Consider the following 144,179-nt stretch of genomic DNA (forward strand, 5'->3'; position numbering starts at 1 on the left):
TATACGAGGAACAGAATGCAGCTCAGTCAGGGCAGAAACCACTGTTAAGTCCATTTCTTAGAATAGATAAACATATTGCTATGTGCTTTTGGCATTTTATTTGCAGAATGACTCTGAAGACCAAGCTGTTTTTGTTGTGTAAATAGTCTACCTTTGTCTTACTGTCTCAACCCACTCAGTGATTTGTGGTTTACGTGTTTTCATATTCATTTATTGACATAGAGATTGCTAAATGACAGAAGAATGCAAAACAAGTCCAGAGAATGCAGCAATCTGTATTATTATAGCTTGGGTGCATTGTTTTATTTTTCGCAGTGACTAAAGTACTGTAACAGTTGTAGGACTCTTTATATGGGTAAAGAAAAGTCATTCTACACTGAAGGCATGTGTACTAAAGCTGATATAATGTAAGGGGCCCAAACACATTGTTCTTTACATAGGACACTTATTTGCATTCTTGTATACCTCCCTTCTCCACAAAATCCTCTTAGATTACAGAGTACATATATCATACTTGCCAACTCTCCCTGAATGTCAGGAAAACTCCCTGAAATAGGGGTGATCTCCCTCACTCCCTGAAGAGTCTGGCATTCTCCCTGATGCTGAGCCAGTACAAGACATGGTTGGCTTCACCATCTGTGGCATGATGACACAGTTCAGAAATTGTGTCCTATGTCCATGTATTGATGCCCATGGAGGTGACCATTTTCATGGAGACCAAGATTTAATCAAAGACTGACAGGTAAGAAAACATGATTTCAGTAATGGAGACAGAAATATAAAAGACACTTCAGTCTCTAGAGATTCATTAGCTACTTTTCTTTAACGCATAGTTGCCTACTCTCCCAGAATGTCCAGGAGACTCCCGCATTTCTGGGAGACCTCCTGGGCTCCCGGAAGAGCAGAGCAACCTCCTGGTTCTCGCCCCCACAATAGTGGTGGGGGCGTGGCTTAATTACGCAAATATTGTCATATTTGCCCCGTTCCCTGCTGTAATTGGTCAAAATTGTCACAATCCTTTAGGGGTCAAGGCCAAAATGATGTGATTTGTCAAGCCCCGCCCCCGCACGCCTACCTCCCACGGGATCTCCCTGAAGCCAATGAGGAAAAGTTGGCAAGTATGACATATATGTATGTGAACACTCTTGAGTTCCCCAGTCCACAACGTGGTTCACACTGCTGTATGAATGAGCTCTAAACATGTTTCTAGTAAGGGTCTAGCAGATTGGAGTGATGCATGAATTTAATGCCTGGATAAAGATTGTTGAATCGAAACGCGTCGGCAGACGTAAGTGAGTGACGTGAGACGCTTTACTGGGGAATTAGGAATTGGAAACCTCAGCTCTCTTCGGACGGCGTGCAGCGCGGAAATTGTTACCTGGGACTTCCGCGGCTGCTGTTATGTTATCTACCATACTTGTTTGAAAGACTTAAGGGTAAGGGTCCACCTTTTCCCTTTGTAGCAGTGTCTGGTTTTTATCGTTTATGAAGTTATCCATGAGCGATATTTTTAACTAATAAATGTTGTGAGGATTTTACATTATGGAATCTTCTCTTTTTTTGCACCATTACTGTGATAGAGTGGAGATCTGGTTTATGGGATAAAGATCAGGAATGAAGAGGAAATACGAGCACACATGTTTGATTTGATATGCCATTTTCCCATTGCCTTCTAGTAAGTGCATACCCATGAGGGGTTAAATAACGATCGTTTTTATCACGTGGTGTTGTTATAAAGTAAAGAACACGGGCTAATAAAGGGTCCCTTTTTTATGTATAATTGGATGGTATATACAGGCTATACTATGTCAGTTTTATTTTTTTATATGTATATCCATTGGAAGAATATCTACAACAGAGGGTGTTAAAGGAGAAGACTTCCTATGTCCCATAAAGGAACATCAATCAAGATATAGTGACTTTTTGTATATTTTAGGATCCATTTGATTATCCTATATGTGATATCCTATAGCGCCAACTTTTCTTATTATTATGGTTATTGCATAGATGTTTGAGTACATTGAAGGGATTGTACATTATAAGTTAAGAGGCTGCTTTGGGATTGATCGCGCAGATAGACATCTTCGTTATTTTATGATGCATGAATTTGTTTGAAACATCAGTGCAGGGAAAAAAAAATCAGTATTTGTTCACTGGTTAGAAATATATTTTAATTCAATTGTCCTGATTGCGGAGTACTGAAAATATGTACAAGTTTTATAAATAGTTGGTAATACAAACAATTATAGACTTCTTCCAGCACATAATGATTACTTTGGCATCGCCCTTCAACTAAAGGCCATCTACTCTTTTCATTAACTAAAATGTATCCCCCCCAGCATGATCCATTCCCCAGGAGCCCCCAGCTGTACAGGATACCAGCAGTGATTAACAGAGGAGGTGCAGAGACCATTGCACTATAGTGTTTTAGCTATGTGAAGCATTCATGCAAATAGGGCAGGAGGCGTGCATTCAGTGCAGCACCTGATTGGATGGCAGTGGCCACTGTCCAATGGGGTGTCTTTCAGTATAGGCGTCGTGTTTGTAGAAATAGTGTCTAGCCTTGAAACGTCCCTCCTCGTGCCAAATGCTACTAGTATCAGATAATGGTTATAGTTCCAGTGGGGGTCCCCCACTAATGTACAACACAGGTAGATGTGGTTAATAGAGGAGGGGTTGCCGTAAAGCAGCCTATGCCAATATACAGTTGTGGCCAAACATGTTGGCACCATTGCAGTTTTTTTCTAATACACTTATAATAATACTAGTATTTATAATTTCTTGAAGAAAACTGTTGAAATGGAAAAAAATGTTGGTATCCACATATGCATTTCTTTGGTTAGCAGTGGAATAAAACAGAAATAGCAGAAAATGTACTAGATTGTAGCTTATTCCACACATATATCCTTAAATGTGTCATACAAAATTATTGGCATCTTTTAGGAGCAGTTAGAAATAGTTAGATTTCAAGCAGATGATTTCCTTCACTTTGTAACTTAACTCACTTATGGTGAGTAGCAGGTGCCTGCAATAGAAAAATCTCAGATTAAACGAGCGTGAGTAGAGAGAAGGACTCATTCTCCTGTTTTGTGTCACTGTATACTGCAAAGATCATGGAGGAAAGAAAGGAAGTCAGAGCATTGTCTAAGGAGGTCAGATAGAAGATTATAGCCAATCATGGGCAATCTCTGTCATGAGCCACGGCGGTACGCCGCATCCTAGCGTCATCTAGCAGCCGGGCGCGTGCATTAGTTACTATGCTCTGTTATTATTCTTTGGTATTATCTTTGTGGCATAGAGAATGAGGGTGTATCCTCCAACGTCGGGAGGAGCTCTCGTATGATTTAAACTGGCTCATTTATATATTTATACATGTTCCTGGTTTATGTTATTACTAGAGATGGTCACTGACCCCCGTGTTTTGGTTTTGGATTCGGTTTTGGATCTGGATTACCGTCGTGTTTTGGTTTTGGTTTTGGTTTTGCAAAACCTCCATTGCGTGTTTTGGTTTTGGTTTTGGTTTTGTTTGGTTTTGTTTTGCTATTTTTTGGGAAAATCCATGTTTTTGGGCCTAAATTAACCCAATTTAGTGCTCCAACTGTTTTAGAGACAAGTAATCTAATTGTTGAGGTAATAAATCATCCCAAAAAACAGTTTAATTCTTCGTTGGTAGGCCTATTCTACACACAAAACAGATTGTCTTCCTCTCCATCTATGCATATTGGCAATGCAGCCATCGTCTTTGAATGTATATTACACCCTACACTTATAGTTAAATATGTAAAGAAATGGAAAAAGCCAGTTTGGTTTCTGTCTCTCAAGGCCCCCCTCCACTTGTATAAAATACCAAAAAATTCAGCCATTATAGACTGTACAATATTAATTGACATGGAGAAAGCCAGTTTGGTTTCTGTCTCTCAAGGCCCCCCTCCACTTGTATAAAATACCCAAAAATTCAGCCATTATAGACTGTACAATATTAATTGACATGGAGAAAGCCAGTTTGGTTTCTGTCTCTCTAGGCCCCCCTCCACTTGTATAAAATACTAAAAAATTCAGCCATTATAGACTGTACAATATTAATTGACATGGAGAAAGCCAGTTTGGTTTCTGTCTCTCTAGGCCCCCCTCCACTTGTATAAAATACTAAAAAATTCAGCCATTATAGACTGTACAATATTAATTGACATGGAGAAAGCCAGTTTGGTTTCTGTCTCTCTAGGCCCCCCTCCACTTGTATAAAATACTAAAAAATTCAGCCATTATAGACTGTACAATATTAATTGACATGGAGAAAGCCAGTTTGGTTTCTGTCTCTCTAGGCCCCCCTCCACTTGTATAAAATACTAAAAAATTCAGCCATTATAGACTGTACAATATTATGAAAAATGGACAAAGCCAGTTTAGGGTCACTCTGTCTATGACACCCTACCCTTAAGGATAAATTGCCCTAACAGCAGCCTTTCAAGATGGTATGTGATATGGAAATGCCACAAGTCCCTTTCCTCTTTGGGGGTAGATTGCACCCTACACTTACATAGAAAGTTTTAAAAAGATGTTATCGGCATCATCTTCAGCTTCATCCTCACCCTCATCAGTGTTATCGTCATCATCACAGACTATCAATTCATCGCCGCTTGAATCCGCCATTAGAGAACAGTCAGTGCTTGCATGTCTTGGATGGTGAAGGCCTTCCTCGTGGAAGATGTAGTTCATTTTTATAAACATCATTTTCTCCACATTTTTGGGAAGTAACCTTCTACGGCGATCACTGACTAAGTTCCCTGCTGTGCTGAACACTCGTTCAGAGTACACACTGGAGGGTGGGCAGCTTAGGTATTGCAAAGCAAGTTTGTACATGGGTTTCCAAATAGCTTGCTTTTCTTCCCAGTAAGGAAAGGGACTGTCTGACATTTCCATATCAACTACCTCTTGAAAGTAATCCTCCACCATCCTTTGCATGTTTATACTCATATTGGATGGACTTATGGGCAAAGTGACACTTTTTTTTGAAAAATCCTTCAAACCAGCCCAGATGTTAAATTGTTCTCGTCTGCCCCCTGTGTCTTCCCTGCTTCTTTTTTGGAAATTTAATTTTTTACGAGCAACAGCTTGAGAAAGTGAAGGAGGACACGTCGTCAAGCCGAGGCCCAGTTCAGCGGCCAACTTGCTGAGCAATAGCTCCTTGCAAAAGTTCACATCTCGCTCATTTACAAGTAAAGACTCAATGTAGGTTTTAAACCTTGGATCAAGCACAGTGGCCAAAACGTACTGATCCGAGTTCAAGATCTTAATAACTCGAGGATCATTGTGAAGCGAATTAAGTACTTGATCGACAAGGCCAACATACTTTGCTGAATTGCTTGCTTTCAGCTCCTCCTTCATTTTCTCAAGCTGCTTTTCCAATAGTCTAATTAAAGGAATGACTTGGCTCAAACTAGCAGAGTCTGCACTGACCTCACATGTCACAACTTCAAATGGTTTCAGCACCTTGCACAGCACTGAAAGGATTCCCCACTGTGCAAGAGTGAAATACATCCCCCCTCCTTTCCCAATGTCATGACTTGTGCAATATGCTTGGATGGCTTTGCGCTGTTCCTCCATCCTCTGAAGCATGTACAGGGTGGAATTCCACCGAGTTACCACCTCTTGCTTAAGTTGGTGGCAGGGCAAGTTAAACTGCTCTTGGAGCTGCTGTAATCTCCTACATGCTGTGGCTGAATGCCTGAAATGGCCTGAAATTTTACGGGCCACCGAAAGCATCTCCTGCACCTCACGGTTGTTTCGTAGGAAGCTCTGCACCACCAAGTTGATGGTGTGAGCAAAACAGGGAATATGTTGGAAATCACCCAGCTGTAATGCTCGCACTATATTGTTGGCGTTATCTGAAATGACATACCCTGGGGAGAGTCCGAGTGGTATAAGCCATGCATCAATCACATCTCTCAGTTTGCGTAACAAATTGTCAGCCGTATGCCTGTTAGTGAAGCCGGTGATACAAAGAGTGGCCTGCCTGTGACAAATGTTACGTAGTGGTGTACATGCTGCTGCTGTTCCTGCTGGTGAAGGTGAATGACCAACCCAGTGGGCTGTCACAGTCATATAGTCTTTGGTTTGGCCACTTCCACTTGTCCACATATCTGTGGTTAAGTGAACAGTGGGCAGAATGGCATTTTTCAGCGCAATCTCTACATTTTTACACACTTTTTGGTATAGTTGTGGAATAGCTTTACGGGAGAAATGGTGTCGCGATGGAATTCTGTAACGCGGACACAAAACCTCAATTAACTGTGAAAAACCAGCTGCGTTTATGGTGGAGATTGGACGCAGATCTAACACTAACATTGCAGCCATGGCGTCTGTGATTCGCTTGGCGACTGGGTGACTGCTGTCATATTTGCTTCCCCTCGCAAAGGATTGTTTCACAGTTAATTGCTGAAATGTAGGACTGCTCATTTTATTCACCTGCCTCTGGGATGACGATTCACCCCCAGCAGCAGCAACAGCAGCAGCAGGACTAACGCTTTCTTCAGAGGAATCAATAATAGTGCCGGAGTCATCCAGCCTTAAGTGGGATGCCGGGCTAACTCCGAGCGCTACTGAGGATATTGATGAGGATGGTGTGGTGGGTGTATTTTGTGGCCGTCGGTATGTCGGTGAGCGGAGGGTCTTAGCTGATGAGGGAGTGCTTGTATTCTTTTGGGAAGAACTTTCAGCTTTTCCCAACACTTTGCCATGAACTCTCGTTAAATGGCGTAACATAGACGAGGTTCCAAGATGGTTAAGGTCCCTCCCTCGACTGACTGTGGCTTCACATACACTACAAATGGCTATACAATTGTTGTCTGGATTTGGGTAGAAATAATTCCACACATAAGAAGTGGATTTTTTTGTTTTATGCCCAGGCATGACAATGGCCTTTTTCTTGTCACGTGCCAGAACTGCTGCCACTGGTGCAGGACTTACACAAACAACCTCATCCTCATCAACATCCTCATTAGCGCCCTCGTCGCCTACACAAATCTCCCCCTCATCCTCTTCTAATTCCAAAGTGGCATCCTCAATTTGGGTATCACCGGCTACACTCGGGCTATTAAGGCACACATCAGCAGAATGCTCACGATTAGACATCCCACTGTTGGATGGACTCTCCACAGGGATTGTTGTCATTTGTGAATCAGAGCAAATATTCTCCTGTAATGCCTCACTGGTATCTTGCAGCTCAGCTTTGACGCGTAACAGTAGTTGTGCACCAATTGTAGGCTGGGTAACTTTTTGGGATCTGCCACTAATAGCCAAAGGTGAAGGCCTCATTCTCTCTTTGCCACTGCGTGTGTAGAATGGCATGCTTGCAATTTTTTTTTTATCGTCACTTAACTTTTGCTCAGTTACACTTCGTTTTCGCTTCAATACAGTAAATTTTTTTTTGGTTTTTGTTTTTTGCACTAATTTGAAAACACTCTGTTGTTTGACATCGCCTTGGCCAGATGACGTACTGGGAACACTAACATCAGGACTGGTGACAGAACCTGGTTGCTCATTTAGATCATATGTGGACTGCTTTGAATCCATTGCGTAGATACTGCTGACAGATATGACTTTTGACAGCCAGAAATATTAATGCACAATTAGGGAGGACACCCCAAAAACACTGAGGAGTGCTAACATTTATTGAGTAGATACTGCTGACAGATATGACTTTTGACAGCCAGAAATATTAATGCACAATTAGAGAGGACACCCCAAAAACACTGAGGAGTGCTAACATTTATTGAGTAGATACTGCTGACAGATATGACTTTTGACAGCCAGAAATATTAATGCACAATTAGAGAGGACACCCCAAAAACACTGAGGAGTGCTAACATTTATTGAGTAGATACTGCTGACAGATATGACTTTTGACAGCCAGAAATATTAATGCACAATTAGAGAGGACACCCCAAAAACACTGAGGAGTGCTAACATTTATTGAGTAGATACTGCTGACAGATATGACTTTTGACAGCCAGAAATATTAATGCACAATTAGGGAGGACACCCCAAAAACACAGAGGAGTGCTAAAATTTATTGAGTAGATACTGCTGACAGATATGACTTTTGACAGCCAGAAATATTAATGCACAATTAGAGAGGACACCCCAAAAACACTGAGGAGTGCTTAAAATTATTGAGTAGATACTGCTGACAGATATGACTTTTGACAGCCAGAAATATTAATGCACAATTAGAGAGGACACCCCAAAAACACTGAGGAGTGCTAACATTTATTGAGTAGATACTGCTGACAGATATGACTTTTGACAGCCAGAAATATTAATGCACAATTAGAGAGGACACCCCAAAAACACTGAGGAGTGCTAACATTTATTGAGTAGATACTGCTGACAGATATGACTTTTGACAGCCAGAAATATTAATGCACAATTAGAGAGGACACCCCAAAAACACTGAGGAGTGCTAACATTTATTGAGTAGATACTGCTGACAGATATGACTTTTGACAGCCAGAAATATTAATGCACAATTAGGGAGGACACCCCAAAAACACAGAGGAGTGCTAAAATTTATTGAGTAGATACTGCTGACAGATATGACTTTTGACAGCCAGAAATATTAATGCACAATTAGAGAGGACACCCCAAAAACACTGAGGAGTGCTTAAAATTATTGAGTAGATACTGCTGACAGATATGACTTTTGACAGCCAGAAATATTAATGCACAATTAGAGAGGACACCCCAAAAACACTGAGGAGTGCTTAAAATTATTGAGTAGATACTGCTGACAGATATGACTTTTGACAGCCAGAAATATTAATGCACAATTAGAGAGGACACCCCAAAAACACTGAGGAGTGCTAACATTTATTGAGTAGATACTGCTGACAGATATGACTTTTGACAGCCAGAAATATTAATGCACAATTATGGGGGACAACCCAAAAGCGCTGGGGAGTGCCAAATATGAAGAAAAAATAATAAACCTCTATCCTCCTCTCTGCACTAGCGATTTTGGTTAGAGCAATTGCAAGAACAATATTGTATTCTTTCTCTGTCCCTGCTCTAATTAGCCTATGACTACACCCTGCTCTCTCCCTCTGTCAAATGGCGATGGATTGCTGTGGAGGCGTGTATTTATAAAGTTGAAGTATCGCGAGAACCGAGTCCCGAGATCCGACGACGTCACAATGACGTTCGGCCTCGATTTGGATTCGGAATTGGCGGGAGAGTACCGAGCTGCTCAGCTCGGTACTCGGATACCCAAAGTTCGGGTGGGTTCGGTTCTCGGAGAACCGGACCCGCCCATCTCTAGTTATTACCTATGCCAGTTCTGAGCTAGTAATTATTAGCAGCCTCCTGAGGCTGATTGTCAGCCCTGTCCACCTCTGTCCTGATTGGCTCTTAGTACTATTTAAGGCAGTGAGGTCTGAGCCTTACTGCCGGTTATAGTGTTCTGTTCCAGTATTGCTGTCTGCTCCTGTCCTGTGTTGGTGTTTAAAACCTCAGATTGTTCTCTCGTGTATGACCTCTGCCTGTCCCTGGATTGTGAATATTTGCCTGTGACCCTTATCTTCTGTCAGTACACGGATTCTGAATATTTACTTGTGTTCCCAATCTTCCACCTGAACCCGGAATCTGAAGATTTGCCTGTGCCCTGATCCTCTGCCTGTACCCGGATTCTGAATATTTGCCAGTGGTCCTTATCCAGCTAGCACCTGTCATCTCCACCTGTGCTCGGCCACTCCGCAGATCTCCGGCCGGTCCCTACTCTGTGTATTACCTCCCGTTCCTGTGCGCCACCGTGTGGACATAAACTTGTACTACACTGAGTGTAAGTCCTGGGGGCATACGAGTACCTGTGAGCATAACCAGTCTCTACGGGAAAGGCGGCTGCTATAGGTGAAGACCTCTTCCGCTAGTTCTACAAGCTTATGACGCACTGGTGGCCATAACAATCTCAAGGCTACAAATCAATCTCCAGAGACCCTGATATTCCCGTTTCCACCATAAGTAATGTTATTAGGAAGTTTAAAGCTAGTGGCATTGTAGCCAACTACCCTGAGATAAAAGAAAACCTGATCGAAGATTGCAGTACAGTACAGAGAGAGACATAAGAAAGCCTAACTGGAGTTTACCAAAACATACCTGAACAAGCCAACTTTCTACTGGGAGCGCACATCACCCTTATAATTACAGAGAGCAAAATAAAAAGAACACCCTCCTTACAGTCGGACATGGAGGAGGTTCCGTGATGTTTTGGGTTTATGTGCTGTATCTGGTATTTGATGTCTTGAACCTGTGCATGACATCATGGAATCTGGAGATTACCAGGACATTTTGGAGCACAATGTGGAGCCCAGTGTCAGAAATCTGTTATATGTATAAAGAGAAACAATGGACAACAGTGCTTTTTAACCACAAATGTGTATGACAATCTAGACGTCAGGACATATTTCTTTCAAGTTACATTATTAATTTTAAAATCAATACTTTACATATAATAAATACATAAATAAAGTCAGTCTGGGTCTTGGTCTTGTTCGTGGGTCAACAGGATAATGATCCCATCGCACTTGAAAATGCACCCAGGAATTATTAAAGACAGTACGCTGGACTGTTCTGAAGTGGCCTTCAGTTCATGAAGACCCCATAGAGCACCCGAGGGGACATCTGAAATCAGTGGTTGGTAGAACAGTCATATCTGGGAGAACTGAAGCAGTTTACACAAGAAGAATGGACCCAACTGCCAGTAGAGAGGGGCAGTAAGCTCATCCAAAGGCTGATTTGAGATGTATGAAGACGTGATGTTGTTGAGGACTTTGTAGGTAAGGGTGAGTAGTTTCAATTGGATTCTGTATGACATAGGGAGCCAGTGTAGGGATTTGCAAAGTGCTGCTGCAGTTGTGGAGCCGTAAGAAAGGAAGATCAGTCCTGCAGCAGCATTTAAGATGGATTGAAGGGGGATAGCTGGGTAAGAGGAATGCCATATAGCTGGAGGTTGCAATAGTCAAGGTGGGAGAAGATGAGCGAATGGATAAAAGTGTTGGTAGCATTTTGGGTAAGAAAAGAGCATATATTGGTAATATTTCTAAGGTGGAGACGACAGGACTGGACGAGAGACTGGATGTGAGGAGTAAAGCAGAGGGTGGAGACCAAACTCTATTGTTAATTTCACCTTGGGTTTATAGGAAATTGTAAGTTATTTAAAAACATTACAAGGATGCAAATATTTGTGGCCACAACTGTAAAGGATATATAAGCATACTTCACGTATAACATACTTGTTATTTGTGTCTTACAGAAAGCCCTAGGTGAAGCCTCTTTAAATGTCAGACTCTACATTTAAAAAAAAAAATTGACCATCTGCACAGTTGCACTTTTCTGGTTAGTACTTAGTATGTCATCTTCTGACTGCAAAGCTCAGTGTCTGTTCTAGATCTGTTTTCTCCAATGTTTCAAACATACCATTATATATAGTACACGTTCAATTGGTTTAAAGAGCCAGAGACATAGAAAGATGAAATGTAATACTGATAAAAAAATCTTTTAATGGTTTCTGTTGCTTACTACCAGTGCCATAAATATCAGAGCATGTGTGTGTATGACAGTATTGATGAGCAGGAGAAGACTGAAGTGATTCAACATTAACAAGATAATGAAAAGTTCTTACTGAAGCGCACACTTTTTGGCAGGTTCTTCTCCTTCTAAGGTATGGAGAAAGTAACAATTCCAATTTCTGTTATAACACTGAAAAACTCCCAACCACCTACCGCCTATGTTGTAAAAATGACTCTATCTTGTAGAAACTGGCACAGAGATGGCAGAATGTTGTAACTTCTTAGGTAAACTGTAAATCATGATTCTCAGTGGCTTAAGATGGATTGTAAAGAATGTATCTCTATGTGTACAGCCCTGTTTGCTGGTAACTGTATCTTCTGTGGCCTGACTCACTTTGTCATGCCCTTGTTGTTTGACATGTGAAGGGTTAAACAGACTGTGTTTTGTAGTGTTCATTGTGCCCACACTTCCAGCTCTGTGTTCCTTGTAGTACTAGAACTCAGCCAGCTTTGCAGATAAATGGGATCTTTATCTGGGGAAAACAAACACACATTAACCCTCTGCCCCCTGGGAGCAGTGCCTGGGAGGAATTTCACGCTTGCTTCATGGAGGCTGAAAAGTTCACAGTTTCTTATAATCCTGTAACTGAACCAACTGGACGGGGCTGCTTTTAACCCATGGACAGACAGATTGGCAGTCACATACAATGTGACACTGACAAAATATCTGTATCTGATTTATCTTCACATGTGGATGACCAAATTGTACAGTTTCTGCTGTAACAGCAGCGCTATTAAGTGGTGTGGTGGAGTAAATGTACTAGTGATTCATCATCATCAGCTATTTATATAGCGCCACTAATTCCGCAGTGCTGTACAGAGAGCTCACTCACATCAGTCCCAGGGACGCACGCAGGGGGGGTTTCTGGTTCTCTAAACAGTGCCCCAACATAGCGTCACTGTACTATACAGCAGCCGCGACGCTGTCCAACAAGCGTCCGCGGTGGTGCTGTATTGTAGTACAATACAGTGCCGCCGAAATGGAGCTGCTGCGCGTGCGCGGCCGCAAATGCGCGGCTCTCTCTCTATTTTTTTTTTCGGGGGAGAACCCCCCCTTAAAAATCCTGCGTGCGCCCCTGAGTCCCTGCCCCATTGGAGCTTAGGCTAAATTCCCTAACACACACACAAATTTAATTACAGCCAATTAATCTACCACTATGTTTTTGGAGTGTGGGGGGAAACCCACGCAAACATGGGGAGAACATACAATCTCCACACAGATAAGGCCCTGGCTGAGAATTGAACTCATGACCCCCACTAAGCCACCGTGCTTTAAACTGAAAAAACAAAACATTAAAACCGCCTCAAATAAAAACATATATTAAAACTGATTTTTGTCAGTTTTGGACTGGGTCTTGGACAAATCGTTAGGTTGACAGTTTAAGTTTAGGGAAAGTTTAACATTTAGTATTTGGGCTATATAAGATTTAGGCTTAAGACTCTTAAGTTAAAGTCAGGTCTGAATTTGTGGATAGATCTCATATGTAATATAGGGGCAGGTCTCTGTTTATTTTGTACATGATTTTGTGTAATAATAATTAATCATATACATGTAATATACAAGTGATGCTAATATCATCATCACCTATTTATATAGCGCCACTAATTCCGCAGCGCTGTACAGAGAACTCACTCACATCAGTCCCTGCCTCATTAGAGCTTACAATCTAAATCCCCTAACATAACACACACAGACTGAGAGAGACTAAGGGCAATTTAATAGCAGCTAGTTAACCTACCAGTATGTTTTTGGAGTGTGGAGGAAACCCACGCAAACATGGGAAGAACATACAAACTCCACACAGACAAGGCCATGGTCGGAAATCAAACTAATGACCCCAGTGCTGAGAGGCAGGAGTGCTAACCACTAAGCCACTGTGATGCCCACAAACTCTTATATATTATGATCATTTAAACATGGGCTAATACAGAGTTTAATAAATTCAGTACATTTATTTTATACTGATAGAATACAGTGGATGTTGGGATTATGGAAAACTATGACACAAGGCATGGGGGGGTTATGGGACAACTCAGAAAATGGCCTGCAAAAAGTAAATCTGGGCATGGATAAAGGATTTTGACCTTCCCTTGCTACCATTCACACCTTGACATCATCTTCCTGACGATTATGTAGTATATCTAATCACTTACTGTTATTTTCTGTTGAATTCATGTATGACAATGTAAATATTTTATGTAACCTTGTAATGTAATCTAAACATGTTCTTTGCTAAATGACATGAGTCTGAAACCTATGCAAGTGTCAATATCTGTTGAAATTAGCCAGACCAAGGATAGATAAGGATCTTGGAGGAGTTTGAAGCCCAAAGTTGTAAACCATGTAGCAAAGCAGAAGGAGCAGAGGTGAGAACTCAAGGCCCTGTAAACATTCCGATGTCAGCACATCCCTAGCTCACCTCGAAAGCCCTGTGACATTTGGGAGATCAATCTGTCTTTATTAACAGATAAACTCCAAAGGTGGCGGGTGAGGGCTATGTGGATAAAGGGTTTAAAATCTTCTGCTTTAGACATCAGATTGTGCATTTTCATGAGGGAGTCTATCAAGACTGAAATGTCTCATATTGCTCAATTGTGTTGCCTCACACAAGAGGTCTTATCTTGTAAGTAGTAACTCTGATTTTGTTTCCTATTTTGTCTTCTGAAACTCATTTGTGTAACATATTGTACGTCTTTTATTAATTTTTGTAAATAAGCCTTGGAAACATTTTTCAGATTAAATAAATTTAATCTAGTGTATTCTCTGTGATTCTTTGTGAATTTACGAAGCCCAGGGAGGCTCATGCTACATGTGTATGCGATTTAAGTGTGAAACATTAATAAGTGGTTCTGGTGAACCTAAGGACACCATAATAAATCCTTTGTGGCACCAGTCATGGCCAGCTCTTCAGATTGCTCTATCTGGGACAGGGTGGGCATTCATGACACCTTGCTACCATTCACACCTTGCCATCGTCTTCCTTCCTCCTTCCAAAAGACCACCTGCTGTCATGTGCACCATTAGTCTTAAAAACACTGTTCAACCAGAAGGGAGGGATAACACTTTGTCATTTCCTCTTTCAAACAAAGGTCTCTTTTTTTCCTACCGCAGTAGTGGATTATAATAATAGCAGTGTGCAGAGTAGCCTAGTCCCAGAGTTGTAGAAGGGGGTAGAGTGCTGGCATCAAAACAATTGTGATAATTATACTATACACTAGCAGGCCGCAGTATAAGCCAGGATTGATCCAGCTGCCCAGCCTGAGCGCTGAGTGACCAGGTCTTATCCAAATATTTCACCCACTCATGTAGCTAAATTGAACAGTGATACTGTCACTTGTCGCTTGCCTCGGTTCAGCTTTACGGCAACTCCTTCTAGATGGGCTCTTGATGTTCTATTGTCCTAAAGATAAAGCAACTCATGTTCTTATTTTCGCTAATTTAATGAGCCCCAGAGGTACATTCCAATGGCTTCCCAGCGCTAGACCACTGAAACTTGTATCCTGCAGATTTGTGCAGTGGGCAGAGTCCGTCTCCTGTGATATCATCGATTTGACGAGTGAAATAACATTTTGGATGTTGTAGTCGTGAAAAAAGTTCTTCTATAGTTCTACAGGCTCTTGTCATACCAAGGTAAAATCCTCACTATTCTGCTATATAGGAAAAGAGGGGAGAGTGAAGAATGGTAGGTCCCACATAATTTCTTATTTTTCACAAAGTGAATTTAAAAAAGAAAGATCTATAAGAACTAATAAACCTGAACTTCCACTATAGAAGTTCTATATAATTGATTTACTTATTACATATATATTATAGTACAAATGTGAAAATTAGTCATAGATACATGTTTTTCTACTTTCAGATTTCTTAATTATGTTGCTTTTAAACAAATATATAATGTTTCATCCGATTGTCATATGTATAATACCCATTGAATCAGTGTATATGATGCCCTGTGGGGAAATTCATTCAGCCATGCATGGTGTTTAAATGACTCCGATTATCTCATAAGATGTGTTGTCTTCTCCTGACGGCAGCTCAGTTACCTTCAATACAAAACAAATAAAGGATTTGGTGATTGACAATTTCCCTGTAGACATATATTTTACAAACAGACTTAGTATAAACATAAAACATTCATAAATGCTACAAAATCATCCAGTTTCCTTAGAAACATACATATTATTATTATATGTACCGGGTATTTAGAATAATTGTTAGTATTGTTTTCCATGTCATGAAGAGTTGGCTCAGTTATTGTGAGCACTGGCTTTTAATTAAACTAAATACTTAATAAAGCTCTTGGTCCAAAGTCAAGTGCCATCTCCTTGTGGCAATTCACTTGGTCTGTGTTCCAGACACCAAACATATTAAGCAAAGTTGGGCAGGAAAATTATACCGGAAAATTGTTATGTACATTTCTGTGTAAAGTTTAAATGATCTTTGTCTTATACTGGAATATTTATTAATGCATGGCGATAGGGCTGGTATGATCGCTCATCCACACTTGCCAACTTTATAGAGTTGGCCTCTGGGAGATCCCGGGGGAGGTGGACTGTGGGGGCGGGGCTCAGTAAATTGTGTCATTTTGTCCCCGCCCTCGCGACGTAATGAAGCAAACACGTAATTTTACCGCGGGGAGAAGTGGGCAGATGTGGGAGAATGCCCTACTCTCCTGGGAGTCCAGGAGACCTACAGCAGAAGGGCAAAAGCTCGCTTGATCTTGATTTTCAGTATGAATACAGACCGTAAAAGCGGGGCCTCACGATCCTTCTGACTTTTTGGGTTTTAAGCAGGAGGTGTCAGAACGGGGGTCTCCTGGACATTCCAGGAGAATTGGCAAGTATGGGATTATCGCAGCAATAGAATACCACCTATCACTATGATTCATCATTAAAATCTTTCAGAAGCAGCTGAGCGATACTCCGACATACTGGCCAGCAGCGGTAGGGCTTTACTTACCACCTCACTGGGCTAGTCACGGTGGATATAAATAAATGATGATGATGACAATATGCCCATGCACAAGCTGTCTTGGTCTTTCAGCTCCACTACGTGAAAACAAATAAAATGTTTAAAAATATTTGTTTTTTAAATTAATATTTAAAAAGTATTGTCAAATGTGCCAATTCTTTATTCAATAGAAAATAATTTTTTATTATTATTATTATTATTTATTATTATGCCTGAGATGGCGATAACAGAAGAAGATTTGCGACAGTACTTGAACCACCACTTTCCTTGTTATATAGGCTTCCACGTGCTGTGTATGGCGCAGCTATCGCTGGTGAGACCCGGTGAATTTTATCACCGTGTCTGGGGATTACCTTCAGAAGTGTTCCCCGCGAGTGGTGACTCCTTGGTAGATTGGGAGAAGCTCTCTCCTTATTTTCGACCCAAGATATCAGGGCCATCTTAACAACATTATGGGCCACCGGGCAAAGCAGTGCACCGGGGCCCCTAGATATAGATATAGATATATAGATATATACAGATACAGATATACGGTAGATATAGATATATAGAGATAGAGATAGATAGATGTACTTGCTCAGTGACCCTTGAAGGTTTTTTTTTGCAGGTTTTTTTCTTTTGCAGGATTATCTATTCTCATTAAGAGCCGTGCCTATGGGGCCCCCTTGCCCGTGGGGCCCCCGGGCAGCTGCCCATCGTGCCCAATGGAAAAGATGGCCCTGCAAGATATTGCTGTCCTCCAGCTTCAACTTATGTGAGTTGCATGTTGGGATGTTTTTAAGGTTCATGTGGCTGATTTTGTAGAAAGAATTTTAAAATAAACTTAGCGAACACAAAAAAAACCACACAAAACAACTGTATTGTGCGTTACTGGCTAGCGAATCAATCTTAATACACAAAATGCCAAAAACCTGCTAGAAAAATGTCACTCTCTAGCTCACACTATAGGAGGCAGAAAGTTTTAAACAATAAGTTCCTGTGAAATTTTAATTACAAGTTGCAGAGGCTGTATTATATAGCATATATCATACTTGCCAACTTTCTAATGCTCCAATCGAGGGTTGAGGCTAAAATGATCGTGGCATATTACGCCCATTGAGGTGGGCAGGAGAGTGGGCAATTATGGCATGTAGTAGGCACATACTACAGCATTCTTCCTTGTGAAAAGCCTGGAAGAGAGGGTTATGATAAAAAAAAGGATAGAGGGGAGTGTGGATTGCATAATTAGTAATTTAGGGCATAGTCACTAACGCTAGAGCCTTCTCTAAATACAGACCTCCACAGTTCCATTGTAACTCAAACCCTATTGTGACCAACATTGACTCTTTCTTTAAGTAGATCTAATTTTACCCACATAGTCAATTATTGTATTATATTAATATCATCATCTTCTCGCTCCCCTCACTACCAGGAATTCCATGCTTGATGAACCTTGGAAGGGTTAAGTTTCACTTTAAAGTTATATTGCCAATTTTCCAATCCTTTAACACAGCAAAGTAATCTGATCTAAGACAAGGAGCAATAAACAGTTTCCTGGGTACCCTATACAATTATAACAGATTATTAAACCAGGCCAGTGCTAAACAAAGGTCTATATGTGCTATCCTACGCTCTTTACAGTAGTGACACAAAATAATCTGATGAGCTGATTAATGAGCTGGGTGGGAGAAAGTTTGGTTACGGATTCGCTGTCTGCTATTGCATTAAATCATGTCTTGCAAGATAAATATAGTTAGTGACTGAATGTTTTGCAGCTCAGCAGGTAAGGGCAAGTTTAAGATTTGTTGACTGACAAAATTAATCTCAATTTCAAAACCCTTTAAATCCTCTCTGTAAGCTTGATGTTTATTAACCTGTTCATAGCCAGATAAATATACGATATTGGCGTCTTTAAAAAATGACACCCCATGACAATATTTAGTATTAGGGTCCATTACTACCCACATTAATGGGAAGATCACAGAAACTCCCAACCATAAAGGATAAGATTGTGGAATGGTTGCGGTGATGGCCATACATACATACATCGGCATTGCGAGGCATGACGAATCATGTCATTTTGATCTACCCGGAATTTGGGAGTCTCCCGGACATTCCAGGAGAGTGGGCAAGTATGCCATAGAGTTCTATGGGGACTGCGATAACCAACGTAAAGTAGGTTAATGTAGGAGAAATCTCTGATTTCTTCTGCGCTAACCCCTTGATAAATTGTGCAGATTGATGTGATACCATTCTCCAGAGAAAACAGCTGTTTTCTCTAGTTTTGTGACTGATCACACTGTTGTAAATAGAACTATTAGGAGTATATTAACTAAAATGAGGGTTCGAAAAAGTGGAGATGTTGCCTGTATCAACCAATCAGATTCTAGCTGTTATTTTGTGGAATGTGCTAAATAAATGATAACTAGAATCTGATTGGTTGCTATAGGCAACATCTCCACTTTTTCAAACGTGTGTGTGTGTTTTGGCTCTGTACATGTCCAGAAAGTTGGGGCACACATTACTTTTCAGTCTTGCGCTCACCTGCCACTTACGCCCGTCTGCACCTATAAAAGTGGGGCAGGGGGCGAGGAGCATTCTAATGTTGACCCAAGTACACTAAAAGTGTGGTTACGCAAATGCAGACCTTCTGAAACACGTATATGAGCATGTTGGGAGGAGTGTCTCTTGCACCTGCTATAGGTGATAGAGATGGCTTATCGTAAACCAAGTGCATAGGCTGCTGATTCTGACACATCCTGAGATGCCCACAGCTCTACACATGGGGGCAATGTACTTGTTTCCCCTGCTCTTTGTTTGTGAGTGAAATACTAAAAGTAAGCATAAGGTGGATTAATGGCCAAATTTCAGGTCACATATGTGTCTTGGCTTTTTGTTGTAAAACAATGGGAGCCCTAGTATTTTGGAGTCTAGTCACATATCCCAAAACAGTACAGCACAATCGCGCTTTACCATATTCTAAACTTTTCTTTGACTAGAAAATAATGTTTCTTATACAAGTTCCCAGCAGCTGCTGCTACACAAGTCAGCAATGTGCGTGATTATTACACTGCTGCCTTGTTGTATAATGTATATCCCCTCTCATTAGGGGGACTGTTAGGTGGAACTTGTAGAAAAAGAAAAAAAAAAAGTGATTTTCTGGTGAAAGAAAAGACTCTATGAAAAATTAACACTACAATGTATAGGGGTATATTTAAGAAATAACGGTAGTGCACTATCGTGCACTTACCGTGTAAATTAGTCCACGATGTCTCCTACTCAAATTTATTAAAGGTGCATCGCAGCAGATATCGTGGATATCTGCTGCTTTGCACTCCTTATCGTTTTTGCGAGCAGTCACCATACAACAGTATGGTGACTGCTCTGGCCGCAATCTAACAAGTCCCGAAAAAAAAAGCTTTTTTTCGGGAACTTGTTGTGTTGAAGCTGGCGTACATTATCAGAATTGAAGAAATCTAATGCTTTCAGCTCTGCTCCGAAGAGCAGAGCTGGACAGCGCATGTGTGGAGGGATCACATGATCCCTCCCTGTTACTCAGCGCTCTCTCTCTGCAACGATAGTTGCAGAGACAGAGAGGGGATCTTTGTGCGCATGTGCAGTTCTTGGAACCGGACATGCGCAATTGAAGAATGAAAAGAAGGAGGAGAAGACCCGGAGACAGCGCTTCCGAAGAGGGGGGTAAGTATGATTTTTTACATCACAGAAACAGCAGTTTTTCGGAACTGCTGTTTTTGTGCAGGGTTGTACATAAATGTGAGAAACAGTTCAATCCTTATCATTGCAATAAGGATTGAAAACTACTTTTCACTTTATGTGAATATTGATAAATGTGCCCCATAGTATATTATATACAGTTACTTCATATGTAACGGACGCGCTTTAAACCTAGTGAAGGACACTGCAGGCCGATTCTAAGCACTTAATATTGTTGATAACAGAAAGCAATAACTGCTGTATTAAATTGCCATGATATGGGAGTGTGTATTTAGACGTTAAATGTACATAGTATTAAACTTGTTTGTGAGTAGACGGACTTATGCATCCTGCATTGCCTTGAATGCCCCCCTTGTTTTGCATTATGCTGGCACCGGACACCCAGGATATAGGCTGCTGGAGATAAGCCCAGGACAGCAAACACTTTGCAGTGACAAAGTTGCATTCACCCTTGTCAAGCTTTCCAATCCTGTAGGGCTCTTGAAATCCTCTGAGCCTGGACCTTGGCCGCTGTGTATATCTCATTCCATTGTAGTTTACAATGGAGCTGTGTGCTCTGCAGACAGCCATATCTAAGTATAACTTCACCCCTCTTCTGATATACAAGTGAATAACCTCTCCAGCTCTCAAGGGCCCTGTGAGGCGCCTGAATTCCTGCCCTCTGCTTCAGCAGAGAGTTGCTCTATTAACTCCTTCCCCGCTGCAGAGTGGTACTGCATCTCTTGTCCTACTTGGCACAACGTTGACATCAAAACTAGACTTAAAAATACTTTAAAAACCAAGAAAGCGCGCTGGCGTCTAGCGATAATGACATGACTTCATCATGTACAGTTGTCAGATGGGGAGGCCAGAGAGGGTTTTGGAGTTAAAAGCTGACTCTCTCAAAGCGCAAGATAACGAAATCCAAAGAAAATACCAAGTAAGCAGCTTTCGTTACCGGGCCGGGAAACGAGATCCTGTTATTACTTACACATTCAACAGCACATAATGTGTTGAGGTCACACAATAAAGAATGAAGGATCATTTTGAAAATTTTTAACCAAAATGCCGTAGTCTCGAGCCAGTGCGGATGATTAAAGGTTTTATTCTGGGTAAGTCTGCCATCGAGAACTGGATGACTGTTTAATGTTTTGCAGAGATGAAACTAGCTAGCGTGGGGTGGGGGGACATGAAGATTTAGGTCCATAATTTATAAATTATCAGCCTGTTACTGACTGGAAAACACATCGCAAGCAAAGTTGTTACCAAAAAGTATAAAGCTCTGTAACTTTATTGCTTGGCTTTAAGATATACTTCCGCGCTCTTCCGGAATGTCCAAGAGAATCCAGAATTTCGGGATGTCCTGGCAGAGAAGGTCACGCACCCGGATCCCGCTTCACTTTCTTCTGAAGTGGTTGGGGCCTTGATGACAATTCAATTCAAATTGTATCACCATATCCCTGCCCCACAGCACAATGATATGAACTGTATTGCTGTGCGGCAGGGGGGTTGCTGCAATGACACGTCGTCACCCCCCCCCCCCCCCCACACTTGTCCCTTCATCTAAAAAGTAGGCAAGTATGGCCTACGCACAGTGGAGGCAGCCATTTTGTGGAATATTTTGTGGAATTAGTTGAATGCAACCTTCCAATGAATAAGGAAGAATCACATCGTGAGTCACTCAGGTTTAGTGCCTCTGTGCTGTGACTAGTTCCCGTGCAACTCATAGGCTGCACCGTCATGAATATTGTCTTGGCTCACAAAATGGCTGCCGACATGTTGTGTGGGTAACTGGTGCGCTGTAAATAAAGCTCATGAGCTCATATCTCGGTTGAACAAGGCATATAAAAATGGCTGTTCCTTGAAGATAAATGTCAACAACCAACAGTAACAAAGCAGCTGTACGCTTTAAAAATCTATATTAGTATCTCTGTGGTTGCTTGAAACGACTATTACACTGGTACTTTTTTCCCCAACAGCTCTATCAAAAACCCCAAACAATGGATACAGTATGAAACTAACTATAATACACACTAACATAACAAAAATAAGTTTTCAAAAAGACGGATTACTATTGAATTCAACTCTTGTTAAACTTAAACTAACTTTTATATTTATATCCATTTTGATCCAGATGAAGGCAATAAAAATCCCAGTCTAGCATTTGCCAGATATGTTTCAGATGCTTCAGTTTGTCTTGTTTAACTAAGACAATCTCTGCTTCCCTAGAACCGGCGCTCCTCTACATGGCACGTAGCAGTAAAAGACATGACATACCCTTGTCTATGTATAGACTATGCAGACATTATCCTGGTTATATGTTACTCTGGTCAGCTTGGGAAAACTGGACCTGATTTAAATGATTAATTAAGCATAATAATCTCATGTTTGCACTATGACATTCATCTTATCAATTACGTCATTTCTCTTATTCCTGGCTTTAGGCATTTTGTCTCCCCCCCCCCCCTACTATGTTCCACTATGTCCCCCCTGCCAGTGGGCAGTACCTCCTCCTGAAGCAGGGCAGCTCTTAGCAGCATAATCAATTGTAATTGCTGGACTATTGGAGGCATCCGAAGACCATCAGATAGGAGGAACGATGTTTGTCCGAGAAGCAAATCTCTCTATTGTAGACTAACATAGTTAACCCCTACCCGCGACTAAATTATTAGTGCATCAACACAGCCTTTGGTATACGGATATGTATTATTGTGGTTTGACTTGCTCATTAAATATTGTGATTAGCTCTCCAAGCTTTCATAAGTAGATTAAAGCCTTCTGATTATATGCTATGTTGCTTTATATAACTTGTGCGTATGAGGCAATCCCCCCTTTCTAGCTGTGTTTTGTCTTCAATTACTTATACGCTTTACACTATGAAATACTTTAAAAATGTATGAAGTCCTGTGGGCAGAGTTTTTGTTATATGCGGTAGATAAACTGAGAGTGTCTGTCTGCAAACACCATTGCAGTGTGATTAATATAACCCTTGCTTAAAAGTGTTATAGCTCTGTGCATGTATTTTTACAAAAAAAAAATTAAATTCAATTATTTATATGGATATTTGTCTGGTTGTGAACATATGTTCCCACATCCACAGTATGGTGGTAAGTATAGGCTGAAGGTAGCCAAATAAGTGCTGATGTCCAGCTAACACTGGGTACACTTTCCACCAGTTGGACAAGGTTAATAACCTGTGGGTGCCATGATATCGTGACAATAGCTGCAAAACATTAAATAAAATGCTGTATGTAGAGGTCCTCTGGATAGCACAGGGGCACAAAAGTTAGTTGGAGGCCTGCAGTCAGGCATTTTTTGTCTTTTTAAAATTAAAATTAAATAAACGTATAAGCTCTTGGTCACTAAATTTTGAAAATGTATTTTCATACGGAGGAAACACCTTGTGTGCTCATCCAATGCACTTATCAATACTTTATACCCCAGAAACAGACATCATCAACTAATGTCCCATGACCTGGAATGTATAAGGCAAAGCAGACCTGGATATGAGAATCACTACATACAAAAAACTTGTTTAGACATCTTCTTATAACACGTTATCTTTTCCATGGGGTGAGGGGTTAACTACTGTATAAAATGTTATCCTCTAAAAGAGGACGGGGTTTGGTGCATCCTTGGTTCCAACTTTTAATTTGAATATACATGAATTGTTTTTATTTTACTTTCATGTAACATTTGAAATGTTTGTGGTTTTCTTTTCTAGTAGAATAGATTGTAAAACCATCAGAAATAATTTAGTGTTGTCATGTGGACCTCCTAAATGTGTGCGGTTCACATGAATTTCATCCTTCAACCACAGTCGTCTCCTGCCTGGCACAATATGAATTGCCTTCTGTATTTTTCCAATGTATTCATTATATATATATCTGTTCCAGCTGTGGCATATAAGGCCTCCAACCCACCAGCATTAAAATACATGCATTTACCAACGGTTTAACTGTAGTACAACTCATGTATATGGGTCAGACAATGAAACGTCTGTACACCCAATCACAGTTTAACTTGCATTCAGGTGTGTTCTGGTGGAGTCACTGGAAGTCATCAGGGTCGTATTCACCGTAGAGGCAAACAAGGCCAAGTCCCTACTTCTATGCTCAATACTCAGCACTGGGACATTTCAAATTACACTTTGGTTACATCCTCCTTTAATAAAGCTACTGGACATTTTAATTGCTTTTATGAATTAATTAATTTGTGTTTTTTAAAAAAAAAAAAAAATTGAGTTTTTTTCCAAGAAAATATACGGGGTGGGGAGCAGGGGGTACGAAAAGAAAGAGGGTGATGAGGTACGGATGCATTACATCCACCTGTATGTGTGGCCTTATCTGTGTGGAGTTTGTATGTTCTCCCTGTGTTTGCGTGGGTTTCCTCCAAGTGCTCCGGTTTCCTCCCATACTCTAAAAGCATACTAGTAGATTAATTGGCTGCTATCAAAATTGACCCTGGTCTCTCTCTCTGTCTGTGTGTGTATGTTAGGGAATTTAGTCTGTAAGCTCCAATGGGGCAGGGACTGATGTGAGTGAGTTCTCATTACAGCGCTGCGGAATTAGTGGCGCTATATAAATAGCTGATGATGATGATGATGATCTGTGTCCACAGATAAACATTTATGGCATAGCAATAAGAGATACAAACAATACAGTAGATAATAATACATTATAATGACACATAAGTCAACAATTTGAGTGTGGACTTGGGGAGAACAATGGAGAAGATCCAGATTTAGGGTGGGGAGGGGCAGGAGAATGTTAGTGAAGGGTAACAGGGAAAGTTATTTGCATATTAAGAGCATTTATTGAGTACAAGAAAAGGTGAGTTACCGGGCGATCGGTGGGGGGTTGTCAGCGCGGCAAGATTTCCATGCGCTGCAGGTGCTGGAGAACTGAAGGGGACGGTCATTTATAATAGAGGTGACGTGCTCCTTTTCGTGCATTTGCCATACTTTAAGGATAAGTCCATGAGTAGTAGGGAGGTCTATTTTTTTTTCCAGTTAAGAGCGATGAGACATCTTGTTGCTCGGAGAATGTGACCAAATAAATTTTGTGTGTGTATCCGGATATTGGGGGTGGAAGGAGAGGGAAAGAAACGTTATGTGGAAGGCGTACGTGTGTGATAAGTGCGATTAAGTGGTGGGGCTCTCTCCAGAAGTGTACAATTTTGGGACAGTTCCACCATATATGGGACAGAGTGAATTCTGCTCCACAGCCGGGACAACCGGAATTTGAGGCATTGGAGTAAATGGCAGCATGGTGGCTCAGTGGTTAGCACTTCTGCCTTACAGCTCTGGGGTCATGAGTTCAATTCCCGACCATGGCCTTATCTGTGAGGAGTTTGTATGTTCTCCCTGTGTTTGCGTGGGTTTCCTCCAGGTGCTCCGGTTTCCTCCCACATTCCAAAAACATACTGGTAGGTTAATTGGCTGCTAATAAATTGACCCTTGTCTGTGTGTGTGTTAAGGAATTTAGACTGTAAGCCCCAATGGGGCAGGGACTAATGTGAGGGAGTTCTCTGTACAGCGCTGCGGAATTAGTGGCGCTATATAAATAAATGGTGATGATGATGATGGCACCAAGCATGGACCATGGCACCATCGGAAATTACGCTTTTATGAATTCTGGTTTAATTGTGTAGAAATGGCGCTTTTAGCCACTCCGTGTATTAGGGACCAGTCTTCAGGGCTGAGAGAGTCACTCATGTCTTCCTCCCATCTTGTGCAGTTCCCTGGTTAGTTGGTCATGTTTAATGAAAAGAGAGTGAAAGGTTGAGATCAGGCAACGGGAGGAGGATAAGTTCTAGGGCCTGATTCATTAAGGATCTTAAATAAAGAGGTATCTTATTTCAGTTTCCTGGACAAAACCATGTTACAATGCAAGGGGTGCAAATTAGTTTTCTGTTTTGCACATAAGTTAAATACTGACTGTTTTTTCATGTAGCACACAAATATCAATTTCAGTGTACAAATAAGCTATCAAGTATTTGTGTGCTACATGAAAAAACAGTCAGTATTTAACTTATGTGCAAAACAGAATACTAATTTGCACCCCTTGCATTGTAACATGGTTTTGTCCAGGAGACTGAAATAAGATACCTCTTCATTTAAGATCCTTAATGAATCAGGCCCCTAGTTCTTATTATCAAATGAGCTTTAAATTTTGTGTTCTCACTGTAAAATAACTGTAGTAAAAATCCTATTAAGAGTGAGGTAAACAGTGTCTGCAGGGATTAGAGTGTATCAGTTTTCTCAGGAGCCGAGGGTGTAAAGCCCTTGTTTTGCTTGCCTGTTGCAACAAGTCTGTCTAGCAGTATCTCATCGCTCTATAGATGATCTGCTGGCGATGTTGATGTGCTGAGTTGTCCTGCCACCTAGTGTCTGAGGAATGAACTGCGTGATTGGCCTGTATGTTATGTGATTAATAATTTCTATAAACTGCCAACATATTTTGCAGAAATGTACAGGTCAGGCAGAGGTGACTGAATACGCAGAAAATGGAAACATACTGCAACAGCAGAGGAGGAATTGAAAGCTTAGCTTGCCATGTTTTAAACGTAAAAAAAAAACAAGACGCCTTACGTAAAACAGCAGCCGTAATAACGTTCACACACATTTATCGTTGTCTGTTACCATTACAGCCTGAGGAGTTGACTGCAATGTCCATCAATGGGATTATTGGCAGGAAGTGTGCTGTGCGTAGGGAAATATTTCCCTTCATAGTCAGAACTTTATCTCAAATATCTTCAGCTTAATTTAATTCTGGTAATTTATATATATATATATATATATATATATATATATATGTGTATGAATGTTCTTAGTACATCTTTCTAAAATTACAAAAAAATGTAGGGCACATTTTGTAATAAAGTAATATTAATTAAACTTTGCAATTAACTAACAGTGTGTACTCACAGAGCTCAGCTCCTCTGTGTTGGCTACAAGTGTGCTGACAATATGTAATGTAATTGTGCACTTACCATGAAATTCAGGTCCCTCTTGTGTCCCGCATATTTAAGAAGGGTGCATCGCAGCAGATATCGTGGATATCTGCTGCTTTGCATTCCTTTTCATTTTTGGGAGCAGTCACCATTCTACAGTATGGTGACTGCTCCCATCCGCAATCTAACAAGTTCCAGAAAAAAGTTTTTTTCGTTAACTTGTCTTGATAGCTGGCGTACATTATCATAAATTAAAAATTTCAGTGCTGTCAGCTCTGCTCCGAAGAGCAGAGCTGGACAGCGCATGTGTGGAGGGATCACATGATCCCTCCCTGTCACTCACCGCTCTCAGCAACTATTTGCAGAGACAGAGCGGGGGTGTCTGTGCGCATGTGCAATTCTTCGAACTGCACATGCGCAATTGCTGTAAGAAGACAAGTGAAGAGGACCATGAAGAGATCCGTGGACATTGCGTTCCGAAGAGGGGGGTAAGTATGATTTTTTTTTATCACAGAAACAGCAGTTCATCGGAACTGCTGTTTCTGTGCTGGGTTGTACATAAATTTGAGAAATAGTTCAATCCTTATCATTGCGATAAGAATTGAAAACTATTTTTCACTTTATGTGAATATTGATAAATGTGCCCCTTAGTAGTGTTTCTGTTTATCAGGGGAAAGTAAGAATATACTTTAGTTCTTTCTGACCTGTTGACTGTAATGCAGTAGACTTTAGCTGACATGTATCAAAGTATTTTTGAAGCTGTGCTTTTATATCCCTGCCCTTTTCTATTCATCAGTATCATTGGTTACTTTGCTGTAATGTACTTGTTACTTTGCTGTAACTATGTTGTTACACTCTGTGTGCTTTTGGGTGCTGATGAAATATATTTCCAGCTATAGCACGGTTTAATTGCAATGTTTGCAAATCATCTCATTGGCAGATAGATAGTAAAGACTATCTCTAGGGTAAGTTTCCTGTATTAGGTGGAATTAGATCACTTGACATAAGTTACAAAGTTTTACTTTAGGCTAACTGGAAATTGGAGGTGCCCTAAAGCATCTAACAAACCAAGCAGGAGATGAACTGCATATGGGTTCATGGTCAATAACAACAGTTTCGCAACCCCAAAGACTGTATTCCGGAACCCTCTAAATCACTGTATTCACGGTGTATCGTTGAGTAAAACATTAAGCTTTATTTTAGGTCACCTAACTCCACCCAAAACTACATACTTATATTAGGTGCTTGTCAGTGTAACTGGTACAGAATTCTATGCCTTTTTTAAAGATTTGAGACTACATTGTAAAGGTCCCTCGTTAAGTGTCACCAGGGCCTGATCAACCACTAGGCTGACCAGGCTGCAGCCTGGGGCGCTGGGTCCCGGGGGGCGCGGCGCTGCGGGTATTTTTTTTTTTTTCAAATTTTTTTTTTTTCAATTTTTTTTTTTTTTTACATTTTTTTTTCTTTCTTCATTTTCTGCCCTGCATGTCTATAGGGAGGGGGAACTGCCCTGCATATCTATAGGAAGGGGGAGGGGGAACTACCCTGCATATCTATAGGGAGGGGGGAACTACCCTGCATATCTATAGGGAGGGGGGGGACTACCCTGCATATCTAAAGGGAGGGAGAGGGGGGACTGTCATGCATATGTATAGGGAGGGAGAGAGGGACTGTCATACAAATCTATAGGGTGGGAGGGGGGGCTGCCATGAAAATCTATAGGGAGGGAGAGAGGTTGATATGTATGAAGGAGGGCAGAGGAGGGGGGCTGATATATGTGACTGGGGGAGTTTTGATGTGACGGGGGGGGATAGCTACAGAGTGGAGGTAAGGAAAATAGCTGCAAGGGGGGTGGATGCAGGGTGGGAGGTAAAGAAAATGGCTGCAGCAGGGGTTAAGGAAAATGGCTGTGGGGGGGGGGGGTTGTGGTTAGGGAAAATGGCTGCAGGGGGTATTTAAAAAATAGAGCAGCTTTGGGGGGCAGAATCTCATGATTGTGTGGTGGTCACATGGGTGGTCTCAGCAATTACTTGAATACTAAATATTAGTGAGATGGGGCTGGTAGAGGTTTGTATTTGATTGACAACAAATATTCAGATATTGCTTATATATGCCTGTCCAATGGGGTACTTTTAGCTGGCCATAATGGAGTGTTTTGTTTAAACTAAAGGGCCTAATCATTCAGGGTTTGCATTATAATACATTTTTGCATTTTCAAAACAGGACGCCAACTTTCCAGAAGCCAACGAGAGGATAACAAAGTTGCAAGAGAGAAGAGCAAGGACAGGTAAGAGACAATGGCACAATCTGTCTAAATTTGAATGCTGGAGAATACACCTGAACATTCATATTCAGGAGTGTTCCTATACACCTATATATTCGGAGGAAGGGGGGGGGGGGCGCTGCGGCCGTATTAGCCTAGGGCGGCCAGAACCCTTAATCAGGCCCTGAGTGTCACTTCTTTTAAACAACAAAATCTTGGGAGGGGGGGGGGGGGGAGTTGGGAGTGTGTGTGTGTGTGTGTGTGTCGGGGGGGGTGGGGTTGGTGTCATGACACAGGACCAGGTTTACAAACCCACGTCCATTCACACACCAGCCATATTGCATCCAAGTAGCACCCAATTCCACAAACGTGCCAAATTTTTGAAATAATTTGAGGATTCTTTTTTAGCATTGGCCTATATGTCGATAATGATTTGACAAATGTAACATCTAAACAAAATACACTTAAATGACTCATGCTAAAATTAAAACTATCATTACACTAAAGGTGGTAAAAATAAACATACATATTTGCGTCTGTCTTCTCGTCTTGGAATGACATACCAGGCCTGGGAATCTGAAACATATGGGTTCATGTTCGTAGGTGGTGTACGTAAGAGAGATTATGGTATAAACATGCTGGGCCTCCACTCAGTGCTGTGACGTGGACAGCAGTACGCTGATTGCACTGCAGAAGGGCATGTGTTTAGCCCTTACAGGCAATATCACATCTGCCAGATGTTCAGGCAGTCATGACAAGGAAATGCAAAGTTCATTCACTACCGCTGTTTATATACTGGCTATATACACTGATTCGTGCAGGGGGTTCTCCCTGAAGGAAACCTCCTCATACTTAGTAAGCATTCAATTTTCCTGGAGAAACTGGATAGTGTCCAGGTTGTGCTGCATTTATGGGGTGAACATAAACAAAAGCTTCTTGCACGTGAACTCTGGGAGTTGCTCGTGTACAAACCAAGGCTGGATTAGTAACAAAGGGACTGACGTCTTGGTTTTGTGGCTGTATGGAGTTCACACAAGAGATTCAGCCTGACCCTTCAGGTTTATGTTCTAGAACCCAGTAAAAGTCTGGTCAGGTTAAAGGTCACGTCTGAGATCTGAAACATAACATCTGCTGTGTTGGTGTTATGTTAATTGGGCCCATCTGATTCTGTTTCTGAAGGCCGATCTTAGTAGGGCAAAATGTTTCACTCAGCATGCCAAATATTACTGTTTAATTATTTTTACTTTGACAGGTTTTGTTGGCCTGTCTTGATGGTTAGAGGGGCTCCCTCGTGTACCGGTTTTCACAGAATGTTTCCCGTGTTGGCACCAAAAAATGTATAACGCGCCATGCTTATTTTACCATAATTCAGTTACCTGGTGCACTCAAATTACCAAGATAAGTGAGAGTGTTTTAAATGTTTTAGTTAAAGGAGATGATTTTATGACAGCACATCTCCCATCATTTTAATAAGGAAAATTGGGACACAGATAAGCCCCTCCCACCATTTGACTAAACCACGTACACATCAGCCTCAAATCATGCCAAAATCTGTTCACACACACATTCAGGGTTCACCAAAATAGGGACTGTTGAGAGGTATGTCACACCAGATTGGGGAATGTTTGTAGGCGTCTGAGCAGATCAGATCTGGATTGGTCACATTGGAAATTCTACTTTATTAGTAACAATGTTATGTGACAGGGCCTCCAGATAATTACATGAGGTGATAATTAGATGAGGTGAGGTCCTGCCAATGACCTATTAAACGCTACACTCTACCAGCCACACTCTACCTAGATGTCCTTTCTTGGGCAAAAAACATCTAGATTTCACCAGTACTCAGGTAAGCAGCTAAAACTGGTGGAAATGTAAAGATAGCAGTTTAGATCCTATGGCAGGCGCTCCAACCCAAGTACTACCTGATGGCTTGAGAGCTGGACCCTGGCTAAGGAGGGAAGCACACAATGACAAAACTAAGGTCCCTCTGGTGGCCACGGCTAGCTGGTGGGTACGGCAGTCACACACTAGAGCCCCCCTCCCCCCGCCCCGAATACTCTAAGAGTTTTCTAAGAGTTGGACACAGTTGTTATGGGTAGTGTAGTGCAAGGTCAAATAAATTGTTGGACACCAGACCATCTCATAATGGTACAAAATTTAAAACTTTATTTAAACTTCTTCTCCTCCTGCACACAAGCAGGACGGTTGCAATGATGTGTAATTGCACAAGTGCAGAACTCCTCCAGTGCAGTTCTTTAGCACGGTAATTTCAGTGTAATGTGAAGTTACATGCCAACTACTGCTCGGCTCTCCATCTTCTTTCACTGCCTTTTCCTATGGTGCCAGTTCTGTCTGCTACTGTTGTGTTACCCCTAAAGGTGAGGATCCCCTTGCTGGTCTCTCACTCTGGGGCTTTCAGCTGATGGGGCTCTCCCTTTCTGTTTCATTAAACTGGCCCTCATGGCAGCCGCCACACACCGAATCACAACATATTGGGAACACCCCAACCTACGGTGAACACCCATCTGGTGCCTCTTCTTATAATTAGGGTTCTTAACTATGCCCTAGTGGGGTCTTTAATATGGCCCCTGCTGCATCCGTCATGCACCCCTATTTCTTCTGCCAGTGTCCCGTGACCACCCTCCTAGCCCCTGGGTCCCAGCTTGCAAAAGGACTTCTCTCCCTAATCGTGGGGAAACCAGAGGCTTGATTGCCCCCATGTGCCCTCCCCATACCAGGCGCTGGCACTTTTGCACCACACGATTGGCCAAGCCCCCACCAATGATGCGGTCAACTGCATTATGGCATGGGGCTGCATCCCACCTTACTGGTGCCCATCTACCTCAAGCCTGTGCCCATTTTTCACCTATTGTCTCATTCTATGTTGGTTGTTCCTGTTTGTTTAAAGCCTGTTCCATTATCTCACTACAACCATCTTCCAACACTCACATATGGTTCATTGCTCAAGCTCTACGGTCGCCATAGAAATATGATTATTACAATAAACCCTAGAGAGCTTGGGTATTTCTATACTCAAGTTGCTCTCACAGTAGTTATTACCCAGAGATAGAAACATAGAAACATGAAATTTGACGCCAAATAAGAACTGCTTGGCCAATCTAGTCTGCCCATTGTTTTATTAACCTATGGTAACTTCAAACCCTATTTAATCATTTATTCTTTATAAGGATATTCTTATGTCTAAACTGCTCTACTGTATTAGTCTCTACCACCTCTAATGGGAGGCTATTCCACTTATCCACTACCCTTTATGTGAAGTAGTTTTTCCTCAAATTTCCTCTGAACCTACTTCCCTCCAGTCTCAGTGCATGTCTTCTCTTCCTTTAAAGGATGTTTTCCTCCAGTACCTTGTTCAAACCCTTGATATATTTGAAAGTTTCTATCATGTCCCCCCGTTCCCTTCTCTGCTCCAAACTACACTTATTAAGATCTTTTAGTCTTTCTGGGTAAGATTTGTGCTGTAGGCCATGCACCATTTTGGTTGCCCTTCTTTGTACAGTCTCTAATGTATTTATATCCTTCTGGCCTCCAGAATTGAACACAGTATCTAGATGAGGCCGTACCAATGACCTATACAGTGGTATTATTTCTTCTTTCTTTCTGCTACTGCTACTATTTCTTCTCCCTTTTCAACCAAGCATCTGACTTGCCTTCCTCATTGCTTTGTTACATTGCTCATCTGCCTTTAAGTCACCTGAAATAGATTCCATTTGGGCTTTCGGTTTATGAGACCCAAGTGCATGATTTGCATTTTTTGGCATTAAACTTTAGGTGCCACACTCTTGACCATTCCTCTAGTCTACCTAGATCATCATTCATTTGTTTTACCTATCCAGGTGTGTCTACCTTGTTGAATATCTTTGTGTCATCTGCAAAAAAGGCATACTTTCCCTTCAATACTATTTTCAATGTCTGCAATGAAGATATTAAAAAGCACTGGTCCAAGTACAGATCCTTAGGGTACTCCACTGGTAACCTTTCCCTCCTGTGAATGTGCTCCATTTACTATAACTCTCTGTTTTCTATCCTGCAACCAAGATCTTATCCACTCAACCATCTTTAAATCCAATCCCAAGCTTTCAAGTTTATCAAACAGTCTGCAATGTGAGACAGTGTCAAAAGCATTACTAAAATCTAAATAAGCTGCATCTATAGCCCCCCACCCCCCCTGGATCTATTACTTTAGTTACCCAGTCAAAAAAGTCGATAAGATTTGTTTGACATTATCTCCCCCCAGTAGACCCATGCTGTTTTGGGATCCTGTAAATTACTGGATTTGAGATATTCTACAACTCTTTCTTTTAAGAGTGAATCCATCAATTTCCCTACTACTGATGTAAGGCTCACTGGTCTGTAGTTGCCTCTTCTTGCTCCCACTTTTGTGCAGTGGGACTACATTTGCTTTTTTCCATTCCTCTGGAATTACTCCTGTAGCGAGTGACTGGTTGAATAATTCTGTTAATAGTGTTGCCAGCACCCCTTTAAGCTCTTCTAGTATCCTTGGATGTATCCCATCTGGCTGCATTGATTTATCCAATTTCAGTTTTTAGAGTTCTGTTAGGATCTTCTGCTCTGTAAATGTACTTGTATCTACCTCCTTTATATGAATATACTTGAAACTAAACTGTGGCCCCTTCCCCGCTCTTTCTGTAGTTAACACTGAGCAAAAATAATTATTAAGATGATCTGCTATTACCATGTCTCCCTCAAAAAGACTCTTACTCTCTCTTTAGTCTTATTATTCCCGGTGGTAATCGTTTTTTACGATTGCCACTATTCCGACATGGAGAAGCCCTTCAAAGAAATGATGAAAAACCAATTGGAAAATAAACAGACTTACCTTCAACCCAACGCTGGACATGTCCGATGAAAGCACCATGCTGACAGCAAGTGATTCCGATTGAACAAGTGTTCGGCACTGCAAGCTGACGTCAGCACGACGTCTGTCAATAGAAATTTAAAGTGGCAATGTGGGGGCAACATTGCCGCTTTAAATTTCTATAGACAGACGTCGCAATGACGTCAGCTTGCAGTGCCGAACACTTGTTCAATCGGAATGACTTTCAGCATGGTGCTTTCATTGGAGATGTCAAACGTCAGGTTGAAGGTAAGTCTGTTTATTTTCCAATCAGTTTTTCAGAATTTCGGATTTTCTTTGTAGGGCTTCTCCATGTTGGAATACTGGTAATAGGTAGAGCGTACCCAACCCATTATTCCTCCTTTGTTTTTCCTCTTTTATATGCCTAAAAAAGTTTTGCCCCCTTTACCTACTGCAAGGGCCATTTTCTCTTTAGATTGTGACTTTGCACATCTGATTACCTTCTTAGCCTCCTTCTGTCTAGCAAAATACACCTCTTTGTCTTCATTATTCTGAGTCTGCTTATATTTCCTACAGGCCATCTTTTTTTCTTTCACAATACTTGCTACTTCTTTTGCAAACCACACTGGCTTTCTTTTCCTTGTACTTTTCTTAACCATTTTGATACAAAGGTCTGTTGCTTTAAGTATTGCACTTTTTAATTTTTCACACCTCTCCTGCACTCCTTTCAAGCTCTCCCACTCTGCCAAAGAGTCAGATTTTCCCATCTCTACAAAGTCAGCCTTCCTAAAATCTAACACCTTTGTTTTTGTGTGGTAAGAATCGGTCTTTGTCCTTATACTAAATCATACTGCTTGATGGTCGCTGAATCCTAGGTTCTCACCCATATTTACATCAGATATTCTGTCACCATTTGTAAGAATTAAGTCTAATATTGCGTCTTTGCGAGTGGGCTCCCTCACCATTTGTTTGAGGGATGCTCCCTGCAAGGAGTCAAAATGTCCCTATTTCTAGTCAAGTTGCAAAAAACCCTCCCAGTTCACATCAGGTAGATTAAAGTCTCCGATGAGTATTACCTTTCCTTTCAATGCCATTTTATTGATGTTCTGTAATAAGTGCCTGTCCAGTTATTCTTCCTGCCCTGGTGGTCTAAAGATCACCCCAGTATGAAGTATAGCCTTGTCCGCCCATATCTATGGTCACCCAAAGAGCCTTAGTTTTTTCTTCAATACTTTGTATTAAAGTAGTATTTATGCTTTTTTTCCCACATACATTGCTACCCCTCCTCCGATTCTTCCCACTCTGTCCTTCCTAAATAAAGTATATCCCAGTATAACTATGTCCCAGTTGAGGGTGGCGTGGCCACGCGGGGTGCGCCGTTAGGTTCCACCCCTATCGATCTTAGGAAGTTTTAGCCAATCGCAGCAGGGGGCGGGGTCACGATGGCGCGTTTAGCCCCGCCACCACCATCTTCAACAACTCGGGAGACCGGGAGAACTCCCAAAAATTCGGGAGTCTCCCGGACATTCCGGGAGAGTAGGCAACTATGTTGTGATTTCAGTGAAGGTACTTATTGTAAAATATATAATTAGGATTTTCTTAAAACCGGAGGTGGGGTGTTTCTTGTTTTTACCCACTACCCTTCTGTACAGAAGCTGAAGACTGTTGCAGTGGAAACCCCCATCCTCTTTCCCTGTTACATACATACTGTAGGGCCATACAGAGTGGGACGTCCACCACTTTGGGTAGTGTGTCTTGCGCGTGAAATTGCTCTGCACATGTCCATGCAGACTTGCGCCCCTGGCCCTTAAATCCACCTGCGTCTGGAGAGGTGGGACAGGGCAGGGAAGGGGTGTTCTAACGTTGGCTGAGTACAATCAGGGAGTGTTCTTGCAAATGACGGTCATGCAAACCCGTAGAAACACGCATATAAGCCTGCTAAGAGAAAGATCTTTTACACCTGCTATATGGCAGGGGCAAATACTCTCTGATATGATGACTTGTTGTAAACCAGGTGAAACGCTGCAGCTGCAGAGATGGACTCCTCTTGAGATGTGCACGACCCTGCATATTGGTGGAGATATATTATTTTTCATTGCCCTATTTTTTTAATTTTTTCAATTTGTAAAATTGCTGCCATGGCTCTAGTGTCAGCCTGGGGCTCCTCCCACTTCTGCCCCCCCCCCCCCTAGTTACACCTCTGAAACACATTTGTAAACATGTGAAGGCAGCAATCATGTACATGTGCGTGTATTTATAAGCTAAAATGGGGCATTAAGGTATAGATTCATGATTGATATGACAAGTTTGTGTGAATCCCTCAGCTATAAATAATCTATATAAATGTCTGGAAAATGTCTGAAAACCACAACTTTCAACACAATTGCATCTGGAAAAATCAACAGCAAGACATGTTGGTCAGTTGTGAATTCCTCCGGGTGTCTCCTTTCAGGACTTGTATATATCTATTACATCTGAGTGCTGTTATAAGGTGGTTTTCTGTTATAAACAATGGGATGTATAGTTGGCTCTTAGCAAGCTGTTAATAGTTGTGTGTTCTGTGGATGTTAATGTACATGTTAAACTAGGCTACACCAGTGTAACAACAGAATACCCAGAGGATGCAGGACTCTGGTGAGGACAGCGTTACTACCTGCAGCTGATAAACGGTGTGATCTAGGGCAAGTCGCGCAGCACCATGCTCCCGCTGTATCCAGTTGTGCCACACTACCGTTAAAGCACAGAATTACTGACGCACGGCCCGGTAACGCCTCCTTGCTTCGGGATTTGCCAGATCGTTCCCTTTAACTAAAAGAAATGCGCTCCATCTCTACCTCCTCTTTTTATTACCTTTAAAACGAAGATGATTAATGTTGACACCATTAACCATAAATCATGACATTTACAGTAATTGTGTGACTTTAGATGCAGAGCACTATATACACTTAATGCACTAGTGATTGTAAATGAATAGACCCTGGATACCTCTCCTTGCACATAGGTGGCAACTGGAAAACAAAGTTTTCTTAACGCAGTCTTGTTAGTTTGGGAAGCAAGGTAACAAAAGGGTTGAGGCAGGCTTAACATATGGTTTTGGCACAATAGTATATAGATGTACATACTTTTCTTTTTTGATAGCCTGGGATCGGTGCTCTAGTTGCCCAAGTGCAACAAAAAAGAAAATCAAAAAAAGTGCCAAAGGGTGCAACAAACTTGAGGAAGAGAGGCAAGGGTGGGGGGTGGGGTGTCCCTTTACCGTGGGATCCACTGAAGCCTCACCAAGGGACCAGAAACTTGCCCCTCCTGAAAGGGGGACCTCAAAGGTTCAGAGGAGTGAAAGCCTAACACCCAACCCCCCATCATTGGGGGTATGCAATGTCCATCAGGACCTACCCCATCTCTTTGATCTATGAAAAATAAAAATAAAGTGAAAATGACAAAGCATGAAATAAATAAATAGAGCTATACGGGGACCGCCCCAGCCTAAAGGCCATACCAATATAAAAATTCTCCTGCCCAGGAAGTATTGCAGCAAAAAGAAAGTGAGAAACTGTGCTCAGTGCCATAAAAATCACATCAGGTGCTCCAGAAACCTTGAGTGATTTTCAGGCACCACAGACACGATCCCGGGGTCTCTCCGCTGAGTCCGGTCCGGTGAGTATAGTTTTTTGTTTTCCATACTTCTGATTGGCCCCTCACCTATTGGTGAGCAAAGTACTTGGATGGGACCGTTCCCAGTCCAGAGTACTCGTAGTTCCGCGTCTAGGCCTAGAGTAAAACAAGGTGTTGGCAGGTGGGGTAGGGTGGGTGTCTCTGCCCCTGGTCGTAGCCTCGGACATTCCTCCCTAGGTGTCAGGGAAGGCGGACGTACTGGAGGAAGAGGACATTAAGTTTGGCCTTCGGTTTGCTCGGTCATAAAAAGAGCGGTGTGGTCCATAGGGTTCCCTCAGGATCGGATGAGCAACTGGGGTGGAGGGAATGAGATTGTAGTCTGTGTGGCTTGCCTCCCTTAACTCCTCTCACAGGGATGTAACGCCCCCTGCGGGGAAAGACAGGGACAGACGCAACACAAAAGAACTTACCTTGTAAACGATGGTCACCTCCAGTCCGCTTCCAATTTCCCAGCTGCGATCCAATCCCAGCAGATCCGCAGCCGCAGTCACCTCCAATCACGTCCCTCTGAGATAGAGACAGAGATTACGGCCGTGCCTACCAGGTAAGGGCTGTCCGAGACTACGGCAAAGAACAAGGACACGGTCAGTCCAAGCTCCTTGCCGTCTCCTCACTTTGTTCTTGCCAAGACGCGGGGGACTACAGGCACTGAAGGCCAAGACTAGTCCGAGGACTAATCCCGCCTCAAGTACCTCACACACCTGCCGGTGAGGGCCTAACCGAAAGGGGGAATCGAGCGTGATACTCACCGGGACACTCCCACTTCCGATCCAGTTCTCCTGCACCTTCCCGACTCCTGCGGATGACAAGAACACACAGCCTCCCTCTACGCTCTCCGTGAGACTAAGATGGCACCCACAAAACTGGACTGACTACAACAGCGACCCGACCCTAACAACGTTCTAATGGTCGGCAACGCAACTAAGTCAAAACACTAGGACTAACTAGGTGTGGTGCACTAACAGAACTGCTCACTTACACGCTACGGGGAACACCATCCGGTGTTCACAGCCTAAACCGGAGGGCGGTTCCTAACCCCCTCACCCAGGTCGTACCAAGAAGCTGCCTTCTTGCTATGGAGTCACACACAGGCCCTAAGGACGGGATCTTTAAGCCCGGCTGAGGCTCAGTAGAACAGCACACTAACCCGCGGGCCGACCGCCGCACGGAACAGCCGATCGAACTGAACCGCCCGACTGCCTGTACTCGGGTATCTCACACGTGTCCCTACGTCCGGAACCACAGGTCCACCTGCACGGAACCGGCCTTGAGGACCCTTGATCAGAACCACGGCCGCCCCTGGAACTGCCTCAAGGTGTGCTGCACTGCCACCAACTCACTCAGCCACCCCCTCTGGGTACCAGTGTGACCCCGGGGACCTAAGGGACAGGAAAACTACGTGTGTTCTCCCCTGACTATGTGTATGCTGGTAACTACACTTGTCCCCACAGCACGGGTTAGCACAGGAAAACCACAGGAACAAGAGCCTACCTTTAATGGGGGCCTGACGTCTTGCCCCTGGACACAGTTATATAGCACACCAAAATACTGTAATGTAAACTACACTCGCCACACAGACAGAATAAATACAGTATACAGTACTTTGCCCGCTACTTACCCGAACACACCGCTATTAGCCAACCAGCAGGTTGCTACAGCACCACAGGAGCCTCCGCTCTACTGTACCTCCTAACCACGTGTGCTCACCTCACACAGGACCGCGCCTACACTCACAAGGCTCTCACGCCTCTACCACACACCACCAGGGCCTTATGCCCTACACACCATGGGTCTCTGCCCAGCTACACACAGAGCCTTGTGCTCTGATTAACGGGCCTCAGCCCCCTCTCTACCTCAGGGCTCTGAGCCCACTAACTAGGGCCTTGTGCCCTACTACCTAGGGGTCCTAGCCCCTGCCTGAGGCCTGTGGCCTCCCTAACTGACTGAGGGCCTTGTGCCCTTAATAGCAGACGGGCTACCAGCCCCTAACCAGGCCCTCTGGCCTTCCTATGGCCTCTAGGCCACTACCTACCTAAGGGCCTTGTGCCCTTGTACCTGGGCTCTCACGCCCCTGTCTGACTAATAGGGGCTTGTCCCCTTTATATATATACTAATGGCCTACTGGCCCACTACTTCGTTGGGGCCTAGTGCCCAGGGCCCTGGGCCTTGTGCCCCTACTTCAGTGCCAACGGGCCTTGTGCCCGACTGTGCCCACGGGCCTAGTGCCCGAATTAACGCTGAGTATACTTACCTGCTCTGCGCAGGAGTCTCAGCTTGCCACGCCGTCTTCTTCCGCCTTCTCCGGGTCTTCCAGACCCTCCAACCGGCGGCGCCTCTTCTCCGGTTCGGCGCTGTTGAGAGCTGCTTGGCGGGGGCGCTCTCAGCCCTTACAAGGGCTCCCCGCCGACGATCTCCGCTCCGGCGGCTTGATTGAAGTCTTCTGGCGGCAGGGTAGCTCACGGCCCTTACAAGGGCCCCCTGCCGCCGCTGCTGCTGGCTCTGTTGATGGACGTCTTGAAGAGACGTCCTCTCTCTTCTCCGCCGACGGACTTCTGACAAAATGGCGCCACCCGGCGACTTATATAGTCGCCGGCGTGACGTCATCAGCCGGCGCGAGCGCTGATTGGCTCGCGTCGGCGCCAATCTTTTGAATGGCCGGGCGCGAGCCGCGATTGGCTCGCGCACCCGGCCGCTGATTGGCCAGCGGGGAAAGATGAGCCCTGATTGGCTCATCCTTCCTCCGCGGACGGGACCTGCAGAAAGAAAGTTATACTCACCGCCGCTGGATCGATGGACGGGTAAGTTCTTCTCCTCTTCTTTCTTCACCCACTTGCAGGGCTCAGCTATGTGAGGATTCTTCAGCCCCTCCAGGGGCGCAGCACAGCCTGACATCTTCGCCCTCTTCACGGGCACCAGGCACATCTTCTGTCCCTCCACAGGGACATTAAATCAGTAGGTTTTTTTTGGAATGGGGGGGGGGGGTTTATTAATAAAGAGGCCTCTTTCCACCCATTCAGACCCAGAATTCAATTAATAGTATTCACATTTAATAAATATGCCTGTTTCCCCCATAGTGCCCAGACATTAAATTAATAGCATTCCCATTTATTACGTAGATCTATTCCCCTTCACCCTTGACATTTAATTATTAGTTTTTCCTATTTAATAAAACAGACATATCCTCTCCACCAGTCCCAAAATCAAAATAACAGCCTACAAATTTCCTCCACATTTACGTGAAACTATAATTGTTAATAAAGACATCACTTTTGAATGCGGTTTGATTTTTTAATAATATATTTAATTAGTTATTATGTTTTATAGTATTTATGTACCACAAAGAACCCCCCTTTTCTCCAGCCACCTGCTTGCTCTCTTTACCACCCTTGCCACCTTTCTCTCCAGCCCCCTCCCCCCTACCATTCTCTCTAACCAGATCTCCCCCGTTTACTCCACACTACCCCCCCCCCCCCTCCCTGTTCTCTGCAGGCATTTCACTCGCCGCACATGCCTGCAGCTTCTTCTCCCCCCATTTTCTGTACATCACTCTCCCCCCAATTTTTAACAAGTAATCTAATTACCTTTTCTTCTTCTTGTCTGCATCTCTGCATCTGCTTTCATCTTCCTTGCTTTGCCCAGCTCCTCTGCACTGCCAGTGTCATGATGCTGCAAGGAGCCGAGCATATGCTGAAATGCGGTGCTTGCAAAGCTTTGCCAGCACTGCATTTATGGGCAGCATGGTGGCTTAGTGGTTAGCACTTCTGCCTCACAGCACTGGCGTCATGAGTTCAATTCCTGACCATGGCCTTATCTGTGTGGAGTTTGTATGTTCTCCCCGTGTTCGCGTGGGTTTTCTCCAGGTGCTTCAGTTTTCTCCCACACTCCAAAGACATACTGGTAGGTTAATTGGCTGCTACCAAATTGACCCTAGTCTGTGTGTGTGTGTGTGAGCTCCAATGGGGCATGTGAGTGAGTTCTCTGCACAGCGCTGCGGAATTAGTGGCGCTATATAAATAGCTGATGATGATGATTTATGTACATTTGGGGCAAATAGTGGGCGTGCATTGTGCCCCCTCGGGCTTGTCTTCTGGGCGATGGCTCTGTCCGCACTACCCTGGTAGTAGCTAGGATATCTAACCAATGGTTTAAACGAGGTAGGGAGTTTTATTACCAAAATAGACCCTACCTTTCATGCAGAAGAAAGAAAAATCTACAAATGTGCGCTCTATGTACTGCCAGATTTTATGGTGCCAACAAAGTGTAAGTTTTAATATAATCTTATAATAATAATATTAAAATAAAAGCAAGAAAAAAATAAATCTTAAAATAGTAAGATAGACGCCAACAATTAATCCTTATCTTAGGTCTTCACTAAAAAAATACAGTCAAGTAAATTCATGTTTGTTGATTTAGTTCTATCATCATCATGGATAACAAGACAAAGACTGTGGATCTTTAAGATTATATTCTAAGACTGCAGCTTATAAAAGGGTACATGAGGATATTTATTGCTATTGCATTTAGGTTCATATTTGCACTAAATCGTCATCAGATTAGCTGTATCTGTCTAGAGCCAGTTTTATAATGACAGCAAACGTCTGATTTAGGTGCAATTTGCAACTAAATTAAAGTTACCAGATTCTGAAAAATAAATCTAGGAGTGAGCACTGCTTACCTTCTGGTTCACTCCTCTAGACAGATATCCCAGACTGTAATGTACAGCGCAGATCTTTCTACACTGAGACCACTGCAGCTTATGGGGACATACAGCACCAGTATCGGTCATATTTGCCGTTCCATCACAATTGTATGTGTGAACTTAGCACCCAGGATGTTATAGCTAAACTAAGAACCTGTTTCTCCACAGCTTCAACTTCAGGAGACTAATAATGTAATCTGGCTTTTGTTATGTTGTTCAATGTGCTTTGTTGAGGGTTATCGGTGTTATGTAGAATGCTTATTGGGGGCACTTTATGCCAGGACACACTAGGCTGGCAGCATTTCTCAGTGGTGGTTACACGGAAGTCACATGTTAAATGTAGATCTGCTTCAGCCCAGGCGGCTAATTGGATAACTTATTTGTGGAACATAAGTATCCTAAAAGCCTGGTCTTTGTGCAGCCACTGAGCATAGCTGCTCAAACTGTTTTCAAGAATGGTTCTTGAACTAGTTTATTGAATCTATGCAACAGTAAAGAACAGTAAAGAAATTTTCGCTTTTGCAAGTTTGAAAGATCTGACCATGTTCAAGCCTGACTAAAAGGAACAGACAGGATGACCAATCACATCCTTTCCTATTACAGACATCCTCTAAGGGGCTCTTTGATGTTGTGCCAAGGACAGCATATACAGGGGGATGGGTATCAATGTCATCTAGGTAGCAAATTTAAATGGACATTTAGATGGAAACTATGCCTTTTAAAATATGATTTGGCTAACTGAACAATATGCTTCTTAGTTTTGATAGATTAAATATGATCATTTTAAAAACCTTGTAAATATAATTAAAAGGGGGGTGGGGAGCACATTCTATTTATGGGGAATAATGTGATAGCAGGAAACACAGCAGAACAAATTACTACTGTAAAACCCAATACACGCTCAGAAGTGGTTAAGGAACAGGATATGGCAATCCCAACATTGTCACCATGAATTTTAAGGGTCCTGGATCAACATAAGAAAAAATAAATAAATCTATATAGAGGAGTGTACTAAATCTGCAAGAGTGATCAAGCTTCCCGAGACCATCTATGGTGGTTTTGTGTCTATAACCGTGGCCCGGAGTTGGTCACTGTGACCTATTGTGGATCAGGGACCATCAGATACGTAGTTGTTTAATTTGTAAAGCCAAAGTCATTCCTCTTCAGTTCAACTTTTTTATGTCAACAGTTAGATATCAACACTATATCGTTAAAGACACAGTAATGCACCTTTCTTTATGGGGTAGTCCTTGTATATATTATACAATAACGATGGAACTGATATTAATCAACATGGCATAACCAAGGGATGAATATTATTATCCTTTATTTATAGGGCACCACAGGATTTCTGCAGTAAAGGAACTTCTTACCTTTCACCAAACATTTCTAACAAAACAAACTGTACTTGTACTGATCTTTGGGATGTAATAACTTTCTTGCTCAACACTACTTTAAGTAGCCGATTAAGTAGCTGATCAACCAGACGTGGTCCGTACGTCACACATAATTTTATTTATGACAGTGCAAGAGAGAGAATGCTGAACTGTACTCTGGATTTGTGGAATTTCAACCAATGCAGTTAGATCTTATATAAATAATGTGTAAACTTTATGAATTAACTGTTGACCAACGTACAATAAGTAGTAAGTGTATTTTCTCTCTCTCTGAATTAACTGTTGACCCTTATTAAACAGCAACTTTTTTAAGTTACGGAAGTGTTGTGGCTTAACATCCACATTAACACTGCTGAACACCTTTATCAACATCAAAAGGTATAACCAACATCTTTGTCTTCAGCCTTTACCGTGGGATAACGTTAAGTTTAAACATCACTACATTTTTCTGCCGTTTTCTTTTTTTATTAAAGTAATTTCATCGTTTTCCATTAATCATTGTCTATGCGATTTGTGTGGTTCCAAAGCACAAGCAATTTATTTAGCAAAAGCAAAAGTATAACAGTTCAATAAATAAGTACAGCCGATACATAAGCTGCGCGGTGCTGCGCTCTGGTGGATCCAGCTAGACAGTCCTTCAGTCCTGAAGACTGTGGTCAGAGTGACTGACTAGCTGATTCCAGGGAGCAATATATATACATTTGGTGTTACAGTAAATACAATACAGATGACTTGGCAAGTTTCCATAGGTTCAGGCTTCAGGAAGGTCCAGTGTAATGCAGTCCATAGGTCAGTTCAAACTCCACCCTCCAAGGGTGGGGGTTATCTTTCCAAGGGTGGGGGTCAGCTCTCCAGAAGATGAATACTAATGTTCCTGCCAACAACTAGTTTAAACTGGTCTATTAGCATCACACAGACAATATCATTCTAATCATTTATTCCCTATCATCCATAACTAGCATACACAAGAAGCGATCCTTTCGGCGAATGAACCGGACGTCTGCGGATAAATAGGGGATTAGAATTATACCAGACATGATATATTTCCTGTGACCTGAACCTTAGATCTGACTAATGTGTACATATAACCTTATAATACTAAACTATAAACCAAACATCTGCTCATAAACAACTGTGAATTGGAACCAATATAAATATGAACTATATACAAGTGAATGTGTAAGTGCGAGTGTATGCGTGCGTTATTTATCATGCGATTGCGCCATAACACGTGGCGTACTGATCGCAATCACACAGTAAAACACTATCAATCAATATACTTTCTTTCATCCAATTATTCGACTTGCGTACTAGACTGCAGTCTATTGGATAATCAGGCCTTGCCTAAATGAAACACAAAGCCTTGTGCATCTGTCACTGCGGCAGTGAGCAGGACATACCCCCATAACAGTCCTTCCCCTAATGTTACAATTTTGTATAGTCTTCCTTTCTTACCAGACATTTTGAGAATATCCATAATATAAGCCAACTTCACTATAACAAAGTACTTTCTTTATGGCAAATGGAATTTCCTTTATTATTTATTGGCTGACTGATAGGAATGCACTAGACTGAGAACCTCAGCCTAAATAAGGACACCCCTGAATAGATATTTATACATTATTTTAAAAAGTTACAGTAGGAAGCTGCTCTGTTAACATGATAAAACCTCAGGTGAAGTTAAATCAGAGCTTTTTTAATTTCCAAACATTGGAAAGAAAGAAAAAAAAGAAACTCAAAGCACTTTAGCATTTGTTTTTAGAACAATTTTTATTTCAGTGTAAAAGTGGGTGGCTCTGTTTGCTTACAATAATGAGTAGGAGACAGACTTCCTATGGTAAATAAGCTTCATTGTATGGTTTAGATTTAGATTCCCTGCTCTATACATTGCAACTCTTAAACTTCAACAGTGCTTTACAGAAAGAACACATTAGAGACGTTTTAGCTTGTTAGAATTTGATACTTTATTTACACATGTCCCAGTTCTTGGACTGATTTCATCTAGCAGACAAAACACACAGGCAATGTACAAATGCTGTTCATTAACCCGTCCATAAATCACGGCTCTATAGTGGTTTACTGGCTCCACTGGAAATGTAATTTAGCAAATTTACAAGTGGTTTGCAAAATGTTGTAAGGGTAAATATACAGTAAAGTATGAAAGAGCTTGCTGTCCAATTGGTGTATCAACAAGGGTCCCAGCCGTTTGCTCAGATGAACTGGGCAAACAAAATATGTATTTAATATATTGTTCCCACCCACCTTTCATAGCCCCTGCTGCTAACATTACCAGAACCCATGCGCACTTGTAATAACACCCAGCTTGCCCTGTCATTGGTCATAATGCTGCAGTGGGTGGTTTTAGAGCAGTCACACTCCAGAAAGGTAATGGATGTTGACTTCCCCTCTAACGGTAAATACAGAGCTGTGTGCAGCTGCGCGCAGGGCTGACTTCACAAAGTGCGGGGCTCAGAAAAAATTAAATATGTTTATGTTCCCAGCTAGGGAAGCGGTTAGTAAAATGTATTGTATGGGTGTAATGTGCAGCTTTAATTCAACTTAATTACCCCCTTAACTGGGTTGGATGGGCCTGGGCTGTTGTTAATGTTGTTGAAATATTCACATCACCTTTCCTCGTGCTGTGCTTCTGAGATCCAAGAGGGGTTCTCAGTACAAGACTGGCATGGTGGGCAACATGTATTAAGCTGGGGCGATCATTGCAGATTGGTGCTTGGACACTTCCACCCATATCATACCTTCTCAATCCTTTTCATTTTACTTCCATGACCCCGCTTAATCCTCTTTATCTCACTGTTCCTTTACCACTCAATCTCCTTCTCCAGCATTTCTCATGATCTCACTCCCCCCCCCCATCCCTATTGCCTATTCCCATAATTTATTAATAAATAATCACAGTGGCAGCCAGTCAGGAGCCAGATGCAGTAAGACTCAACCTACCACTTTACTAGGCCCGTCTCCAGGAATATACGCATGCATGACTCAGTATGTTTTCATTCATTATCTCTAGATCAGGATATTCAGAAGGAGGAGTACAGCTCCTGATGAAGGGAAACTATACTAATGGATGAACCGGAAAAATTCTGAATACAAAAAGTGCGCTAACTTTTATCATAGACACATTAGTTTTTCTGTTGTATCAGATGTAGACAGACCTTATATCACTCTTCTGTAGCAAATAAAATGAATAAAAGTCCCCATGGCATTATGCATATTGAGTGAATGCACTTGACTGTAAAGTATGGCTTTATGCCCACTGGGGGAACATTAGGTTTAGTTATAAGGCAAACTTATAGCACATAATGGTAAGCTTGCTTACCTCATCACGGTGTACCCAATTAAGCATGTGATAGTGTTAATGAGGTGTGCCTGTAATGTGTGGTATAGTAATTGGTTTATAAGATATCTTATAACCACCATATGCCAGCACAGCAGGTTTATATCTAGGCGTGCAGGCTCTGAAGTGTCCCATACCTGACATCAAGACCATCGTGTGAAACCAGATCTAGCTCCAAAACGAATGTGCAGAGTCACATATCTGTGGCAGATATACTCAGCCACTACATTCTCCATTAGAGCTGCAATTCCATCCACTGTCACCAGGACACACTTGCCCTGTTACTTGTGTGTATGTTGGAGGTGAATGGCAGAATGCCCCCCATCCTTTAAAAATAAAGCTTAAAAATTAAAATGTGCTTAGACCAGAAGGGAGGTGAACTGATGTCCTGTTGTATTTGACTTAAGGTCAAGGAACTGGCTGTGTGCTGAACAATCACACACAATCGCTTCCTATACTGAATACAAGGGGCAACTCGCGGATTTAGGCCAATTAATGTAAGGTGGGGTCCCATGGGAGAGCTTACAGCGGGGTTTACAACGTGTAAAACAGATTATTTCAACTGCTTACAAGTCTTTATGTATAGACGTGAATGGAAGAACAGCAAAGCTCCCTGTAAAATCTGCTGCACGGAAAAGGGTTAAAGCAGTGTTAGTGCAGGAAGCATAGGGGGCAGGACTAATGTTTTAGGGCCTCTTATATTAGAAAATGGATATATAAAAATAATGCAACCAGCATAAGTTGGGAATAGTGATGTCATCACATCAATAAACAGTATATATATATATATATATATATATATATATTATATATATATATATATATATATATATATATATATATATATATAGCAACCTTCTACTGTAAATGATAGAGCCGTATCTTTACATAGAGTGACTGCTGCTGCTCTCTCTAGTGATATAAGTTATGTTGTAGGGACCAGTGTTCCCTATTAGTGTAACTGTCATCATTTCACTCATCTCAAAGCGAACAGAGGCCATTGTAGTAATTCCTGTGACTTCTTCAAAACCTCTTGTGAATAAGAGTTGTTACTCTCTCTGCTCCTTGACGCTTTGCCCCATGGCAGAATGAAGATGAATAGCTCTTCGTCCATGACATACCTTTACTATTTAGCCAGCTGTTCAAGCAGAGTAGGTAAATGGGTTTTATAGCTCTGAAAACCTGCCCGGATATAAGGTGATCTGCAAGTTTGCAGCCTGGTTCCATATAGCAGTTTATTAATACGCACATTAGAGTCTAGACAGCCTCATACAATACCTTATCGTTTACAATTGTTATACTGTGATTTACTGTACAGCATCTCACAAACCGTCTAGATCTGGAGACAACTGCAAGAGCTCTGGAACAGCCTTCTACAGTTAATGGGAGAAAACATTTATATTGAGCATTGCACATATTGTTAGAGTTGTATCATGATTTTGTCCTGAAGAATTGGCCTGGAGGGAAATCTCCACGCTCATCTGCTTTCCTGTTAACAAGATCGGGAAGCGCAAGTTGCTCTCCAGCAAGTTCTCCTCCTCCTCTTAGACTTCAGGGTGTTTACCTAAACTGGTCACTTGTTCCTGAGCCTAATCCATCACACCTCTCTGCAACATCTGTGAAGTGAGGGCCAGGACACAGAAAGCACATGTGGTAAGAGCAGTAAAGTAAATATCCTAATTTATACCTGGAAACTTCCATGGCTGGAAATACAAATAATGGAAAGAGGCAGGAGGGTGTAGAGGATTCTGGGAGTTGTAGTCTGACAACAGCTAGAGGGCAGACTGAGCATAACTTCTTTAATATATTGTGTAGAGAGTTATGATCTTCTAGAGATCCCTTTTCAAAGAATGTAAGCATGAAAAAAACATTACTTTTACTTTTCTCCATTCATTTGTCTACTGCGATATTAATGTTCCAATTATAAAATTGTAGGAGCTGTTACGATATATAGAAATTAACCCCAAACGGACACCAACATGCTTTAATTTTTTTGCTTAGCTGATAAGTACTGTCTGAGTGTATCCAATAACCCCCTTACCACCTGCAATATGGAATGTGCTGTACAATCAGTGATTTTAATTTGACACATTAGTCCCCGCTCCAGTGTAGCTTTCAAAGGCGCACAAACACCCAAAAATCACAACAAATAGAGTAAAAAAAAAAAAAAAGCAGTTAACGTCGTCTTAAGTCTTTGGTAAAAATGCTTGAACCACCCCTGTTTTGATTCTTGAAGCAGTTTTGACGAATCTGTTCTAACACAAGAAAAGTTTCTGGCATTTTTAGAACTATTCAAATCGAGAAAGTGAAACAGGTTCGTCCGTGGTAGAATTGAAATGTTAACTACTGTAAATAAAAAAATAAAAATAAATATTTTGGTCAACAAATATATGATGTTAAATAAAAAAGGTTGAAAGAGGATTTTTATTCACCGTAAAATCTATTTCTCTAACTCCATTGGGGGACACTGCGAAACATTAGGGCATAGTAGGTGGGATGAGGAGTTTAGGCACTCACCATACATGTTTGATCCCCACTCTCCTCCCTTACTATGCCCCTCCTCTCAAGCACAGACCTCAGTTTTGTATAACCAAGCAGAGAAGAAAGGGTAAACAAGTCCAAAATAGAACCAATAATGGAACTACTTTCAGAGCAAAGGGACACTGCGAGACATACCAAAGCTGCCTCTAGGGAAGGAATTGCTCTGGAAATGCTACGCGCAACACCTTGCAGCCAAAGATCGTGTCACTGGAACTGAAAATACTGTACCGCAAAATGGAAGAGACCCTGGTGTCCCCTCCACATTGTTACATGTAAGAAGAGCCTCTTGATGTCTAAGGAGACCAGGAACTCTTCCAGTTCCCTGCCTGTAATGACTGTGCGCAGAGACTACCTTCAAACCAGAGAATTCTGACTTGCCTGTTGAGAGACTGCAAGTTTAAAATGGGACGGAAGGACCCGCCTGACTGTGGTCCAGGAATAAGTTGGAATAAAACCTCCAACCTTGGGAACGTCACCAGGCCTAGAGGCTCTTCGCTTAAGTGCCCCTCTGCCTGTACTATATACTCCACTGAGAGTCGAGGAGTGACCACGCAATGGGGCACCCCAACCTCAAAGGAACGAAAGGATTGAAGCCATCCTTGTGAGCCTGGTGGAGCCAACGGAAAGAGGTACTCTTACCTCCAATGGACCTTGGGTACCTCTCCTGGATTCCTTAAACTGTTCTTACAATAGCTGGTTAGCTTTATTAACCCAAGCTATGACCCAGTTGTGTCTAAACAAACTGTCTGCCGCCACTTATTCTGAACGAAGGACAAGGTCACAATTCTTGTCAGAAGGGGGCCCGTAGAGAGCCCTCCAGGTAGCTTGCCATGCGTAGGGATCGCAGAAGTAGTGGAAAGACGAGCAACAGGGATGTCTAGCCCATTTAACTAACTCCTCTTCCAGGACAGGATAAAGAGATTTAAATCTGCCCAGCCTGATAAATTAATATATAACAACAGTCCCCGGCGCTAGTGTAAAATAGTAATGCAGAGACAGAGATGTAAAGGATAAATGAGTAAATTTATAAAGACAAACACATGTATAAGCAATGATATTTGCAAAAGCTAAATAAAAACAAGGTCTGCAGACACATTGACAAATACAAAAAATTATATGCAGAGATTTAGAGATCACCTCTCCTTGTTCCCCATTTGGCAGCTTATTCATTTAGGGTGAGCGCTGGTATATCTATTACTCCAGCCTGATAAATTGTTTATTTTGCTTCTGCCAAGAATCAGACACCATGCCCATCATTTGAAGAGAGGGTCTCCTAAATAGTGCGAGTGCAGATGGGGCTGCAGGATCAAGTTCCATAAAGCCTAAAGTACGTCTGATGCTTAGGATGAGATTATCCACCCTGAGAGAGGATGTGAAATCCTCAGAGCTAATGGTCTCTTCCTCTGTAAATTAAGAGCCAACTAGTCATACTCTGCTAAGGAATGAACCAAATCCTGATTCTGACCTTTTTTTTTTTTAACAACAACCGAAAAAATATGTTTATCCCTGCGAGATGGTGAGAAAATGTGCCTCTGGCTGGGTGGACTCAGGTAAATATAATGGCATAGCCGCTTCTGTCTGGGAAGATCTGCCTGCGACAGATATGAACTGTGCAGCCTGAATGTGTGTAGAAGTGTTAGAAAAAGGGGGGTTCACTTACCTTTTCGGACCCTAACATCACCTTAGTGAGTTCGGCCATTGATGCTGCCAGTGATTTAGCCCAGACCGGCTGCTCCATAGCTGCTGACACCTGAGTGGGAGTATATTGTTCGTAGACCCTAGCATCGTAAACTACACATAGAGCATCCGGGTTTAGCTGTCCAAAAGATAATATAAAAATGACATTCAGCACATATATAATGCAGCACAGACATACCAGCGGGTCCGTAACCCTCCCCTGGAAGATCACCTTTTCAGACATAATGCAATGCTAGGAAAAGTGTCCCAGAATAAATCTGTATCTAATCCTTTTGGCACATGTATACTGCAGTAACAGATGTACCAGCGGGTGTCTTACCCCTGGAATTCCCATTTTTAGACATAATGCAAGGATAGGAAAAGTGTTACAGAATTATTATTATTAGCCATTCACTCCCTGAAAGCAGATCTGTCTTTTTAAAGAACAGAATATTCAGGAAGAAACACCTTTTAAACATTAAAATGGTCCACAAAATACAGGAGGTACCTTTAGAAGAGGCCGAGTAGGGAAGTGTGCAGCGCTATGTGTATAACTGCACCAGGTGCAGAAAATGGCTGTCGACTGCTGAAGCCCGCCGAAAACCGTAGATGAAGGGGGAAGTTCCGCTCCCAAACTTGCTTTCTAATGGTCGCTTCCATGCGCAGCCGAACAGCCCATCTATAATATGGCTGTCGGTTGGCGCCAAAAGCTACAGGTATAAAATTTAGATGCCCAGACCTGCAGTTGTCTGACTGGTTCTCTGGAGAGTGACCTGTGCCCCTTGCTCATTGCTTAGGGGGAAAATCCAGCAATTCAGTCAGAGCGGGAGGACGTGCTATTAACTGCTTCACTCCCATCCGACTTGTGATCCTTTGGTCATGTCCTGCCGATATCGCAGGCTAAAAATGTAAGGACCCTTTAGCAGCTCATTCTGTCTAGGGGCAGAATGCTGGCATCTGTGTGAGGGGTAAGGGAGCTGGAAGACTGCTGCTCCCCATCCGCAGGGACCCCCAGAGTGAAGGAATCAAACAGGCTATTCACTCTCCTGGGACTTTTGAGGTCCCTGCGCTGCACCTGAAAAGGAAAGGAATAAAATAAAAACATGAAAACTAAAAAACTATCTAAAGTATAGGCAGGAGCCTATACAAAAGTTACCTCTCCCCTAGGCACTTAGCAAAAAACTGAGGTCTGTGCAAGAGAGGAGGGCATAGTAGGGGAGGAGTGTGGGGATCAAACATGTACGATAAGTGCCTAAGCTCCTAGTCCCATCTACTATACCCCAATGTCTCCCAGTGCCCCCCAATGGTAGGAAAGAGAAACACTAATTATAATGAATCATCAAATGCAAACTTAGCATGCGAGACGCAGTTTTAAACCCACAATTCCAAATAAGGTCTATGGTAGACTGTACTGTGAACATGCTTGGTGCCTTCAAACTCCCTTTCTTTATAGAATTGTTAGAACTTATGATTTACGTGTGGCTCACCTCCCCGCATTTGGTGGTTGAGCCTGTAGATGGCGCTGCTGTACATTTAGATTTTCCCATTTTGACTGCTCTAGTCCCAACACAACAGTTCCTCTAGATTGGGTTTCTTAGACAAACCTCACGCTCTATGACAGAGCTCAGAGTCTGTTACTCCATCTCTATCACTCCTGTTAAACTCTAACTTTTCTGTAACTGGTGGCTTTTTCTTGTTTTAATATGATTTAACTACATTGTGTGACATTTTTATATATTTAAATTAAAGCAGGCTACAAATCACAGTATAGTTGTTTTAAGGGGCTGGGGACTAAATATTGATGTTGATAACACAGACACTTACCCAGACATCGTGATGACAAAACTGTGATTCCCGATATGAAGATGTCGGGAATCACAGTTTCATCATCACGGTGTTGGGTTAAGTAGTATCAGTGTTATTTATGTCGCAAAAATGACTACCACCGGTTTTAAGACTGAGATTATTTAATTGAAGCCTCCATATTTGTAAAGTATCCCAAGTGATGTCTGTTACATGCGTAAATACCTATTGAAAAATAAAGAACATTTGTCATTTAACAACACAAGTACCTCTGATCAACGTACGTTGCAGCATTACTTTCATGAAATGAATCACTAATAAATATGGACAGACCAAAGAATAACTTCATGTCTTTATTACATTAATTTAAACAAAAAAACAAAAAACAAAGATTAGTTATGGAATGGTTTCAAATCCTTGAGGCTTGTCTACACAAGCGTGTCTTTTCTGCATTTGAATCACTTTGCATGCATTAAAAATGTGCTTATATGTTTGTAAAACGAGTCATGGTTTTAAATCATTGATTGCTATGGAATTATTTATATAAGCAATTTAGGTTTTTGTTTTATTTGTTGCATTTGTTAAAGTTTTGCCATGCAACATGGAAAACTATTAAGGTCCCAAATGACTATAAAATGCAGTATAGAAATAAGCACATAAAATGCATGAAAAAGTGCTCAAAAAACGCAGCACTGTGACACTAACCGCTGACAAAACAGACCAAAAATCAAACGCCGCCAAGTACATCTACATGTAGTAAACATGCAGACATTACGCAACCTCCAATGTAAATGAGTCCTTGGGCTCCATCCAGACAGATGTTTTCTGTCTCCTGTTAGGTGTGTTCTCTCTTCATGCAGCACCCAGCAGAGAGGGGAAGGAGATAGTCCTCACGTTACATGCCAGCCACTTTCATGTTCTCATGGGCATTGTGGTTTTTGAATAAAATCTCATCCAAATGAATGTTTAGGAGCACCAAAGTGCTTCATATAGGCTTTAAAAGCAATACAAATAAAGTCTATCTGGGCACCACTGTAAACATCCTTGAAGTTTAGTACCGTATAAGTTATTACACACTTTGTTTCCTGGGGGTAGTTTTGTTGTGTGTATATATTGGTGAAGGTGCCCTTAGCACTTACATGAGAAATGTATTACAGTAAAGTCTGCCTTTTACATGGACTGATGCATTTCTATTTTCACTGCAAAAGGATTAACTCTGTTTTGATTTCTATCCCCAGGAAGAATCTACTGTCTATAAGTGTATTTATAGGGGCTCTCTAAGTAATGCCCCCCAAACAGGTGTGTGATCCTCCGCTATTACTGGAAACGAGAGCACACAAGCAGTGATCAACAGTCCAGGAATACACAAGATATTCTATACTGAGGCTGCCAGCCAACACAGAACATATCGCTCCTGAGCTCTCATGTAAGATACTCTGTCTGTCGGAGGTGGCACGAATCAGGATGACAGAACCCCTTTTAAAGGACTCATTATGCTTACATCATTCATTAGCAAACAAGGCTTAAAGTATCATAAATAGATATGATAAATCACAAATTTAAATTACTATAAAGACACCAAAAACAAAAATACAAATTGAATGCCAAAATATAGATATAGCACGTTTAAGTTTTTGCAGATTAGTAAATTTAATCTTGGAAGTAACTATATAGTAGTATACCATATACACAGTAATTAGTGATGTCATCGCTTCAGTATTCATTGGAGAAACAAACAATACCTTAAGTCACATTGAGCTGTAAAGAGCCAGAACAACTCTGTGGGGGAGACTTACTAACATGATGCACAAATGCAGATTTACTGATCTAACGTTACTAGATATAACGGATTGAGAATTGGTTGCTATGTGTTAACGCACACCAGAATTTTTGCGCAGTATTAGTAAATCACCCCTGTGACTTCCAATATGGTTTAGTCTACATCAGGGAGGATCCATTATCATTATTACATTACAGACGCACACATTCTGCAGCACGAACATACTGTACAAAGTTGTGTTTGCAAATACAACTTAACAAATCATAGGCAAAAAGGCCACATATGTATTCTCACATTTACTGGTCTGGAAACCAGATGAGTCTTGTTCTAATGCAGGAATGATACTAGATTTTCAGCAGATACAATAACCTTCTTTACGGAGCAGCTTCAGTGTGGCCAATGGTCCTTTACCTATTATTCACACATAGGAAAGAGAATGCCTATAAAATCTGCCGTTAGAGACCATCTGTGGACATGTTTAACAAGCGTTAAAATCGTTCTGACCCGCAGGCTGTGCTTATAGACTGTCATCACAATTGTTCTTGTGCACTGCAGTCATTTTAACACTCCTCCGGCCGGTTTATAGAAGAATCTGGTAAAATAGCACTATTCAGCAGTATATTTCTATTTACAATTAGCTGCTGCATTTATTTTGTACATGGTCATATGATTGTTCCCCTCCTCTTACTCTTGATGGTAAAGAAAAAAAGGATCGTGCAAAACAGTTACTTGCCATTTACTAAGGTGCTTGTTGAGTTCTGACACCCACTGGTGTTTGCCAGGCTTGCTTGGTTGTCATTTTCACTGCATATATCCCCAGTGAGGTGTACACATTACCTCTTGTATAGTAAACACTGATCGTTTATAGAAGGAAAAGAGATGGTGCAGGAAACAAATGGCTCTGTAAGAGGATATATTCTAAATACTGGCCATAGAATCCTTCTATGAACCCTCGGCCAGTACACAACATATGTATAGCAAAGCTCGGTGGAAATTACCATGAAGCATTAGAGGTCTCCACTCATTCGTTCTGGCGCTGCAGCGTGACACTGCGTGGAGAAACGCGTCTGTCTGCTTCTACCTTATACACCGTGTGGAAGCTTCAGTCGGGAATGAGGCGATATTGGAATGTTAGTCATGGTGTTGTACGGTCCACGGTCATCTCTATAAATATTACGAGAAGATCCATGGCCAATGTTGGAGGAACACAAGGGGAAGAAGGTGTCAGTGTGTTAGAGACAATGCTCTGTTGTAACCATCAATGCTCACTAGCTTCTTCCATGGACTACAACCTATTCCATTATTTACCAGTGTGAACAGTTTTATTGTCCTTAGTAGAGAGGTCGTGCACTCCACCCTCAGTTCTCTTTCTCAGACTTGTGGCTCTGAAGCTCAGACAGTAACTCTGAACCAGCATCTCCGGCCTTCTGGCAGAATCGCAGAGCTCCCTGGGTGAATCCTATAGCGCGCAGGCTGCGCGCATAGTCTGCAAACACCGTGGAGAGGAGTTTATGTGAGAAGGTGTTAAGGGAAAACAAGTGTGTAAATGAGCAAGCACTCACAGCACAGTAAACAGAGAACAGTTCGCAATACAGCTTAATAAATCACTATTAGTCAGACATTGACAAGGACATGCGATAGCTCAAATTTTCATCCAGCAATCACACAAGGGAAAATCATTAAGAAGATACAAATAACTACCTCCGGGATGAGTAAAATAATGTAGAATACAATAGTCAGTTTGTAAAAATACCAGAGCCCGTTGAATCGCTTAAAGAGCCAGGACCGATGTTCATCAAGGACATCAGCAGAAATATTATTGTCAGGCATAAAGTTGGTCTGCAAATGACCATGGTGAACCTGTGTGTACTGACCACACTGACGGCCCTTGTATGAGCCGGATCTGTTTACACAGATTAGAAACCATTTATGTTGCCAAGTCTGTGTGTGGGGATCATTACTGTAGGACCCCGTGTGAACCTACACGGACAAAGCAACACTGTTTACACCACAGTCACTGGACTGATAAGTGAAAGGCTGTAGTGAAAATGGTTCTTTATAAGTAGCACCCGTGAGAGTGAGGAAATGCGTTATGAGAAAATCCTATGTCTGACTAGTAATTATAATTATATTCATTTCAAATTTGACCAAGAATGAGTGATCAAGTTGAAAATGTGGGAAAATGTTTTTGTGCCGGATAACAGGAAAACAGAACTTTTAGGGCTTTAATACAAGTACTGTGATATTACCATCTAATCAGTTGTCTACAGTGCAGTATGAAGATGGCAACATCAAGCTATGGGAACACATCTCTTCAGTCGGAACTGGGAAACTTATAACTGAAGTAGCACAGGACAGATTCGGCAGCATGAATACATCTCTGCAATATTTGTACATGTAAATACTTCTACCTAAAAAGCTACATAGTATAACTATATTTCAGGTGTAATAACTGTGGGCAGCATAGGACCCACGTGCCAATGGCTATTGTTGAGAAGTTGTACTTAATCAATGGCTGTAGAGTCTTAATCTGCGTATCCCAATTCCAGAGTGTAATTAAAGACCAGAAAAATACTGATACATAAATGGGATGAACTGTGCCCATAACTACTGAGCCACAATTCAGTCCTGTACATAAAGGGTTGTGTTGAGCTTTATTCAGATTACCTTCAGCAGCAAATAAAAGGATATTAGTCTCATCACTCATTTCAATTGCTGAGCACTGCAGACAGGCTTCCAAAAACAAGGCAGCGCGATCAAAGCACCTCATGCTGAAAAACAGCAGAAAATCACACTGAATATAAGGATTCTTGTACTTGTAGTTCAACAACAGCCTGAAAGCCACGTAACATTTTATATTTATTATCTGGAGAAAAACAAGTTACCTGTGCAGCATCTCAATTACTTTCCTGAAGCAGCCCAGAGAAAGGAGAACAAGGATTGCTTTGTATTTCTGGTTGATGTGTGGTGAACAGAGATGGTCAACCCAACGCTTCATGACCTCAGCGCATTCCTCTGGGTTCAGTCGCACCTGATAGAGAATTGAAGGTCAGGTGATGAATGTTTCTCAAACGTCGGCCATTGTGTAAAATGTAATCTGATTGGATAGCATTACCAATTTGTTATGGTGACTTATTTTTTTGTAAATTTAGCAGAAGCCATTACATAGCTTCTACATTAATGCAAGGCTCTTGTAGACGCACAGATGAGCTGTTTCTGATTATTAATCTGTGTACAGAAGAAAAGATTCCTACAAGAGCTCTGATTGCACGTGAATCACCATCTTGTGTGTGTTGTTGCACCTCTGGACCTGAACTATAGCATATAGTGTAGCATTAACTGTGACTACTAACCTTTGCAAGCCAGGCGGCGTGGTTCCACTCATTATAGGTTTGCAGGTAGCGGCATGCATCTCCAGCTTTGTCTATCAGGCAAAGTAACTGCACCCCCTCTGTGAATGGTAACCAGGCAAGGAGCTCAGACAGGTTGTATAACTACCACACACTAAACACTTTACTAAAGAAAATCTGCACAATCTAATATATTTATAGATGTGGTTCCTTAAATCTGTCCTCCACAACAGCATCCCTAATAATAAATTATATAAGATATTACTAATGGTAGGATTGGAAATTACACATTGTTCTGTAAGATCAGGTAACTATACAATACTTTCCTCACTGCTGGTCATTGGCAGTCGTCATCTATATTCATCATCATTGATTCCAGATGTCTTAACTTGCTATATAAGATATAATAAATCTAAACAAATCAGAGTCACAATCACCCAGGGAGACGGTGAGGATGTACCTGCTAGTTTTCCATTGGCTATCATGTTGGTTGCCACCAATTTGATGGTGCTCTGAGAGGGTCCAGAGGAAGTGACTGTGGTCACCAGGCAGGCCTTCAGCGAGTCACAGTAATACTGTGGGTTGTCAGCGCTGGTCTCTAGTAGTAGCTGTACAGCTCGGTCTGTCTGTAGAACAAGATGCAGAGAGTCACTGCCATATAAATGTCAGTGTTGTAACATCTTTCAAAGGCACTTAAAGGCCTAATGGAGCCATAAATAATCATTTTCATTCACCGAATGGCTGGATCTCATCATTTGCCCACCCATTTATGTGGCCATATTGGTCACTGATCCAGTAGCTCAGAATAAGCATCAGAATAGGGTTAAGGATATGGATATGGGTGATCGAATATGAGCGAATGGTAGATTGGTTAGGTTAGAAAACATTCAATCTGATTTCATAGAGAATCATAATACAAAACAAAAACCCTTAATTCCTGAGACAGGACCTGGTCGTGGATGGAAGCTGGTCCTGTTCATGCTCCGCACCTTTACTACACCCGCTCCATGCAATAATTAGCTTTGTTGTGTTCCCCAATGGCAGCCTGGCCAGGGGAAGGGGTAAAATACTCTCTCTATGCTACCATTAGCTAAACACAAAGACAGCACCGTCACACCTCCTAGCAGATTGCACTACATAAGTCCAGGTCCCCTGCCTAAATGGTGGTGATAAGGGGACGCGTCTGATCACACATTCACCGTAGCAGACACACTATGAATACACAGGTGTAAGTACAATAATAAACTGTAGACAGATAAGATAAAGCACACATCTGTACAAAACACACAGAGATCGACACTTTTTTACTCTTTTACACTGAACAACTGTTACTAGTATTAAATATAGTTACAAGCAAAACTAGTCTTGTCAGTGTAACTGTATGCTTGAAAGAATAAACAACTGTTGTGGATATATTGTGTTTGTTTTGGTGGACTGTGTCTTTTAGTGGGGTTATCATTTTGGGAGGGTGCCTGTGAATGCACAAGGTCTCTGTGGGAGAACTTTTGGGGTACCCGTTGTTTGAAATAGGGGAGTCACCTCTTTCAAACAATACTATCCTTAAGTATTGTGACCAACAGACACTGTAACCACTACAGCAAATAAAGAGCCAGTGTATATGAAAATTTACATAGACGATAAAGGAAACAAAATGTTAACAATTCCTTGAGCTATTCAGCAATTATGGTACATGTTATGTAAATATTTTTAGCTACATGTATGACAAAAATGTGAGTTTGTGTGTTATTTTTCTAGAAACTATTCTGCATTCCAGTCTTGGGTTAATATAAAAACAACACTGGTAACAGTGTAAGATTATGTGGGACTAACAGGATATTAAGACTTGTCACTGTGGGCACCCACCCAGGAGGTAGTATCATAAACCCTAACCACTAGACAGAATTAAGAGGCATACAATAGAACCGTATTCCCCTAATGAACGCATTCTGGAATACAGCAAGTGGGTGTACAGACTACATGTAAGAAATACTCATTCTGGAGGCCTGAACCCACCTGCCCTAGGAGGAGAAGCTGGTCCGCACATTTCCTGGTGTGTTCATAGCTTGAACGTTTCACCTCTTGTAGACAAATTCTGTCCAGCTGGAATTTCTGCAGGTAAGAAATAGAGCAGGACAGACACATATTTAAATGGCTGTAGCACAGTGTTGGACACACATGAACAGAATAGGCCTGCTCCGGAGGGGGCCGTGTTACTTGGAATTAGGTATTGTGACAAAGCACCTGACGAATGTCAGACCATGTTACCTGGAAGTAGGCGTTCTCACACAGCAGGTCATAACAGATGTCCAAGGGGCTGGCTGTGATGCTGGTATGAGGGGCCTCGCTCTGGAAAACCTGCAGGTAGTGAGAGGCCACAGTCCAAAAATGCAGCTCAGACTCATCCCCATACAACCTGCAGAAAAAACAAACATGTACAAGATGCCTAAATATTAAATTCTATTCTTACCGCCGTCCCTTCTAATTCTTGTTTTTTCATTAAACCATGAGGAGTCTACTCTATAACAAAAAGCAAATGTTGTTCCATAGAACAATCAAATGAGTCTAGTGCAGCATATGAATCTATTATGCAATATCCACGTAGACTGAAAATAGCTGAAACCCATGATGATGGTAATGTAAAATAAGTTTCTTAGCTATTTAAACCTGGAACCATATAACACAACATAAAAAGGTTACTTGCAATGGACACGTGTAAATGGTATGTATGAGGATGTGCGTTTTACATTTAGACAGATTTGGTTAACATGTTTTTACGTTTGTTGAAGCTCCAATACTACAGTACACAGCACTGTACATTGTTATAAAGGCGCAGATGCAATTATAACCACTTATTACATTACAAGCCTGCAGTAATGTAAATAAAAGTGATAATATCTGTGGCGTTATTTCACAAAGCGGATAAAGGCGGAGACAAAGAGGAAACTCAGCTGTGGAATCTGCGCATCTGCATCTGTATTTGTACATAAAACTGTCCTAATGTCACTCACACTTGATTAATTTAAGCCTTAAATAAAGCAAAACCAAAACGGTAGTTTAGGAGAAAAGCGGAAGAGTCCCATCTAGTGAAAGGAGTGGTAGATGGTTGGACTTTTTTGCGACATTATAATTTTGCACAATGCTGTTCTTCAGATCTGCCTGGCCCTCTGCACAACCAGGTGCACTTCTGAGGGCAGAAAGTAGGCATGCGCTGGGCCAAACCAAGGAGTTTTGCAGTATATATTAAATGTATTTTGTAAATAGGGCCCAGGTTGCTGAATGGTTTCTAAAAAGATACTTTATTTTGTAATAATCTTCGAAACTTCAAAGAAAGTTTACTTTATAAAAACTCTGCAGGTCCCATGAAAACCATGTGGCATGGTAGCCCAGAATCTCCAATCACCCACCTCTCCCCCGGAGGCCAACATTTAAAAATTGTCAAGTATGTTGTAAATGATTAAATACTCCCTGTGCAATAGGGAGGTGCTATGTAAATCAAGGATAATAAGGCAGAAATGTCCACAAAGTAAACATACCTGGCCACCAGTAGGCATCTCTGCAGGACAGTGAATTCTGGGTCCAGGAGCAGATCCTTCACATCACTAAAGAGACAAGTAGAATACATTAGTACTTACTAAACCCTTGCAGTGCAGTAAACATTGAGATAAATGAAAGATTTGCATTTAGATAACTAGTCAAATTTCAACGAACATGAAATAAATTAGGACACGTGTATCTCCACTTGTTTCTTGTGAGTTTCAGTATTTAACTTTACCAAAGTTTCCAGGATGTACTAACACACTATGATGTAGTAGTAATCCTAATAATAAACGTGAACAAAACTCACGTCTGTCTGCCATCTCTGGGTGAATATAATGTGCTATATGTGATAGTGCACCATAGTACTATACTTCAGTATACATGGTAGATACCCTGCAATATAAAAGTTACTAATATCATTTAAAACAAATATAAATATAAGTTTTAGAAGATTAGCAGAATGTAAATTTTAGATGAAGTTTGGCTGACAAAGGAAAAAGTCCATATGCGACTGAAGAATATGAAGATAAACAAAGCTCCAGGTCCAGATGGCATACACCCAAGGGTTCTTATGGAGCTATTCTTAATTTTCAAAGATTGAATCTTATCAGGCTCAGTACCAAGGGATTGGCAAATATCAGATGTGGTGCCGTTGTTTAAAAAGGGGACGAGATCACAACCAGGGAATTACAGACCTGTAAGCCCGACACCAATGGTGGGGGAACTACTGGAAGGTATATTAAGGGATAGTATTCAGGATTACTTGGTGCGCAATAAGATTATTAGCGGGAATCAGCATGGATTTGTGAGGGATAGGTCATGTCAAACTAATCTAATTAGTTTCTACGAGGAAGTTAGTGGGAACTTAGACCAGTTGCAGCACAGTAGATGTGGTCTACTTAGATTTTGTGAAGGTCTTTGATAAAGTGCCACACAAGAGGTTGCTTTACAAAATAAGGGAACTGGATCTAGGAAACAACATTTGTACTTGGATTGAAAACATGTAAATTAATCCATAGAATGGAGAATATTCTGTATAAAACACAATCGGGTATGCACAAAAGCTGATATTAGGAGAAAATAAGTTGTGTCAGGGTTAAAGCAGCCTTGATGCATCTTTCATCCACAGACTGTCTGTAGACAGATGGTTGGAGACACACCGCGATGTCCCTGCAGAGCACATGAGCAGTACGCACACAGTACGCACATGACCACTGACACTCACTTGGTCAAGGAGTTGATCTGCTGCTGGATCAGGTTCTTTATGTCGTCATGTTCTGGATAGTCACTGTAATAAACACAGTAAGACATAATCGCTTCTATTAACCTTTCAATCATCACATTTTATCACACCACTTTATGAGCAGCTGCCAGTGGCTCAGTGCCGGACTTAACAGATGCTGCAAGACGCCACTTTGAGGTGCCCACATATAAGTGACTGTCAAGTAAAACCTATTACAGACAATGATTGTTCAATGTCTGTTTTTCTTCTGCAAAGGACACATGGCGATCTGTACTGATGTGCCCTGAGTATTATAGAACGACATGATAAAGATTACTGCTAAGTGGCACCCGAGATACAGTTCAGTAATGTGACAAGAGGAGGTAGCAGATACACAGGCCACCACATCTGTATACCTGTAAAATGTTCATTTGAGTGATATCTGTATCATTTTTTATTTTTTTTAAAAGGTTCCAAGTTGTAAAGTCTGCTTAACCCTTGAAAGTCATCCCTTGTTGTGTTAATAAAAATAAATCTAGAACTTTAGTTATAGACACAGAGGGTCAATAGAGATTCACTACATTTATCTCATAATACAGCAATACACTTACGTAACACAAAACCACTTACACATCAGTAATGTCTAAGGAATGTTTTTCTCCCCAGGGCTGGTGAAGCAAGAAAGCTTTAAGGACCATGGATGCTCTCGGCAGCAGTAGGTACGGACACCAGACAGGATCTGACAACATAAGTAAGAAAGTCACAATGTGATCTCCCATGTGAAACACTTTATTTTTTACGCCTCGTAATAAAAAAAACAATAAAAAAAAACCCCCCAGTCTCACAACTAGAGTGGCTCACACACCTCTACCAATCACTACTAGGTTTTCTCCAGACCGGCTATTCCGGTGGCACTCACCCCTCTACAAATCACTACTAGGTTTTCTCCAGACCGGCTATTCCAGTGGCATTCACCCCTCTACCAGTAACTACTAGGTTTTCTCCAGACCGGCTATTCCGGTGGCACTCACCCCTCTACCAATCACTACTAGGTTTTCTCCAGACCGGCTATTCCAGTGGCACTCACCCCTCTACCAGTAACGACTAGGTTTTCTCCAGACCGGCTATTCCGGTGGCACTCACCCCTCTACCAGTCACTACTAGGTTTTCTCCAGACCGGCTATTCTGGTGGCACTCACCCCTCTACCAGTCACTACTAGGTTTTCTCCAGACCGGCTATTCCGGTGGCACTCACCCCTCTACCAGTAACTACTAGATTATCTAGTAGTTACTGTAGTCACTAGGGGTGACTACAGTAACTACTAGATTTTCTCCAGACTGGCTATTCCGGTGGCACTCACCCCTCTACCAGTCACTACTAGGTTTTCTCCAGACCGGCTATTCCGGTGGCACTCACCCCTCTACCAGTAACTACTAGATTATCTAGTAGTTACTGTAGTCACTAGGGGTGACTACAGTAACTACTAGATTTTCTCCAGACTGGCTATTCCGGTGGCACTCACCCCTCTACCAGTAACTACTAGATTTTCTCCAGCCTGGCTATTCCGGTGGCACTCACCCCTCTACCAGTAACTACTAGATTTTCTCCAGACTGGCTATTCCGGTGGCAGCCACCCCTCTACCAGAATATTCATATGAAGAGGGACTGAACCTGGATGTTTGCAGCCAACTGTGCTTACCAACACCCTCCCTATAGCCTTGATTTCCTGGAATTTACCATTGTATAAAAATGTCAACAAATTATAAATCATATCAAATTATATTGTGTTGTGGGTGGGGCTATATACCTGTAGCCAATCACAGCATTAGAGCTTTGAGTAACAATCAAATGCTAGAGGTCTGAAGAGCTCAGTTATACATCTGTTTTTATGTGTCGTCCATCTGTTGCCTCCTGAACAGAACTCACATGGAAGGGAACACATGGAAGGGAACTAGAAGGAAAATGCTGCAGGCGTAGTGATCAGGAGCCCAATGCACAAATTCATGTCTCAACCAAGCAATGAATAACAAAATATAAGAAAATTATACATCCTTCTGTTTTTGTTCTGTTTTGGCAACTGAGTGACACCTGTGCATAATACATGATTCCTATAACTGCAGCATTTTACTGTAACAACTAAACAAAACACTTTCTCGTAAACATGTCTTAATAGATAGTCATAAGTACTCTTTCAGTGTTCTATAAACACAGTAACCTCATTCACTTCCATCAATGACCAGATCCTTACCATATCTAATTGGAGCAGGTGTGGTAGGGTTTCCCGGCTGTTATAAACCCGACACACTGGACACCGACAAAAATATCACACTAACTACAACACCGGTAATGTACAAATAGCGAATAGCATGCAAGTGACAAGTAGTATTTGCGGCACCTTCAATCCCCTACAAATGTAAAAACCGACTTTCCAAAACATGGAGACTAATAAATAACTTTTTTAATGGTCCTAATCCAAACTGCGGTTTTAAAGTGGCAATGGGTGAACCCACAGCCTGTGTAATGTAATCCAGGCTGTGGGTCCACCCATTGCCTGTTTAAAACCGCAGTTTGGATTAGGACCATCGAGATGATGTCATTTGTTATTGTCCATGTTTTGGAAAGTCACTTTTTACATTTGTAGGGACTTAAAGGTGCTGCAAGGACTACTTGTCACTTACATGCTAGTCGATATTTTTACATTACCAGTGTTGTAGTCATTGTGACATTTTTGGCGGTGTCTAGTGTGTTGGGTTTATATGAGCCAAGAAAATGACTACCACTGATTGAAGCAGCAGCAACTTGAAATTATCGCTCTATAATACAAAGTTTAGCCACACAGTTTGTTGGCCCCCTCGTTACCTAGCTAGATGTTAGGTTACCTATCAGCTCTTGTTCATCCATCCTAAAGCCAGCGGATTTCATAGACATCTCCAGAACTCTAATGCAGCCGTCATCACAGGCCAGGATGACCTTGTCCGATGAGCACCAATCAACATCCAGCACACGGTAGTTCACATTCCTCCCAGTACGCAGGCTGCTCACCATCTGAATCTAGATGAAGAAAGGGTGAGAGAACACATAAAACGCTCATTACAGTAGAGTCAACCGTCACATAATGCCTGTTAATGTTTAAATATTTAACGTGTTAATATTATTTGGAAAGTTAATAATCTCTTTGTTATTTTTGATTTATACAGTTATCTTCATATATATTTCTGATCAGTCAATGAATGGGTCATGCATAGAAAACTTGGCTTATGTAACCGCTACAGTATTGATTGATGGCAACATAACAATACTATGACATAGCTGTATGCAATAAAAAAAAAAATCAATATATCAGTGTTGCTGATTATTGTGATTTATTCCTGATATTAGAGAATTCACCCTGTGGTAGATTCTCTCACTTCCAGGTAGATCATCCCATGAAACAGGTGCTTATTAACCCTTCACAATTATCTCTATGGGCCCTTTCCCCACTCTTGTAAGTAAAAGGATGGTTATGTCAGCAGTTGTCAATGGAAGTGGAGTTCTGCTTAACGCATTTATAACTTATTGTGTTTTTCTCTTTTATGTATAGCTTGTATTGGGACAGTGCTTCCATACCATCATGTCTATACTTATAACAGGTGGCCTGTAAGAACACATGATGAATGACAGATCACCATATGGTGCAAATTACTTCTTTGACAACCATAAAATTATAATTCACCAAAGATCATAATCAATGTGTAAGAATCTAATAATTAACTTGACCCATCACTGTTGTTGAAGGACCACTTAGCCTAAAATGCAATGTGATTGACATAAGAGCTACCAATAATATTCTCTCCAGATAGACTTCGAGAGAGATAGATAGATATATATATATATATATATATATATATATATATATATATATATATATATATATATATATATAGACACACATATGCATGTATACATACATATATACATACACATACATATTTTAGGAGCTTTTCAGATCTGAAGATATCCAAGATTAAGCACGTTTCTGTAAATCCACTAGGGGGCACTGCAGCTCACCTACGCATAGAACAATATCTTGCAATAAGCTGCATAAGGTTACATCTAAATTCAAATATCTTAACTCCTGATTGGATAGTAGAACTTTTATATAATTCACAAACGTATACCAAATTCCTTTTATTGGATCAACGTCTATTTTTTTTTTATCTAGTGGCGCTTTAAAGCTTAGCTGTCACCTACACACGGTCTTGGATTGTTTAAACTTTTTCTCCTCTGCAGACACCTCCAAAAATAGGAGTGTGTTGGCATCAGAGGTTTTTGTGATGCGCCTTGACCTCCGCTATGTGCATTTGCCAGGTACATTTTAAGTTGATAGCTGTATGGCGATTACTACCAGATTAGGACCAGTATGTTCCTTCCAAACATCCAGGTTTTAATCAGACATCATCAGCAACATTCACACAGTGTATTTGTAGATCAGCAACAGCACGGTGCCCACTCCTGGTATAATACTTACCTCTTTGGTATCCCAAACTTCTGCCCCATCATTATAAAGCACAATTAGCTTCTGGTTGCCTTTTCCTGGGGCAAAACGAATTTTTCGCACCCAGTTCCTGTGTGTAGGGATCCCCCTGAGACAGATATATAAATGTTATATTAAATATGTGATCATTACCAAATGGAAATGATTAGTTTTAAACTAGTATGTGCTACGTACTTAGAGCAGTGAGATGTGTGTGTTTATAGCACTGGGCCATGCCAATAACCTGGTACTAACATTACATTCTACACTAAGGTAGCAGTAAAATTCGCTATAAATGCTGGTGGATTTTAATTACAGATTAATTTTGCTATTTCAATGTAATTAAGCACTTACAGATCCATTAGAGATCCATGTGGGATTTGCCATGTTTTAGAGATAACACACATTTGTAGAATTTAAATCACTGACAAGTGCCCTGTTCTCCATCCATGCAGACTAGTTACACAAGCAGGATGTTTACATTAGTATCAACAAGAGTTTTATGCTTCTTTATTCTAACTATATATATTATCTTATTTAAGAACACGATTATATTTTAGTATTGTGAAGACTGTTACAGATTTTAGTTATAGTTTGGATAAGATATTACTATGAACAGAGCCACAGTTCTACAGAACGTGACCCGGCACAACTATGTTCCGTATATGGAAACGGTGGCTCCCAAATACATTCACCAATTATTACAAGGGTTATAGAAAGAAAATAAACTCTGAAGCCAGGCACTGCTGCATAAAACCAACATTGATTACATTTTAAAACTTGAGATCTGTTAATAGCAAAAGGCCCAGCTAGAAAGAATGGCCTTAACACATCATGGCTTGACATAGGACCCATGTACATTATGCTTTAAGACAGATCAACCATGGTCCGAAATAGCTTTTGGTTCCCAGGTAATTAATCCCAGTTAGCAGCTCGCTAGTGTTCCTATCAGTTGCATCTGCTGAACAACATATGAAATAATTAAAGTTCATTTTATACAACCACAGTTCATGCCAGTCTTTCTTCTGTATCACTTTATTAAAAAAAATAATAAAAAGAGGAAAAAAATGGCAGTGTCAAATTCAGTTTTACACTCACATAATAACAATCAGATACAACAGTGCTAATTATAGTCCCACATTTTGTGACACCAGGCGCCAATTTTTCATGAATGTGCCCTTTATATGAGGAGAAATACACTTATTTTCTGGCCAATGTGGTACATTAGGTTTTTATACCTGTAAAAGGACACACTGTCCGTGGAAAACAGGCTACAGTCTATGATTTTAACATTGTTTAAATGAGAACCAGCAGTAAAATAGCACTGCACTATAATCACTCATTTAAATAGATTTGAGATTCCAGGAATGTTCGAAAATGTTATGAATAATCTTTCAAATATTGTTAGAGCTCAAATTTTACTCTATTCTTTAGAATGTGTTATAGCTTACCCCATATTCCTTCCTGACCAGTGTTCGCTCTATGAGAGTAGACATTGACAGCTCACCTTGAGACACGGCCTTTTAAATCCCAGAAGTTCAAATTTCCATCTACATCTCCCAGGACCAGGATGTCTCCCTTCCAGGCAATGCAGGAGATGCTGCCCATGCTGCCCTGTGGATTACAGGCACAGTTCTAGATCATCCAGTATTGCAGGAAAATGTACTATATAATAGCTCTCTCACAACAATATGAAACTTAAGTATAGTACTGAATTAAAGACAAGGCGTAAAAACAAGAGACTGCGGCATTCCCACATAAACCATGTAATGAAACAAAACTGCCAAGGAGAGTTCACTAGTTAAGAGTTTATTTCCACATAGTGGCTGGGCCCACTTAATAGAAGACCTGCTGTACTGGACTCCTCCCTCTCATTTACCTAGAATGCCCCATGTATGAAAGGCAGGCTCATATTTGTAGTAAGGATACAAGGACCCGAGCCTAATGATCATGTCATATGGGCGCTTTGAAAAACGAGTGCTTTACCAGCTGCCCAAATGCTACTGTTCAATTGCTACAGTGGTGAAAAGAGGAGGAGGAATGTGGTTATCCCACCACAGGCGAAAAATTAGAGCATCAGCGTTTTCAGATCTTAAAAATCGCTGGTGTGGCATGAGAGGACGACTTTCATCATCATTTAGTTAAATATATAGTGCCACTAATTCTGCAGCGCTGTACAGAGAACTCATTCACATCAGTCCCTGTCCCTTTGGAGCTTAGAGTCTAAATTCCCTAACACACACAGAGAGAGACTAAGGTCAATTTTAATAGCAGCCAATTAACCTACTAGTTTGCTTTTGGAGTGTGGGAGGAAACCGGAGCACCCGGAGGAAACCCACGCAAACACGGGGAGAACATACAAACTCTACACAGATAAGGCCATGGTCAGGAATCGAACTCATGACCCCAGTGCTGTGAGGCTGAAGTGCTAAACACTAAGATAGAGGCAACTCAGCAGAAGTGTTGGGGTGTCATCCAATGTCCGACCTTATAAGAGGGGTGGATTCTGGGACACACATGCCTGACAGCATGAATATCCAGCCATTAGTAAAATAAAAACAGAAAGCATCTGTATTCAGTTACTGTGGTGTGATCAGCTGCATCAGAATGCAGGTCGCTCCCTGGGAGGAGAAGCATGGCAGCTTGTTCGTGAAGAGTACACACTAGCATTGAATACAAACTCAGAGTGAACGTTTAACACAGGAAAAAAAAAAATGTCCATGTGTAAGAAAAAAATACAACATTCTGTAAGAAATAACTAGAATGATAAAGATTTAGATTTAATATACAAAAAAAAAATGATTGACGATGTGTCCACCTTAAGAATACACTCGGTTTCTACAAATAACCAGCATTTATTTATCAGTCTGCACAGCAGAAGTTTTCACTTATTATTGCTCATTTTAAAGCACAGAGAACTTAGTAAAGTTTACAGGTCTTGATACAATCTGCACCGGTCCCATGAGTACCACTAGACTGAATCTTCACACTTGGCTAATGTGCAGCTAACCCAACAGACATATTATTAATACAATATATTGCTGTCGTTACATCAGCTCCCTGCCATAAAAGTCACAATACCTGCTGAACAATGCGTGATTCACAAGGCTCTTTAGGAGATATTACCAGCAGCAGCAAGCTCAGCAATAAGTACATTAAGCCAAGAGATCAACACCAGCAAAGTAAAGACTAGAAAATGAACTAGTAACTGGAACATGATGTGAATATATGGTAATGACAAGCCGACAAGAACAACGTTAACACACACAATACACCAATCAGCCACATTAAAACCGTTGACAAGTGAAGTTAATAACATTTATCTTGCTACAATGGCACCGGTCACAGGGTATGATATATTAGGCAACAAGTGAACAGTCAGTTCTTGAAGCCAATGTGTTGGAAGCAGGAGTGTCCCAAAGAAGAAATGAAAGAGAAATGGGCAAGCGTAAGGATCGGAGCGACTTTGAGAAGGGCCAAATTGTGATGGCTAAACAACGGAGTCAGAGCATCTCCAAAACGGCAGGTGTGGGGTGCTCCTGGTATGCAGAGGTTAAAACCTACCAAAAGTGATCCAAGGAAGGACAACCGGTGAAATGGCAACAGGGTCATGGGCACCCAAAGCTCATTGATGGGCGTGGGCAAAAAATGCCAGCCCATGTGGTCCAATCCCACAGAAGAGCTAATGTAGCACAAATTGCTTAAAGAGTTAATGCTGGCTATGATAGAAAGGTGTCAGAACACACAGTGCATCGCAGCTTGCTGCGTACCCACAGACCCGTCAGAGTAATATGCTGACCCCTGTCCACTGCCGCAAGCACCTACAATGGGCAAGTGAGTGCCAGAAACTGGACCATGGAACAACGGAAAAAAAGTGGCCTGGTCTGATGAATGACCTTTTCTTTTACATCATATGGATGGCCGAGTATGTGTCGTTTTACCTGGGGCAGAGATGGCACCAGGATGCACTAAGGGAAGGAGGCAAGCCAGCAGAGGCAGTGTCATGCTCTGGGCAATGTTCAGCTGGGAAACCTCACGTCCCGGAATTCATATGGATGTTACTTTGTCTCGTACCACCTACCCAAACATTGTTTCAGACCAAGTCTCCCCCTTCATGGCAACGGTATTCCCTGATGGCAGTGTCCTCTTTCAGTAGGATAATGCGCCCTCTCTCACATTGCTAAAATTGTTTAGTAATGGTTTGAGGAACATGACAAAGAGTTCAAGGTGTTGACTTGGATTGAGTTCTGGGGAATTTGAAGGCCAACTGAGCCTCTCTAGGATGTGCTGGTAAAACAAGTCCGAGCCAGAATGAACCATAGGAGCAGCAAATTATTCTATATATGTTAAATAGCAGTACAATTCTGCATCCATGGGAGCTGCTACATCACTTACATAGTTTTATTCAATCAAAAGTATCACCCATAACAAATAACAGTGTCATTTAGTGGCCCAATTTACATATTTTTATTTAAATTGTAGCAGTAATTTAGGATAAAAAAAAATAGTTTGGTGTACTGTCACTATAAAAGCAGTGAATAGAAGAACCCAAAACCGAATAGAATCTGATGGGTGAGCAATTCTCTCCAAGAACAGTTTATTCCTGAATGCTGGGATACAAACACCATGGGGTAAATGTATCAAGCTGAGAGTTTTCCAGCGGGTTCGAAAAGTGGAGATGTTACCTATAGCAACCAATCAGATTCTAGCTATCATTTTGTAGAATGTAATAAATAAAATGATAGTTAGAATCTGATTGGTTTTTCAAACCCGCCGGAAAACTCTCAGCTTGATACATTTACCCCCATGTGTCCGGTGTGTGATTTCACATGTGAGTTGGGAGCTGTCAGCACAAAATGGTTTAGTCTTCTAGGGTATTTTTTGGGCGGGTCCATTTGCCCTGGGGAAATCAGCCCAATGCTGAACAGGTTAGGGCCAGACAGCGTGTGACAATATGACTGTTATAGTGCCACCAGCCCAACCTATCACAGCCTAGCGCTGATAGTGCTTTGTAATTGCTGCTGTCAGTATAGGAAGCACTTTATGGGGGGTTATCATTGTTTATTTGTTTTGGGGTTTTTTTTTAAAAAAAAAAAAAAGTTTAATTGTTTAATTGTTATTATTTATATTTTTGAAAACACTAACAAAGTCCATGCTGATGGTCTTAATGATCAGCATTTATTCTGCACCTTCTTCTGATATCTGCACGTGCTGCAATTACATTATAACACCCTTACTGTACTTTCCCTATCCCCTTCTGCCTCTCTAAGCATACTGTGCAGTAAGTGTAATATGCACACAGACGACAGCGTACACAGCCCTCATGTGCATGCGCAGGACATAGACGCATGTTTTACTCTACATGAGGCCCCAAGTGAACAAGCCCCTAAGTCAGTGGATCCCAAACTCTCTCAGTTTGGGGCACCCCTAGGGAATAAATAAGTTTTTCAAGGCACCCCTAAGCCAAAATAATTACCAAGCAGTCCCCCAGCCTTGCTTACCACCGGCCCTGGCCGCTGCACCCCTGAAAGATCACCGTAGCACCCAAAGGAGCCGTGGCACACAGTTTGGGAACCACTGCCCTAAGTGTTCAAAATCACTGGGACCTATTGTGACAAGCCTGTGTTTGTGGGTATACAAAGGGGAGCGCAGGTGATGAAACTGCATTTTGTTGTCAAAATAAATAACATAACTCCCACTGCACACAGAGTTAGTTATGAGCACACTGTAGCGTTTTTACAATTTGAAGAGATAAAAATCCAGAGTCATACAATGACTTGTCTCAAACTTGCTTATTAAATGGCAAATGCTACATGAGCAGCATGTCCGAATATTCGGTGCTGCTAAATGGCATTATTCCCTTCACATGCCTGCAGGCCAGACCTACCATTGGCAGTAAAGCAAAGAGATTAACTCACATCTGGGGGGATCTTGGCGCCGTCTTTCACACTGTTCCCCTCCACAGTGATGTGATAAACCTGCCCATCTGTGTCTGTGAAGACAAAGTGTTCCCGTGCAGAGATATTCTGGCTCAGCTCCGACTTGCTCTCCGCCTCCTGTAACAGACTAATACACCAGGTAAATGCACTGAGCTGCTGGCACCAGGTACTTTGCTTCTGATTGCCTCATTAATGAAGCCTTAGTGCACAGCCAGTGACAATAAATATGAGCAATTCAAACTGCAGCAGACCAGAGTAATGCTTTTTTATTTACAAGTACCAGCTTTCCTTCTGCTAAATCGCCCACAAAGCAAGTGGATGATGATCAGAAAGGCTTAAAACCTGCAAAATAACGAAGCAGGGTGAACGTGGGAAGCAGGTAATATGTATCCCTCTGAGTACACCTACTCTTAAATAAATACCTGTTGGATGAGTAAGGAGGATGGGCATTGTAGGGCAGAAATGTCATTTTAAGTAGAGGATGACATTTTGCATATATGTAAAATTCATACCACATTAAGGCGGCATTACCACCAGTCATTAAATGTTGCTCACCTACTCTTTCATTTCCCTGTAGCTGCTCCAAGCTTTTATTTTTCCCCAGGCCCCGAGGTTCAGCTAACAAATACAGGGCTCTGTGACACTATGGAGGGGGTGTGAGTGGGAGGCCCAATCGGAATCTGAAATTAGAGGTTGCAGCTTCTGATTGGTCCTCCTGATCGTACACCTCCTCTGCAGTCACATTAAAGTGGTGAACCTGCAGGTTGTATAGCACAAAGACGGAGAAACTGCGGCACTGAGTAGCCTCTGGTGTTCCAGCAGGGGCGTAACATTTAACCATTAGGGAATAGAGAATGTTTACTGGTCTTCACTGGAAAATCTCTTTGCCTATTATATGCAAATTAGGCACATTGTAGTGCCTGACAACATATACTCTGTATCCCTTTGTTAGTAAATATGAGTTTTACATGAATGATAGTAACCAGTGACAATTGGCTTCAGTTCATATAGTGCACACTGAATACAGTCAGGGGTACAGGAGCAGACAGGAGCCCTTGCAAGCAAAACATCTTTGCAGCCCTTACTGGGTCAAGATAGGTTTTGTCATACATTATATGATTGCGCACAACAGATACGCGCCTTCATAATGTTTATGATTTATACAAGATGTCCTTTTAAATACAAAAGGTGCCTCATTATATAACAATACTGGCACAGTACTGTGAAATTTATGGGCTTTTTTTTTTAGTTTCTTGATTTTAGCTAACTCTGCTCCATGCACAGAATATGGGGACTGAGCTTGGAGTTATTACCACAAGTCTAGAGAGCCGCCAGATGTTACCTGATGACTGAGGACTCAACGCTGTTCAGATCGGTGTCTGAGGAGACTGTCTGACGCGCCATCGCCTCGCGAGCTGCCATCTGCTTCTTCCGGAGGCTCCTCAGATTGTGAGACGGGGACCACTCCTAAGAGACAGGGAGGGGGAGGCACGGTGTTACTACAATGCTGAACAGTAGAAGAACCCGGGATTCTGAAACACGGATATGACAAACACAGCATTCCAGACATCTCCATATTTTGCTAAGGAAACAAAAATATGCAGGTGGAATACATAGCACCTGAGAAATGCAAACAGCTCAGCAAAGCTTGACAGCTTCCATTAAACACGTTTACACCACCTGCAGGCTGCAGCGTTTGACATAGGAAGATGCCCATTTTGCTACTGTGATTTCAAACTATTTTAGAAACCTGCGTCTATCACACTTTCCTAAACCTTCCCCACTTCCTCCTCTTTAAACCCACCAAGACTGTGCTGCTTTCAAGAGTAATTTAGATTTTGCGCTCAACTTTGCATCAAACCCTTATTGTGCGTACTTTTCCTGCAGCTAAATGGACAATAAATAGAAAGACTACTTGCAAAGCCTAGGGAGCAAACAGTTTCACAATATTCCAACATAATGTTACATCTCTATAGAGTTATTGGCAGGTATGTATGTGTGCTATAATGACGACTTGGGATCGTCAAAATAAAATGTACTACAATTAAAGTATATTAAGACAGAAAAAGAATACTAGGTAAATCATTTAATAAAGCAATGTAAAAAACACATTTCAATGAGTGTGCATCAAATTTGCCATTGACGATAAATACAGGCAGATATTGTAACAGTACTGCACTAAGGAACTAAACTGTTCCCTGAGAGAAGTACACAACAAAATTACAAAAAAATACAGATACATAATCATATAACCAATGTGTTCACGAGGGATTACTGAAAGTACTAATTTATGAAGACATAATTACAGAATTAGACTGCGATATCAACATTTCCACATGTCAATGCAATAGATTTTTTTTAGATCGATATATCATCAAACCGAACTACCAGACACAACACACCACAGAACACCAGAACCAGAAAAAGGAAGAGGACGGGAATAGAAGACGAAAACGACAGCTCATCTCAACAATATTTTTTTGAAAGAAATAAGTAAGAGGAATTGGCGCAAAAAGACTCAAGACACACACTTCATCTGAAAACCCATCTAATTTCTATCCAGTTTTGCAAAGGAGCACTTCGTTGGGACTTTCCAGAAACAAGTGGCAGGTGACCTAACAATAATCCCAGATAAACAGATTAAATTTGAACCTCATGAAGCAGGAGCGATAAGGTATCTTAGTTACACCAGCAGATAATGGAGGGGTATAGTCATACACAAGCTAGATTACTGGACAGAGGCTGTGACACTATCATCAGACCTCTGACATTTAAATCGTTCAGTTCAGAGTCTACACAGAAATATCAAAACAACTTACTGGCATATCTTAAAAAAAGGACCAAGTACAAGTGCATAGAATACTTAAGGATATGACTTTTAGATGAAGAAAACAAAAAAATAGAGAATTGTGTTTTTATTTTCAACTAAAAAGTCATGAAACGACAAATAGTCCATTAGCAACAAGCTTTAGTACTGTGCATACAGCAGGACCGTGAGGAAGACCTAACACTGCTTCCAACGGTGACCACTAACATATTAATGCAAATGAAAATGCGAAACTACAAGTCCCAGCATGCCTTACTAGCTATCAGCTGGCTACCTACTGGCAAAGCATGCTGGGGCTTGTAGTTTCACAAGACCTGGAGAGCCACAGGTTGACCAGACCTGCATTAATGGGTACCTCTGACTGCCCCAACACAGATCCTGGAGCTTCATCTGTGGAAGGAAGAAGCATGGTTGGCCTTATTGCCTTTTTTATATTCCATGTTCTATAATGTGCCTGGAAAGCCAGAGACAGCAAACTGAATTTCTGATCTGTACCATTACAAGCTGCACACGACCTTTTATCCCCATTGGGACACTACAAGAATCAAGAATCTATAGCAGCCAGAGATACTTAGCTGGCGACATAATCGATAGAAACTAAACATTCCATTGGAATTTTGTGTTTTCTAATATTATAGATATTCTTAGTGTTGGATTGAGGCTCCCACTCCCAGCATTAATGCTAATGCTGGGAGTGGCTGCTACTCCATGTGGCAGCATTAGGCAAAGAATACTAATAATAATAATGACATAATTATAATTGAATAACTAATATATTATTATTATTATTAATTTTTATTTATAGGGCGCCACAAAGTATCCGTAGCGCCGTACAAGGACAAACAATGGCACAGTACAAGGTGAAACAGCACAGTACAAGTAACAGTAAGCACTATAACTCTGGGGGCTCAGGCACAGCATGAAAGAGAGGGAGGGAGGGGAAAAGTGAGTACAGGCAGGTAACTATGGCCCAAGAGGGGGGACACGGATGACAGGTTGAGAGTCACTGAGGGGAGCGGAGAGAAGCGAGAGGAGACAGAGGGAGGAGACATTAGTTAGATATATCTAACTAATACTCTAATAAGAGATACATTGACTTATCTTTTTTTTTTTTTTTGCGCCAACCAAGAAGTGGTTAAACCTCTCGCTTCATTTCAGCGCGGTGTATGAGAACCAAGACAGCGCTATGATTACATAGAAACTGCTGCCCTTTAAGTACGGCTGACCATCCAGAAAAGCAGAGCAAGCTAGTATGCTTGGAAACTTACTTTCTGCACAAAGTGCACAGCTCTACTTCAGTTTTAGCAAATGGATTCTCTTTAAACATTTACTTGCAACAACTTTTTCCACTGTGTTTAATAAGGTGAAAAAATAAAAAAAAAAATGTTAACAGAATGTAGAATTAATTAATGGTCAAAATAATGAAGTGCAAACAGAATTTGCAGTATGAAAAAACAAAACAGAGCCTCCAGTTGTCCTCCCCGAGAGCATAAATATGTTCTCCACAAAACAAGTAACGCAGTAGTACTGTACACCGCTAGAGAGGATCCAGGACTGAACCCAGGGAATGGATGGAGACAACCAGCAGTCATAGAGCAGCGTTTTCATGGGAATATTAGCTTAATCTTTATACTTTGCTGCGAGTCTAATAACGGACTTTTATGCACTGTTCCTTATTAACGTAGGTCTTGTTTTCTTTCATACAGAAATTCCTGTTTAGAATGGCAGTGTATCTCAAAGTTTATGGCTTCTGTTGGTAAACCAGCTGCAGAACCTCGGTGATAATTACAAACCAGCTCCAACTTCTTTAATGTCGTCTTTAGAATGAGTCACCCCCTAGTAAATGGGAAAAGAACCCAGGCAACATTTGCTAATCGAGTGCTGGCCCTAACCACATTATCTCAAAGTCAAAGGGTCTTTGGGTCTCACACACACTTGCTTAGTCTGCTGGACTAAGTACTTAAGAGTAAGAGTTAGGACCACCATATTAGCAAAAGCGCCGTAGAGTGGTGGGTGGCTTTAACATACATTTGCAAATGTGTGCAACTAAGACTTTTGTATTTTTTATTTACAATACAAATGGCAGATCTTTTGCTGGCTATAGCAGTGTGCTGGGGGATCTCTCTGTGTGTTTGTTCCTTTCAGGATAACCCCACCCTTTCAAGCACCTGCTATGAGCCTATAAATTGATTGAGCTACTTCCACTTCTGTAACATTTTTTAATCGAACATACCAAGGCTGTCACAGTAGGGAACATCTTGGACATTTCACGCAGCAGGGTACAAGTCCTGATATCCCACAATTCCATGGGCTTGTCTTTAAACACCACAACCAGATACTGCCTGCAATACACATGGACAGATATCAGGATAGAGAATAATGTATGGTCCTTCGATCCCTCTGTGGTAGGAGGAAAATTAGGGGGGGTATTCAATTGTTTCTTTTAACGCGCTAAAACCAAAAAAAACGAGCGCTCTAAAAATATTACCGTTAATACGGTAATTACTCGCTAAATTTCATCTCGCAGCTCCCTGAGCAGCGAGCTGAAATTCAGCCCGCTGGCAGCGAGTAAGTACCGTATTAACTGTTTACGCGCGCAAAATTACCGTATAATATGAAGTTTTTTTTAGAGCGCTCGTTTTTTTTGGTTTTAGCGCGTTAAAAGAAACAATTGAATACCCCCCTAGCAATGCAGTTGTAGAAAATAAATGTTAGCTAAATAGGTGAGTTTTCCACATAATATTCCTGCTAAATAGTATAACTCATTCTTTACCAGCACTTACTTCAAATTAGATACTTTAATCATCTCCATGGGCTGTTCATCATTACCTCTCTCCCCTCTGAATGCCATATTTCTGCCTGGAATTATGAAAAAAAGATGTTCATGGTATGTGCACAAGACGGAGCCATACAATCATCATCATCTATTTATATAGGACCACTAAATCCGCAGCGCTGTACAGAGAACTCATTCACATTAGTCTCTGCCCCACTGGAGCTTACAGTCTAAATCCCCTAACATACACACACAGACCGAGAGAGACTAAGGGCAATTTAATAGCAGCCAATTAACCTACCAGAATGTTTTAGGCGTGTGGGAAGAAACCGGAGCACCCAGTGGAAACCCACGCAAACATGGGGAGAACATAAAAACTCCACACAGATGAGGTCATGGTCGGGAATCGAACTTATGACCCCAGTGTTGTGAGGCTTTGGACAGAAATACCCCCGCTTACTACCCTTCACTGACATTGAAAGATGATATCAGCATGGAACTCAAATTGAAAACACACATTATCAGCAGAGGGCAGTACATACTTCAGTATCATGATATATGTGCCTTCATTCCAAATGCAAGGCAAAACAAGCCAACAACTGCATACCGACTGACAGCAAATTTCAACCAATGGCTCAAGAAGCCAGTCCATGAGAACCCTACAAAGCAGGAGAGTGGAGTGGCGCAAAGAGCACAGGCAGCGGACTACCGAAACCCGAGTGCTTCGTTCCAACAATGAAGGGTTCTGTAATGTTGTGAGGCAAACTTTCATGGCATGTTTTGGGTGTACTTATTCCCTTTGAAAACAGGGTACCTCACTGCTACTTAATTGTACAGAGTGATCATCACCCCATGTTGCAGCATTTCTACCCGGACAGTAGGGTTGTCTCACAGAATGCCAATGCTGCCAACCACAGAGCACCTGTTATCTCCCAATCATTTGACGAGCACGACACTAATGTTATGGAGAGGTCATGGCCTTCTCACTCACCAGATCAAAACCCACTCAATTATTTTGGGGATATTTCGGAACAATGCCAGAGACTGTATTTTCCACCACCACCCATCAGTTGCTTGAATTTCATGCGTTAAGAATGGTGCTACACTCCTCCTGCACAACTTCAGACATTGTATGGGCTGTATGTGCCATGTCATTCAGTCTACCAAAGTCATATTGACACTTCTATTTCTTGGTCCAGCACCTGTAATATGTGTACACACACACACACACACACACACACACACACACACAAATACACCCACACACACAAATACACCCACACACACCCACACACACACAAATACACCCACCTACACACACTTAGAAACATATTGCATCTGACATTGCACGAAGTCTGCCAATATCTTTGTAATATATATAAGATTTGTGTATATAGAATTTGGTGTAAATTTGTTAAATTAACATATATTGCAATGTGTGGAACTAACATTCCCTGTCTTTAATACAGAAGAGACGTTAGAACAGCATTAATTGTGTATTTGGTGAGTGCAGAGTATCAGTGTTGTTATAAATAGCTGGAGACTAATAGTTCGCCAACAATTGTAAATACAGTAAAGTAACAGAGTAATAAAAGTCAGGCAAATAATAGAAGTATTAGTAGAACAGATTTTATTCTCTACCAATAACTACTTAGCCCACGTATACATTAACAGTCATTTCATTTGAACACCTTGGGGAGGGTAGAATGTTAGTTTGACATTTTGAGAATTCTGTGCTACAAAACTAGCAGTCTCACATTTCGCCTCTCTGTTTAATAATTCAACTTGTGAAAGCAGAGTCTCCTGCCAAGCACTGTGTGAAACTAGATTACTTCAAATATAGGGAACAAAATAAGGCTTAGTTAGGAATGCAGACACAGGGCCTTCTAATTAATAATTGGGTTATGTTTCTGCAGCAGCTTTGTGGCGAGATCAGAGAAAAGACATAAAACACCCTTTATGTTTGTTTTTTTTCCACTTTGTTTTCTTTGTTCTGTGTTTCACTGAATATTTATACAAAAAACAGAGTCTGCACTCAAAACATTACGGATGATGTTCAAAGCATTTATTTCTCTGGGGCACACAACAAGATAAGCCTTTTAACACATTGGGCCTGATTAAAGTCCAAACCTAACTAGCACGCAAGTCACGGTTTAAGAAAAGAGGGCGTAACTTGCGCGTAGCTCCGACAGCACACAAGTGGCTCTCAAGATACGTTTGCATTTGAATCTGGGTGTAAGTACGCTGTGACTAAACAGGCACTTGCTATATGTAGACAGATAGAATTTTGCAGATGTTGTCAATGCGCACTATACATACAATGCATTTTTATAGTCTATGTTGCATACACATGTTCTATGCTCGCTAGTGGCACACATATGTGTACTTTTTAAATCAAAGCCTATTCTGTGTGAGTCACCACTATCAGATGGCACTCACACCTGCCCTAGTGGGTGCAATGGATAAGTCTGAAACCAAGCGTGCTTGAATTGACCGCATCCGTGTTGGAACGCTCTTACCTACGCGAGTCCGCCCCTACACTCTCCCCATTCCACCGCTCAAGTCACAGGCAGCCATAAGTGGAATTTGCGTTCCAACATGAATTGCATACAACTGCGTTCATGCTCAGAAGCTGACCTTTTTCTGATGAACAGAGGTATTTCACGCAAGATACCCTACGTAAACGGACATATGTCTGAACATGAATCATGCCCCACGTGGATACTAAACAGTAAAAGCCATTAGCAACAATTGTTTAAAGTGCAGAGTATGCTTTATACTGCACAATCATCACGTGGTTAGCGCCGTATACAGCTTTGCACATCAGGTGTTTGCACAATCTTGTGAGAAATAACAGCTGAACATTAGGGCGTGGGTAAAGTTGGCCACACTTCTAGTAATTTGGAGAATACTGTGCAGATATCTGCACATATGTGGCCCTAAAACCATCATCCAGTTCAATCAAGATCAGATTAGGAAGAATAAAACTTCCTATGGGCCGATGATCATCAGTGTGTAACTGCAGTTACTGCCTGAACACAAACATCTTGCATCTTGTTCGGCATGTTTACTGAACTACTGTCAAAACAGTCTTGGTGCGGGCTAGAAGTTGTTGTACGTAAAGCGTTTGTCAGAGTTCCTGGGGTCTGTTTTCACCATTGTTCCCTGACATATCTGGCTGATAATAGTGCTACACTGTGATAGCACATTAAAGCACCGACTATATATTATTATTCTTATTGTTTATTTATATAGCGCCACAAGATTATGCAGCGCTCTACAGAGAATATTTGTCATCCACACCAGACTCTGCCTCATTTAAATTGCCTAACACACAAGCACACAGACACAAGCATCCAATTTAGTCAGCAGCCAATTACCCTTCCAGTATGTCTTTGGAGTATGGGAGGAAATTGGAGCAGCCAGAGGAAACCCACACAAACATGGGAGAACATACAAATGCCAAACTGGTCAGGAATTGACCTCATGATCCCAGCGTTGTGCTGTACCATACTAACCACTACTGTATGCCACCCTGCTGCCCAACTCGTGATAAGTGCAGAGCACTGCATAGCTGTTATAAAGAGCAAGATTAATAAACTCACTAAAGGGGATTTGGGGGATTGTGAGATGTAGATTATGTAGCTGAAAATACCTTTAAATGATTCTCTTTTCTTGTAATACCCTTGCAAGAAGCACTGGGCTACCTAGGTTTTAAAAGTTGTTGTTTTCACACCATAGTGTTTCTTTATGACAACTTCTTTACATACAATACATAACAAGACGTTATACAGTCCCTAAAGAGGAATAAAGCTATCCTAAGCCTTTTATAGAGGCACAATATAAATAAAGATGTAAAGATAAAGCACATGAAAAAGGTTCTGAATATCCTTCACAAGACAATATTATAGTAACAGTAGATGGAGTAATTTGGTGGACAGCACTGCAGGGTACGGCGTTATCAGACCTGACCACAGCACTTGTATGATACAATAAGTGACAGATAGACGGCTGCTGGGTAGCGGACGCAGACAATGCTGTATAACACTCACCTGTAGGAAGGTCCACCAGCTGTAGCTCATTTCTCACCAGTCCCAGATTGTTTGGGGTCGAGATGGCAAAAGACAAGAAACTTGTGAGACTGGTCCATTCAATGCCTCTGAAGTGGGAAGAACAGCCACAGACAAACATACTATGTTTTACTTACAGTGACATGAGCAAATGTATCAAAGAAGCAGCTAATTAGTTGGTGTAAAACGACATGGTTACACTCGCTGTGAAGCAAACTTTAGTGGCATAAAGTGGTGTTTCCTTTGAATTGTTCGTTGCACAGTATATTGTATTTGTTACACTATGCTACCATAAAAAGCCGATTTCCCCCCCACACACACCAAAAATGCAGATGTGCATATCTCAGATCAAACATTCACTAAATGTTAAGCAAACCATCTGCACAGACCAATGTGAAACACCTGGAAGTGTCTCTTGGAATAAATGTTAAAATGTTTAATATGCTCCGTGTGTCCCTATTTAAGGGGTGATGGGATTTGCCTCACTACAGGAACATTCCATTGTGCTGCATTATACTATAGCGCTCACCTGACTTCACAAGAATGTATGTTTAACTCTTTGTGTAGCAGTCCGCTGGTCAGATTATACACAAAGACTGAGCCATTGCTGGTACCTGTAAAATACAGAGATCCTGTATGAATATTCTTTAAGCACATTCCGAGATAATTTTTTTCTAACACTGATGTACATTCCACTTTAAAATATTCCACCAGGCTCCTGAATCTTGAACAAGTTATAAAGCTGCCGTTCCAAACAGCTTATGTGCTTTTATTTTTTGCAACTAAAATCAGAGGAGCCGTTTTTATCCATTAGTAATTTGACAACTACTGAATGCACCATCTATATCTCAATTACGCAACTATCATGCTTGCTCTACTAAATGATCAGTCGTCTTGTGTGTGTGGGCATCTTCCAACTGCCCTAACAGGCTACAATAGAGTGAGAAGCGATCAAGGCGACTGCCTGAGAAGCTGTACGTCCAGATCTGGTCAGACTTAGCCACCCACAGGAGAGGGGAATTCTAGTGGTCAATCCGGGAGTTATTACTTGGCCTTTAAAGCACTGACTGTCATTACCGCCAATAGCTACAGAACACACTAGAATGATATTGGCTAATACACTATACAATAAGGCTTACTTCCCTGATAATATAGATCACTTACCTACAGCCAGAAGAGGCTTGTACTGATTAATATTCTTGGTGGTAAGAGGAGGGCACATTCTTGCCACAAATGGAGGCTGAGGCAGCCCAGATAGGAGGCCGGTGAGCAGGAACTTCAGGTGCACTTCTTGAGGGGAGCTTCCAGAATGCAGAGAGTCACCAGACAGTAGGCTCTGCCCAGCTGCAAAGAAGGTAAGAATAGGTTTGGTGAGTGAGGGAATGCAGACAACATTCACTGGCAGGTGAATAACCATTAGATGATCTCTGCAAAGGTCACATCACAGTCCAACCTCCTAACACTTTAGAACCCCTTTCGTTAAAATAAATACTTCCTAAATACTGCTTACTTTAGCCTCATTTAATGCTTAAATAATTCACGAGAGGGAGGATTTTCTTTGGCACTTTCACCTAAAACGTGTTTCTCTGCTTAAGTGCTTAATGGAGGCACAAAATGGACTGAATTACCAGTGTAGGAAGAGTGCGAGAGCCCTGAGCTGGTGCAAGAGTCCTTTAGTGGCATGGAAGTGCCCATGCACCCTTCTGCACAGCACAGACCTTCCCTAAAAATTCACCCTCTACACCCTTTTATCGCAGCAATCACACTATATTTTCTGCACTGCTCCACAAAGATGTGACTACAGTGATCTCCTCAGAAAACTTTGCCAGCCAGGTGGGGGGCAGTTGTAATACTTTGTAATAATAGTGAAAAATGTTGGAGGTTATTGCCCACACTTGCCAGGACTGGTCAGACTGGCGGTCAGTGGTCTAACACACACTGCTGGCTGTGGTGCTCACATAGTGCCTGTTCTAATAGGAGAAACAATGGTTCATTCTATTATAATAGGACTGGGCTTGACAGAACCATTGGCTCTGCTACGGATTTCACCCCCAGACCAGCAATCTCTCTCCTTACTGTTTCTGCTCTACTCCCAGATTTTGCTATATCAAGTTGGATCCATGCAGAACTTTCTTCCCTTGCGCAACTATTTGGCCCTGGGGGTCTCTGCTCCTTTGCGCAGCTGCAGGAAACATATGTCATCTCGTCTAAGGACTTTTATAAATATCTGCGGCGTTGGATCAGGGACCTTCAACAGCAAAACGGTCCATTACTCCCATCTCCACCTTTCTTCTCCACTAAACTGACTAGGGCTAACAACAAAGGAAGCATCACCTTTTGGTACCAACAACATCTTTCCTCCATACCTGCCATCCCTAAACACACTTCCCAAAGTAGGTGGGAAGTGCACCTCAACATCTCCCTTCCCCCAGCTCAATGGGATCATATATAAACTTTTATATCATACTTACCTTACCCCAGCCCGTCTCCAGAAGATCTGGCCTAACCATTTTGAATTCTGTTGGCGCAACTGTGGAGCGGTGGGGGACCTTCTCTATGTATTCTGGTCGTGCCCCGTTATCCAACCCCTTTGGCAAAAAGTATTTGACCTTGCTCAGAGAGTCACCTCCGTATCGTTGACTCCACTCATCGCCCTCCTTCATTTATACCCTGAACAACTGCCCAAACATTACACATATGTCTGGGACTATATTTTAGTAGCCAATAGAGCGGCTATAGCTAAATTTTGGAAACAGCCATTCCCTCCTACCCTCCATAAAGTTATTGTGAAGACCCACTTTAGTTTTCATATGAAGACATTATATGCCCCTTACTATACAGTACCATCCTCTCCTATCATTAAGTGGATTCAGTGGCACGTATTTGTACTGACGGCGAGGGTTCCAGACTTATTTGCCCCTCAGAAATACTCGATCCACCTACTCCTGATCCGGCTGGCCCATCTCTGGCTCCTAGCTGAGTTATAAGTGCTATGGTTACCTCCCTCTTACACCCTTCAGGGCATTGCTGATATATAACCATGTTTATGCCCTGTGGTTAGCTATACACTTATATCTGCTCCCTACTATGTACCCTTCCCTTCTTCCCCCTTTTCTTTCTGTATCCCCTAACACTTTAAAGTTTAATAAAAATTATTAATGTTAAAAAAAATAATAGGACTGGACTCCAAGAGCCGGGTGAGAAGTAAAACCAGCTGGGTGAAGCACCTGGGAAATAGGTGCTGGAGAGAACACTGGACTACTACCCCTTAACCTGTCCAACTCCGAGTCTTGGCCTGTGCAAGCTTCTGCTTCTCTGCAATCTTTCTCCACATACCTATGCATATGGAAACCTAGGTGCACCAGCTGGTATCTAGGTGCACAGAGGGAACTAGTGGATTTTGCAGTGCGCATCTGACGTTTTGTGCTTCATAAATGACCTCCTATCACTGGGACACATTGATTATTTGCACATGTAGGAGCTCCTCAGCCGGACTAACCAGCAAAGCTTCCACAGGACAGGCAGTTTATATGATCAGGCCAGTCATGGTCTACATATTTCCTCAGCCAATGAAACTAAACTGGAAAGAAAATCACCACCAGCCACAGAAAATATTTGATTAGATTGTTACCCTTCATGCCCCACTGATTCCAGTCGACATACTGTCAAATTTGGTCATATATATGTGTTGCCAAACTGGTCTGATTAGATTGCCCCTAGATTAGACTGAACATCTGTATGTAAATGTGTGTAGCTGCTTTAGTGTACCATTAATGAGGAATATTACAGGATCTACTTACTGAGGAGGTGTCAAACAGTAAAGCTAAAATACTAAATCATTTCAATCTCTGGCACAGAAGACACATTAATAGAAACCATCATTAAAGACTGCTGCAGTAAGACCGACAGGCGGTAACAAGAGTGGGCAGTCTCTTACCGATCATACTGTCCAGCGAGAGATCAGGGCGTTTTCTCTGGAGGACCCCCACCGGTTTCCCACAGAAGGAATGGGGGGCATATAAAGCACCAGCATTTGAGTTGCTGTAGAGTACAGGCAAGCATTACAATGTGTCATAATTACACAAAATACATTATACCAATATAAATTACACTGTGTTAGAATTACATCCTATCATTATAAGACATCGAGCAACAAACATTACCCTGAATAGAATATCAAATGTGAATTGTCTAAAGCTTTTATCTTATTGTTCCTATATGTTATACCATTTCCAATATATACAATGTTAAATGTCTTCCTATAGCCACTGGTGCCAATTTACACAGGTCTTCAGGCTTTACTTGATTAAGGCAAGATATAGAGGGATAATGAGGACAGAGGCAGCGCTATAACCTTTTGATGCATTGAGGAAGGCTATTAGATGTGGCTTCACACATAATGAGGATACACCAAATGTAATTTAACCCAAGATAACCCCTTTGCTACGGCAGAACAGAGTAGACCCATTTATGTATCGCATAATAGAGTTGGTTTATGATAACAATAACTCTTTAATCTGAATATACCCAACTGCAGAACATATGGTAATTGTAAAGGAGATACAGGAGGCTAATAACAGATTGCTGCAGGGAATCCTTCTGTGTCTTATGGAAATGGCAGCATTCCGTGAAACGACAGATAATGACTTGATTATGCCTACAAGCTGAACTTTAATAATCCAGAATAAACACTGCACGCATGAACTCAATACACCAGCAGAGAATGTTAAATACTAAGGGAGAGAGTCCAAGATAAAAGATACATATGCTTATTTCACATCCATAAAAGCAGCTAGTGGTAACATTAATAGTCATTTATTGTCCCACTGGAAGACATCTAAAAGCATTTCTATGGCCCCAACACTTTAGAGTTTAATGTAACATTTGTCAACTTGAATGTGTGACAGACAGGTATGTGTCCTTATAAATGGTCTAGCCCAGTGATGGGAAACTGGCCCCCGAGACTTAACATGCGGTCCCCAGCTTCTTCCTGCTTTATGATCAGATCTGCTTGTTATAGCTTGTAACAATTATATCAGTACATAATGCCTGCTGATGTGTTGTCACTGACAGGTGTCTCTTTCTATGATTAAACGTATGGGTGTAACTTATTACTGAGATTAAGGGAGGGATTCAATGTTTCAAAAATGTGTGCGCGGGGTCTCCGAAACGGTCGCGAGACACGTCGCGCAGATCTTTTTAAAACATTTCCCATTTTTGCTCGCACCCCACAGAGGTGCAAGTAATATGGGGAATGAGCGGATATTTTTACCATAGAAATACCTCGCCCAATTGAATTTTTCGCCAATGTGTGAACTCTTTAAAAGTTACAGGGCCACCGATGAGGTCTGTTGATGGGTATCGCGTTGCCTATCACTGGCCTAACCTAACACAAAGCTTGGACATCATATAAAACAAAGTATATAAACATACTGATGAAAACATTTGTTACTTAGGATTTTTGTACAAAGGCAAAAATACATTTTGGAAAGTATTGTTGCAATGAAACGTTGATGTCTTGGATGGTAATTTCCCATCTAAAGAGCAAATCCATTCAATTCAACTATTGACATCACTGAATATCTCTATATATGTATTCCTGTTGGTAATACTATGAAATTTGACTTGAACAGGTGGTCATTGCCCAATCTTCTGGCTCAGAAGGAATACAGAATAATAAAATGCATGGGTACTTTTGCACACCTTCCTTGTGGCTCTAAAGGTAACCAATTAACACAAGCAAAAATTCCCTGTACTGTCTTGTCCTTACTTACCACTGCACCTGTAATGATTCCTGCCTGCCCTTTACAAAGAGCTATAGCCATACACAGGCCAATCCATACAAGTAGGGTCCGCAGCAGCACAAACAGCTTGCTATTGGGCAAGTCCTTACAAAATTTTAAGGGCATGTAGTGTTTTATCGCCAAATGTGGCTGCATTGGGTCAGTTCACATCTATCACAGCATGTGTGGCCAAGTTTTAGACAGTGTACAAGGTGTATCTGATACAAGACACAACGTTTAATTGATGTGGTAATGTATGTCAGTTATGCTTTCTGTGATATTGTCGAGCAAAGCTTCTGTGTAAGTATCCACCAATCTGCAGACTGTGTGATTAGCTTCCCAGTGTTCTATTACCACCAATGTACTGTACAATCTCTGGCTCTAGGATAATATAAGAAAGAGAAGCACCACCATCCTAATATCTGCAACAGTCAGCATGTTGGACAGATTTAGTCATCTGTAGACAAATCAGTTATGTCCGGTATATTGTAGGTCAGGCTGTGTTATATATGAAAGTGTAAAAGTGATGTTAATAGAACTAGAGTTCCATATGTCATATATGAATGATGAGACGTTCACATGTTCGATTTTCAAGGCAGGAAATTGTTATCACAATATCAAATCATTACTTAAAATATCTAGAATACTTAAATATAGTTTTTTTTTTGTTTGTTTTTTTTTTTACATAGTTTATTAAGCAATGTCCTAAAAAATTGAATTGGCACAGGGTTATGTGGTATACCCCATATAGTTTTCCCAAATGCGTTATTGGCATAGCCAGGACTATCTGCAGTTTGTGTTTTGGAGACATAATTGGTTGTAAATTTTGGGAAGTACGCTGTTTTTCCCCTGAATAATAATAATAATAATAATAATAATAATAATAATAATAATACTACACAATGCCTAATCTATTTGCTTGTTATGTTGTAAAATGACCCCTTTAGTTGTGTGTTAAGTGTTTGCCAAACATGTTAATCATTTTGTCTTACATTAAATCTCCATAAATAAAGTACATGAAACAAATGAATGAAGGGCAAAGTGCACCTGCAGTTTTATATGTCTGATACGAAAGACTAAGTAAAAGTCAATTACAATGTACAGTTATTTGCACACAACATATTTCAGAAGATCAGCTATAAACGTGTGATCGTTCCTGCTATAATGCTGTGCACGTTATCTGAATTAGCTCTGTGTGCACAGTCCTGGGTAGGTTGGGGCTCCTGCCACACTAAACAATAATTATTTAGAGCCGGTCTGTTGAAAGCTGGCAGTCTTAATGCAGTTTGTTTCTCAGGTGGGCAGTGAGCATCCTTCTTCCAAACCGTGGGATTTTCCCTACTCTTAAGAGTAATGAATAATTTAAATACTTATAACAACCCAAAAGAGGGCTTAGTTCTTGCAGACATTAAAAATGTGAATTTAGAAAAAAATGGCACAGCTTTAACACTCAGTAAATGTAGCATACGCTTAGTTCTACACTGTCTGCTCAGATTATCTCCACCTAATGTGTATTTGTGTGTAGGTCTCTAACGCGTACGACTCTCGTCTACAGCAGACGTAAGCACCTGGAAAAATCTGGAAGACTTTAGACATTTGTAGTTGCCTCAACCCCTTAAGTACCACATGTGTTTCCTTCTTATGCCCAGAAGTATTTTCACTTTTTCTCTTTAAATCATTGCCATGAGGAAGAACTTCATTCACAGTCTACCCAAGTAAATGTGACTACATTCAGGGACTCTCGCTTTTCTATGGAAACCACAGGGATGACCTCACCGAGGTTCACAGAGGCGCAGAGGGTTGAACGCTGATTGACCTGCATAGTATTGTACTATGTATGTGCAGGAGATATCACTTGTTATGGTTTCTGGATGGTAGCCTCCTGTGGGGGCAGTAGGCCACCTGCAATACACTAGGATGTAACTGTACCCCTGGTTTATAAAGACAACATGTATCCCAGTACTTTAACTCTGGGAGGGCGTCATAAAGTCAAAGATTTACTCCACCCCAAACTAATAAGGGAGATATGGATGGTCTACAAAATCAGTCAAACCTTACTGGCTACACTCCAGTTGCTGGATATGCCGGGTTCCACTCACTACTGGTCTGACACACTCTACTCCTCTTTCTGTACACCGACATAAGAAGATCACAAGGAGACACACTGACGTCAACGTGGCCTGTTTGGCGAAGGCAGAGCTGGAATAGTGGAGTGTGGCAAAGCCCCAGCAGATTCAGAGAACTGGGAATAGCAGCTAAGTAAGTGCTTGTTTGTACAAAATCCAAAACTTAATTGTCAATTATAGGTGGAGTTATCCTTTTATATCTTAATTCCTCAAGACTTTTCTACTTCATTACCCTTCTATTTTACAGAAAATTCACCTTATTACATCAAGACAAACTTTTAAGGAAGAAATTAAATAATGTGCCGATAAATATCTAACAGCTGATGAGTCAGTATTGAGCACACGTGTGACCAATATAGACATATACCTAGCCGCACAGCGCACCTTAAACAGACAATGGCCCCTTACACACTCTGGTCACACAAGTCATCACCTCTTGTTCCTTGGTGTACTGATGGCAGCAATAACACAGTAGCAGCGAAGAGGGAGAATATTTCCTCCTTTCACTGCATCACTGCACTAATCACAGGAAGTAGAGCCACGAGACTTGTGTCTCCCAACTGCCTCCTGTAATCAGTGGCAGAGCATGGTCAGTGACAGGAGATTTAGGGATGGGAATGAAGTAGACTGGGAACCAGTAGGTGACGTGAGACTCATCTCTGCCGCCCCTACAAAGCTGCCACCTGCGGCGAGGTTCTCACATCGCCTAAGGGAAGAAACGGCCTTTTCCTTAAAACAACAAAACAAACATTATATAGGGTGATAATGCTGTGCAGCTTCAACACTACACGCACAGATACAATACTCTCTTATGATAAAGGCCAACATATAATTGGTAGATGAACTAATAAAAGGGGTCTAACCAAACCATAAAATGGACTAACAGTTATATAACATGTGAAGATAGAGTAAAGCAACATGGTACATAATGTTTCCAGTATATAACTAATCAACCACAAATTAATATGGACACAAAAATGTGACGTACTTGGTTAAATGATCAATTTCAAGTGACCATTAAAATAAATTGGGCAACCTATCTGAGGATTAACAAGGCCCACACTAACGAGAAGTGCAACCATTTGTGAAGAGGGAAAAATTAAATATGCAACTAAGAGCATAAAATGTCATTCGTATTTAATAAGATTGACATTATTTGCAAAGGTCGTGCATTAAGAACAATCATCTTGTAACACACAAAGAAAGAAAGAGTTCCCGTATCATGGCACTATGTGTCTCTGTTATTTAGGTTAGTTGCACACTATGGTTCTCTATTATCAACTATTTTATGATTTTAAATGCTCTCTTCAATGTTGTTCTACACGATTACCAGGATTATGGTGTGCATAGGACAAGAATGTGCCCTTAATGAATCTGGTTATTATACTTTTGAAAAAGTGTACAAAAGAAAAAACTTTAAATTAACAACAAAACAATATAATTCAAGAAGTAAAACCTGGCATTCCGGATCTTCCTCCCGGGCACAATGGACTTCAGTTCCCATATCATGACCCGACCATCGCTGATAATAAGGGCTACGGTATTCTCGTTAATAGGGTTGCAGGTTATGCTGTAAGGACGGACTGTCTTAGTTACCCGGATGGCGTCACACTGACAGCGCAGATCATAAGTCATCTCTGGCACTGGATCAGAATCTGGCAAAAGAAAGAACAAAATTAGTTCAGATTGAGCGCACATTCGTGGCGAGAATGATGAATACAGCCCTTTAAACCACCCACAGAGTTTAATTTATTCAGCTCAAAAAACAGCAGTTTGCAGACTTTTCCTTGTAATTTCAACAAATTTTACATCTATTGTTGTAAATGTTACAATGATTTCTCAGGAATAAAACATTACACCTGAAGCTCCGTTTCTCCCCACCACGTAAAGAAAAACAAAGACGTTTTTTAGGTCAGACGCCCTTTAGAGTTTTGAGATCACGGTGTACAAAGCTGTATGAACAGGACTTAGAAATGATGTTCGGGAGGGAAGACTTAATTCAGAATCTGGGTTTCTGGCTCTGCCAGCGAGTCTGATCCGCGGGTGTCCCAGAATCCTCATTAATTCTTCAGAGAACTGTATGTGCTCATTGCCTCCCATGCTGGTGTTTGGCACATCAGCAGCTGTTACACTATATAAAATTGATGCTGCTGCCCTTTCTCCTTATTTGGTTTTGCAGGTTTTTTTGCTTTTATTTTTTTTAAACCTGCTTCGTTCAGCTACCATGGTGATAAAACGTTGCACGCATTGGTATTAGGAGCAGGTGATTAATCTTCATGTCAACCGGATAATCCTATGTGAGAGAATTCAATAATACCCTCAAGTGGAGAGTTCTGCGCATAAAGTTTTTCCCCGCTCACTAGCTTAGTAACACTGGTCTTTTACCATCTGGTGCAATGTAATGTTTCCTTATCAGACTGGACAGAAATATCAGGATTAACCGCATTTGCAGCATACAGCACTTTATATGATCATGTTATTCCCCACAATTATACTGTAATATATTTGTGTTGGTCTTACAACCTAATATTTTCTGCAGTCAGTATTGCATTAATACATTTATTTTAGCTTGTAGGGGATAGCTTGCATTTAGAGCAAGGGTAGGTAACCTGCAGCTCTCCAGGTATTGTGAAACTACAAGTTCCAGCATGCTTTGCCAGTAGATAACCAGCAGATAGGTGGCAAAGCATGCTGGGATTTGTAGTTTCACAACACCTGGAGAGCCGCAGGTTGCCTACCCCTGATTTAGAGTGTACATATTTTTTAGAAACCATCCAACAAAGTATATCCAGGCAGTGGGACGGTTTACTGTAATAAGACTAAGAAGAGGTTTATAGTTTGGGGTTCAGGTGACAGATTAGGGTAGGGATAGGCATAGAGATTGGCCGATGCATCACTAAATTGTGAAAATAGGCTTGGTCACTGAAGTAATTGATATGAGGGGATCCAAGACAGACACATTTCCCTCAGTGACCGAATAGTTGGTCTTGTGCAAATGCCGCTATTGCTCATTCAATAAACTACCCTCTTCACATGCCTATGTAGGGTATTTTTCAACTTTGCACAGTAGAAGTATTGGTATAATAATGTAATAGCTGTGATCAGTCATGGAGACCACGGGATGAACACTGCTCTCACCTGCATCCTCACTTGGTGCTCCTGAGCTTCCACAGCTTTGTCTACCCACACGTAGTGTAATACAGCCATTCTCATGCAGACAGAAGAGGACGTCCCTCTGGAAGCATGGGGTCACCTAGACAGGGAGATATCAGGCTGAGGAATTAGTGGCGACATTACACGGTATCACAGCAAGGGATAGAAAAAAGTCAGCAAAAAAAGGGTATTTCCCACCGTTTCTAAATCTGGAAAGGAATCGATTTCAAACTTGTGGAGTTACAATGAAATGTTAGTCTGACCTTGTTAAGACTTTTCACTGTAGCTTTGCTGTAAATAATCTATATCTGGTTTACATAAGTGGAGAATTGCAAATTGTGACCACTGCATTATAAGAGTTATGTATTAATTATACCTGCAGGAACGGGACTCCAGTCCGCTCAATAGCTACAACTCCCACCGTCTGGTTCACCTCTAGATCCAGGATGAGGATTTCCCTGGGATAAAGCAGCAGCATGTGGTTGCGTTTGGAAGGCAAGTAAGACAGTTGTAGACAATCGTTCAGGGTCACAGCTTCAGCGCTACAAAATGAATAAACAGAGCGTCACAGAACAAAACAACCACTTACAGTAATGTCAGCTCCAAACATTACACTCAAATATGTGTAATACAAATGTCTTCTAATTTACTCTCATAGATTATATTATATACTAACATAGGTGTTCACATTTGTTGGGTTTAGCTCCATTTAATTACATTGCATATAATCTTGTTTAATAATATTCTAATTGACCTGAAGTGGGGACGGTTCCCCAGAAGGCTCTCTGTGTTTGTACGGTACTGCAGCGTAGTTGGTGGTAGGCAGTGATTGGCACACCCAAGGACTGGAGCTCACACACTGCTTATATTAACAGTGCTCCATTTATGCCATCATCACCTCTTATGAAGCTGGACACACTGGCAATATGCTTCTGGCTACTGACAGTCGCCCCACTTTGTATAGATGGTTATCTGTCTGTCTCCATGCAATTTAGGATTCACAACTCTTTTTTTTATACCACCACTGAATGCGATCTCTTGTTACCACCTCACTGAGTGCACCTCTAGCTCAGACAGGCTCTATTTAAGCATGTGTGTTTCGCTAAGCTATATTGATGTTTTGTCAACCAATATTTATTGTTTTTTATTGGGGTTTTTTCACATATAGAAACATGTTACTTATTGCTCTTTATTGCACAATGTTTGTTTTATACAATACTCAGTAAGAGGTACTTGGTTGACATATTTGAACTTTTTCCTGCAGGCTTATTTCAGCAAAGCCACCTTGCCCTCTGCTTGCACTCGCACCCTTGATGTTTTGGTGCATTATTTTTGTATGAAATTAATCGTTTTTAAATTTTTTCACATCACATTAGTCCTTTTGCATATATATATATATATATATATATATATATATATATATATATATATATATATATATATATATATAACTTTTATATTAACTGCAAATTCAGTTCTGAGTGGAGTAATCCTATATAAAAGGGTGAAGTGTTAAGTTATGATTACATTAGTTCATACAAAAATATGCAACATATAATTCAGTAAATGCACAGTTCAGGGCGGAAGTATATGTCAGACAATGTTGTGGTATAATTATTTACAGTCCTGGCCATGCCCCCAATGACATCAAGCCACACCTTCAATTACATTAAACCTACTAGATTAGGCCACACTAGTGAGGAAATGGGTGATAATGTGATGAACACACACACACAAAACAATAAAGACACTCCTGTGAATGACAGACATTACCAGCAAGCTTAGTAACCCTATTATAGGAAGTAAATAAATTAATTTATGTATATATTCAGCTCTTAATATTTACATTAGACAAATACAAAGGCGACTAAATAATACGTTTTTTTAAATACTGGTCCAAATTCACCAGCTATGTGGCAACAACATACAGTATTGCTGGAGTATGTTAGCAATAAAACAAAATGAAATGACCATTCCTTAGAACACATAAATATGTCTCACTACGTAATTTAATAATCATTTTGTGATGAGAAAACACATTGATGCAGATTGTACCCACCTGGGCTTCTCATTGGTGATGAGAATCTTCACCTTGTTGAGTGCTTTCTTGGCACCAGTAGCAGTCACTGGCTTTGTGTGGGCAGGGCTGGCATGAGGGCTTGAGATATAAACTTTCCTTCCACTGCTGGCTGGAGGCTTAGATGGAGAAAAGTCAGAGACAAACACAATGCCCTCGCTGGTCAGCACTGGGGGGTAAAAATTGCAAAGAAAGGTATGGTCAGTATATTGCCAGTTTCTGTAAAAGACCGGCCCAATGCCAACGTGGCAATAAGGGCATTTTAAGGGCATAATCATCTTGTCTAAAGCATGTCCATGGCTGATACTCACAGGCAAGTTGGGAAGGTTGGAAAGGGTTGAAGGAGAAGGTCAGTATGTTCTCTGCATAGCTTTTCTTCCACAGTTTGGTTCCAGTGTCTGCGTTCCATAGTACAATGAGATTGGGGGGGTGCACAGCCAGCAGCAGATCACGAGACGCATCCTGGCTCCACAGCCACTGCATGTCTGCAAGATTTATAAGTGTAAGCTTTTATGGCACAATTAGTACCCATCGTAAGTGTTTAGATAATATTCGTTTGGGACAACAAGTGCGTTTTAAACAACATCCGCACTTCAATATAAAGTAATTACTGGCTTATTAATGTAGATAAGTTTACCTAGACATTGTAAGAGATATTGTGAAATATGACTGCGATCTTGTCTTACCATGGATGGGCTTAGAGTGTTCTTGGATTTCACATCGTGTTGTGCCGGACATAACATCCCACACCACAATTTTTCCGCTGGTATCGGCAGATGCCAAACGCAGGGAGTATGGAGAGCCCAGATTGTGGTGATAGTTTTCTCTAGCCCATTTCACCTGCATAAAGAAACAAACTGAGAATTTCCACTGCAGAAAAACAGTCTATATTGTATTTAATGTAGGCAGAGTAAGAGGTCAGTAACCCAAAACTTGTTCCAGTGATATTGGCCAACTGTTATTATATGTGACCAACAGAATGAATGGAAATTAATCACATTACCATACACAACACATAACCACAGAGGTATATAGACAACTACAACATTTGCATAAGTGAAGTTTAAGGGATAAAAGAGCAAGACTTAAACAGTGATGTCAAACAAGGAGTGCAGGTGGAATGCATCTAACAACTTCCATATACTGGTACTGCCCAGACAAAGTATTACAGTTGAGTAAAGAGGAGAAAAGCCCTGATGGCTATCGTTTTAAAAAGAGAGCTATTTTGAGAAAATTTGGTTAGAAGTGAAAAAATTTACAGGGTAGATAAGTGTTAATGGGCTTCGTGCCAAGTACTGGTGGGATAATACTTTTTGAGAGGGCTTCCTGCAATATACAGGTTGGATAATACGAATAGGTTCAAGAAGGCTTTGTGACTTATGATTCTTGCTACTCATATTACAACAATAACACTGAAAGTCAACTGTGTTTCTACTAAAGTAGGTAGATAGAGCTCTTCATCCAATCACTTAGTCAGCATGTTCCCTATGCTATAGGCAAAACTATCACTTAATCCAGTATTTTCAAATATTGTAGTGTTGATACATCTATAACAAAATAACCCAGAATCATTAAAAAAAAAAATAATAATACAGTATATCTATCTAGCAAACATTGTATTATTGTGTCAGTTTTGAGGATCATGCCCCCTTCAATAGTATACATTTGAATTTGCTCTGCTCACATTCCTCACACAGAACAGAAAAAAACAAGAAAAATACCTTCATGGCCTCACGTCTAAGCATGATAAACACCATCCACAAAACAGCCAATCAATTCATTAGAAGCGATCACACTTATTGACCAGGGCGACCTGCTTACCTTGACCACATCGACTTTGTGCTTTTCTAATACTTGAAGTGTCTGTGCCGTGCTGGGGTCCACCACAAGGACTAGTGAGTGACAGCCATATGCAATTAGACCTTGACAGCCCCTATTAAGAAAGGGGGTGAAAAAGGTATAACTAGGCAATTTCCATACTTTCCAGTAGTTCTGTTTAGTAGTTACAGTAAGTTTGCCAAACAACCAGTCAAATTCTGTCTGTATAATGTAAATACTATATATCAGTTACCTGCAAATCTAAATACAGTAGCAGTAAATGTGAGGCAACTTGGTCATAAAATAATTTTGTTCCATCACTGCATCGCTCCCACATAATAGTTTCTTATAAAGAAAATCAAGTTTTCTATGGGGTATTTATTCTAACACCAGAGCCCAAAAAGTGCACACAACATATTTATAATTGAAGATGCACTCCATCCTCCCACCCCTCACCACAATGAAACATCAGAAGGTGTACAGGACCGTAAATAGAAAAACAAAAAAGGTGTGAAATCAATAGAAGCTGTACAACTTTTCTATAAACGGCACTCAGGGAAGATGACCTGCATTGCTCTGTATTTAGATCATCATTAAATAGATGATTAACAAAATTATATATATATATATATATATATATATATATATATATATATATATATATATATATATATATATATATATATATCTGCCCTATTTCTGCTGTGTCCCGATTTCATGGAAAGACCCCCCCCCCCAATAAATGTTACAGATTTGTTAGCAGTTACTAAACAAAATATTAAATACAGAAACAAGCATCCTGTATGTACCCGGATAAGACAAGGGAACCATGCCTGCAAGCTATAGTCATGCCAATCCCAGGCCTTATGGACTAGATACACTAGAATAAAAAACAGATTTACCGGCTGGAAGACTATGTCAGGGTGGGTCAGACAAAGAGGTGGGGGTTGGACTTCTCCTTTCCCCACGCTGCACATTCACAGTTCTACCAACTCTCTGTGTGTTGCTATGATCTATTGTTCCCCTGGAGCACCCCAACAATTCCTTGAACATTTGCCAGGCTACCTCTTCTTCGGAAATCCCCACAATCATCTCGGGTGATATCAACATCTCAAGTGACAACCCACATTCTCCTTCTACCTCCAAACTAATTTACCTAAACTCCTCTCTTACCAGTCATCTGATGGCCACTGCTTGATGGCAGCTGCAATCTCTCCTCCAGCACCGTAACCTTTTCACACTTTAACACAATCAAGCTTTCTTACACCAGCACAATATTCCGTTTTATTAATGCTCATCACCTTCTCTCCCCAATTTCTACATATTCCCATCATTGTTTCACAGCCCCACATCTCAATCACACACTAGCAACAGTCCTTAAACAAGTGGCTCCAGCTACTCTTTCACTCAGAGACTATCATGATGTCAGCCATGACACGGTAAAAGAAAGGCTGCTGCCTTAAATAAAAATCTACTGCAAACTAGAACGTCATCGACAAACGACCTCCTCAAATATACCTCTCTTGGCTACTCCTACAGAAAGGTTCTGGACACAACCAAATACAATTCCAATCTCATCTACGCTCAGGTTTCTAAACCCAAACTCCTTTTTATAACATTTATTACTTTTCTCCACATCAACCACCATCACTGCCCAATATCTTTCTTCCTACTTCAAGGACAAGAATGGCAAGAACCGTTATGATAAAGTATTCTCTTTGGTGAGCATCAAACTGTATTTGATTCCACAAAAGACGACAAAGGGCTAGATTTACTAAACTGCGGGTATGAAAAAGTGGAGATGTTGCCTATTGCAACCAATCAGATTCTATTTATCATTTATTTAGTACATTCTACAAAATGAAAGCTAGAATCTGATTGGTTGCTATAGGCAACATCCCCACTTTTTCAAACCCGTAGTTTAGTAAATACACCCCAAAGTCTCTAATCTCTTCTACTCCCACTTTATTATTACCTGGCCCCCTGACTTTCACAAATCAGTAGTATGCCGTCTCCTGTGCTCATTCCAGCCCTAACATCTGTAACATATCTCTCCCCCCACAGGTATTTTTCCATCATTATTCAAATATGAAGTCACAAATATCAAGAAAACCCGCCAACAAATGTTGACCCAAATTCTCACTCAGATTACCATGCCATCTGTCAACTTCCATAGCCCTCCACACACCTTGAGAGGTTTGCTTACACAACCTATTGGACCACCTTCAGTCAGGCTTTAGTGCAACAGAGACTGTTGCATTTGACACTGCTGACTGCTCACTTCCCATACAAATGCCACATTACCCAGCTCTTCAGGACAATGTTTAATCCAACTTATTACATCGCTCTTTCAGCGTTTCTCTAAATGTACCCAATCTCTGCTGTTCCCATCAGTTGAAGTACCACAAGGCTTGGTCCTTCAACATCTGCTCTTCTCTATCTATATGACTTATTTTGGAAAATGAGTAAGTTATTCTGGATTTCAGCATCCTGTCTAGACACAACATCACCATCTTTCCCCATCTGTATCGGCCCATGTTAATGCATGTCTGTCTGACATTTCACCTTGGATGTCCTCGCACCACCATAATATTTTCACCAGTTAACAGCAGCCAACGTCTCTATTTCGGTTGACAATAGAACAATAAACCCTAACTCTCAAATTAATTTGCTATATGTCATCCTTGACTTGTCATTTGATTCTCACATGCAATCAGTATACAAATAGTTACGAGCATCTACAAAACAAACCCAGAATATGCACATATCATACAAGACCATGCAGAAACTGATATATTCCTCATAAACTCCCACATTGACAATTGCCATCCTCCTGTATTTCTCCTACCAAACATTCACCCGTATAATCTATATGGAAAAAACATCTACTAACATACAGCCTTGAACAAAACTGCACCTACATACATCTCTTGTCTCACAATATTTCAAAAATCAACCCCTCTATTTGACACATCTCAAGCAACACTTATTATTCCCAGCCAGAGGACTTTGTTTTTTGTTTTTGAGCTGCACCTCTGTGGAATTCCACGCCTCGTACAAGGATAAAAGACTAACCTCTAAACCTTTAATGGCACCACGAAAATCCACCTATTCAGGCAGCTTATTAAATTCTCAAGAGTTCCTCGCAACCTCCCCAGGCTATCCTGCATGATTGCTGCCCCTTCATGCAAACGTATTCTGTTTCTGTAATCACCCAACCTGCCGACCCCCAAACCAATATTGCTGTGTGACTGGATTGTATAGCCCCAGTAAGTACTTTTTTCCATTTCAATCTGGCTGGACCAATATGCAATGTGTGGCACTTAGCCTCATGTATCAACATCTTATTTCCCTACAGATTATAAACTTAAGAGCAGGTCTATTTATCATTGTCCCTTTTTAAAATTGAGTCTTGTTTAAGTACAGTGTTTGTTAGCTTTTGTAAAGCGCATGTGGAGTATGTTGGGCCATATAAACAAGTATTATGATAATAATAGGTCACCAACCCCTCCATAACCACAGTACATACTAAATTCAGCACTGCAGATTTCAAATATATTTGATCAATCTTAATGAATACAGTATACAAAACAATAACTGACACTAATGATTCCATTTGAAATGCAAATCGCCTTCTTTTACACATTACACTATTATCCATGACCTATATTGCTTTATACTACCAGTGGTTGTAAAGGACTTTTATAAACATTGGGTATTGATATTGGCAGTTCAATAATGTATTTTAAATGCATTTTAGTGGATGAACAAAATGCACGAAACACTAACAAACCAATATCCCAAGTGAGTCCATAACCATTTGCATTTTTGCTTGCATTGCAGTAGCATGTTTCACGGCACAACCTGTTACATTTCTGTACAAAACACTAGTAAAAACATTTTGAATACATAAAATATACAAAATTATAAATCAAAACATTTAAAACAATTAAAAAACAAAAACAAAAGCACATCTCAAATACCAGTGGGCAAAATTAGGGTCTCATTTACAAAGTGTAAAACATTCGAACACAGCACAAAAACCTCTTTGGTGATGTAGCATAACTCAATGTGCTCCTAGGTCCCCTCCATAGGGCACTGGTTAGCAAAGCCAGATGGCAGTGATTGCAGAGGAGCAAAACGTTTGCATCTGCCGATAGGATGAATTGGATAGACCTAGTTTTGCAATGCAAAACAGATATTCTGCAGAGTATGATTATTAAAATGAGATGAAGGGGTGGAGAGAGCACTTTTTTAGGGGCACAGTCATTTTCACTCCGTAAAAACATTTGAACTGTGCACTCAGCTCTAGAGATTAGGCCTAGTATTTCTGAAGCACTAGGCTACACCCAACCCTTCCCCCAAAACACCCTTGCACTACAGCACCCATCAGCAGCAGAACGTGCAGCATCTGCTCACCACTGGGTGAGCAGGACATAGCTCCCAACATTCCAGCAGTCTGGACAAACATTCTAGCTCTCGGATAGGCGGGATAGTCCCCCAGAATCTGGACAGTTGGGAAGTATGACTTCCGGCTGCAGTTCAACGGACAGGCACATTCTTACCGCAATTTGCCAAGGGTATAAATAGCTTCAAAATACATGTACCCCACCATTGTGAAGATTAAGTTAAGCCATAAATGGGGCTAAACCAAGCAGCTTTTTAGGTGAAAAATGTAACGTTCTAGTTTATTATAGGGGTGGCTCTAATGCTCTAATAAGTTTGCATAGCACAGAAACTTATACCAGTCTGTGCCGTCACAATAAACCAGCCTCTGCCGCTCCCCCACAATGTTTCAGCCCCTGGTCTTCATGCATCAGCCAGTAAAATACACTGCTATTACCATGCTCCTGCTGTACTGGCCACGGTGATAGCAGAGAATCTCATGGACAGCCAGGAGATGGGGACACAGGAGAGCAGACTCCGTTCCCCTGACAAGTTTTCTGCCTCTGCTGCTTGGTTTAACCAGACATGGTGAATGTAAAACACTACACCATTGTATTAGGTTTCATTACAATATGCTTATATATGGGATAATGCTGCTGTACAATAAGGATATTAGGAGTCCCATGGCTAAAAGGCACAAAGCAGGTTGTTAACTCCGATAATTCCTTATTATACACGTTTTCCTAATTAGCAATGAAGTCAAGAAATCAGAATTCACCCATTATGAACAATAGCATTAGAACTCCCTATTTACAAAGATATTATTGGTGGTAGTCATCATCACGATGACCACAATTCTAACAAGTTATAGCAAGAGTTATAGCGACACTAAAATGCAGATTGCCGAAATTCCGCCATGTAGCACATACAGACTCACCTAAAAAGTGACAGTCAACATCTCCGACAGCCCTGCTATAAACGCAGACAGAAGAAAATGCCAGTATTGGGATTTTTGTCACTTAAAATGGCGACAGTCACATTAACGGTATGAAGGGGGCAATGCGAGGACCTGGCAGCTGGATAATGTACAACCCTTATTTTAAAAAAAAAAAAAAAAAAAAAACACCCTTTAAACACTATTAACCCTAGTGTTGCCAAGGTTAATAGTGTTTATAGGAAGCACCCCCACACTTTTTATTTTATGTTTTTTAATAAGGGTTGTAAAGGCCCCGGGTCCTCACGCTGCCCCCTTAATATCGGCAATGTGACTGTCAACATTTTAAGTGATGAAAATCACACTGCCGGCATTTTCCTCTGTGTGCGTTTATAGCAGGGCTGTCGGAGATGTTGACTGTCACTTTTTGGGTGAGTATTTGCTACATGTTGGAATTTGAGCGATCTGCATTTTAGTGTCGCTATAACTTGTCGGAATTGTGGTCATCGTCATTTTGTACCCCACCTAATATTATAGATAGGAGTTTATACACATAACCTGTATTTTTACAAGTTAACGAGGATAATGAAGAGCAACTGCTCAAAGTAACTGCAGAAAGAAGAGTCTGACCTTGACCCAAATAGTTTCTATTTGAATTGTGCGGTACCACCAGAATAGGTAACACATTCACAAACAGGTGTATTCCGAGTTTTCAATTTGTTTACTAGAAAAACAGAAGCTAATCTACAAAGAAAAACAGTTGTTTTTTTTTTTGCAGAGACACAACTTTGTATAAGTAAATGCTCTGCTATAAAAACATCATCTTTTGAGAAAACTTGTATAAATGTTATTTTGACAGCAATGTAGCCATGGGTTAAACTATTCCCTTGTTCAGAAGAACCAACACAAGAAATGTTATCATGAAAGATGAAGTCATCAATTTTAGACTCTCAATTTACAAACCTTCCTAAAAACATTTAAAAAAAAAGGATATACATAAATTTAATGTGTTAAAATAAAATGATCAAGATAAAATTAAATGAAAAATGAAGGAAACTTAAAGGGGATGCTTTTAAACACTAACTGTATATTTTAAGCTCACAAGATCGTTCTTCTGGCCCATCAATTAAGGTATCAACGTTAACCCCTTTTCTGATCAGCCATTCATTGTATTGTATAGAAATGTTAGCATAGTAGTACACACATAGCCTCAGCCTGACTTATGTATGGGGTTGTCAACAGTGGTACAATTGTTACAACTGTCACTAACAGCCTAATAGTGCAGGAACCAAATCATTCAGTAACTGACCCCCAATCGCTAAAACACATTTTTCAATGCAATTGTTGTGGTTTAAATGTGAAAGCAGTCATCATTTAATTGTCTAGCAGTGTTCCTTCCTGTATCTGTATGGAAACATGGTGCAATCTGTATGCTTTCCCCACATTCATATACATTTCCTGAGTGGTTTGAAAAACAGTGGCAGCTTAATCTAAATGTGCCCCGTTTTGTATTTGTGTGCCTGAGTTAGGAGAAAGAGAGTGCAAGATCCAATGGGCAGAGATTAAGTTGCATGAAAATTCTATTGTATAGGGCTGTGTAATACTGTATATTGGAGCTGTATAAATAAACAGTAAATAGCGAACATGTCTTAAGTGGCCCAGTAGTGGCTAATGTGATCACAGGGCAGTTTTAAAGCTGCGCTACCACCTAAAGGGGAGAACATTTTCGTTCACCACTTTAAAATTACTACAGAAGGGGGTGTGAGCAAGGGGAGCAGTCCGAAGCCTCAATGTCAGTAATTGCAGTTTATAATTAGTTCTCCCTCTCACACTGCCCCCTCCAAAGCATCACACAGCCCTGACTGTAAGGCTAACCCCAGGGAAAACATGGCTGCACAGAGCAACCCACGATCTCTAGGAGGGGGGCGAAGGTATAATGATCCAGGTGGTAGTACAGTTTAAGGTTGGGTGATGTTTATGCAGGTTCAATGGTGCATCCTTTTCATTTTATTTTTAATTTATCAATGATATAGAGCAAGGGAGGGAAAGTAAAAAAATATAAACATATATAAAATAAATAGAAAAATTCCAATTTGTAAAAAGATGGATCAAATGTAGACTTTATGACCATTTCACTTCCCAATGGCAGTGCAGCTATTGGCTTCGTGCTGTTAGTCCATCTGCACATTATAGACTGTGTGCATATTACTCCTAAGCCAATCCATGCATGAAATGGCATTAACTGACAGCAAAACCTTCCAAGTCAATTTATGCTCGACAAAGCTAGGAGAAAGTGAGAGATTTTACTGCCAGACTTTAACTCTAAACAGCCTGATGAAGTTGCATTGAAAAATAATGATGAGGATATTTCCAACAGTAATCAAATTATTCTCCCTCTACCTGCTGTACTCACTTTTTCCATATTTACCCAACATCATCATCATCTATTTATTTATTTATATAGCGCCACTAATTCTGCAGCACTGTACAGAGAACTCACATTAGTCCCTGCCCCATTGGAGCTTACAATCTAAATCCCCTAACATACACACACACAGACCAAGAAAGACTAAGGACAATTTAATAGCAGCCAATTAACTTATCAGTATGGAATGTGGGAGGAAACCCATGCAAACACGGGGAGAACATACAAACTCCACACAGATCTACTGCAGTCCACTTTCAGGGCATATTACTACATATCAGTTACTGATGACTAAATTTATTGGAAAGAACAATGCCATGGATGTTTAGGTGTTAACGAAGCAATAAGGTAACCTCTGTATACATATCTTTAGGCAGTACGGCTAATCAGAGCCATTTTTGGTCATTGTGTTTTGTTGACTACTTTCATGAATTCAATTATTGATAATTCCCAGCAAAGTTCTTAGGCCTAAGGACAAAAATAATTACAAATGAAGCAGAACTGATTTGAGCTCTATGCCCATCTATACATTTTGTCTTTCTTTTATTGCATGGGAATCACTATATTTCAATTTGACCTGATACCTCACAGACCTTTCACTCAATAAGAGCGACAGACATCCCTATCTGATAATTATCAACATGCATACTGCAATAGTTTTGCAGCACAAATAAAAGTGACAAGCCACCAAGGCTGAGGGAGAAAAGCCACTGAGGTCAAAACTGAAGCTCTAATATGTAGGGGCATTGATACCACCAATAACTATTTTTAATTTATTTTTAAATATATTTTTATTGGTTTTTAATAGCACAGACAGGTTATAAATGCAAATCCAACAAAATGGCACGGTAGGCTATTAACAATGAGAAAGAATGACATCATGGCACCGGGCCAAAATGCAATCAAAAACCTAGAAAAGGGATATGCTAAACCATACATATAGCTGCTGATAACCTCAAAACATAAAACACCCAGACAAAGACAAAGGGACAAGGGGGAAAGGTAACCACATTAGGGAAAGGTGGGTAGGGGAAATCTAACACAAATCCTCACTCAAAACCTCAGTTTAGAACACCGCTAACTCAGCAAATTGTATATCTGCCAGATACCAGACAAAACCCATATGTCCTGCCCCACAAAGCCAGTATTCGGATACAAAATAGGGACCAAACCAGTCAATTAGTGAAATCTGAGATCAGGGATTCTGGAGTGTCTAACTAAGGGCCCCAAATAGCACAATACGTTTCAAACGAATCTGCGGCTGTGAGATGTGTCTCATTCATGATCCTATAATGTTCCAATCTATTAGACCAGTCCCGAATACTCGGAGGCGTGGTTGATCTCCATTTCACTGGGTTTACAGCCTTCTCTGCCGAGATTATAAATTTTAAACAGAGATTTTTTAAAGCATGATATATTCATGTTGACTTTATTTAGTAGCCAGAACACCGGAGTGTTAGGTATGCTTTGGTCTAGCAACCTCCGCGTGATGCTCACCACCCGGGACCAGAGCGTTTGCAACATGGGGCAGTCCCATCAGATATGCAAAAGAGAACCAGGACCCTGGTTACATCTCCAACAGGTGTTGGGCACCCTGCGGAAAACCCTCGCCAGGTAAATCGAACATCTGTACTACCTGGTAAGCACCTTATGCTTACCAGTGAGTTTCTAGAATTGAAACATTAGGAGAACACGCATAAGCTGCTTGGAAAATTTTGGACCAGTCGGCATCTTGCAACTCAACACCTAAATCTCTCTCCCACTCTATAACAAATTTCGGAGGGGACTCATATAGATGTTCTTAAAACGTATATATAGTTGAGAGAGAATGTGGTGGAAAAATAACTATTTTAAACATTAGTGTACCCATTTACAACAGAAGAAAAAATTAATAAAAAGTCCTGATTATGATATTTCATAAAGCACTTGTCACACAAGCCAGCAACATGTTTGAGGAATAGTAGCATAAGAATAGACAAGATCGCACAATATGTGTGGGTTTGGAGGCACATTCATTCTGTGGGACAGGATATTCGTGTTAAAGTTATCATGCCATGCAAAATGAGGACATGGTATTACTGTGCTTGGGAGATAATGGCACAGAGGTAACTCAACAATGTTAAGCTGGGTACACACTACAGGTTTTTCACCCATATATTGTGCCAATGACACAATTAAACAACCGTTAGGTCCGATACGGCATTCGTGTATACGCTCCCACGATCAAGTTTTATTGTACCAAAGAACATTGTATCATTTCATTTGATTTTACAACCGGACTAAAAATCTCTATAAACAATGGAACGATATAAAGCAAATTCTGGAACAGAGCTTCTGCATTCGAGTTGCTGCGAAAATTGGATGATATCATTGTGGGGGCTGCTTTCAGTTGTATCTGCCTAAATTACGGCAATGAAAACGCAGCCCTTGTTTTCCTAGCACTTAAGAAGTTACAGATTGCTGGTTATCATAATCCTATGCTAGATCTAATGCTGGGTACACACTACAGAAAATTTTGCCTGATGTGATTGCATTAACAATTTTACCTACGACTGAAAGTCCAGATCAGCATGCGATTCATGTGTACACACTATACACGTTTTATAAGATTTACCCTCAGATCTGTGCTCTTCATCTGTCAATGACTGAAAAGATCATGGCTGTAAATAGAGATCTGTCTACACTGCTGGTCGCTAGTGCATACATACTTCAATGCCAGCATTGCAGCTAAACTGAACCTAGATACGCAGCCAGCAACTAGGATCTAGTTAAAGCTATGCTACCATTAAATAAAAGACTTTATACTAAGGTGTCCCTCTCCATGCAGCCATTTACCCAAGGCTATGCCGATTCTGTAATACTGAAACGACAAATCAATTTAATGGGGGACATTCAATTGCTGGCGACATGCCACACGGACTGCGCACCATGACAGCCATTATGGTAGAAGTCTCCGCTCATTTTTCTATGCACCTCTACGGGGTGTGATGTGAGGAAAAGTGAGCGGAGATTCCTGCCATAACATCAGAGCAATATGTATCTGGGGATGTCCTGGAAAAACATTGAAACATTGCGCTGAACTGAATCTCCCCTTATGAATCAACTTTAAATGGTTACTTAGTGGTTAGCACTTCTGCCTCACAGCACTGGTTTCATGAGTTCAATTCCTTACCATGGCCTTATCTGTGTGGCATTTGTATGTTAACCCACGCAAACACGGGGAGTCCTCCGGCTGCTCCGGTTTCCTCCCACACTCCCAAAACATACTAGTAGGTTAATTGGCTGCTATCAAATTGACCCTAGTCTCTCTATCTCTGTGTGTTAGGGAATTTAGACTGTAAACTCCAATAGGGCAGGGAATAATGTGACGGAGTTCTCTGTACAGCGCTGCGGAATTAGTGGCGCTATATAAATAGCTGATGATTATGAGAGTGGGGTGTGAGCCCCCGTTAAATGGCTGTATAGAAGAGACCCTAAGATTCTGGCTAGAGGGAGGGCAATTTAGTAAAAAATTTTACTAGGTAGTGCAACTTTAAATTAGAACTTCGCATTTTTAGTTTGCTGCATCCAAAAATCAACAGGAAGACCTATTAAATGTAGTCTCCTGAAAAAATTCCCATTTTTACTCATAGCCTTTGACAGGGTTAATGAGGAGCTAAAGGGTAATAGCAAATAAGTCAACATGTATTTTCGTATACAATACATAAACATCTTGCATTTTGTGTTGATAATCTTTTTTCTCTGAAAAAGCTCCTGTTTGAACAGTAATCAGAAAATTGGACATGTCCAGAACAGCCTTTAACAAAGACAATTACAAAGTGTCAGATTTAGTGAAGCAATATTATTTGTGGAAGCTTGTGACTCATTAAACATGACCTTTACATGACAGAGTCTGAATACTTCTCACACACGCTGTAGCTTCTATTCATGTGTCTCTGCAGCTGCTGTAGAACTACAAGTCTCATCATGTCGTGCCAACTACGGCCCCCGGTCTAAGGACATGCTGGGATGTGGTTCTACAACAGATGGAGAGATACCCTTGACTAAGCCTGACTTACCCCAAACTTCACTCCCCACCCCTGACCTATGCCCCCTAGTAACTCACCAGTCCAGCGCCCCCTTATTCTGCTGTGTGAGCGCCCCGGTGAGGGTCCTAGTCGACAGCTTAATATTCACGGTGAAGGGAATCATGTTTGGACTAGGGGGAGGCAGCAATAAGAGCAGTGTTACATGACAGCTAACAAGGGAGCAGCTGCCATGATCAAAAGGCACTTCCTAGTCTATTCAGGATACGTGGGAATACTGCCGGGTAGACGTGACGTCACCGTCAGCATAACACTGTAGTAGCCATTTTGAAAAAGGGCTATGAGGGCAAAAACTCCAATCTGCTTTTCTAAGTAGTCAAATCAAGTTCAAACATTTTTTAGGAACCTTTTCATTGGATTTCTTGACAAGCAAGTCTCATTAGTACACCTCACCTACACACTTGTGTCACTCATCAATAATGCAATTTTCTGTAGAAATTAAATACAATCTGTTTTCATTTTTTTAATGAAGTTTTATTACCCTCAAGTCTCATTTTCTTATGTTCTTCTCTTTGTTGTACGACTTTACTTTCGTCCCTTTAATAATCAAAAAATATTAATATTATTAAAATTACAACAAGGTTTAAGGAAAAATATAAAAATGTTATGCTTAAAATGGGTACAATTCAAGTTGAACTTTGCCTTTTTTTAATTATATTTTGTGTTTAGTTGGATAGTTCCTACTCTTTAGTATGTTACTGTTACATCATAGTCAACATCATTTGAAAATGGTTTCCAGGGACACATAATGCCAGGGTGCAATCGTGTGTGAAACTGTCTGATTTTCATTACAATATGTATTTTTGCGTTTAAAATACAATACAATAAACATAATCTTAAAAAGCAAAATGTTTTTTGGAGGTGTTAAATATTGAAAAATGAGGACATCTGCAGGGGCAAACATTCTAAAGTTAGATATCACTATGGGGCATATTCAATTAAGAGCGAAGTGGCACCGGAACGTACCTGAAGGCACTTCACGTTACCGCAACTTCGCAGATTTCCCTTTGCCCCCCAAAGGGTTGCGAAGGGAGATCCGTGATGTTGTGGTACAATAATAACAAATAAAATGCGTAGCGGCTAATTTAATATGGCACTTTGGGGCATATTCAATTGTTTTTTTTTCCGCACCGCGGAAAAACTATTACCGTTAATACGGCAATAGTTAGCTGGATTTCAGCTCGCGGCTCAGGGAGCTGCCAATGGAGCTGCGAGCTGAAATCCAGCGAAAAAAATACCGTATTAACGGTTTTTCCGTGCACGATTAACGTAATAACGGTAAACGTGCGCGGGTCGCGGGATTTTCGGCGTTTCCGCTGAGAATTGAATATGCCCCTTTGTGTCATATTCAAAATTTACATCCCTGTTTATGAATTTCCTTAGGTCTTGCGCAACGCATGCAATCATGTTTGAATAGGTTTGTTTCTAGTGCAGCGATCTTCTTCGGACCTATTTCCCAGGCAGTCACCTGGCAGATTTTACTTGCCTCCCGGCTCTTGGAGTCTGAGGAAGTCCTATTATAATAGGCATAAAAAAATGAATTCATGAATGAATCCTAAGAAAATATAAGTGTGTCTAGTTCTGCCAGCAAGTGGGCAATAACCTCCAGAGTCTGCAAATAATGTAAGTGTGGGCAATAACTGACGGAGTCTTTATAAATAATATAAGTGTGTCTGGTCAGCAAGTGAGCAATAACCGCAAAAGTCTTTATAAATAACATAAGTGTTAGCAATAATCTCCAGCATTTTTCATAATTACTATTGCAATGAATTACGCTGTCCCCACCCAGCTACTGCTTAATGCCACCCAGCTGGCAAAATGTTCTGGGGAGAACACTGTGGAGAAGACTGTGTTGTATGTGCATTTTTACCAGTGTTCTGAGAGTTATTGGATATCACATAGACTTCTTCAATGTGTTTAAATGCAGTGTTTAGAAAAATGCAAGATACCCTAAAGCCAGTAACAACACCGGTAGGTATGGGGTGATTGGAAACAATGGATTTAATTGTCAGACCTGTTTACATCCGTTTAACCATTTAGTTTCTTCAGGATGTAAAAGTATATTTTGCAGAGTGATGTAATGCCTATATGATATCATGATATGATATCATGACAGACCTTTCCTTATTTAGGTATGTCAGCAAAAAAACTCATGTCTTCATATAGCAGTAAAGATTGCTGTTACCAAATTCTTACCATGTTTGTAACAAGACACAAAAACGGCATATTTACAGAATTAAAAATAATCACGTGTCACCTATTTACAGATTGGTATGTAATAGTGACATAAAAGTGTGATAATGATTCAATATTATTTTCCATTTAATAATAAAGCATACATTATGCGGCCACTGTATTATATATACCTAACTCCCCCTTTTAACCTCAGAACTGCCTGAATTTGTAAGCACACAAACTCAAAAGTAACAGCACATGTGTCTCATCATTCTTACACTTAGCTGGTGTTGAATTTCTTTCCATCTTATCCCACAGACTTGGCCATAGGCAAACTAAGCAGGGGCAATGTTAATAAATTTGGTTGGGCCTTACCTTCTGCAATCTGCGGCAAGATGTACATCAGGTTATATAATTGAATCGCTGTAGAAACGGACCCACTGTATACCATAAAAATACACTCCATGCATTACAAAGCCACAACCAGCCTATACTGGGGACACCTGACAGGACGGATACATGGACTCGCCATAACCTGTTCCACTCATTAGTGAAAAACAGCAATTACTCAGAATGCTCCCCAAGGACTTTGACCTTTAAAGATATATAACACATGTATCACAATTTCTGGGAGCAATAATGAGCTAGCGCTAAAGTCATAGTCGCCTACTCTCCCATAATGTCCGGGAGACTCCTGAATTTCTGGGAGCCTCCCCGGGCTCCCGGGAGAGCAGGAAAACCTCCCGGATTCTGGTTGGGGCTTAGTGATTCACACGTCATCATGGCCCTGCCCTCTGCTGGTATAGGCCAAAAATGGTGATGACAGGTAATTAGGCGGGGACGATTACGCAGTTCTCCGAGCCCTGTCCCCACACACCCACCTGCCCCCAGGCCTTCCGGAAAACAAATTGCCAAAGGTGGCAAGTATGCTTAAAGTAAGCACTCTACATAGACACCTACAAGATGGTGGACCTCTCCTCATAGTATGGGTAGATATTGAAATGGCAAATTCCAACCTAGAATCTATTTCCTCAATTTAGGACTAGTATAACAAATAATTTATGATAGCTTAACATTAGGTTCCTTAACATTTTAACATTAGGAGATCATTTTCCATCTTTTGCATATTCATGAGCAGATTAGGCCTCCCAAACTGTAAATTCCATCAGCTTGCTCAGATCGGATACTTCCACCACTGACCACTGTAGAATCCCTTTCTCTTAGAAATGTGTAAAGTCATTGGACTAGATTTACTAAGCTGCGGGTTTGAAAAAGTGGGGATGTTGCCTATAGCAACTAATCAGGTTCTAGCTGTCATTTTATAGAAGGTACTCAATAAATGATAACTAGAATCTGATTGGTTGCTATAGGCAACATCCCCACTTTTTCAAACCCGCAGTTTAGTAAATCTAGCCCATTGTGTCAGACATTACAAATAACTGTTAATCCAGCTTCGCACCCTCTCTCCTCCAGTAATTTATTGTCATGTTTTCATATTGTTAAGTAACTGTATATATGTACTTTGAAGTATGGTGTTTAACGTGTTCTTAAATGTCACAGGGTGGGATCTGTAGGCACCACTAGATTCTTCAAAAGGTCCCCTGAAAAGCTGTTATAACCCTGAGTTTCAGGTCATCCAATCAATTAGAGGCACCGGCCACTGTCAAGACTTTGCGGGACTAACGCTACTACTGATAGGAAATGTGCCGGAAGTAACGTCAGCACTGGGCCCATTTTCCCAGAAGAGACAGTAACAGATTAACTCAGGATAAGAACATAGACTTAAGTACATTATGGTGTATTGCCTAACAAATTTATGCCCTTTGATCTACACTGAAAAACAGCCTTTCCCAGAGCCACTCACCGCAGGGTGCCAGCTGCGGCCAGAGGTCTTGGGGGAGGCTGGACGGCCGCGCTTCACTATGCAGGTACCCAATCCAACGGGGAAGCCTTATCTAAAGTCTGCCTTGCTGAAGCCACACCACAGTGGGGAAACAGATTAGGATTAAAGGGGGGAGTTCAGCCATCAGCTATGGGTTCTACTTTGGGACAGTAATGACGGCAGGTTAGGACTCCTATTGGTTGTTCCAGGATCATAAAGGTGATTGGATCTTCAGGTTTCTGCAGACCATGTTACCTTGTGTACCTGCCCAAAGCAGGAGGACATCGGACTTGGTTCCTGCTCAAGAGTGAACGTGTAGCTTGGTGATCAGAACAGCGTTCTAAGGAATTTGGTGGCTACAGGATTTCTAGTAAGCTATTGGTGTCGTGAATGCCTTGTCTTTTGTTACATGTATGATTGTCATGTGTGTTTTATATATATTGTGGCAAAGAAAGCAATTCCCCAAGACAGTTTAGGCTGAAAAGGGTGTGTAACAGGCTACAGTGTGGTTAGACAGCCTTATACGGACATACACAGAGTGTAAACTCACACAGGTGGAAGTGCTATGATTAATGGGTGATTATATTAGTGCTTGGGTGGAAGTTAGCTATTTAAATGTGTGCTTCTGTTGGGGGCAGGACGACCGATGCCCAACTAGTGGGCCAGTGACTAGACAGTGTTCCTGTGTTAGTCAGTGCTAAGGTTGCAAGATTGTTTGGTCTCTTATGAAAAAAAAAAGGTTTATATTTTCTGCTATAAAGGAAGAATAATGAACCAACTGAGCTATGTCCTGTCCACTATCTTGTATTTTTTTTAACTATATACGGGGGAGGGGAGGGGGGGCGGCGCCAGGTGAGCATGCTGAAGGGGGCAGGGTGAGGTGGCTGAAGGGGGAGGTGAGCAGGCTGAAGGGGGCAGGGTGAGGTGGCTGAAGGGGGAGGTGAGCAGGCTGAAGGGGGCAGGTGAGGTGGCTGAAGGGGGCAGGTGAGCAGGCTGAAAAGGGCAGGTGAGCAGGCTGAAGGGGGCAATTGAGCAGGCTGAAGGGGACAGATAAAGGTGGTTGAAGAAATTGCTGAGTGGGGCATTTAGAAAATAGAGTAGCTTTGCAGGGGCATCTTTGTATTGTGCAACGGTTATGAGGATGATCTGTTTGGGCTCTAGGGTCACTAGAATACTGAATAATAGTCAGTTGGGGCTGGTAAAGGTTTGTATTTTTTTTATAGCTCTTTGACAACAATTTTCATATATTTTATTGCCTGCATATACCTGTGCTATGGGGTAGATTTATGTGGCAATAATGGACTGTTGTGTTTGGACTAATGGGCCTAATCATTCAGGGTTAACATTTTGCATTATAATACAATTGCTGCATGTTTTCAAAACAGGACCTCGAACTTCCAGAATCCATCTAGAAGACAACAAAGCTGCAAGAACAAGCAAGAGAGAAGAACAAGAACTGGTAAGAGAGATTGCACAATCTGTCTAAATGTGAATGCTGGAGAATACTCCTGAATATTCATATTCAAGAGTAGTCCTAAACGCCTATATTGGGGGGAAGGATGGGGGGCGCTACGGCTGAAATAGCCTAGGGCGGCCGAAACCCTTAATCGGGCCCTGACTATATATATATATATATATATATATATATATATATATATATATATATATATAGTAAAAGTAACATAAAGGGGGCATTTCCAAGTGCATTAAAAACAATGTTTTATTAGGCAGCTAAAAAGTTCCACAATTAATGTGATTAGCACCAGAGAAAGGTAACATCAACACTTATCCTTAAGTGACTTTACAATTGTACTGTGTTCCATCTGCTGTAATAACTCCCTTATTTTTCAATGAAAACAGAATACACAAAAAAAAAATCAGCACATATCAGCATAAACATCCAACAGAGGAACTACCAAAGTTACTTCTTTAAGCTGCTTAACTTCAAAATTCTACAAAAAAATAAAATTCAAGCTATGCAGTAAATATTGTGGTATCGTATGCAGCAAACGATACCACAAAAGTTACTGCACAGCCTGAATTATGTTAAGCCACACCCCTGTATATATAGTACACTTGTACTTTACCAGTTGTTTGCCTAAGTTATTCCAAACTCAGAAGGTACTGAGTGTCCTCAGGTGACCTACAGGCAAACCAGTTAATCTGAGCAGCAAAAGCGCTAACCATAACCTGTTATCCTGACAAGAAACACTACCACACTACACCTGGGACCTAATGCTTAGTTTTACTTACACCAATTTGTGCAGAGTAAAATAAACATATGCTCACATGCAGAGTTGTACGTTTCTACATACTGGAGAGATGGAATGGTGGAGGGAAGCAGCGTCTAACGGTGGACGCATACAGTAAGGGTGTGTTCACACTAATACGCCTTAACAGACCATAACAGACGCATATACGCCTGCCAGGAGCCATATCTTATACACGTACACGCTAATGATGATGGCAGTTGCAAGCACTGGCTGAGGCCTTTCATATTGGCTGATTGCGACTTCACCTCTACTGCTGATAGGTGCTTCCTTCATTGTTCATACGTACATTATAGGATATCTAGGAATATTTAAAAAATATTGTTTTGCTACTTTCATTTGTACATGAGAATGAGTATTATATCTACTGTATAATATCAAGCCTAATAGAGAATGCGTTTTTCGCTATCAAAACGAATGTTAACAAACTTTTCTTGTGCTTATGAACTGGTCGCGAGTATACATATGTGGGTGTATATGTCTGCCGTAATCCTGGAGTATATGTTGAAGATGCAGAGCTGGACACATCTTGAGATATCCGCTAATTTTACAGACAGATTTTTTTAGCGTAAGTTATTTGCAGCCAGTTCTGCATCAGGCTCTTGATTTACACTATATATAATTCACTATGTAGCTCTGAGTCCTCACATAAATATACTCATGAACGTACGGTAAGTGGGATAAAGAGCTAAGAGAAGTACTGGGCTCAGTACTCATTTGGAACACTGTAGCAAAAAGCTTTATATGTGTTCACATACAAGAAAAAGCCTATAAACTCCTATTCGAATAGGATTTAGTTTCTAATAGATTATCCAAAATGTATCCAGGCATCTCGCACCACTACCAGAGGCAATGCTCCCCGAGAGGTACGCTTTTACATATTTGGTGGGAGTGCTCCAAGCTGATCAATTATCTTTCCAGATAGCTTTAAACATGTCCTGGTTCTCCTCCCTGTTCTGCCACTGAGCGGTTCTCTAGCAAACGTATTCAACATATTATCAACGCAGCAAATAGCAAGTTTGTGTCCCTCGGGAAAAACCCAGTGCCACCTAATTTACAAGCTGTCATCGGCCTCATATGACATGTATACAACATGGAATATGTCATTGTAAAATGATGCTTTGCTTCTTTCTGTAGAGTCAGAGATTGGATGCCTCTGAGTTGACACCATCATTTGTACAGCAAAATTCCCCCCCAGACATCAACCTTATTGTAATTGTATTTTGTCACAATAAAAACAGAGTTTACACCGCCACCCTACCTTAACGCTCCTATTTTTTTTCTTAATTGCTCTTTCTCCTCCTTTTTAGTTCTTATTTTTCTTATTTTTAAAAAATAGATCAGCTTATTTTGTCTTCAACCTCTCAGATAATTCAGTGGATGCAATTGTTTTTTTTATTTTTGACATCTGGTGAAATGCTGTGATATGCTGATTGGCGAATAAGTGAAGGCTTTAAAATAAAAAACCCACAGAGTTTAAAAAACAAAGGACTAGGATACACCCATATGCCTGGAATAGCATTGTTTTAGGGTAGGGTGATAAAATTTGATCTATGATACATTTTTCTTCTTTTTTTTTTTTTTTGTTATGGGGTCTGGTCTTTACTAACCTTCTATTTTACCCCATAAAATATTGGATGAGAGAGTATTGGAAAGAAGGCATTGATAGGTGGGGTGCACAATTAATGACATTACCAGGGATCACACTGTTACATCCAGCTAACACTGGAACTAATATTATTATTATTTTTATTACCATTTATTTATATAGCGCCACTAATTCTGTAGCGCTGTACAGAGAACTCACTCACATCAGTCCCTGCCCCATTGGGGCTTACAGTCTAAACTCCCTAACACACACAGACAGACAGACTAGAGTCAATTTGTTAGCAGCCAATTAACCTACCAGTATGTTTTTGGAGAGTGGGAGGAAAACCACGCTAACACGGGGAGAACATACAAACTCCCAACAGATAAGGCCATGGTCGGGAATTGAACTTATGACCCCAGTGCTGTAAGGCAGAAGTGCTAACCACTTAGCCACAGTGAAAGTGTGCATGGGAAATCCATTAGAGCCTCCCCTCACCACTGGGTCTCCGCAAAGTTAGTGAGGAGATTTCATTATCACCAGGCCACAACTTCTTTTTTTAAGAATCAGAGATTTCTAATTACTTTATAAAGTTTAAACCTTCAGCTAAAAAAGGAACTATTCCAGGCGCGGGCTGCGAGGTACCAGCCCGGGGGGCGCACAGGCGGCCGCATCGCGTGTCACGTGATGCGGCCACCTGTGCGCTGACGCGGCCGCATCCGATGCGGCTGCCGGTAACATAGAAGAAATTATTACATCCACGGCGGGGAACGGGGGGAGGCGGCCGGCCCGAACAGCCGCTAGACTGAGCGGCCCGGGTGCCCGCTGCCCCCCTGCCCCCCCGGTCCAGCCCGCCCCTGAACTATTCTCATGTCTAGGAGGAGAAGCAAAATGAGATGATAACTATCTTGCAGCGCTATATAAAATGGGCCTGATTCATTAAGGAAAGTAAGGCAAAGAAAGGAGTAAATTTGCTCCTGGCCAAACCATGTTACAATGCAAGTGGTGCAAATGAGTTTATTATTTTGCACATAAGGAAAATACTGGCTGTTTTGTCACGTAGCACACAAATACTTGATAGATTTATTTTTACACTGAATTTACAGTTGATCTAAGACATGCCTTATCCCAGCTATAAGTCTGTTCCCACATTTTAAATTTACCTCCCCCTCCAATGGTTTTGCCAAGGTGAAAAGTTACTCCTTTTTTTTTTGCTTTACTTTCCTTAATGAATCAGGCCAAGTATGTCTGTAGCAAACACCTTGTACCCTTGAAGGAAGACCATAAAACAATCCTGCCTAATCCAAGTGTGTTAAACCTCACTCCTTGGTATTAGAACACGTAATTTTGATTCTCAGCCATTTGTGTCAAACCAAATTTGTCACACAGATCAGATTTCCAACACCGCTGGCTGGCTGAGATTCCTCAAATGTGACATAGTATTTAGAATTTTCTATTAAATTTGCAGTAAAGTGAAGTAAAAAGACATGTAGTCTATCCTCCGCGGTTGTTTCATAATTAAATATATATTTCAGTCCTCATATATGAAAGATCGCTTGTAGTGTATTCAGACACTGGTATATCACAGGTTGTCCTTAGTTCACTGTGACCTATAAACAAAATATACTGCACATTTGCTGTAGCAGAGTCTCTTTGCAGAATCTCTCTTTGTAGCTGTCTTGCATGATGCTCATTGTGTTCTATAGATAAGAATGAGTGCACAGAGGTGTCTGGGAGCAGAGCGTTGACAGTCTGGTAATGGAAAAAGGAGGTATCAGGCATAACTCTAAACTAGTGGGGAGTCGCAAGAATATATATTCTCATTTGCCTGTGCTCACTGACATGCTCCATTTGTAATTTGTTTTATTTTGCATTTAATTAACATATTTTTATCCTAAACAAATATCTGGATTTGGAAGACTGATCGTATATGTATATGAAAGTGGCTGTAACAAAACAGCTGCGAGACCTTTGCATCCTTCCTCAGTGTTGCACATACACTGGTCTGTGGGCAGTAAAGAGGACATTATTGGTGTTTCAGTGTGACTACATCAGAGAGATTGTGATGATGGTGCAGAAGAATCTTCTGACAATTAAACATTGTGAGGAACAAGATGAAAATGTGTCAGACAGAAAGTGCAGAGGAGGTGAAATAGTGATTCATAAAACTATATCTGATCAAGTAGAAATATCTGTAATCTTACAGAGGTTCTCAAGGCATGACTAGAATTGTCTATGCCATGATTGATTTAAATGATTGAAGCCTATAAGCAACATTTGATACCCTAAGTCCTGCTCCACCAACTATCAATACCTGCTTTATCCACGATTCTGCAGCCTCATCTCGTCCTGACCACAGAAAAACATTTTCCCCAAAAACGCTACTTCACCCTCTTAGGGTAACATTTCTTAACCTCAGTCAAATACTCATTAAGGTTTATTTATTAACTGCTGAAGTTGCACCCAATTATCTCCCTAAACATAACATTGAGCATACATTCATTCCAAATGTTGGAAAACAGACTATGGGCCTGATTCATTAAGGATCTTAAATTAAGAAGTTTCTTATTTAAGTCTCCTGGACAAAACCATGTTACAATGCAAGGGAGGCAAATTAGTTTTCTGTTTTGCACATAAGTTAAATACTGACTGTTTTTTCATGTAGCACACAAATACTTGATAGCTTATTTGTACACTGAAATTTAAAGTTGATATTTGTGTGCTACATGAAAACACAGTCAGTATTTAACTTATGTGCAAAACAGAATACTAATTTGCACCCCTTGCATTGTCCAGGAAACTTAAATAAGAAACTTCTTAATTTAAGATCCTTAATGAATCAGGCCCCATGTGTCCTTTTGGGAGTGTGCTGGTAACACCAAAATTGCACATGGAAAGAGTAAAACATCTCCTGAAACTCCAGCCTATTACCCAGCCTATTAGGACCACCGCTTCATTAAATTCAACTTTCTCATTTTTATCCACAAATACTGCTTGGTTTAGCTTAATTTATGTCTACAATCATTAGTGCCCAACACGGGTCTGCTATGAACTTATGGTCAGTTACTTGTCGGAAAATTCTGTTCCTATATCCGCAGTGTAACGCTGAGCATTGTCATTGACCAATTCAGCTTCACTTTCATTACTTGTCCTATGAATTGGTTCTCCACACTAGCAGGCCTAGTTTCATCCTCATTATTGTGGAGAGACCACTAACCACAACTTAGGCAAGGATAAAGAGGTAAGAATGGGGAAATGCAGGGTGAGAGGTAAGTAGGCTGGCACAGGACTGAAGTTTGTGTGTATGGCACTGACTGTACTGTACTGTATATGGTTGTGCTACTTACCTATATCTGGGCTGTATGTGAAGGGTATGAGTTTGCATTCCTGGTCACATGACTGTCACATGGTGGCTATGTCACTTTATATCTGGGCATAGGACTCTATATAATGACTTGGGACTAGTGGCCATGGGGCTGTTGCTTTGTACACATGACTAACTGTGGTGGCACTGAGAGTGGTGGGCATGAGGATGTTATGCAGGGCTGTCTCATGAGGCTGCTATACGGCACTTATGGCTGTATTTAGACTCCATGGGGCTATATGTGCTAGTAATTAGACTGTTTTGTTTGATATTAGTCTGTATGTAATAAGCATTGGTCTGCTATGAACAGTATTTCCTTTTTTGGTATAGTGTACACTGTTCCTTTTCAGTGTACTATGTATTACAAATTTAATATATGTTTGTCCACCTTATCAAGCATGTTGAGTAATTATTTTTCACCGCCTGGTACATTTTGTAGAGCCATTTTCACCATATCACACATGCTATTTATTTTTGTGCCATACTGACCCTAAATATTGTTCCGGCCTTAGACCATGTAGGTGCCAAACTATATCTAATAAGTTGGACAGCTCTGTCTTAAATGGATCATGGGAGTCAGAGGACATCAGGACTGTCTTCATTGGTTGAAATAGATCTAGAAATTGCCTCTATAAAGTATAAGCAGAAGCCTGGTTTCCACCACCTTCAGGCATGTGTAAAAGTAAATACTCATTTAAATAATCTCTAACACGAACCATAATTTTTGCACCTTGTCAAATGAATGCACCTCTGGCAGGAGGAAAGAGGATAAGTTTTGTTTTGGACATGTAGTGCTTTAGGTAGCATTGGGACAACCATGCATACATTTACACAAGATAGTAAAGAAGTGGGAGAGGTCAGGGAAGGAGAGGTAGATTTGGGTGTCTTCGGTGTATATGTGGTCCAGGAGGCTGAATGAATACATTAGTTCACCAAGAGAAGAGGTATACAGTGAGAAAAGCAGAGAGCCAAGAACAGAGCTTTGTGGAACGATAACAGATAGTGGGGAGGAGGTGAGGAAGTGTTCCAGGTGGAATCCCAGAGGGAATAGTTGGACAGGTAGGTAAGAAATGTGTCAATGCGGTCCAATATAGTAAAGAGTGTGCAACAGTGTCAAAAGTAGCAGAGGAGTCCTGGAGTTTGAGTATGGATAATGACCCTTATCCTTGGCTTTAAGTAGATCATGGATCACTTATGTGAGGACAGTCTCAGTGGAATGTTGGGGACAGAAGCCTGATTGCAGACAGTTGTAAAGGAGCGAGAGAAGATAAAAAAGTTAAGCAGTTGTACCCGAGTCGCTCAAGTAGTTTGGAGGCAAAGAGGAGGAGAGAAGTAGGACAGTAGTTAGAGAGAGAAAACTGGATCAGGATATGGTTTCTTTAAGATTGGTGAGATGAGAGTGTGTTCAAAGGGGGATAGGAATACATTATTATTATCCTTATATTACACAGAGCTATACATCGAGGGAATCATAATGCAAATAAATGACGTAAAATAACATGAAACAAAAGGTAGATGGCTCCACCCAGATAGAAGAATTTCCGATTTGATTACCAAGACAGAATTTCTCATTGGATTACAAAGACAGCAGAACAAAGTTATAATGTAGGAGGGTTTGAGGAGTATTTTATTTAAATAAATGTAATGTGCCTGTGTTTATTTATTTTTAGTATTTTGCCATAATGGACAGGGGCTTAGGAACCTAAGCCCATTAGACTGAGTCCACTCTTTTTTGCAGGCACACACCATAGAGGCTCCAGCCCTGAGCTGAACAGACTTTATTTCCCACAATGACAGGGTGACCCCACACTGCAGGATTACCTGTTATAGTGTAACCATCTCTGCCTCTTTAGCCTGGTGCTGGGTCCCTACACTCATTGTCCCTCTGTTTTAGTGGGAATTAGACCAGGCTGCAAAGCACTGCTGTGGTTCTGGATTTTGAGGGGAAGAACATGCTCTTTTACAAATAAATAAATTAATAGTCCATTAATTTCATTGGGGCTTCTACACACTGGAAGCCCATTTTAAATGAACGGGCTATTAAAATTAATGGGAAATACCTTGAGCTTCCTGTGCCTGAATGCATTTGCAAATGCAAGAGATGGTGGGATTTGTGCTTGAATCCCACTGTCCCTGAATTGTTTTGCCAAAGTGTGACGAGCATGTTTAGAATTCAGTGAAGTTAACCATGAATTGAATTGTCAAGTGGGAAAATGGTAAATTGGCGTGGCCGTAAATGTTTGAACTAATGTAATAGAAACCTCTTTGGTATTGTTACGACAACCAATGCGGCATCAACTTATAGAACAGGTAGAAGAGGTCTTCACCTTTAGCAGCCGCCTTTCCCATAGAGACTGGTTATGCTCACAGGTACTCAGATGCCCCCAGATCTTAAACTCAAAGTAGTATAAGTTTATACTCACACAGCTGCGTACAGGTACAGGAGATGACACACGGAACAGCGGCGGACCAGCGATCCGCAGACTGGACGGAGCACCGGAGGAGGTGTCAGGTATTGGCACAGTCAGGGTCACAGGCAATGGTTCGGAATCCAGGGGCAGGCTATGGATCAGGATCACAGGCAATGGTTCAGAATCCGGGTACAGGCAATATGTAAAGGTCACAGGCAAAGGTTCAGAATCAGGAAACAGGCAAAGGGTCATACACGGGTAGTCAAATCCAAAGGTTTATCACCAACAAAGGCACAGGAGCAGGTTAAGGCACAGGAACACTGAACTATAAACGACAGGGAGGCTAAGCCCTCCCTGCCTTAAATACAACTAGTAGCCAATGGGAGCGGGGCAGCCATCAGCCACAGGTGGCTGTATTAGAGAGAACAGGTGGCCACATTGTGCACGCACCCGGCTGGAGCTAATGCCGGGACGCAGCGCTATCTATAACAGCGTCCCGACCGTTGCCTAGGCAACGGCCTGGGACGACTCCCAGAAGTGACGTCCTGGTTGTCATAGCGACGGCCGGGATGCAGGCAAGAGGGTCGTGGCGGCTGAGCACCGCCACGGCTCATGACAGGTAAAAGCTAGGGGTGATTTTTGAACAATAATGCAGCATACACACAGACTACCTTGTTTTTCATGGGATTAACGATTTTAAATGACTGTGGCCTAATAGTTTATAGGTGTAGCCATCAGTTTGGGAAGTGCCCTGGAATGTTGGGAGATATGTATGTAGGGATGACAGTCCAGTATCACAGTTCCTGTCCTCATAGATAATTAATGGGGCAGCACGGTGGCTAAGTGGTTAGCACTTCTGCCTCACAGCGCTGGAGTCATGAATTCAATTCCTGACCATGGCCTTACCTGTGTGGAGTTTGTATGTTCTCCTCGTGTTTGCGTGGGTTTCCTTCGGGTGCTCCGGTTTCCTCCAACACTCCAAAAACATACTGATAGATTAATTTGCTGCTATCAAAATTTACCCTAGTTTCTGTCAGTCTGTGTGTGTGTGTATGTTAGGGAATTTAGACTGTAAGCCCCAATGGGGCAGGGACTGATGTGAGTGAGTTCTCTGTACAACGCTGCGGAATCAGTGGCGCTATATAGATAAATGATGATGATGATGATGATGAATTAAGGCAGCTCCCAGTTACCGAACATTGAGATTGTGGTACTGAGGGAAGCTGTAAGCATTTCAAAGGTATGAGCCTTAACTGTTAATTGTTTCTGTATTCAGCTTTACTTTAAAAATGTACAGACTGACACTATTATTCTCCGACCACTGATTTTATTTCGTAGTAGTTAATGGGTTAAGGAATGTTTGGCTAAGTTATTGCGCTACAAAAGTTCCATTCAGTCCCTACTGGTTCAATTAGAAATGACAAACTGGTGTTCAAGGATTAAGCGATCGCTTGCACTGGGCAGCACGTTTCCGCTCAGCCTGCTATGAGAATATTTCACAACATCCATCTCCTCTTCCATTAATTATTCTCACTTTCTGTTTTTCAAGCAACGAGAAATAATAATTTCCCAATAGAACACTAAGCTTTTTTTTTTACTCTTATTAAAGACTTGGCATTAAATTATCCCAGTCAGTGCATAACAGCCTACAAAAGCTGATGTATCTTCCGCTGTATGCTGCCAAACTGCTCTGAAAGCGATTCTTCTTGGCTTTTGTCAGAAAGGTTTATGACATTGAAGATATAATAATTCCCATGCCAAAGATGCATAACAAATACCTGTTACAAATACCACAGTTTATATTCTGGGTCACAACCACAGAACATTTGCCCACTAGAGGCCTAAGCCGATCTTTCGCTAACAGTATACAGATGGGCTGAATACATTTAATTGTACATGTTGCTGGCTGTGAGAAAATAAATAAATCCTGTTCATGAGCATGGTTTACTTCATTTTATTCTTATATGAATACGTAAAACATCTGGGCACATGTTATTCTATACTTTCATTTTTTTATTCATTCTTTGCATATTTCTATGTGTTTAGGTGTAGAAAGTGCCCTACTACAAGACAATGTTCCCTACAGTTATGAGAGCCTCAGGGTTTACATGTAAAACAGTTGCATACAACATATAGGACAACTTAGCTAGCAAAATTCTTTGGTGTATTGCATTATAAAAAATCAGATGATAGTGTAGACAAGTCACGTGTCATAGTGTCCTGCAGCTCAGGCGCAGGCTGGGAGACTTCAGGCGGGGGGCACACAGGCGGCCGCATCTCATTACACGGGATGCGGGTGCGTCATCGATGACGCGGCCGCATCCCGTGTCATGGGATGCGGCCGCCTGTGCGCTGACGCGACCGCGGCCGCAGGTAAAAATCCGGAGAAATTGCATCGGGGGACGGCCGGGAGGCCAGCCCTAAAAGCGGAGAGTCTGAGCGGCCTGGGGGGGCAATGCCCCCTTGCCCCCCGGCCCAGCCCGCCCCTGCTGCAGCTGCATGTAAAAGAATTGTAGGCAGTATTGTAAGGATAACCATTTTTGAGATTAAGAGTAATTGACATACAATCACTAATGCCCTGGTCTCTTATCTTACAATTGTAATTTAGGGCCCAATTTACCATGATTTGCAATTTTGCCCTGTTAAGTGTCATCTGTCAACGCTGCGAAATCAATTTACTATTAAAGTAATTTCGGGACAGTGTATCCGATAATGAAAACTCTGGGTTCTGACGCAGAATCATTACTGTGTATGAGTAAAGGTCATTTCTGTTACTTCACGCAGGGAAGAGCAGGAAAGCTGCCGGAAAGGGATCTGAAGATTCCTCTCCTGTGATGCCCTTCCCATAGGATTGAACGACTAAGATCAGGATAAAGCTTAGAAAAGCTAAACATTTCAGACTTTGATAAATTTGCCCTCAGCGCAGCCCCCATTGAGTAGTATGGGAACTGCCGTATTGTGCGGTACTTTGCCTAATATATCCATTATCTCCTGAGTTAGGCTTTTGTTAAATTCTCACTATACACAAAAATGCCTAAACCATGCAGAAAAGGCTGTTTCCACGTGGTATAAAGCTTGATAAAGATTCATTTCAAAGTGTCTTTGATGCATATGTATGAAAGCTGTTATCACATACAACACTACTACACATAATCAATAACTTGTCATTACTCACTGTAATGAGTTGCAAGGTCTACATTGCTGGTTACTTGTAGGAACTTCTTGTTTGTTTTATAACGGATAAACTAAGAAAGCATTGAGCTGAGATATGCAATTTAATATAAGTTCCAACCGGCCACCAAAGGGTTCTCTTACCTGACCTCCAGACAGCAGTGGCTCTTGTGTAAAGCAGCATTGTGACATCTTTACCTAATGCCTGCAATGCTAAAAAAAAAAGTTGAAAAAAAGTTGTGGCTCTTCATACTAGTGGTATCCTGTGCCCCAGCTGAGTGTGGGGCCCTGCATACACCCTGGGCCCTATGATATAGCCTCACCCAAAAGTCAGCCCCGCTTAGATGAATGACGTGATAAATATTTATAAAAGTGTCTTCAAAGTAAAAGCATACCTCCCAACTATCCTGATTTCAACGAGTCTCAATTTTAGGGCTCTGACCCACAGTCCTGCCCAGGGAAATGTTTGCCCTGCGGGTGGTAAAGTTGGGGGAAGGGAGTTATGTAATGGGCACCCTAGCGCTTTACAGCACTAGACAGCCCTCTGGGGGCGTGGCCACACCCACGGCACTATATGGCCACGTCCCCATTGTGATGTGGTCATTTCCTCTGTCCCGATACCGGGGATAGACATGTTGAGATATTTGGTAAAAGTGTTCTATTTATTTATTTTATCTTTGTACTATATTTACCAAATGTCCTACAAAGTTTTTTTATTCCCTCCTCTGCCCCTTGGGACAAAAGTTAAATGTCTGATATCATAAGAATTCAAGACCAAAGATGCATTAACACTGCACACACAGAAATGTTGCAGTCTTAAGATTGAAAAAAAGTAGGAAACGCTAAAGTTGCATTTCCTTATTTGTATACAATATAAAACTGTAATGAAATGTCATATACACAAGAGAGAATAATGTCTTGTCAGTTATTAATAGTTGCATTTTCCATATAAAATGTAAATAAATATAAATATTTATTAAATGAAATACAAATATTGGTTGTTTTTGTCTTTAAAAATCCAATATAAATTTTCTTTCCTGCAGTAGTCTAAATGGAAATGTCAATTAAGTAACGCGAAAAGACGGCCATGAGTTCATATAATATAGCCAATAGCACTATCACCTTATGTACTAACAGCTGGAGAGGTCAATATGCAATCAGCCTTTAGAAGCAGCTAGCCAGTCCTGCTAATAGTCATCGTCATCATCACATTTCTGTGCACTAACCCTCCAGCACCCGCAAGAGATACGCTTCCTGATAGGAGTATCTGTGTCTGTGAACACACCCTTACTATGCTCAGCCGACACATGCCTGCTGCTTCCCTCCCCTGTTCTACCCCTGCAGTCCTAAAGTGTTGTAAGTATAATATGCATACTAACACTAACATTTGTTGTACACATGCGCAGTACTAAAAGTTCAGATATGTCGAACTCTACATAAACCCAATATATCTCATTTTTAGATAATTTCAATGATATCTGTTCTATTTTTTTCACTTATTGACTTTTTGTTTATAAATATAAAAAAGTAATCGTAGCTTGCAACTGGTGTTATTTATGTTATGCTGTTCTGTACATTATGCAAGCGAGAGACAAACAAAACAAGGTGGATGCTATAGTTGTGAAGACTACGTACACAGGTAACATTAGGTCATTATTAATGTGATGTAACAAACATACCAAGTGGGTCAACTGCGCTCCTAAATGATGCAGCCACAGAGAGAGGTGGTGGGGAAAGGGATTCCTGAATTCCCAATAGATACAATTTCAAACAATAACTCACTTAGCACAAGAGATGTTGTGTGGGCAGCACGGTGGCTTAGTGGTTAGCACTTCTGCCTCACAGTGCTGGGGTCATGAGTTCAACGCCCAACCATGGCCTTATCTGTGAGGAGTTTGCGTGGGTTTCCTCGTGTGCTCCCGTTTCCTCCCACACCCCGAAAACATACTGGTAGGTTAATTGTCTGCTATTAAATAGACCCTAGTCTGTCTGTGTGTGTGTGTATGTTAGGGAAACTAGACTGTAAGCTCCAATGGGGCAAGGACTGATGTGAGTGAGTTCTCTGTACAGTGCTGCGGAATTAGTGGCGCTATATAAATAAATGATGATGATGAATGGTCCAAGTAAAAACTCACTTGTATGGAACAAGTGGTAACATATGAAAAATGTATTGACAGAATGTGCAATATAGCGTTCTGCTCAGAACAAATATAATATAGTAATATAGTCATTATTAATGTGATTTCCTCTGTTATATGTGTAATTCCCGGAACCAGTGCTCCCCCGCATAGAGATACGGGTTCCTGGGAGTTAAGTGACAAGGGATGAAGAGCAACTGGATGAGGGGACCATCCATTTCACAGTGAGCATCAGAAACTACACCTCCCAGCATGCCCGAGGACTGACACCAAAGAGGGGGATGGAGAAGAAGCGCAGGATTGCAGCTGTAGAGTAGGTAATCATTACTAGAAGTCTTGCTGAAAGACCAGCAAATATATCAGGGAGATCTACCAGGTTACTAGAGAGCTGCCTGGCTCATAGAGGGAGCTGTCAACTCCAGATGGGAGTCTGCCTTTGCCAGAGAGTAAACTGCTACAGATCCAGAACGAGCAGTTAGAGATCCAGCGATCCAATACTGTCATTTATAATGAGCCTGGAAAGGTTTTTCCGAGTCAGCCCCTGGTGGACCATGTAAAGATCTGCCATCTCAAAGAGAGAACATGACTCAGATTGAAGCACTTCCTTAGATAAATTGAGAAAGCTGATGTATTTGGAAGAGCATGGACTACATATGAGTGTAAGTGTGAAATTGCTTGTAATGGAGCAGAGACCAATCTCGGTAAGAGACTGGACAATGCAGAACATGTCTACTGGCATTAGGTCACTTTGTCAAGTGTAGAAATCTAATTTTAAAAAATGTATTTGGACTGACAGAACCAGCAAATCAACAATCATGTATTTCCCTCAGGCTAATCAAGCATGTGTTGGCATATAAAAGAGTTACATGGTTAGTAAGATTGAAAAGGGTACAAAGGTCCAATAAGTTCAGCCTTTCAAAAATGTAAATTGTGGTCCAGAGATTTTGGAAAGAGTGGGTGGAGGATAGCATCCATGTGATGCACATATTAAAGATTTTAGTGGTCTTGCTTCCAGGATTACCGGATGACTTAGTACAGTATATAATTGATTTTGATTTTTATGCCAAAAAAGTCTAGTGGGTAAATGTATTAATCTCCAATTTGAGTAATTCCCCAATATTCGGCAACATTGCCGGCAAAATTTAACATGGCAATGTGTTTAAAGGCAAAACTTGCCTAGAAATAAATTGCTATTTTAAATTTGCCCCGCAAAGTCGCCAAATATTGAGAAATTGCTAAAATTGTAGGCTAATACATTTACCCCTAGATGGTTAAAAGAGGGTGATGCAGCTTTCCCGCTGTATATTATTACTTATACAAACAGGCTCCTGCCCTGATACATTTTACAGCATACTGACCGGGAAAGTATGGCAGCCTCCCGCATCTGCCCACTTCCTAGTGAAGTGGGCAGAATTAGATCCAAAATGCTGCCTCTCGCTGTAAAATGATGCATTGCGTCATTACATCATGGGGCGGGGCCAAAATGTGGGATTTGCTGAGTTCCGCCCCCACACGCCCACCTCTCCCCGCCAGCTCCCGGATGCAGACTTCAAGAAGTCGGCAAGTATATTCTACAGTGTATAGGATATCTCCCAACTGTCTCGATTTTGGCAGGACATCCCGATTAGCGGGCTGTTGCTTAACAAAAAATAGGTGGAGTTTTACCCAAATTTACTCAGTTGTGGACGGAGCTTGGACGGAAAGGGAGTGGGGCTTATTTATTTCCGATTTCCTGAAATGTTGGCATGTATGGTAAAGGCCTCATGTTGGGACTCATAGACTGCACAGCCTTATTTGTTTTAGCTTTCCATGTATAAGAGAATGATTTAAACAAAGGGTGTTGTTGCTACTGCTACATTAAAACATTTCCCCTCTTTTTATGTATGTGACGGCAAGACTTGGAAAGATGGGGTTGTTTTTATTTTTATTATTTTTCTGTGTTTGAATAATCAATAAACTTTTCCTATAAAAAATGCCTGCTCAGCTTTATCCCAATCCATCATTTTCTTTTTTAAATATATCAATTTGTTGTGGGAACTCTCACATGCATATTTATGAAGGTTATAAAATGCTCTTTCTTATAACTAACCTGGTATTCAGCTGCAGTATTCCTTTCATTATTACAGTGATAAGTCAGGGTTTGACAGTCTTGCACTAGTACTCCTGCAGTAGAAAACGGCAGCATTGTTAAACACAAGTTTGACGTGTGATGAGAACCAATTTGCTAAAGTTCTTTTGTCAGCAGATGGAATCTTTGCTATATACACAGAATAATGAATTGTGGACACAATTTTTCTATGAATTGACGAGCAGCTTATGATCTTGCTTCTTACCTATGTTTTTCTTTTTTATCTTAAATGCTGTTTGGTCAAAATATATGGAAGGCTGTAAGGAAATGGTTGTCATGGTTCCCAGCCCTTTACAGATCAATGTGTTCTGATTTTAATCACTGTGGTAGCTGAAAATAATGAAAGTGCCTCTAGACCCTCTAACTACAACAGCCAGCACTATTCTCAAGGTACCTGAATGGGCCAGTTGTTAAATTAGTGCAGCGTCTGATCAAAGGGTTAGTGTCTAAGGCTCAGAATATAACTTTTATGTTAAGTTTTTTAACTTGAGCATGTATGGTCAAGGGAGGCAGGGGTGCAAGGAGGATTTTTCAGGGGGGGGGGTTTCCTTCACCCCCGAAAACCCCAAAAACCCTAGAGAGCTGCCGCGCATGCAATAAGGCACCGTAGCGGACGCTTCTTAGACAGCGCCGCGGCTGCTGCATAGTACAGTGCCGATATGTAGGGCACTTTTAGCGGAGGGGGGGGGTTTCTGGAGACCCAGAAACCCCCCCTGTGTGCGCCACTGGGAGGCAGCCAACTCTTCCTTTATTTTATACCCAACAGGTTGTCATGATACCGGGGTGCCCTTTAACTTTTTGTACACCCCAGTAAAAAAATCCAGTAATATAATATTTAAGGTTTATTAATAAAATGGATGACGGCAGTAAATAAAGCATGTTGGGGATCAGGGTAAATACAAATACCGCAATTACAGCACATTTTATAAAGGGGTAATAAAGTCATACTGCAGTGAGTGTAATAGTAAAATCTTGGATATACTTGTACAACACTTTACTGATCTGTCAGTGGTCACCCTTGGGTACCTGTTGCGGCTTGCTTTAAGGCTGCAGTGGCTTCTCCTCTTCTCCAAACACACAGATCCACAAGACTCACAGAGACCAATCCTTGCACTCTTTCAGTAATCCTCTGATTCTCCAGTCAGTTGAGTGGGAGCCATAACATCTCGTCACATCCAGCTCACGAACACCCGTCAGTACAAGATGGAACACCCAATACATGTGCTCTTTATATATCTAAAATCAGTCTCCACCCATGTGATAAATACAAATAAGCAGTTGAAATTTTTCACCAATCCTAGTGGATATTTGAGCAGGGTGGACAATCTAGGATAGGGGGTAGGCTGCACTGAGCCAACCAATCAGGACTAGGGGCCTGATTCATTAAGGATCTTAACTTGAGAAACTTCTTATTTCAGTCTCCTGGACAAAACCATGTTACAATGCAAGGGGTGCAAATTAGTATTCTGTTTTGCACATAAGTTAAATACTGACTGTTTTTTCAAAAATTTCGACCAACTTTACATGCGTCTGATGGTCCGATCGCTCGGTCCATGGACTGCATACACACTAGCCTTGTTTAGGACGATAAAGGGAAGAGCGGACGTCCCTTTAGCGACTTTTTACAGCCATGTTGTCGTGAGCAATGACTGTAATTTCGTACTCACTGTTGTGGATCGGTCGGAAGTTTATACACACTACACAACGGAAACGAGATTGGAATGAAAATATTAAACGGTACGACCAACCAAATGAGGCGACAATCGTCCATTTGGGCAGACTTTCAACCATCGTGTCACTACATACATTGACCCAACTTTTGAACGAGCGGTCGTATGTCGGCTGTTTGAGCCGATTATTGGACGAAAACAGTGTAGTGTGTACCCAGCTTAACATTGCTTACCTGCCTTTAAGTCACCTGCAATAGTGACTCCTAGATCTCCTCAGTAGTTTCCATTATAGTGCCATTAATACTATATTTAGTCTTTGGGTTTTTGAGACCCAAGTGCATGATTTTGCATTTTTTGGCATTAAACTATAGTTGCCACACTCTTGATCATTCCTCTAGTCTACCTAGATCATCATTCATTTGTTTTACCTATCCAGGTGTGTCTACCCTGTTGCATATCTTTGTGTCATCTGCAAAAAGGCATACTGTCCTTTCAATACCATTTGCAGTGTCTTCAATAAAGATATTAAAAAGCACTGGCCCAAGTATGGATCCCTGGATCCACTGGTAACCATTCCCTCCTGTGAATGTACTCCATTTACTATAACTCTCTCTTTCTATCCTGCAACCAAGATCTTATCCATTCAAACATCTTTGCATCCAATCCCAAACTTTCAAGTTTAACAGTCTGCGACGTGGGACAGTGTCAAAAGCCTTACTAAAGTCTAGATAAACTACATCTACAGCCCCCCTTGATCTATTACTTTAGTCACCCACTAAAATAGGCAATAAGATTTGTTTGACATGATCTCCCCCCAGTAAATCCATGCTGCTTGGGATCTTGTAAGTTACTGGATGTATACAACTTACAAGTTCACAATATTCATTAATTTCATTTTGTTCAGTTCATTTCTATATGGTTAAATGTATTACCATACTACACTTAATATATAGACAACAGTAAATATAAGAAAATACCTAGTAATAATAATAGAAAACAGAATTATGGGCTACAAAGTAAGCTTTCAATACTGATGTGGATGAGTCATAGAGAAATGAGGCACAGAAAACCTGACCAGGAAGTATAGAAGCCTCATGGATATTTGTGCTGGGATGTTACTTTAATTATTAGATGACAGTACTGATCATGAATCAAATGACATGGTAACAGCATATATGCTTATTTGTTGGAGGAGGTCCAAGGTGCAAGTTGCATATCATAATGTGTGCATTTGTGTTTATGAATAATTGCTTTAGGTTAGGCTTTAGCTACAGAAAGGGGAGAATAGTGGTGGGATCAACCAGCATAGCTACAATTTCCTCTTCATTAAAGTAATTGCTATTTGAGTAGCTGCTTGTGGTCTCATGAGCTGTGAGTAATCAGTAGTTGGAATTATACTAGACTTCACTGAAATAGAAGTGTCAGTGTAACCAAGGAATATTTTCATTGTTTGAGCTGGTGTATATCCCCTTCAATACAAAAAGGAAATATACATAGTAGTTTCTCAAAAATAGATTCATGCAACACACAACATTGGTCAAAAGTACAGTTAAATATGAATATATTGTGCTTCTGATACTATTTTGTTTAAACTATCCCACAAGGAAAATTAACAACTAATTTCAGTTAAACAGTACTATACACAAGTTTGGGTACTCCTGGTCAAACTTCACTGAATCTAAAGTAAAGTGAAAAGATGTTAACACAACCTATTTTACACAAAGCATATTTCTGAATATTTTAATGCAAAATTACTATTTATTTGATGAATTTAACATGTTGAAAAATAAGAATTCTTAATGTGGCATATGCAAAAATGTGGGCACCCTTCCAGTGGAATCATTAATACTTTTTTACGTAAAGGCCTCAAAACTTGATTGATTCGTTAGGCCTTAAATTAAGCTAGCTGAAGACAATTTCAGACTTGAATAAATCATCTGACCCTTCTAATCTCTAATGATGTTGTGCCTTCTCTCCACAATCATGGCTCCTAAAAAGAGCTGACTGAAGACTGTAAAATAAAGATAATTGACTGTAACAAAGCAGAGGCTATAAAAAAATATCTAAATGCTTCACACTTGGATCTACCACTGTCAAAAATATTATTAAGTAATGGAAGTTAACAGGAACTGTTGAAGTGAATGTAAGATCTGGAAGACTCAGAAAACTCTCTGTTAGAACAATTTATGAACTAAGGTCGTACAGAAAGCTTTAGCCAACGTACATATTTGCTTACAAAACAATTATCTGCATGGAAGAGTTGTCAACTCTCACACAACCTCATTACACAAGTTAACATCTAAAGTATGTAAAATACTTAGATAAGCCCCAAACGTTTTGTAAGAAAGTGCTGTGAACTGATGAAGCAGGACCGAAACAGAACCTAGAGGCCTTGATGAACTCCCTGCTCATCTACAGAGTACTTTGAGAAGCACTAGTAGTATGGGAGCCAAGCCCGGAGTGTGCGCAGAGTACGAAACTGGAATCCGCCATAACACTCTGGAACTGTTCGTGAGAACTCATTCCCGGCACCTGTAACCAGGCACACGGGACTGGAACAAACTATAAAGAACTCAGAAACTGAATGAGCTGGAACTGGAGACAGGAACTCAAAACCGCGACACAGAATAGCGAACTCAGGACTGCAAGACAGCCATAGACTTGGAACCTACAAACAGATACACAGAACTGGAAATAAGTCCTAGAGACTCAGAACCAGCCCCAGCAACAGAACTGGTGATATTGGTTAAACTCCAGGTACTGCTTAATAAACACAAGATAGTGCAAAGTTCTTACTGAAGTAAGCACTCATGATGAATACAGAATATTTGCAGGAAGATGAGCAGCTTGGAAGTGCAGAGCGATGAACTCCGATTAATGCAGGGTAGTGTTGAAAGAGGAAACAATACAGACAGTTAAGAAAGGTGCAAATCTTCTAAAGCAAGTAAATCATACCACCAAAGATTTATATATCCACATATAGCAATTTAATTCATGTAAAATACAGTAATGGTCAAAAGTTTTGAGAAAAACACATATATTATTTTTCACAAAGTTTGGTGCCTGTTTTTATGATGGTAATTTGCATATACTCCAAAATGTCATGAAGAGTGATCAGATAAATTGCAATTAATTTCAAAGTCCCTCTTTGCCAAGACAATGAACTTTTCCACTGCATTTCAGCTCTGCTACAAATGGACCATCTGATATCAGGTCAGTGATTCTCTCGTTAATACAGGTAAGAGTGTTGACGAGGACAAAGCTGGAGATCACTCTGTCATGCTGATAGAGATAGAATAACAGACTGGAAGCTTTAAAAGGAGGGTGGTGCTTGAAATCATTGTTCTTCCTCTGTTAACCATAGTTATCTGCAAGGAAACATGTATAGTCATCATTGCTTTGCACAAAAAGGGCTTCACAGGCAAGGATATTGGGGCACCACCAGTGCAGAGCTTGCTCAAGAATGGCAGCAGGCAGGTGTGAGTACATCTGCATGCAAAGTAAGTTGAAGACTTTTGGAGGATGGCCTGGTGTCAAGAAGGCCAGCAAAGAAGCCACTTCTCCCCAGGAAAAACATCAGGGACAGACCGATATTCTGCAACAGTTACAGGGATTTGACTGCTGATGACTGGGGTAAAGTCATTTGCTCTGATGAATCCCCTTTCAGATTGTTTGGGGCATCTGGAAAAACGCTTGTCCGGAGAAGGAAAGGTGAGCGCTACCATCAGACCTGTGTCATGCCAACAGTAAAGCATTCCAAGACCATTCATGTGCGGAGTTGCTTCTCAACCAAGGGAGCGGGCTCACTCACAATTTTGCCTAAGAACACAGCCATGAATAAAGAATGGTACCAAAACATACTCCAAGAGCAACTTGTCCCAACTATCAAAGAACAGTTTGCTGACGAACAATGCCTTTTTTACAGCATGATGGAGCACCTTGCCATAAGGCAATAGTGATAACTAAGTGGCTCGGGGATCAAAACTTCGAAAGTTTGGGTCCATGGCTAGGAAACTCCCTAGACCTTAATCTCATTGAAAACTTGTGGTCAATCCTTAAGAGACAGGTGGATAAAAAGAAACCCACAAATTCTGACAAACTCCAAGCATTGATTAGGCAAGAATGGGCGGCCATCAGTCAATATGTGGCCCAGAAGTTGATTGACAGCATGCCAGGGCGAACTGCAGAGGTCTTCAAAAACAAGGGTCAACACTGCCAATATTGTCTCTTTGCATAAACTTAATGTAATTGTCAATAAAAGCCTTTGACACTTATGAAATGCTTGTAATTTTACTTTAGTATACCATAGCAACATCTGACAAAAAGGTCTAAAAATACTGAAGCCGCAAACTTTGTGAAAACCAATACTTGTGTCTTTCTAAAAACTTTTGGCCAAGACTGTACATGCAAAAGAGATATACACAATAATCAGAAATAATTAAACATATTTAAAAATGAATAAAAAAGTCCAATTTATTCCAATTAGGAACCCAATGTGCAATTCAATAGTATCATTGGATCTACAGTGCATTATAGACAGTTAAGAAAAGCGCAAATCTCCTATAGCAAGTAAATCATTGTGTAGAAAGTTATGCATTTTGGAATTGCAGATATTTGTAGAAAGATGTGTACTTTGGTAATGCAGGATGTTCACAGAAAAGATGATCACTCTGTAAAAGCGGGGTCATCAGAAAAACATGGAACCTGGAGCCAAGAACTATCCTCAGGAGAGAAGTGTGTTGTTCTGGCACTAAACAGATCTGAGCAGCTGGTTTAAATGGGGTTTTCCAAAGAGCTGTTGGCTGCACTGTGCATGTGATCACAGCCGCTGAATTTGGTTGGTCTGGAATGATCACCTGACTGCATCAAAGATGGATACGCCCATGCAGCAGAATAAGCAATATGTGGAGGTACCCGGATAGCTGGGATATGACAGAGGTGGACATGGTAACTGCGACTAAGACCCCAATGTGTGACACTATCAAGTCAACAATCCAAAATATACCTGAAAATTAAGCATGAAGTCATACAGGAACAAAAAATTAGGGTTTAGAAATTGTCTCCACAGCCCACAGATTTGAATTTAAAGTAGAACAAGAATTGAAAGACTATTAGTTGACTGCAAGAAATGTGATTTCTGCCAAAAGAGGTCATTATTGACCGACATGGTGTCCAAACATTTGCACATTCACATTTTTTCAGTCTATGAAATTCAGCAAATAAACAGTAATTGTGCATCAAATACACAAGTACAGAAATATGTCATGTTTAATTTTGTACCATACAGAAGTTATGTGTCACTTTGCCCAAACTTTTGGTTATAACAGTATGTCTAGTGAGAATGGCACAAAACTAATAGATCCCACTACTAAGTTGTGTATTTCTAAAACACACGAGGAAGAACATTAATGTGCTCACATAAAACAATGTACATAAAAACAAATATGTAAGATTGTGGCACTTGACATTTTTACTTTGACATTGTTTGGAGTTTGGAGTTCAAAAGTAAATGATCCATTCTCCAAAAACATCTGCTTGAGCCTCTGCGTTCTCATATTTTTACTAGTGTCAGAAGCTGTCAGATGACGGCCAAACCCTGCAACAATTCCTGAGCAACCTGACATGTCAAGTGATGCCTCTGTTATATTCCTTGACATGCAATAAGAACCCTGTCAAACACTGCATAAAGAGAAATATGAACTACTCCTGTGTGACAGGGAGACAACTTTTCTTATTCCTACACGAAACAACTAGATCACAAAAAAAATCTATATTCAACATATTCAAAGACCAATTAGAAAAACAATCAGTTTAAATGCCAAAACCTATTTCTGTTACAGTTGATGATTGTTTTCCCTAAACGTCTTCATCAACTATGAAGTACTTCTTTGTTTTTAGAATCTGTATGGTTATTGAGAGCGGTAAAAGGCCAGCAATAAACGCTAGTCACTGACCATGCTATATGACCCCCATGTGTTAGCCACCAGGGGCAAACGCAGGATTTGTAGAGAGGGGTTTCCATGCCACACCGCCAGTGGTTGTGGCCAGTATGCTTCAGGGCATGGCTATAATTTTAGACAGTGCTTGGCTGCTCTCCAATTCTTCCTATCCTCATTATATACACGGACAATGCACTATTGTTAGGGGCACACAGCTCTCCCTTTTCGAGCAGAGCCATGTGAAGCAAGACATACCTCTCAACTGTCCCTACAATCAGGACAAAGACCTAATTGAGTGTGTCAGCACAGTTGACAGACTGTCCTGATCTCTCCTACCTGTTCTTGCTGCTTTCAATACTTGTTGGGGAGAGATGGCTGTGAACAGTGCAGACAGAAATGATCTGCACACAAGCTGCAAAGTGGCTGGTCCCGGGGCAGGGTCCAGCTACCTCAAGCATACAGAACCTTAGGCTTGGATGGGGGGGGATTCCAGGTATTAGAAACCCCCCCCTCGGTTTGCCTATGGCCACATCTATGTGTGAGTTCTCTGTACAGTGCTGTGGAATTAGTGGCACTATATGAATAGCTGATGGTGATGATGATTTTTTCAAATAGACCAATGGAGCAATAACTCTCTTCAACTGGATAACGTTAGTTTCACCAATTAAATGATCTCTGCTTAGAGAAAAATAAACAAAATGTCCTAAATACCTCTACTCACAGAATCACTGGACAAATATAGTGTTGAGTATTCATTGAACGAGCCCATTAAATGTGGAATTGGTTAATTTATGTTATATTTACTTATACGCAATCACAGAGATGCAGGAGACAATTATCATGCAGTCTGCACTAGATAATAACTATCCAGTTCTGTTATGTATTCACAGCTGCATGGTAACAATATGCTAATTGTTGTTTTTTAATCTTCTGTATAAGATGTATTAACCAGCTTTGCTTAAAAGATAAAAATGTTTTATTATCAGACGGTAATTTTAGAGCTTTTAGAACATGTTTTTATTCCCTCTGTGAATCTGTACAAACACAGTTAAGCAGTCACAACATGAGCCTTGTAAACAGACAATCCGAAAATATTTAATGAAAGCCTTTTTTTCATATAACAGTAGACACACATCGTTTCAGACCGGTCAGACAATCCTTTCTCAAGCTCCCCGGACAACAGGTCCACTCCACACCATTTCTGTGATCCCTCTAATAGAGCTTGTGAGATCTGCCACTCAGGCCCTTTTACAAAGGACCATATGCCCAATGTAAATGTTATATATTAAAGGCTGCTGCCAGATTCATTCAGATGTTCTTAAATTACCACCGTGCCAGTGTGGAGGACTTACCTGGCCGGGGCCGTCGTCATCCCTCGGGCGGCGGTTCCCTCCGTTCAGCCGGGACGGTGAGCCAATCAGGGCTCACCTCCCGGCCATTTAAAAAAGAAAAATGGCGACGGACCAATCCGGGCCCGCCATGTCATCACGTGGCGTCGCGTCGACGCTACGTGATGACGCTAGCGCGGCGCCGACTATTTAAGTCAGCGCGCGCGCCGCCATGGGCAGTTCGACGGCGGAGAGATCCAGAAGAGGACGTGTCGCGGAGAGCTGCGGGATCAAGACTAGAAGAGAAGCCAGCGGAGACCAGCAGCGGCGGCAGAGAGCCCTTGTTAGGGCTAAGAGCGCCTCTGCTGCCTGAAGACCGGCGGGATCAAGAACAGAAGCCGGCGGCAGAGCAGAGAAGCAGCGGCAGGCGGGGAAGGAGTCCAGGAGAAGCTCCCCGAAGACAGCCCCAGGTAAGGCCTTGCCAGGCGACTCCTCTCCCGGGCCCACGCCCGCAGTACATTAAATACAGTCGGGCACAAGGCCCGTGGCACACTAAAGTAGGGGCACAAGGCCCAGGGACCTGGGCACTAGGCCCCAACGAAGTAGTGGGCCAGTAGGCCATTAGTATATTGATATAAAAGGGGACAAGCCCCTGTTAGCTAGTGAGGGGGGACTCTGAGCCCCAGGTATACAAGGGCACAAGGCCCTTAGGTAGTTAGTGGCCTAGAGGCCATAGGAAGGCCAAAGGGCCTGGTTAGAGGCTGGTAGCCTGTAAGCTATTAAGGGCACAAGGCCCTCAGTCAGTTAGGGAGGCCACAGGCCTCGGTAGGCAGGGGCTAGGACCCCTAGGTAGTAGGGCACAAGGCCCTAGTTAGTGGGCTCAGAGCCCTGAGGTAGAGAGGGGGCTGAGGCCCATGAAACAGAGCAGAAGGCTCTGGGTGTAGCTGGGCAGAGACCCATGGTGTAAAGGGCATAAGGCCCTGGTGGTGTGAGGTAGAGGCGTGAGAGCCTTATGAGTGTAGGCGCGGTCCTGTGTGAGGTGAGCACACGTGGTTAGGAGGTACAGTAGAGCGGAGGCTCCTGTGGTGCTGTAGCAACCTGCTGGTTGGCTAGCAGCGGTGTGCTCGGGTAAGTAGCGGGCAAAGTACTGTATACTGTATTTATTCTGTCTGTGTGGCGAGTGTAGTTTACATTACAGTATTTTGGTGTGCTATATAACTGTGTCCAGGGGCAAGACGTCAGGCCCCCATTAAAGGTAGGCTCTTGTTCCTGTGGTTTTCCTGTGCTAACCCGTGCTGTGGGGACAAGTGTAAGTACCAGCATACACATAGTCAGGGGAGAACACACGTAGTTTTCCTGTCCCTTAGGTCCCCGGGGTCACACTGGTACCCAGAGGGGGGTGGCTGAGTGAGTTGGTGGCAGTGCAGCACACCTTGAGGCAGTTCCAGGGGCGGCCGTGGTTCTGATCAAGGGTCCTCAAGGCCGGTTCCGTGCAGGTGGACCTGTGGTTCCGGACGTAGGGACACGTGTGAGATACCCGAGTACAGGCAGTCGGGCGGTTCAGTTCGATCGGCTGTTCCGTGCGGCAGTCGGCCCGCGGGTTAGTGTGCTGTTCTACTGAGCCTCAGCCGGGCTTAAAGAACCCGTACTTAGGGCCTGTGTGTGACTCCATAGCAAGAAGGCAGCTTCTTGGTACGACCTGGGTGAGGGGGTTAGGAACCGCCCTCCGGTTTAGGCTGTGAACACCGGCTGGTGTTCCCCGTAGCGTGTAAGTGAGTAGTTCCGTTAGTGCACCACACCTAGTTAGTTATAGTAGTTTGACGTAGTTGCGTTGCCGACCATTAGAACGTTGTTAGGGTCGGGTCGCTGTTGTAGTCAGTCCAGTTTTGTGGGTGCCATCTTAGTCTCACGGAGAGCGTAGAGGGAGGCTGTGTGTTCTTGTCATCCGCAGGAGTCGGGAAGGTGCAGGAGAACCGGATCGGAAGTGGGAGTGTCCCGGTGAGTATCATGCTCGATTCCCCCTTTCGGTTAGGCCCTCACCGGCAGGTGTGTGAGGCACTTGAGGCGGGATTAGTCCTCGGATTAGTCTTGGCCTTCAGTGCCTGTAGTCCCCCGCGTCTTGGCAAGAACAAAGTGAGGAGGCGGCAAGGAGCTTGGACTGACCGTGTCCTTGTTCTTTGCCGTAGTCTCGGACAGCCCTTACTTGGTAGACTCAGTTTAACTGTGTGTTTCCCTCTTAGGTGTTACTTGCGGGCGTCCGGAGAAAACCCAATCCGGGACCGAGGTGGGATCCAGTCATCCACGCGGATCGTGGTAAATTCGGAGGTATTAGGAGTTAGTCGCCCTGTGAGGCACATCTCCGATAGGGACCTTACATTTTGGCGTAGTCGGCAGGATCCGCGTTCGTGATGACGGATTCACGACCAACCACGCCTCCCCCCGAGCGCAACCCGCCTAATGTGATGGCTGTGGGTGCCGCGTTGTCCCACCTGCCGAAGTTCGATGGAAAGAATCTTGCTTTCGCCGACTGGCAGGAACGGCTGCATGGCACTGCCCGGTTGTATCATATCACCGGTGCCATGAAAGTGGAGCTGGCTCTGAACGCCCTGGAAGGGGATGCCAGGAAGACGGTTCTTCTTCGACCCAAATCAGATAGGGACACCTTGGACGCCATCTTCAAAATCTTGGGAGGATTGTACGGTGACACCTCCTCTGCGGCAGTTCTGAGGAAGAGGTTCTTCGGGCGTGTGCAGAGAGAAGACGAGAGTCTGACCCAGTTTGGCAACGCTCTCCTAGAATTGGCGGGAGAACTCTGGAAGAGAGACCCACGGGGGTCGGCCGCCATGGGAGACTCGGATGTGCTACTGCGAGACCAATTTGCCCTGGGGCTCCGGAACGTGCCACTCCGGCACATTCTACTGGACAAGGTGCGGGACCAACCTCACCTGGTGTTCCAGGAAATACAAGCGGAGGCTGTGTCCCGGGACAGAGATGATCACTACGGGCCTTATGCGGTAGCACCCCAGCAGGTCCTGCTCACCAGTAGCCCGTCCGAAGCAGAGGCCCACCCGTTGGAGAGTTGTGTGAAAGATCTAAAGGAAGCTCTCTTAGCCATGAAGGAAGAAGTCGCCCAATTGCGGCAGGAAGTCCGTCGGCCGAGGGATCGCCGAAGTGAAGGGGGACCTATAGAGGAACGGCGAAGCGCCACCAGGTCCCAGCAGGGCCCAAGACCGGGCGTTCGCTGCTGGAGATGCCAACGCGTGGGACATTATGCCCGTAACTGTCCCGAACCTCCAAACCAGGCACCGTTAAACTAGAGTCCCTCGCGGTGAAGGGGCCACCCGCGGGGGAGATGGGGGCAAACCCCAACTTCACCAACTCTGCTGATTTGGTGGGGGAGTGCCCTACCGTAGTAGCCACGTTAGGGGGTAAACCACAACAGTGTCTGCTGGACACGGGGTCTCAGGTGACCACTATGTCGGAGCGGTGTTTCCTGGAAAACTACGCTCACCTGCAGAAGAGCCGGGCCCAAACGTGGATTAAGCTGACCGCCGCCAACAATTTGCCCATCCCTGTCGTGGGAGTAGTCTGGTTGGAAATTGAAGTATGCGGACAGACCTTGGGAAAGAAGGGCATTCTGGTGGTTGGTGGAAAAGAGCTTCGTCATGGCCCGGTGATCCTGGGGATGAACGCCCTACAAAATTTGGATCAGGCCTTATTCCACGCCAAAGGGGCTCGATACTGGAGAGAGTTGGACGTACCCCTGCCCGTGCAGCAGGTTTTCCAGAGGATGGTACGACGGTGTGATGAAGAACCGACTGAGTCG

General features: G+C 41.5%; 1 protein-coding gene across 1 annotated transcript; it reads right to left on the reverse strand.

The window, feature by feature from the left end:
- Nucleotides 1-53,827: 53,827 nt before the first annotated feature.
- Nucleotides 53,828-110,487, reverse strand: WDR11 (WD repeat domain 11). Its single transcript, XM_075216315.1, has 29 exons — nucleotides 110,310-110,487; nucleotides 98,463-98,574; nucleotides 97,328-97,481; nucleotides 96,953-97,126; nucleotides 96,624-96,810; nucleotides 94,941-95,106; nucleotides 94,550-94,664; nucleotides 92,868-93,066; nucleotides 87,440-87,543; nucleotides 84,667-84,846; nucleotides 84,032-84,116; nucleotides 83,485-83,591; nucleotides 79,440-79,515; nucleotides 78,890-78,998; nucleotides 75,172-75,296; nucleotides 73,809-73,956; nucleotides 69,398-69,504; nucleotides 67,885-67,999; nucleotides 66,257-66,428; nucleotides 64,007-64,115; nucleotides 63,380-63,442; nucleotides 62,151-62,216; nucleotides 60,883-61,030; nucleotides 60,631-60,726; nucleotides 59,078-59,243; nucleotides 58,621-58,718; nucleotides 58,153-58,298; nucleotides 57,956-58,038; nucleotides 53,828-56,777 (listed from the first exon to the last, which is right to left on the reverse strand). Exons 1-29 carry the CDS (start codon nucleotides 110,393-110,395, stop codon nucleotides 56,626-56,628), a joined length of 3,648 nt encoding a protein of 1,215 aa, XP_075072416.1. The 5' UTR covers nucleotides 110,396-110,487; the 3' UTR covers nucleotides 53,828-56,625.
- Between the last annotated feature and the right edge of the window lie 33,692 nt (nucleotides 110,488-144,179).

This window comes from Mixophyes fleayi, chromosome 6 (genome assembly GCF_038048845.1).
Source record: "Mixophyes fleayi isolate aMixFle1 chromosome 6, aMixFle1.hap1, whole genome shotgun sequence".
Lineage (NCBI taxonomy): Eukaryota > Metazoa > Chordata > Amphibia > Anura > Limnodynastidae > Mixophyes > Mixophyes fleayi.

Excerpts from the sequence above, each read along its gene's own strand:
- WDR11 (XM_075216315.1), bottom strand. The coding sequence starts at position 110,395 with ATGATTCCCTTCACCGTGAATATTAAGCTGTCGACTAGGACCCTCACC. Across the intron at positions 97,482-98,462 it reads ACAAAGTCGATGTGGTCAAG|GTGAAATGGGCTAGAGAAAA; the intron begins GTAAGCAGGTCG and ends TTCTTTATGCAG. Across the intron at positions 58,299-58,620 it reads ACGCCGCCTGGCTTGCAAAG|GTGCGACTGAACCCAGAGGA; the intron begins GTTAGTAGTCAC and ends ATTCTCTATCAG.